At 32.2% G+C, this 119,043-nt stretch overlaps 4 protein-coding genes across 5 annotated transcripts; 2 read left to right on the top strand and 2 right to left on the bottom strand.

Annotated features, from left to right (window-relative positions):
- Positions 1-4,477: 4,477 nt before the first annotated feature.
- On the bottom strand, positions 4,478-12,964 carry LOC130900586 (odorant receptor 22a-like). The gene is made up of 6 exons (XM_057811283.1): positions 12,788-12,964; positions 11,595-11,671; positions 7,935-8,034; positions 6,419-6,523; positions 5,780-5,938; positions 4,478-4,525 (listed from the first exon to the last, which is right to left on the bottom strand). Exons 1-6 carry the CDS (start codon positions 12,962-12,964, stop codon positions 4,478-4,480), a joined length of 666 nt encoding a protein of 221 aa, XP_057667266.1.
- Positions 12,965-23,871: 10,907 nt separating this feature from the next.
- Positions 23,872-98,988, bottom strand: LOC130902275 (mesotocin receptor-like). 2 transcript variants are annotated; one of them, XM_057814264.1, is made up of 8 exons: positions 98,696-98,988; positions 78,908-79,109; positions 70,961-71,288; positions 59,807-59,901; positions 53,937-54,211; positions 37,601-37,747; positions 34,530-34,631; positions 23,872-24,155 (listed from the first exon to the last, which is right to left on the bottom strand). In XM_057814264.1, exons 2-8 carry the CDS (start codon positions 79,087-79,089, stop codon positions 24,085-24,087), a joined length of 1,200 nt encoding a protein of 399 aa, XP_057670247.1. In that variant the 5' UTR covers positions 79,090-79,109; positions 98,696-98,988; the 3' UTR covers positions 23,872-24,084. The 2 variants fall into 2 exon arrangements, with proteins under 2 accessions (XP_057670247.1, XP_057670248.1); XM_057814265.1 differs by lacking the exon at positions 78,908-79,109 and having other exon boundaries at positions 98,696-98,967.
- On the top strand, positions 42,125-51,394 carry LOC130902279 (lysozyme-like). The gene is made up of 4 exons (XM_057814272.1): positions 42,125-42,444; positions 45,244-45,332; positions 45,413-45,476; positions 51,197-51,394. The coding sequence occupies exons 1-4, from the start codon at positions 42,309-42,311 to the stop codon at positions 51,337-51,339; spliced, it is 432 nt and encodes a 143-aa protein (XP_057670255.1). The 5' UTR covers positions 42,125-42,308; the 3' UTR covers positions 51,340-51,394.
- Positions 81,947-87,760, top strand: LOC130902280 (sodium/potassium/calcium exchanger 1-like). Its single transcript, XM_057814273.1, has 2 exons — positions 81,947-82,254; positions 87,483-87,760. Exons 1-2 carry the CDS (start codon positions 82,131-82,133, stop codon positions 87,623-87,625), a joined length of 267 nt encoding a protein of 88 aa, XP_057670256.1. The 5' UTR covers positions 81,947-82,130; the 3' UTR covers positions 87,626-87,760.
- Positions 98,989-119,043: the final 20,055 nt, after the last annotated feature.

Genomic DNA, 119,043 nt, shown 5'->3' with positions numbered 1-119,043 from the left:
TATAGATAAAATGTATCTTAATATAATTTGAAAAGTATAAATAAAAAGTATCCTAAATGTATAAATAAAATCCTAAATCTAATTTTAAAAATTTGTATAAATAAAATTTATCTTAAATCTAGCTTTAAAATTGTATATAAAAAACCCTAACTCTATTTTGTATATATAAAATTTTAAAATCTGTGTATAGACATTTAATAAAAATTTAAAAACTTGTATAAATAAAATCAGTAAAATAAATAAATTAAGACGTCACACGCTACAATTACTACTACATATTAAAAATCGTCACGCCGTCTTTCTTTATCCTCCTTGGCTTTTATCATTCCCGTAACAATATCTATAACTCTGTCGTACACCTTCTTTTCTTTAATGACAGCGATTATAATATTCCTACACCTCAGGGTGCCATTACTTCGTATTACTCTCTTTAGCTCGTTTTGTTTTTGCCGGTGGACTCGACACTCCGTCACCACGTGACGGGGGTCCTCCGTCACACCGCAGGTGGAGCATAGGTCACCTCTCGTTTTTTTTTTATTCCGTGCGTATATTTTCTGAAAGACCCATGCCCCTTAGAAATTGTGTAAAGTAATAATTCGTTCTGCGGTGTGCGCACTTGTACCACTTGTACCACAATTCGTCACATCCGGTATCAGTGTCTTTGTCCACGCGGCTTTGGCACCCTCCTCTCTCCACTCTCGCTGCCATTTGTCCAAGCTGACTTCTCTTTCTTCTTTTCTTTTACGTTCCATGTTGTTCTCCCTGTCAGCCTGGATTCTCCTCTAGATTCTGACCCTCTCGTCCACCATTATGTGTATGGGGATCACGCCTGCAATCGTCTGCAGCGCAATTGCAGATACGGTTCTGTATGCGCTGCAGACCCGAAACAGCGGTTTCCTTTGTGCGGCCGTGTATAGGTTTTTATATTTTTGTATATTCATAACTTCCGCCCATACCGGTACCCCATAGAGAAGGATCGGATGGATATTTTCTAAAAGTACCCTCCTCCTCTGGCTACCGGGGCCACCTATGTTAGGTAGCATCCTTTGTAGGGCGGAAGTTCTTTCCCCTGCTTTCTTAACCGCTGCTTCCACGTGCTTCGAGAAGATCAGTCTATTATCGAAGGTTACGCCTAGGTATTTTACTGTTTTTTGGGAATTGACAAATTGGCCGTCTCCGAGATCGAATTGAATTCGATCCCGGAACGCTCTAGGTCCTCTAAGCACTATTATTTCCGCTTTTTCTACTGCTATTTGCAGGTCCATCTGCTCTATCCAGCTTTTTATTCTAATCAAGTTTTCCTTAATTATATCTACGATGCCCCAATTCATATCGCTTTCCGCTAATATGGCTAGATCGTCAGCGTATGCGATCGATTTGGCGCCACCCTCTAGTTCTAATCGGAGTACCCCGTCGTAGAGTATGTTCCAAAGGGTCGGTCCTAGCACTGACCCTTGGGGTACTCCGGCGGTCAGTTGGATTTGTTGCCTTCTCAATACGCATACTCTCCTTTCCGTTAGGTAGTCCTTTATTACGTTTACCAAATATCCTGGGGCCTCCATTTCCTGTAGTTTTTTTTATTATTAGACCCCAGTTGGCTGAGTTAAACGCGTTTTTGATATCTAACATTATGAGGACCATCCATCTTCTTCTCGAAGCTTTCGCCGCATCGTGTACCCACTTTGCGGCCTCCACTGCTGAACGACCTTTGCGGAAGCCGTACTGCTGATCTGACAGAGCTGCTCTGCTGTCCAGGAATTTTTCTAATCTTTTTTTTATTAAGATTTCATAGTATTTTCCCAGACAGTCTAACAAGCATACCGGCCTATATGAGGCCGGCGAATCGGGGGGTTTCCCAGGTTTTAATAACAGTATTAAATTTGCTATTTTTAATTCTCTAGGAAAGTCTTGCCTGCACAGTAGTTCGTTTAAAACGGATGTAATAGTTTCAGGCCTCGTTTTGATCAGGATTTTGATTGCCTCTGGTGGCAGGCCATCAGGGCCGGGGGCTTTACCCTGCTTAATGTCTTCGGCAGCGGCCAGGATTTCTTCCGTCGTGAATTTTGGTGGAGTCGCGTCGCTGCTGCCCTCCCTAGAGAAGTTTTCCTCCATTTTTTTTAGGAAAGAGCAGGGACGCGGCCTCTAGCCGCTGCTCTTCGTTTAAGTTGTATGGGGCGACGGCCCTCAATGCTTTCATTGTGATTTTATATGCGTCGCCCCATATATCCTTTTCGAGGTCTTCACATATGGCCCGCCATCTTTTCTTCTTTTCATTTTTTATTAACTTGCCCAGAGCTTTTCTTTTCTGTTTGTAAATATCCCTATAACTTTCTTCGCCCCCGCTTCTTGTGTATGTCCTCCGGGTAAGGAGGCAATCCTCTCGGAGTTTCTCTATCTCATCGTTCCACCAATATGGCATTTGTCTGTTGTTGTTTTTTTATTTTTGTTTTCTTTTAATAGTTTTTCTTTTATGTCCTTTAGTACTAACTGAAGAGACTCGTAGTTCACCACCTTGTTGTCTGTTTCTATATTTTTTATTTTCTCTATTAATTTTTCCTTATTTATGTTTTTATTATTATTTTTATTTTTATTTATTTTGATTGTTTTACTTTTAATGTGATGAACCTGTGGTGGGTAAATATCTGATCATCGAGAACGTCCCAATTTACAATTTTTCTGGATGACCCCTCACTAGCAAGAGTCACATCAATGTGACTCCTGCTAGTGCCCCTTGCAAACGTGGGTTTTTTGTTGTTTAATGCTATTATGTTCATTTGGGTCATCCAGTCGTCCCAGAGGTCGCCCCTCTCATTATTAATAGGGGATCCCCACTGAGACGATTTTGCGTTAACGTCCCCGACGATCAGAAAGTTCTTTTTGCCGGTGACGGTATTCATTATTTTCTTTATAATTTTTCTATAATCAATCATAGAGATATTGGGGGAAACGTAACAGGTCACGATCGTGATCTCGCAATTAAGCTCGACCCCGACGTAGCCCGCCTCTTTTTGTATGTTCCTCACCCCTATATCCCTATTTCTGAAGAATACCGCCACTTCCTTTCTCTTATCTTGTACCCAACCACCCCCCTCAGTCAGTTTTTTATTCGTTTCTGAAACGATAAGAAGATCCGCTTCGAGTTGAGCAGCTTTAGCGTGGGTCAGGTCATGGGATAGTTTGGCCCTTCCCACGTTAATCTGCAGAACCCTGATGCTGGTCTTGCTAGAGGCCATTTTTATTTTAACCTAAAGGCGTGTCGATGCTTACATACTATATCCTAATTCCCCAGTCGCTATTTACCAAATATTGCGTTTCTGTATGTAGGGCACGCCATCGTGTCCGTCCTGTGGCCTTTATCATCACAAGAGAGGCACCACGCCTCATTTTGGCACTCTTATGCCCGGTGCCCCTCTTTAATACAGTTGAAGCAGCACCTACTCCGATCTTTGCCTCTACAGTTGTAGGTGCTGTGGCCATATTCCAGGCAACGGTAGCACCTAAGGGGGGTAAACCTCTCCTTTATGGTGCAATACTGCCAATGCACTTTTATCCTCTGGGCCGATCTAAGGGTGGCCGCTCTTTCTTCTCTTATCGCCAGGGTGGCCGTCTGTCCGCCTCCCCTGCTCTCCCTCATACCTTTCACCTCTATTTCTTCGCTATCAATTCCGGTCCACTCAAAGACGGCCTCCTTTAGTTCCGATGGAGTGACCGAAGGGTTTACCTCCATGAAGGTGAAGACTGATTCTTTTCTCTTCACCGTCATATCCATTTTTGTTCCGATTCTACTCTTTATTTCCTCTTTTAGTCTTTCGGCCGCCCCTTGGCCCTTGACTTTTACCAGGAGGTCCCCCCCTCCCGTTTTCCTAACGGACTCGACTTTAACGCCTATTTTTTCAACATTTACTACATTTTTAATATTTTTTAAGACGTCCGAGAATTTTTTATCACCCGTTTTAATAAACAGCGACTCTCCCCCTCCCGTTTTGTTTCCTCCACCTGTAATTTCCTCTCCCTTGGTGATTACTTTCCATTCCATGTCCTCCCTACTACCTACATACTCTTATATTTGTCTTATTTTAGTTTTCTTGATGCCCTCTCCGATTATTACATTGACTATTTTTCCCCCCTCTCCGCAGCCAGTTTAGCCATATCCTTTATGGCTTTATATGTTGAATTTTCCCTCTCCCCTACCCTGGCCAAATAATCGTGCCATTCACGCTCCCTATTTTTTGTTTTAATCCTGTTCTCTACTATATCCGTCTGCCCCTCCTCTAGCTCATCTAGGATTAATAATATTACAACAATATCATCATTCCTTTCAATTGTGGAACGATGTAACAAAGTGAAGTCTTTAATATTAGGTTACAAAAACTATCGTATATCTAGTATGAATAGAAAAATAAAAATTTATTATGCCTTTATTATGTCTTTATTTCAACTACTTTTTAAAATTACAATTCGAAGTTGAATATATGCATTACACATTCTTCATTACAGTGAAAAGGGAGAATGCCATTCTGATAACCTAAAAATTGAGAAAATATCCAATAAAATCAAGAAGTGCTTCCAATTTGTCACAATTCATGAATCTATTGTTCAAATGTTTTTACAGATAAATGGTGTTTCATGTTCAGCGATAAAATTATTTTGAAGATGTATAACGCTTTTATAGTGGAACCGACTCAAATGAACTTTGAGTTTCAGAGAATTCAGTTGTAGTATAGGAAGATGAGTTCTTTGAGATACTCATTCAATTGTCCGCTTTTTTTCTATTATGGCATTCAAGTATTTATACTCTTCCTTGCTCTCCTCATTGCTTAGAATTTTGACTTACCTTTTCAACTTTTGGGTTATTTCTTTGAGGTTTTTGTTTACTGATGCTTTCTGAGGAGTAACGAGACTTTGATGTTGATAAAGTGGCAGTCACTTTTTAGTGGTGACAGTTGACTGCTGATAAGTGCTATATAACATATCAGGAGTACAGTGTGGAAGAGAAGGTTCCACTCAGTTTTATTCCTGAAAATGAGCATGCTTACACTGTTCAAGGTGGGGTCGGAGCGGGTTTTCTCCTTTCTGGTGTTTGATGAGGAACTGTGTACAAGGGTTTGCCTTGGCCGGTCAAGTGAAATGTGAACCACAATAAGAATCCACCCAAGTTAGTGCGGAACATTGTAGGCAAAGACTATATACTTAAGGGGGACTGCTAGTGTGCGAACCTCAGATTAACTCTGGTTTGAAGTTCTCACCTGGGGCAAGCAAGGATATGCCTCGGGGGACTTGTTTTTCCAAGCTAGTCGTGCGATCTGTATATATACCAGAGAAAAAAAGAGAGAGGGATGACCCTCGAAAAACATCTAAAGTAATGGACATATTGAAATACGAGGAAGCATTGCTACATCCAACCGACGACGAAGTCGGCATCAATCTGGATGCTTTAAAATTGAACGGCGACGAAAAGATCAAAATAAATAAAGCGATTAGAAAGAAAATGAAGTTCCTCATCAACAGAGGAAACTGAGAGAAGAACCTTCCAATGAAACATCCAAAAGCTTAAGAGCGCAGGCTTGCACTTGTCTACGGAAACGAAGACACCTAGGAGAAGCTGCAAATTTTATGCTTTTTTCGCCAAACGGTACCACACATATTTGGGAGGCGCTCTACTGTCCACTACCTGGAGAGGAGTCAATGCCTTTCGGGGGAAGGTTTCGGACTAGAATTGAACATGAAGATATGCGTGTACTCATTATAAACTCTATGAATAATGGAAACATTTACATACCTTCAAAAATGACATCATATGCATGTCAAATAAGTTGTAAGCTGTTAGTTGGGGAATTCTCTGGGAGTGATGTAAGAAAAAGATTACATCCTTTTTCAAAACATTGTCTGTTAAACCCATCCAATTACTGTCAAATACTGCTTCTGGTAAAAGGCTAGCCTGAAAGTGAGATTTCCTTGTGGGTAAATGCTTTCAGTAGTTTTTTTCTCATTTTTTCACATATATTTTAGTCGCTATTTCAGAAAATGCTTATGATAATAAATCTATTTTTTCTGATTATAAGAAATTAAGTTTCGAATAATTATTCATTTTTCTTTTCATTTGAATTGAAAAAAGTAGATAATCCAATGAGAAATCTCTGAGTATTCTGAATTTAACGTAGTTTCATCTAGGATGAAAATAAATCAAAGTGCCAGCTGGGCTCAGCTGGTAGCAACAAATAAGTTTTGATCGTGGGTCAAATCCCCAATCAGTTTAGGGACCGACCACATGCGCACTTTCAAAATTGTCGTTCGCGAGGAACGATGATTTCACCCCCACTTGAACGACAATTTTGAAAGTGCGCATGTGGCCGGTCCCCAAACTGATTCGAAGTTTTTCCCACGAACAAAGCTACTGTTTCCTTACATTACCTCTTACCTGATAATACAAAAGTGTTCCAAGTGCACAATCGACAGCAAGCTGAGAAATTACACCAGCCATGTACAAAAAACTCACTATTAAATCACCAAAGCTCAAATTTTCCTGCAAAATATTGAATAAATGTAAAATGATATATAATGATTAGGCAGATTGTGAAATTTTATAATATGAATTTCATAGATTAACGCATTATATAGAATTGGACCTAGAATCCGATGTAAAGATAGATTGAGAATTTTATTCGGTAATGTTAGTTTTACACTTCATCATAAAGATCGAAACAAAAAATCTGAGCTAAAAGTAAAAAATTGAGTATATTTCTGGAGATCCAGATTTGAAGAGTCATCCAGGCAAAGATTTCGATGAAATTGATCATACCATCTACCTGTAAATACCTAGTAAGATTCCTCTGGTTTCATTTCTTTGAGTGAATCACCAGAAGATATTTCAACATCTTTGAAATTACAAAATTTAAATAACGAGAGAAATAGCTCGAACAAATGTAAAAATACAAAGGCTTCTCCGCAATATAATGTGAGAAACCTTTATACTTCACAGCAAAATTCGATTGATTTTCTCAAAGTAATCAAAGAAGTAGAAATTAGAGTAGATCTAATAAAATAAGTTAAATAAATTACTGTACAATGCGGTCCATATGTATGGAGTAAATTCAATTATAGCGTTATTATGGTCTATTTTTATTCTTAAATTGATAATTTACAATATGAAAATATTATTCTCCTCCAGCACCCCCTTCCCTCCAGATTTATAAGCACCCCTTTTAAAATTTTAAATAAGTAAGGGGGTCGTGTGGCACTTTATTGGAAAGAGATTTCAGTTCTCTGTTCAGTAATATGAAGTTTTTAAATTTGGTGCAATTTTAACTGAGAAAAATAATTTTTAAGATGAGCAATTTTGATAATGTATCTATCACCGAACTTTATGTAGAACGAAGATAATAATGTCGCATAATATTTAGAACGTATTTTTCAATCTACTTTACAATTCAATTGAATTTTCATAATACCCGCAATCCACTTCTTGACAATAACGAAGGCAATTTTGGAATTCTCGTACATTTTGTATGACCTCAAGGGTTATTTTGTTAATTTCTTCCGCTATTCTAACTTTTGAATCAGCAATATTGCCTGGTCTATTAGAATACACTTTAGATTTTAAATAACCTCATAGAAGTAATCGAGAGGAGTCAAATCGGGGGTATCGAACATTAAGAAAAAAAATTTATCGAAATAATGTTATTCATACAGTTATCATCATATATAATAGTTTTTAGAATTTCTTTGGTCTTTATTTCAATCAATTTGAGAAATGTACTCGAAAAAAGATTGTCTAAACGCCGCTGAAGCTTGAATATGCTATCATAAATATCTCTTTTTATAATTTGCATGTAATTCATATTTTCTTATCAAAAAATGTTCATCACTTGTTTTGATACGAAAACACTACTCATTGAATAACTGAATTATGAATTATGAATATTCAAGTCACTTACCGATGACAAACGAAGTATACCAAAACAAATTCCTAAAGAACTGACCACTAGTTGACCTAGCTCCAGTGGATTTAAAATATCATTTAGCTTACACATGAAACTGGAAATTATGAACAGCAGTTAATAACATTATGTCCCGCAGTGGATGATTTTTTGTGGAAGGTTTTATGTTAATCCATTTGCAACTGAGATAATCAGAAATTTTGTTCTAGTTAAATGTGAAAATAACTTTTGTAGAGTATTCAAAATTTATAATTTCACAACTTCACCTATACTTCGATAGCTACAAATAGAATTAGAAAAGTGGAATTTTCTGAATTATATAAAAACCACATTAGTAATTTCTGCATCCTGGAATAAAAAGATGTCGTGAAATGTCTTGTTTTAATAATATCTATACTTTTTTTTCTAAATTTTCGTCAATTTGAAATATCTCTAAAAAGCAAAAGCGAACGACTTATTAGGTGATACCTATGGACGCAAATATTTTGTATCGGTTCTCCATTAATTCAGCTTCAATTGATTGAAGATCGATTGCTTGTAATTCAAATTATTCTTAAGTAATTATTTTGTTTCAGTGAGTTTCCATTTGATTTTAGGAGGCGTGAGTGTATTTACTGCTGTTATTTATCAATTACGATTATTAGTCAATGTAGAATTTATTGCTGTTTTGATAATGGCTTGATCTGATGGTCTGATCAGATGAGTATATTGTTAAATTGATATACATCTCCTGTCAAAGTTTGAATAGTTTAACTTGATCATAATTTTTTTTTTCAATGTCTAGGAATGCAATGTATACTGGTTTGGATCTTGCATTGTCCTACATATTATTTTTTCTATAATGAACATATAATTTTTGAGCTTCTACCTAACGGAAATCTACATTTTCTTCTCTTACAAAGTCGTTTCTATTTAAGTCCGCAATCTCTTTCTGATTATATGATCAAAATGATTTAGCGATGTACATATTAGCGATATTTTCGAAAAATTTTTAGCCTATTATAGAACCAAACAAAATTTCAATGTCAAAATATTTTATTACTCAACATATTCTCCTCTTAATTGGATACATTTATTACAGGGAACCTGCAACGTCTCCAGACCTTTCAAAGAAAAATGTTTCTTTTTGCTCTGCAAACCAGACCCCACAGCTTTTATTACCTTCTCGTTGGAAGAAAATTTACGATCTTTTAATTTTTTTTTCAGTTGAGGAAAGAGATGATAGTCGGACAGAGCCATATCTGATGAATAAGGGGGTGTTCTAGTAATTTAAACCCTAAATCACGAATATTTGGAGTTTACTCTTTAAGAATCGATTTGCATATATAAGGGGCCCGGTATGAGAAAAATGTGAGGAGTAAAATCTATCGATGAATGACCTCGTTACGTTTTTGGTGCGCACCCTATGATGCGCAACTTTCTAATTTGTCAGTGTCAACATACTTATATTGCTGTCATTTTATTCTCATTGTGTTCCGCTAAAGTGAACTGAAAGTATTTCCAAATAACTATGGCAGAAAGAGGTGTAGATGATATTGCCGGAACATCTAACAAACACGTGGTTGCAAAGTACGTTAAAATTCATGTATTATATGTATGAGCATGTGCAATTTGTATTTATTAAATATTTTAATAATTATCGATGTAGTTCATATGAATATATATTTGAAAACAACACATAAAATTAGATAATCAACCCAATATGAATTATCGAGCGCATCCACATAAAATAGAAAATTTCTAACCTAACCAAAAATTAATTTTTTTGTCGATGTCTATAAATTCTTCCACGTTATTATGATTTATTTTATAAATAATTTTTAAATATTAACAACTGTATTCAATAATTCGATAATATTATCAGAAAAATCGACAATATTTTTTCATTATAATAATGTTTTTATATAATTTTCTTCCGAAAAGTTATTTTTTAGCTTATTTAAATAATTTTCATGTACTATTTATTATTGTATGTAAAAGATTTAGTGACATAATTATCTTTTTATAACCATTTTTGTTAATTATTAAGATAATATTATATTTTAAATAAAAAATTAATTATAATAATTTGAAAAAAATGTTTATAAAAACCTTTTTTTATCAATTTTCTTAAAGTCGGTTAAAATTTTTATAATTATGCATTTATAAATTTTCTAATTTTTTTTATATTTTTTGACTAGGAAAAAATCTAAACCTCCAAAAACTCCAGCCGAGAGACAGCGAGCTTACAGATTAAAAAAAAATTAATGAAGGAAGCCCAAAATATTCTGGCAATCAACCAATATTTTTTAAGTTAAATAAACTCTTTTTGCGTCTGGTTAGACTATCGAACTTAAGGAGTAAACTCCAGTCGTGCGTCGGAGCTGACACACACAATTTTTTTCATGGCAACATGAGATTTGTGTGTAGGAGCGTTGTCCTGCAAAAACAAAACACCTTTCCGCGTCTTTTCTCTTTAATTTTTCCCGTAGAGTGGTCAGTAATGTGATCTCCAGTTATTGTTCTACCCTTATCCAAAAAATCAATCAGTACTACTCCATGGCAATCCCAAAAAACTGATGCAAGAACTTTTCGAGCAGATTTTTGGAAACGAAACTTCTTACGTCTTGGAGAACCAGAGTGTCGCCAATTCATCGATTTTTGCTTTGTTTCTGGATTGTAGAAACTATATGATTAACGCATTCGTATGAAATATTCAGTGCTTCAGATATCCGTTTTAGGCGATCGATATTTTCGGAGACTGACACAGAAACTGGCTTTCCCGATCGGTCATCATCTTCAAAGGAAAATTTACCTCTTTTGAATTTTTCAATTTTTCACGATCGCATACGAAGGACATTGATCACCAAGTACTTGAGGATGGCTCGATACTCCAATTTTTCGATTATCGCAATTTCGTTGGACATGTTTTTTCATTTAATTTATTATGTAAATCTGGTTTATTTTGTTGACGTCAAACTTTACACTGACACTTCTAATAAGTTATTGTTCGTTGCTAAGGTAACGCAATATTTTTTTTATGTATGGAATTGATCTAGGCTAACTAGAAATCAATACATCCTCGTAATTATTGCAGCCCATTTTCTAGTTTGCAGAGATCTATCTATAACTACTCTATCGAAAATTTCTAGTAAATGTAAAAACACATTGCAGATGTAAAAATACATTGTTGCTGACAAAAGCTTCCATTTAGATAAAACACTACAGATTCACACATTTTCAAAATTAGTTCATAAGTTGTTAATTATTTTGTTATAAAAATAACAGAATCATAATTTCGAAAAACTTATAATGGGTAATCATTGATACAATGTAAGTAAGGTATATCAGTACACTTTTAACAAAATAATATTACTCACTCGAGCAGTAATTGGTGATGGTTTATACATCTAATGAAATATTCTTGTACATCATCACATTGTTTCTCATTATTGCTAGCGCAAATTGATCTCATCTCTGAAAGAATCTCATGCATTCCTTCTTGGTTGAATACTCGTAAACATTCCGATAGTAAAATATATTGAGAGGTGAGACATAACATTATACCATATATCAAAAAGACCATGCCTGATGCAAATACAGTTATAGATGCTCCTGAAAATTAAGAGTGAACATTCCTCAAGTATTTAGTGTTGAATGGGGAAAAGAGGAATATACAAAATTTTGACAGATTCTTTCATGATATAACTGAGCTGTTTAAAATAATTGTTTTCAATTGAAATCTCCCGGACTCCCTACAATAGTTTCAGAAACATAATAAAAAATCATTCTATATTTATTACAGTATATTTCAACCTCAACCTCAATTTCAGTATTGAAAAGACTTAGGAGGTTGGTTGCTTCACTCAGTTTATCTATATCTCATGCATGGTAACAAAAAAAATGTATTAACTGAGTTTCGGCTTTTGTGTTCACGTTTATAATTAACACAAAAGGTACAACAAATTGTTAGGACGTCTAGAATTCAATTACAATTAAGTTCTTAAAATCAAACGTCTAACTACTTTTTCCATTTAGATTTGACATGTGAAAAAATAGCTTGAGATGGAGAGAATTGTCTTGTTGATGTATTCTGGTGACAATAGGGTTACCGCGCTGAAAGACTTATAATACCTCCGGTTGTACTTTGGACAAATTCAGGCGCAAAACCCTTTTGTATTCCAATGTCCGTAAATTCAAGACTGTTCAAATGTGACTTTGACGACATTTCTACTAGAGGGGAAGTTATTAAAATTATATGAATAAATTGTATTTTCCTTTAACACTCTTAGTACTTTTTTCAACAAACGTCTTATGGTATAAGTTTCCTGTTTAACTAATAATGATAACCTCCCAATTCTCATTTTCTCATAACAATAACTAAAATTTTGTTCGAACTTGATTTAGAGAAACGCAATAATTCAAATTTAAAATAAGTGTTAAGTTTTTAACCTCAAAGAAGCTATTAGTGGAAATTTACAAAATGTGATACCAAATGTGGTTTTTGGCGACCATTTTGTTCATTAGTATTTGAAATTACAGTTCACTACAAACAAGTATTCCAAAATCATTTCATGTCCATTGCACAGTCCATCTAGGTAAGGAGTTTTAAGCCAAGTCCTATTCGGTGTAATATAATTCCAATTTTCTTCTTCTTCCTCTTCCTCTTTCAATAGGACCAGGTCCTGTTCAATACTGTACGTTTGGCCCTCTTCCTGAGAAGCTGAACTACAGCTCTTGTACGTCCTCTTTGGTGGTCTGCCTACAGGTCTGCGTGTGTTCGGTCTCTGAGCCCACTTTGCTCATCTGTCTTCTGGCATTCTTTCTACGTGATCCCTCCAGAATCTTTTTCGTGCCCTGACCCATCTCACCACATCCTGTACGCCCAATCCTTCTCTTAAGTTATCACTCCTTATTCGGTCCCTGAGGGTGACTCCCTTGATAGTTTTAGTATATGATAGCAGTATTTTCATCTCTGTGGTTCTTTTTGTTGTTGATTTCTCGGTTCTGCTTTCTGAGGCATATGTGAGAATAAGTCTCATACACATTTTATAGATTATGGTCTTGCTCTGTGAGCTCATCGCTTTGTTTTTCCACACAATATCTCTCAAACAACCGCTGACTTTTGATGCTTCCATCGCTTGTATCCATGCCTCCTATGTCAGGTTTCTTTCTCAAGATATATTCACCCCCAGGTAATTAAATGCTTTATTATTCCGCTATCGACTGACAATTTGCATCTAATAAGATTTTTTTTGATATTACCATTGATTGTGTCTTGTTGACTGAGATGCTCATATTAAATTTTTGGCAGAAATTTTCATCTTATATAGTAGAAGTTGGTAGTTTTCTCCATTTTCTGCTACGGCAATACCATCGTCTTCATAAAACACCAGTATTAATTTGAACGTCTTCAGAGAGTTCTAAGTTCTACCCCAGTTCTAATTCTTGTTCTAGTTCTGGTATGAAGTTCTTTGATGACTCGTTGGTACTTATAGTCTATGTTGTTTTTCTCAAAACTCCTAATCACGTCTACCAGGCATATTCTATCAAATGCTTTGGTGAAGTCAACAAAACAGACAAACATGGGTTTATTGAATTCTATAGACTTTTCCACCAACTGACGAACTATGAATATTGCGTCCACTGTTGATCTATTAGACCTGAATCCTTGTTGTTCTTTGGAAGTTGGTACCTTATTCCTTATTCTATTTACCAATATCTTAGTAAATAATTTAAGAACCGAACAGAGCATTGTTTTATTCCTAAAATTATTCGGATCTATTTTTTCTCCTTTTTTGTGTATTGGTAGGGATATACTCGATTTCCATTTATCTGGGATAATGCCAGAGGTCATAATCTCCTGGAATAGTCGCGAGAGTTCTTTTTATAACTCTGTTCCTCCGTACTTAATAAGTACATTGTTTATATTACCAATGGCAGGCGTCTTCCGGTTCTTCAGTTTTTTTGTTGTTTCCTGGACTTCCTCCATCGTTATTTCGGGTTCATTGTTGTTGTCATTTGGCGTGATTTCAATAGTCGATGCAATGTCATTGGACGCACCATACATGTTTTCGAAATATCTAATTCATGTCTCCTGTATTATCTCATTTATCTGTACTTACTGCCTCTTTTCGTTTCTTTCAGTTTCGTAGCATACTCCATATCTTCCCCTGGCCACCATATAGATCTCCCTCCATTTCGACCGAGAATCTATCCCAGTACTCCTTTTTTAGTTGTTTTATCCTGTTGTTTATTTAGTTTCTAACGATTTTATAGTTCTGGTTTTCAGCTGGGGTTCTGTCGTAGATATATTTGATGTACGCTTTTTTCTTTTCTTTTGCTAGTTCCTCAACTTCGCTAGTGAACCAAGGTTTTGTTTTCCCCTTAGCATTGGTATTCACCTTTCTTATTCCTATGGTTTCCTTTCCGTATGTTTGCGGTTCGGTACTTGCACAAGATAAGATTATGTTATGTTCCTATGTTTGCCGATATTAGTACTCTGTCATCAAGGATATGTATTATTGATTCTTAGCTCGTTATATATGCACAACTCTAGAAGCATGTTACCATTCTCATTTCATGTTTCCTCGTTAAAGCATTGCATGGTACCTATACGTGAGTTCAGGTCTCCCATTATGGATAACTTGTCGTTCCTTGGTAGTCTATCCAAGGTGTTTTGTTGATCAACGGGTGTTACTGTCATATACATTATATTTTGTTGTATGTACTGTACGTCTTCGATGAGATGTTCTAGTTTCTCGTATACTACTATTCTTACTCCTGCCTGTGTTCTGATGTCCTTATCAACTCCACTATGGAACAGAATATAGCTCCCATATCTCGCGTTGCCCTTGCCTTTTTTCTTGGTTTTTGATAGCATGCGAATATCGATGTTCTTTCCTGATATTTGTTTTTCCATGATGTGATATTCCAGCAGGCCAATCTGAGTTTGTTCCGTTTTTTTCTTTTTCTCGCCGTGTTGTTCACCAAAATCATCCGTCCTCTTTCCATCGGTTCTTTGAGCAGTGTAGAATTTTATAAAAGGCAGGCTGCTAGCCTCCTCTCTTCCTGTATCCGGGCTTGGGTTCGGCAACAGAGCCTTCGGACTACTCGATCCATACAATGACTCGTTGGGCGGAGTTAATTCCAGTTATATTGTACTGAATTCTATCATCATCCGTTTTCGTAAACGGAAAAAAGAATGTTTATTTCCTAGGTCATTTAATTCTTAAATATCATTATTTATGCTTTGAGAAAAGAGAATTTCCCATGAGCGACATGTGTAGATACATAGGAAAGAAGGAAGAGTAGTCTACATCGGGACAATTTGGAAAGAAAAATATATGATGACGTATAGTATAAGTGCTATGACAAATTTTGTATTGTAAATAGTCAAGATTGATACTGACTCGACAAATTAAAAAAAAAATAGAGAATAACTCAGTTATCCTTCAATGTATAAATAATATGTTACTAATTCACCTTACCTAATACGATAATTTGTAATCCGTATAGTGCTTCGTACGTAGGTGAAGTAGTCCATTCAAAAGGTAGATATATATCGAAAGGTAGAGCTCTCTTAGATAAAAATAACGGAGATAAATCCATTAGCCCGTTATATATTAATGTTATACATATAAGAAATAATACATATAGGTTGTAGTAATCAAAATACTGGATTAATTTAGTTTTACTCCTCATATTGGTTAAATTATACGGCCAAAATCTTGTCATTACCATTTGAAGAAGTATCTTCCAGTCGTGTGATTTATACCACAGAATAACAAGGCGATACAATGCCTGAAATTAATGATTATTAATGAATATTCCTGATTTGAGAGATTTCAAATGCAAAAAGATATATTATGACAGATCACACACTAATGCTAGCATGATTCTAAAAACAGCAACTGATACTTCTTATTATTCTGGATCTCGAAAACACTGACTCATTAAAGCCACTTCGAAAGATTTCCCAAATAAAAAAAGGCTAAAGAAATGGGTTGCTTTCGGACATTCGCGTCGACCAAAAGTAGTTATTAGTGTCTGATGTGATTTATTAAAGAGTGGTTTGTGGTTTTCCAGATGATAGAACTTTAGTCAAAATTTTCATATTTAAGCTTCAACGAAGAATCAAATAGGTGAGTGTAGATTTATCAGTTGTAGCAGGTATAGAAACGCTTGCATTGAACTTTATCTTTATAATTTTTGTGTGTAACCATGGCTCCTCCATTTCTGAGACAGTTAAGTTATTTTCTGCAGGTAATAATGGAAAATTATTTGAAATTGTTCCATATTTCCGAAAATTAACAAGGCTTGATGCAAATTTCTCTCAAGATAGATATCTCCAATACATATATAATATATCACATATTACTTTCAAGCATACCCACCATTAACGACAATGTTGACATGCATAAACCATAGGACATTTTATTCAAGTCATCAGAATTTGCTACAGCAAATCCAATTTGTCCAATACTTAGGAAACTGCAACCTAATATCTGTAATATGAAAGAAGCCATGCTCTTGTATCCTCTGTCGTACTCTGGCCAAATCGATAATAATTCCAAATATAACTTTGAGCCCCATAAGAACAATCTTGAACAATCATCTGATTTCACGATACGACAAGCAATATCTGGAATAGAAACGTTAACCAATATGGTTGAACTTCACAATACAAATTGAAGAACAGTGACACTTTTCCATAATATACAATAAATTTTTCTATAATTATTGAAATTTGAATAGCAAAGTCTGGTACTTTTTGAACTAACCTAGATTCTTAGCAACAAACAAGTTTTTCTATTCAGTATGACCTATGAAAAGCGTCTATTGAAGTTATGGGAGGAAACAAAATATTGTTCAGACATAGAATCGGGGTTAGGCGCAGAACAAGACCATGTAAGTAAGAGATAGGACACCGAACAAGAAATAACTAAAGATATGGATATAACTGAATCGTAAAAACAAGGTAATGATTTTATTGGCATAGACGGCTCTACGATGTGGCTTAAGAAGTAGAAAACCAAGTAAAAATAAAATCTGAAAATATAATGAAAAGTCCAATTCGAGATTTCAAAGAACCACTTGAGTGTTGGCAACTCCTTTTTTCATATGCGTGCTATCATATATTGTGAAATATACCAACCAAAAACTAAGACCGAAAATTCTTAACAACAATTGTGCAGACTCGCAACAATTAGTAAAGGATACGACCTTAGATGAACTGGGAGCTCTGCTAGGACTTCTATATTTAGCTGGTGTTCTAAAGTCTAAGTCGGGGAGGCAAAACTTAGACGATTTATGGTCCATTGATGGCTTGGGAGTTGATATTTTCAGAGCAATAATGTTCACAATATAACTACAATGTTAACAACTTGATAACAACGAAAGCCGAGAGAAAAGAAAACGTCGTTTGGACAAGCTTGCCCCGATAAGAACAATATTTGAAATGTTTGTGGAAAATTGCTTAGAGGTCTACATTCCAAGCAAAAATCTTACAATTGATGAAAAATTGGTAGTATTTAGAGAAGGCTGTAGTTGATGCAAGGACATTATATGTTTTAAACTAAGAAGTTTATGTTGATAAGCAACCAGACGGGCCATAACCAGAGGATATAGTTATGAGACTCAGCAAGCCATTTAAAAATTCTTGTCGTAATATAACCGTCGATAACTGGTTTACAAGTTATCCACTTGTTACCAGATTACTCCGTGAATTTAAGCTAACATCATTATGTACACTACGAAAGAATAAACGGGAAATTCCACCAAAGCTTTTAAGCCGGATTGTCACTGTGCGAAACTGTTTTTCAAAACTGTTTCGCGAAAATGATGAATGATACGGAAGACGAAATACTTTGATGCGCGATCGAAAACCGAGTGGCTTTCGCTCACTTCGAAACATAGTCGCAAAACAAGTATCGAGTAAGTACAAAGGCGAGACTCGTTTCGCGCAGTTACAACTCAGCTTTAGAAACAAGTAAACGAGATGTAAATAGTTTGCTTTTCTTGATTTATACGATCCTAAAAAAGATAAAATTATTATTTTTTATAACTTAACTTAACGCCTTTGTAGTTGTCAATTCCAATTCAAAAGCAAACCGACGCAAATTGTGATGGAATTAGGATGAGTTCTTCAGTATTTAAGACTTCGACAAATGAACTTGAGACTTCATCTCATTTTAAAAAGAATTAACTGGAATACTCAACATTGGAAAAGAAAAAACCGAAGGCAGACCTGGAAAAAAGCTGAAAAAATCTGACAGGTGCTCAATTTGTGAGTGTAACAGATTGAAAATTTTTTTACAACTGTGTTAAAAGTAAAACATTGGTTTGCTTAGATAATTAAATTATTACTTGTGATACATGTTTCTCATGTCATTAATGAACAATAAAAATTTTAAAATATCTGCTCAGCATATTTATTTAGTTATTTCTACTTTCTACATCCTAAAGCTTTGATGTCTGCTTCTTTTCTTATCAAACACTACTTTAAAAATAAACATAATCGCACACCCCACCGTACCCATATAGGAAAAATGCCAATGCCGGGTTAAACATGATTTTTTGTATAACGTGTTCTATCCGAAGAAACAAAGTTGACATTCACCATAACATATCAACTATCAAGTATACTAGGCCGTTGTTGACAACTGGAACTAAAAAACTGAAAAAATTTTGGAAATATATCACCAGCAGTTCCCAATATACATGCCAACTCAGCTCATTGTGGTATCTATGAAAACATATAAGTGTTCTTGACAATATATTTCCATACTAGATCAATTTCAGCTAATTTCTAGATACTTTTTAACAGTGATATTTAATGTAATACATTCACAATAACAGTTGCTTTAGAATGGATAGAATCACCTTAAGATGAATAAGTTTCGAAAAAACTCCAATCATTTGAAGTTCCAGCAGATAAAGTTGAGCTTTAGTTTTGGTTTTTTTGTAGAATAAAAACGAGACTACTTCTTCAATGATTGTCATTAAGTCTTTTCAATTGTGCCCTCTATGCGCATTGGAATATAAAATGAAATTTTGTAAATTGCAAGGTGTGCGTAGAAAATGGCGATTCATATACTTTTGAGAATAATAAATAACAAATAAATCCTATTTATGAAAAAATGAAAAAAATTGTGTGTTTTGCTCGTGATGATTCTTCCAGTGCAAATGTATAAAAGTCGAATTGATATAGCATAATTACAGTTTTGAATTTAATTGTAAATATTTATGGGAATACTGAAACTACAGGAATTTATAAAGAATGTTTGCGGCAAATTTTACATGAAAATTTCAACCTGCGAAAAGTCTATGCAATTCGTCAAGAAGTTTCTAACCAAGTACAACATCCCAGTGTTAGACCACCTACCTCATCGCCGGATCTTGCACCGTGCGATTTTTACCCTCTCGCTAAGATTGAATCTGAAATTACAATAACAATGTTTGAGTTTGTTGGAGCTGTGAAAGGAAAAGTGGCACGCTTTCGGAAAGAATTGATAGAAAAAGACTGTGAATGTGTTTGTCTGATTTTCTGAGGTGTGTCCATCTATAGCGACCTGGAGGAATAGCTCTTTGAGGAAGATACTAAGCCAGTCGCTAAGTGAGAACTACAAACCGTACGATCTTAATTTAGTTAGAAGGTTGTCATACCAACCTTGTCAAAAGTGTTTAAAATGTCCAGTGCGATTGCTCTAGATTACTTAAATCTGTCTATAGCTTCAGTCTATATATGGCAACATAGGCTAGGAGGTCCCTGGTTAATCTATGTTCACGGAAGCCGCAGATAATGTTAGCACACTCAGAATATCTCAATATTTGCTGGTTAACGACTTCTCCATGACCTTGGCCATGGCTGGAACTAAAGCAATCGGACGATAGTTGTTGGGAACATTTCTGAACCAACTGACAGAAAAAAACTGTGAATGTGTGTGTCTGACTCCTTTAATGATTGCCATTGGGTACTTTCAAGTGGTCGCATTAGAATATAGAATGAAATGAATTGTAAATCACAAGATGTGCCTTGATAGTGGCGTTTCATGTACTTTTGTGAATAATAAAAAATAAATTCTCACTATTTATAATAAAACGAAACAATTCGTTTGTATAGAAATCAGAATAGATTTATTATAATCACAGTTTTAAATCTAATGTGAATATTCTATTCAAAACTAGGCAAATTAAGAAGAAACCAAAGAATTAATTCACTGAGAGAGATAAACATTATCCACAAATAAAATGAAATATCACTGAGAGATTAATTGGTGAATGGATATTTTCAATGATATATCATTGAAAATATTCAATCACAATTTTTGAAACGAACTATAAAACCTCGTACATTCTTCACAGATATAAAAATATAGACAGCATCCCTTGTGACTCTGCTATTTCAACCATGAATAAGAATTTCGAAATTATTCACCAATTACATCCGACCACCCCACATTCGAGGAATTTCATACTAACTTTCAATGGACTCGTTTTCAATTATCGTTTTTACTAATTTATATATTTATATCCTTCTAATGAGACTATGACTAATGAGATAATTTTTGTTATTTCAATTTCTTGATTGTAGATGATGAGGTTTTTGTGTACGTATATTTTTGACGTTTGGAAAATTGAGCCCAATCATCTACATTATATTTAAATACGTTTTCAATTCAAATATTGAGGATCAAATATCTATTCCGAGTTAATTAAAATAAGTGAGAGATTTTAGAACACACATTAACTGCATATGACTTCTTATATAATCATATAATTGTTTTATCTATTACTAAGATATAACAAAATCTAAAGCTATATAAAAGAACCAATCATTGGAATAAACGGACACATATTAATAATTGAATAATACTTCACTGTGAAACATATTCAACTGACTAAACAAAGACTAAGACACATTAAGTGAAACCGTTTCAATAAATACGTATTTGTTGAATTTTTTATAGGCTATCGGTTGATTAGAATTAAATATTTCTCCCTTTTTTTATATATTCTCAGATATAATTTGACTATAATTGAGCGTATTAATATAATTTCATACATTATGATTATTATAATAGTCTTTTTTCAAATGAAACCTGGGAAATCTTGAGATACAGAAATGCTGTACCTATACAAAATGAATTCTTATTCTCAATTGAAATAACGTCTTTCTTAAATAGTGAATATTTGTGACGCTAAGAAGTAGTGTTGCGTTATGAGACAAAACATTCCTTCCTCTACATATGTTGAAAATTATTAAATATACTAGTATACTCCTCTTCTATTTTTTCATGTACTTTTGCATTTCCCATTTTATTGAAATTAGACTATTTTTCTTTTTTCCTCTTCATCTCTGATTTGTTTTTGTTTTGTGTTTGGAGTTAATTTAGAACTTTTTCTATTTCTATTATTGTTATCGAGCTTTGATCAATTCTCTCAATGTTTTTTCATCTGTGGTGTTATTGCTTCTATTACTAGTACTGAATACACTGTTTACACAACCACTACACCAATACTGAAGATTACACTGTCTGACGGCGCGTTTCGCGTTTCGATAAACAAGTCATCGTCTTCAGAGACTCAAGGTGAACTAAAATCTAATGACTCGACATCACTGTTCAATACTAAATTTTTTCACCAATAAACCTTCTCCCGCGAAAATTAATTCCAACAGGAGAACCTCATTGGTGGGAATCTTTATATTCATTCCTTGACTACTAAACTATTCAGTTGGCTGTAAGGAACTCGACCTTTGTTTCTATTTAAGTTATTATTACATCTAGCAATTTCAATGCTCTCAAATGAATCCAATAATTTATTTTTGGATCGGCAATACCAGTTTTCCCGGTGCGTCCATGTTTTAAATGAGCTATGTGCTCTTTAAACCGGGCAATAATGGATCTCCTAGTCTGCCCAATACACATTCCGCCACAATCTTTACAAATTTCCGCAAATTTTTCTGGTTTTTCACTCTGGGTTTGGAAAAAAGTGGTTTTACATAGAGATTTCTTAAACCTACGACGATTGATAAACCTATTCACAATTCTTTTATCAGAACCTTTGAGTTTAGCTACATCCTTAATAAAGGTGTTTTCCTTATTGTATTTCTCGATGGTAAGTGGAAAGAATTTTTTTCATAAGTCTGCCGTAAAAAAGGAGATTTCAAAAAAAATCATCGACATCGAATGATTAATGTGTATTGTTTAGCTTGTTTAGCTTTAGCTTTTTCGTCATATTCAATGATAGAGGAAAGAGTAAAGAGGCTTTAAATGAGTATTGATTGGGAACTTGTTAATGTTTCAAACATTTCTTAGAAAAACTTTTTTCAATAATCGTGTTTTTCCATAGTGAAATTTATCATTTATTTTCGCAATAATATAATATTTCGAATGCTTTTTTCTACACAGTAATTGTTTTCAAATTCAAATCCTTCCATAAGGAAATTTTATATTGTTACAACATGGAGCGTGAAACAAGTCCTGTTTTATTATTTCAATTTAATCGAAAATCTGCTGGAAGCGCCGGCTGCGGATTTCGCTGAACTGAGGCGGAATCCACTTTAAATTATTTTCCTGATTGTTTTTATATATACAGCGGCGATTTGTTTACATTGTTTTAAGAAACCAATTCCTAAGAAGCCCTTTCCATTTATTTGTTAACTTTATTACTTTCTAGAATTATTCGAGAATTTTCTTCCAGATAGATAAGTATGTGATTGTGTAGCAGCGAGTAGTCAGTAAATAGTTGAATGTAATAGTAAACTAAACAGTGAATAGTAACAAGTGAATTCGAATAATTCATATAAGTAGTGAACAGTTAATTATATTTAATTGTAAGTATCTATCATAAATAGTGTCTAGTGTAGGTGTGTGAATCAATTGAGTATCAGAGTGCGTATAAGCTTACCCCACCATTGGAAATAGTTTAAATAAATGAGAAAAACTTCACATTGGTGTTTAGGTATGGAGTATGGTGTACAAATAGTGACGTAAACATGGCTAACACACATGCCTTCGATGAATTTATGGGTGCCTACGAAAGGCAAAGGTAGATATACAGTCACTACAGAACAACGATGTGAATTTTTCACTCTGCCTGAAAATTATTCGCTGGCTTGCAGCATCACTGCCCTGCACAAAAATTTGGGAAATGCTCCAAAGCCTCCTCGTTGGAAGCCAACGTTAAGAAACATTAATTTTCTTCAATTTCTTATTTCTTAGACCTTTTGATATATTAATGCATCTAAATGTAAAATTTATAGCTCTATTTTGTGAATTGTAATAAATTTAATTGATTATCATTATATATTTCAGATGTGGGAACCAGAGAAAAAAATTAATTTTTCTTATTGGAACAAAGCTCTAAGTTGATTTTATCCTTATTTGGATATTCATGATGAAGGTGATCTATTGATCAATATAAATAAGCAAATTGTCAGTTTCAATATCATATTTTGATAAAGACTTAAAGAAAAGTCGAAACGTCAAAATTTATCTTTCTTTTAAAAATGCCCTGTTATTTTCATGAGGTCGAGAAGTGCAGGAATGGATTCAGTTGCCGATTTAGACATGGAAACCGTTTGATATTGATTTTCCAAATGTGTTTATACATAAAGTGGTGATTTTTTATATTATTGCTGCAATTCCTAAGAAGGTTTTTCCATTTATTTGTTTGTTCGATTACTTTCCAGAATTATTCGACAGCTTCCTTCTGGTATAAATACGTGTACGTATAGCAGCGATAAGTTAGTATATAAGTGATTATAGTGAACTAAATAGTAAATAGTAACCGGTTAATTCTAATAAATTAAACAAGTTGTGAACAGTTGATTATTTTAAATAGTGAGTGTTTATTATGAATAGAGTTTAGTGTAAGTGTGTAAATAATTTGAGTAAGTTAAAGACATTGTTTATAAACTCACCGTACCGTTAGAAATAATTTGAATAAATAAGAAAATCACAATATATTACAATTTTTATCATTGAATAAAAAAAACCATAATTTCATATCACAAATTCGATGATAACTTTTAGTTGAGGTCTGATAATTCCACTAAAAAGGATCCCGAAATATCACCATCTACTACCGATTTAATTTCTATAATTTCTTCAGAGATTGACTGTTGAAACCATTTCTTTCGACGGAAAAAACTTCCATCGTATCATGTGGTCGTCACTATCGATTGTCGGCCGACGTATTGACCATAATTGGAACGATGGTTCAGGGAGCGACCTGAAATTGAAAAATTATTTCAAAAAATGTAAGAATAGATTATACAGAGTGAAAAATGGAGAGGCAAACATTATAAAATTTCACAGTTCTTTAACTGATTCTATTGAGCAACATGTCCACCCGAGAATCATTTTTTCTATAATTCCTCAAAGAATGTATGATGCGAAATAATAAAAATTAACAGAATATATCAAAATATAAAAAGGTTTCTACTTCTCAATTCCTTCCACTTTTCTGATTAATGTTCCTATTTCTGTTTATACCCTTCTCTAAAATTCTTGTCCTTTTATCTGGTCTTTTTAATATAAATTATTTGCTTAGTTTTTAGGGAATGCAAAATAACGTTATTGTAAAATGAAGTTGGTGTAGAATTGAAATTGCAATTAGTATTGTTACAAACAAGTTTGCGAAATGATGACCTTGCTTAGCTACAACGGAATTTTAAATTTTGGCGAAGGCGCATATTTTTTTATACATTGCAGAATTCGTTTAATCTCGAGTTTTTTATACCAAGATGTTTATTTACATTGTTTCTTTTGAATAATTTCTAGGAATGTCAATTTTTTTACTTTTCTGTTTCTTATGTTCTATAAGTTTTGAGGAGATTTCTTTTGGGATATACTTTATTCATATTAAGCAGTTGTCTAGCGCAGTTAGTTCAGTCTATAATAAATAGTCCTAGTGAACAGAGAAAAAGCAAAGTAATTGAAGAATTTGAATAAATTATTCGAGTTATATTCAAGTGAATCATCATAAGTTCATTGTAGCATATAGTGTGTAAATAAATTAAGAACGTAAGAGGTAGTGTTTATTAATTCACCCCACGAATAGAAAGAGTTCAAATAAATACGAAAAGCATTACATTATTATGCTCTAAACAATAAGTTCTCGAAAACAGGTCATCAGTAAATTGAATGTCAAGTGGCGCAGTCAGAATCAAGAGGATAATGGATGTTCGAGCTAATGGAAGTGTTTTTATGTTTTACAGTGCACATTTTTGCTTTTCTTATATATCTGACGATTCTGATTCAAATTCGATCCCAGTTTCACAATATAGTGATATATTCATTAAATTGAAATTAGCCTCCCCAAAATTTTTCTCTCTAATAATTCAGATAACATTGTAGCAAATATTCTATCATTATTATTATATTATTCCAGAATACACAGGAAATATTGGTGGGCTTATTAAAATTTGTGATGAATTAGTCAAAAAATTTTATAATATGATAAATTTATAGAATATTCAAAATTAGTGTTTGATGTGCAACATCATAGCGAAAGTAAAAGTGAAGCAGCTATGAATATTTCTTTTTCTACCATAAAAACTTGGAAAACCATAGAAGGTACACCTTTTAATACTCATGCTGTTAAAAAATATATCAACATATTCAGCACAAAACTTTCAGAAATAAAACAAATTTCAGAATTCATAATAGAATTCAACATTTCTTGAATCTTTAAGTCCTAATCACATTACACATTCAAATATTAATGAATATAACAATTTGAGTAATTACTCAATAGAATTCAAATATTGCTTCAAATGTTCCAACAAATGATCAGGTTTATATGAGCCAAAATAAGAATAAAAAAATATTTTTCCACATACAAGTGTCCAGAATTATTCACTTAAAGTGAAAATATAACTTTTGAAATAGGATTGTACATAGATAACAACTTGCAAGGCCTAGACCAGATCTTTCAAGTAACAAATCGTAATCTATCAATAACCCTTCCAACTTTTCCTTCAATTTGTCATAATTTCAGAGATACCGACCTCGGAACCAAATCAGACATAATCAAATTGTACAACAATAATTTAAAAATATGAGCGTAGAGTTTGAATGGATAACGGTAGCACAAGATCTTCTGTGACACATTTTATAGTCGAAAAACATCTGAAGAAATTTCTCATTCCAAATCATTTCATTTAAAATCTGCTTTTGGTAGTAGCCATCAAAACTACTGCGTTGTTATTTCCATTCCCAAAAAATTTAATTATAGGAAACTACTCAATTTAGAGTATCGTGTGTTCACAATTTTGATTTAGTTTCTCCTGGTTGCGAGAAAGTGGATAAAAAAATATTAAAATTGAATTAATTTCAAATTAAATCCAGCAGAATTTTATTTGAAAATAGATATAAGCCTTTTTATTAATATTGAGATGCTCGATGAATACGAACAAACTCTCAACACTAAATATGTATACTGAAAATATTGAATTAGATATTTCATGAGCATATGAATACCTAATGAATGAAGAATAGCAATCACAGATATCATCAGATTTGTCGGGATTGAAAAGCGAATTTTAAAAATGTTGAATGGAAATATTATTAGACCTTCTAATTCTCACTGCTGGTCCAGCAAAATTTGAATGGTACCAAAAAATTTGCTTCTCAGAAACCAAAATTAGGACTTGTTGTTTACCTGTAGGAAACTGAATGCTATCACATTATACATTAAAAGATGTTATATCGTTACTAAACAACCTTAAACGTTATTATTTCTCGCGTTTAGTTTTCATCATATCGAGATAGTCGAGGGGCACCCGTAACCTTCCAAAGAGTCATTGATAGAAAATTTAGAAGTATACAAAAATGAGAAATGTTGAAATGAAAAATGAGAAAAAAGTGGCATATCTTGGCCAAATTATGACTTCAGAAGGTGTAAAATCAAATTCAGTTCAAATTTTGACAAAACAACAATTTCCTATACCCAAAAATTGAAAGGATTTCTCGGACTTACTAAAGGATTGAGATTATATCTAATGGTTTGAAAAGTGTAAAAATATGTTTATAAATGAGCCAATATTTCAATATATAAATTTTGCAAAGCCTTTCAAACTAAGATGCAAGTAATATAGTTCTAAGCGCTGTTATAAGTCCAGAGAAATAGGCTTTGACCACCTCCCTGTTGTTTATCTCAGCAGAATCCTTAATTAGTCAGAATGTAATTATTCTATAATCGAACAAGAACTCCTTGTAAATGCCTGGGCGGCTATATATTTCCACAGTGTCATAAACTACTCCAATGGTTATTCTAACTGAAAGATATAAGTTCCAAGCTTGTAAGGCGGCGCTTGAAACCTGCAAAATAAGATTACCACATTGTATACAAAAAAGGATTATCGAATAATAATAATAATAATAATTGCTTATTCCAAATTTACATAAATATTGACAGAAGTCTCAGGACTTCAGAAGTTTATTACATGATTTGTATAAATTTTATAGATTATTTCTAGAGTGTTTCGATCGGCAATAGTTAAAGCAAATAACGATACTCAAAATATTGGAGATAATGATGAGGACCATACTGTTCATACAAATTAAGGCAAACTGATAATAGGTAAATAAATTTCAGATTTTACGATGAATGTTGGTAAAATCAATATTTTCAGATATAAATTTTGAACCAGCTACATCTACTATTTAAAACTCTATGGAACTAAGCAATTTTAAACAAAATACCATTAGTTTTGTAGAATATATAATAGAGTAAACTGTCTTACAGTGACCCACTAATCTAAGTTTTTAATTACCGTCTTTCTCAAGCAAGAAGGACAGTTGAGAATGCTTTAGGAATTCTAGTTAGCAGATTTCGTGTTTTTAAGCCTTTAACATGCTTACCAGAAACTGTTGATGAAATTATAAAAACATGTGGTCTATTACCGCCATTTCAGTTTTCTTTGTTTTTTTAATGTAAGGTGTTTATTTTTTGGCTGTGTTAAGTTTCTTCAGAGTTTCAATTATATGTTAATACGTCTTATATTCGCTCTGCCTGATTATTTCATATTGTTCTATATTTCTTATGGAGTTCTTAAGAGCATTTACTTTAATTTTATAAGGTCAGGCATTCAAAGGTTGAAGCAAACGGAAAAGAAAATATATCAAATTATTCACTGTGTATTGTGGTTCACTGAAAACAGCAGGTTGAGCTGTATTAACAGTATTAGTGGTGCCATCAGCAACTAGTGAAAAATTTGTAAATTCCTTAATTTTCTCCAAATTTTGAGATAAATCATTTATTTTTTAAGCAAAAGTGTTTCTTGAGAGCGAAATACAGTCTTTAATCAAATCACCATCAGCTCTAATCTTTCCACGATTTCTAATGCAATAATGATACTTAATTTCAGGGTATCTTCGCTCTCTGTATTAGCTTTAGTAAACATCGATTGTTGACCTTAAAGTTTAGATTTTAAAGATGACAATGTGTCGATTATTGATTTTTCAATGTAACAATCGAATTTTGACTTATGATTCGTATCATAGTGTCTCTTCAAACTAAACTCCTCACAAACAGCAACTGTTCGATTACAAATCAAACACAATGGTTTATCTCTCCATTATATGAAAAAATATGCAATTTCTCATTGAGACTGAAAAAAACAGCACTCACTATCAACTTGGTATTGAGAGATGGCAATACTGTCTTTCTCTATTGCTTGTCTAGGCACGCGCTGCCCTTGAAATTACTTATTTAAAACATCCTTAATGGAATCGAATCAAGTCTAAAAGCTCTAAAAAACATAATTCTTCTTTTTGAGACACATTATATATTTCTCAGCATAAGAAATATTAAAAAATTAAGATTTTTGATGTCGGAATAAAGGGCTATTCTATATGGCAACTCTATTGCTAAAGTATATATCAATATTTCACTTCATAACGTAAAAATGGTTACTACTGAAATGAGACTACTGGGAAACAGTTTTTTAATTATGCAAGAAAAGGACTCCGAAATTGGAGAGTTTAAAAACTTCTTTCACCCTACAAAGTATGAGATCTTATTTAAAGTGGTGGAAGCTTTCGCTAAATTTAACGGTCGCTCTGTTGCTCAACATTATTGTATTTTATATAAAAAAGTTGATGGCTTTGTAAAGAGTGAAAAAATAAGAGAAAATGAATATATAAGACAGAAGGATTCATTTATCTTCTACAAATACAAATGAAATTTTGATATGATAAAAAGCGCCAGTGAATCAAGGACTAGGAAACCACAAAGTAAAATGGAACTCATTCCAACGACGGGCGAAATAAATTATCTGATATTATCTTTGGCGGCAGTTATCAATTTAAATGAATTGAAAAAGGGATTCAATGATAAAGTTTAGGTTAACTTTTGTCAGTTAACTTTGCTATATATTATGGTATTTAATAAAAAAAGACCTGGAGACCTTCAAAGAATAGAAATTGCTGTTCCAAATTGCAAATTCCAGTACCCTTGAAACTGTCTTTCACGCAACATGTGAGGATTAGTATCACTCCAATAATGAGAGTTACGCTGGTTAAATATTCCATTTTTCTGAATTTTACACTCATCTGTCCAAATTAAGTTTTTTAAAAAATTTTTGTCTTCCTGAGTTTAAATTAATATAAATTTACAAAAAGCAATTCTTCTTTGATCGTTACCTGGCTCTCAATTTTGTACCAACAATATTAAATACGGGTGGAACGTTTTCCAAGAAGCCTGTGAATACTTATCTCTGATATTCCCAAATCTCTTTCCGCATCGGTGAATGAATTTACAGGATACGCTCTGAAGTATCCCAAAACTGTAATTTCATTGGCTTCATTGTTTATGACAGGTTTCAATTTGCTGCACGGTACAACAAACTGACTGTGGGTTTTATAAGACTCGTTTAATAACACTATCATATTCCCGGTAAATTGAAATAATCTTCATTAATAAATCCTAAACGGGACTTCATTGTTCGTTTGTTTGTTGATATATTAGCTTTTTTTTTTTGGTCGCTCCAGACAACCGAAAATTAACAACCATGAAGATTTAAGTTTCAACAAAACTGTTGATTCGAAATATATGAATTTACTCACGAAGTCCCCTCAATTTAGAGCGTAGAATCCAATGGTGAAAAGAAAAATGGTGGTTTTTAGATAGCGAAATTCGGCACCATTTTCTGAGAACCCTATATAAATTTGTGACAAGGTTTTCACATGTTTTGAAAACTGTAAGTGTTATTTGACCAAATCTCAAAAATATTAGACCTGAATTACTCAAATGTAATTTTTTTAGTGGAGGGCTGCATGTGTCCAAAAATTTGGAAAATGTGGAATAATTAAAAAATGGTGGACTTTAGGCATACTATGCTTTTTATAAAAGTATATTGAGATTTTGCGTAGATTACAAAAATTTCATAAAAATCATAGCATTCCGTTTATATATAACGAATTTGGGTCTACTTCCGGTGTAACCATCTCATAAAACTGAAATTATTTTAGCTGAAACGAGCATTTAGGAAAATCCATGCAAGTAAATTTTCAAAAAACTAGTTGCAGTACTTTCCCATATACATTTCGATTCAGCTCGTCGTGTACACACCTTGTGGCAATACTGAAATTAAAAACATGTTCCTAAAATTCATCTTCAAACGAGAATCTCTCTTTGATTTTATTTTTTGTTAATCTGATTTTACTAAACTAACCTACTTAGGAGATCGATTTGTTGTATTATTTTCAGGAAGTTCATAAAAAAAAATGCTTGGGTCATTATTTATAAAATTTTTCTGAATGTAATAATTGTGCAATCAATTTCGTAATAGTTTCCTGTTCGTAACGTTATTACTCATTGTGTGAAGCGTTGCAAGGCGTTCGGGATAAAGTCGGACATAAGTAGGCTTTTTGATTGCGTTTTCGGGCAAAATAAACGGTGTCCGGCTTGTCTTGTTTTTATTAGGCTTTTTATACTTCGTAAACGAGCGTGGTCGATCGCAGATAAGAAGCGTCGACTGTCGATCACAGATAAGAAGCGTCGACTGTCGATCACTCACATGCCGAATTGCCTTCCGTTGACGACCCTGGACTCTGTCGGCTGTTGATTCTTTCTAGCCAGGGTTTCCCCTAAATTTAGGGTGAAACGATGTGGGATGAGAGGTTTTTTGAGAAATTTTTATAACATTGTAAAAAATAAGTTGCATAACGAAATGGTGGATAATGCACAACATTTCAACCATCTGAATCTAAGGAAAATGATTTGTTCTTGTTTTTCATAATTTACGATAAAAAAAAAATAATGTGGCCAAATGAAATCATTTATTGATTGTTTGGAATTTCCAATTGTTCAATAATATTTTATTATTTTTAATGTTACCGATTTAAAAATATTCAATTATTTCTTTTCTAAATAAAAGGATTTTTTATGGTAAATCAATAGTAACTGTAGGAACTTTGGGGGGTTTTGATTGGGGATTTAGGAAGTGGGATAGTGAATTGCATAAATGCAAGAATGAACAAGACTTTTTTCCAATGGAAGTGACTTCGATTTTGCATAAATTTAAAGAGACAACGAAAATTCGGAACAGTTGATTACCTTCAAAGAGTATATTAGAAACTTTATTTGGTCTATTTACACAAATTTAGTCAATTAAAAACTTTTAGCATTAGCTAAAGATAAATTTGAAAAAGTGATGCCCCTAAATGTGGGCAGCACATTAGGCAATTTTTTTTTTAAATAAGACATGTTTACTCAAGTAGCATGCTATGAATTAGCGTAAAAAAGTATAGTACGTTACACGACTTGTAAGCCCATTACTCACACACGAAGTCGCGCAGAGGTAAGGTAATTTTTCACTTCGTGCGTATTGGATTAGTTAAAACTCTTGTTACGTAATATAATATTGTGCAGTAGCCGCTCGAATCGAACGTGTTTTCTACTCGTGCCGAAAACCATCTGCGTTGAAAAACAGGAGGTACGTATCAATCTCAAATTTCTCGTTAAATTAAAAAAAAACTACGACTTAGTATTATAAATTGTTGCAAGAGGTCTATGGGGTCAATTCTTTATATCGTGCTAGTGTTTTTGAGTCGTGTAAGCGCTTTAGTGAGGTCCGAGAGTGCACTGAAGATGACCAGCACCCAAGTCGCCCTGTGACTGTTTCAAATCCGGAAAAAGTGATCAAAATCAACCAAATTACGCGTGCAGATCGTCGAATGAGCATCCGAAAGATTACCAAGACTGTAAACGCCGATAAAGAAATGGTTAGGTTCACACGAGGAATTACACATGACAAAAGTTTGTGCGAAGTTGGTGCAAAAAAAATATGACTCCAAATATGACTCCTGACCAAAAACTCATACGTCAACGGGTCTGCTCAAATTTCCTTGAAAAGATCTGCTTTGAAAGAGACCCGATTTGAGTCGATGGAAGCAGTAAAGTGAAAAACGGCAGAGCTCCTAAAGGCCCTCAGAGAAGACTTCCAGCACTGCTTCGATCAATGGAAAAAACGTATGGAAATGTGTGTGACGAGAGGAGGGAAGTATATATGGGAGCATTCGAATGTAGAATAATTTTTATAATAAAACCCTCTTTCCTACAACCCAGACCTATTATGTGTAATTATGTGCCATACGATTGGACTTTCCTTCGCGTGTCGGCTCCTATCAAGGGCTACTGCGCAGTCAAGTTAAAAAACTTATTTTACACCTAATATATTTACAATTACCTAGTTACATGAATACATACTTAATACAAAATAAAAATACAAGTTGATCAGATTCTTTCAATTCTCCTGTCAAGAAATTAAACCAACTTTTCTAAAGATAACAAAAATTAATTTTTCAATCGAGTTTTAACAAAAAGATTCTGTTTGTTGAACTCGACAAAATTTATGGTTTAGGAGGTATGCAGATTTTTAGATAGTTCTACATGCCAAGGAAACAGTTCGCCATAAAGAGACAGTCTAAAGAAAATTATCATAAATTGTAATTATTCCTTGAAAATACTTAAAGGAGGTATCGAAACACAATTAAAAATTCAAAAATTTTGCTGCAATTTATCAAATAAAAACAAAGAAAAAACTATTATAAATGTTCGAAGTGAGCACCTTGCACTTCTACACACTTCCGGAGTCTACGGTGGATATTTCTCTGAACATGGAAGAGCATTCCAAGATTCTGCCTTATACCGTCACAATGGAAGTTTATTCTATCGACATTCCTTACCAATCCACCTAATAGGAAAAATGTTATTAACATGATTTTTCTCTTCATTCCTGAAGTGAGGATGGGTTCTCTCGGCAATGAGCCACATATATCTGCGAATATTTAGAGTAATATAAATAACATGGGTGGGAAATAATTTTGGAAGAAATTCTAAGATCACTGACCATAAATATGGACCTACTAAATTATTTATTACTATTGCTGCCCACACATTAATACAAAATAGATGTTGAGTTTTTATTTGAATTTTACCGTGAGGATTTTCATCTGACCATAAATATAAATTATGCGAGTTAATAAAACCTGCTTCATCACTGAACTGTATTTTTTAACAAATTCATAATCGGTGTATTCTCTTAGTGAAACATTGGTTTTTCGTCGACTTATGAGGCTATTTTTCCTTGGTTTTTGCATTCAAACGATCCAATATTTCTATGTGGTGTTCGCTATTGATTGTCTCTTCCTTTTGGAGATAGTCTATGAAAAATATTTCATGAGTATTGGAAAATACTAAAGCCACAAACTTCCTATAAAAAAAATATGGACTTACTGAATTATTCCCCCTACTCCTACACACACACTAACATAAAATCGAAATTGATTCTTTGAATTTTACCGTGAGGATTTTCAACTGCTTATAAGGTAAATTATGGGAATTAATTGAACCGTCTCGTGTGAAACTAGCTTCATCAGTGAACAGTACTTTCCCTATTATTTTATTATTAACTCGTCGTTTTTTTGTTTTTATTTCATAAGCTGTAGGCTAACCAACTAAATTTTTGTTAGACAGTATGCAGTTCAATTAGAAATGTTGATCGTGTTTTAATACCTTCAGTAAGTAGGTATTTCCAATAAATAATTGAAATTCATAATAATTTGCTTCAAAATGTATGTTCATGGTGAACGGTTTCCTCCTTTTTCAATCGAGTTGAAAAATTGTACCTTTTTGTTGAGAAATCTTTTGGAAAATTCATTTTCACTATCTTCCGATTATACAACTTGTCCCTGTGAGAGTTACAGATTATTAACCATTGGGCATGAGCCGCCCATGGCCATAGTAATATCTACATATATGTAATCATCCATTTAAAACTCTTAATGTTCGAATCTATAATTTAGAAAATTTCAACTGAATATTTATATATATATATATATATATATATATATATATATATATATATATATATAAGCGTTTTCTCTTTGGGATCGTGGCAATGAAACGCCAAAGTAGACTAATTTTAATATATTTTTCCAACTTTCGAATTCTTATGTATTCATCGTCTGGGAAATAATTAATTAGGATTTGCGGCGGCTTGAAGCTGTTAATTCTTGTGAAAACATTAAATTTTAAAATAGAATGTTAAATTTTATATATATACTAAAATTTATATTATGAATGAGTAATACAAACCAGAGAACTTCACGACTCGTTCACTATTGTTCACCCGGGACCATCTCGAAAATGGTAGTACCGATGTCTGGATTTCACCGGAAGAGTTGCTTGGGCTTTGCTCTATAAAATTGTAACAATAATTTGAACAATCTAAACAAAAAATAGTCAATTATATCAGATGACTTTAGGTAGGTCAGAAAATTTTTAAGAGAGAAAGCTATTCACAAAATATAGTATAAAATCAAATTATAATCTGATTATAATCAAGAGAATTTACTTTAAAAAGTGCAAATGAGTGCAAGTTTGAGGCTTAAGCACTGTACAGCATTGCAGAATTTTTGAGAGACTGGAAGATCATAATTAGGAAAGAGCCGAAGCGTTGGAGCTAGAGGAGCAGGAAAAAGTTTGCATTATTGAACATATAAATTATAAAACCTTTGATTTTTTCGTGAGTTTTGGATGTGTTATATTAATTTCATGATACTATTTAAAAATCAACTATTGATCTAATTTAAAATAAACTCATGATCATTTCTCACAACAATAATCGAACCCACCGGTAGTACCATTAATGGAGTGTAGGTCAACAAAAATTCCACAAATAAAATAGTGACAAGAATATTCGGACCCAAAAAATTCAGACATACCTATTTCTAATTTTGTATTATGGGATGTATAGAATAAAGTTTCGGATTTTGATTTAATTTATGAATCCAAATATTGCAATAAATTTGAACCATCAAAGTAATGTATTCTACAGAGAAGTTGAGTTGAGTTGAGAATGAGACACTGATAGACAACACAGCAAAACGATTCCAAAGTAATCAGTTCAATCAATGCTGTTTTTATTCTCATCAAAATTATCAGCTAGCGAAGCTGCATTTTGTAAGAATACATTTGGAAATTTATTGTCAGTTTTGTGGGTTTCGTTAGAGACTGGATCCTCATACATATTTGAAGAAAAAATCATAGGATATTGTATTTAGAATCATATTATACATCAAGGACGCAGCTCAATGAGGAATAATTGATTTTTTGTAAAAATTTTATATCCCACAAAAAACTGAAACAGGAATTCAAACAGGTTCAATTTTCAATGCCGATTTTTTTAATAAAAAACGAATTTGAAGATATTACCAATTTTGAAGTGGTTATGTAATTGTTAGATATTTTCATTTGTAATGTTAGTCTTGTAACTCATCATTTGAAAGGTTTCTCAATTTTTTTTTTAAACTGTAATCAATAATGACATAGTTGGTCAATTATTATTTTTACAGAGTAAACAGAAAGTTGATGTTATGAGTTGTTAACAATATTTTAGGTGACTTACCCGGCATTTAATGAACCTTATCTTCCAGTGAAAGGAAGTCAATTCATAACAAATACATAGACACACAACAAAAATAATCGTCAAAAATGAAGTTGCCATCAATAGATAAAAATTGATTTACCTGCTTAAAGCCCTTTTTTGTATGATACACAAAAAATTTTTTAATTGGAAATGTTTTAGATGTGTATTATGAAACGAGATGAAACGAGAGATATTGTAAATATTTAAAATACTGAACTTCCTTCGGTATCAGATACCAAGAAATTTTATGAATATGATAAAACTAATACTTTTCATAATAAAAATAATACATTCATTAAAAAACTTTAGAATAATGATTCTTTTAATACAATTGATGCAATTAAAATTGCAAAAACACAATGCAATATCACCAAACTATAAGGACTACAAAAATGACAGAAGTCAGATATTCCAATGTATCCGAAAGTATCTATCATATCACCATTTTACTATCTATCTGAATATCTAGCTAACATTTTATCAAAATTAATCAAAAATGATATTTATATAAAATATTCATTCATGCTTAATCAATTTTTAGATACAATACATATACTTAATATTATCAAATCATATCTCTATATATCTACTAGAATTCCGAATGATTTATAATTCAAATCAAAAATTGGATTCCATTGAGAAATATAATCCCTCAATTAAAAAAGGCATGATGCTCATCCAGCAATTAATTATTTCAAATTCCATTATAATTTCTATCAACAACTGAATGGTTGTAGAATGGGATCTCCATTTTCTTCCTACTTATCACAAATTGTGATGGAATATATAGAAGAAAAACATAAAATTCGATACATTACTTTTCAAGCGCTATGTTGATTACTGTTTATCTGCAATTCCATACCTTAAATGTAATGATTTCCTAGATAGAAGCTTTTGATATATTCCACACTTAACATCCAAATTAACAATAGAAATAGGAAACTATGTATATATTCTGAATATGACACTTATGGGGTTAGGTAGGATTAGCAGATAGAGCTATAAAACTAAGTTCACTCGATTATCACACTGAAGTAATTAAAAAACTCAAAACTACCTTAATAAATAATCAATATCCTTCAATGTTTATAAAAATTTCATAATAATAATAACTTATATTCACATTCCCAAACAACTCCAAACCAAGAATAAAACAACAATACATATATAGCTTTGCCTGCTCAAATGAATTATCTGAAAAGCGGAAATATATCCTATCCAAACACAATATCAATGTATGTCAAAAATCGGAAAATACAATGTCCTTATTATACACAAAATTAAAAAGCAAAGCAAAAAATACACAAACATCAAATGTTATTTAATCTATGCCATGTTTAAATTGTCCAAGAAATTATATAGGAATGACTATACAATATTTGGAAAATAGGATAAATGGTCACAAATGTACTAAAAATACCAAAATATCAATTCAAAATAGAAACTATCAAAAAATTAACAATCAAAGAAATTATTTTCGTAAAACAAAATTATCAGTTGATGATAAACAAGACATGAAAAACTTGAGTGAAATTTTTTATAATTTGATCAATCAAATTTTCAACTTTCAACTTTTCAACTAAAAACATATTTTTTTTTAAATTATTAATTAAAAACTAAATATAGTTGCAATAAGGAACGATTTATATGCTGGCTGTAACTAGTGGAATTACGAGTAAATGGAATAAAAATGATTTGTTTCGTACTTTTCGCTCTAAATGATGGGATTTTAGCTTACCTGCGCCCGCTGCTCTATATTTTTTTCTCGTAGTGGTATAATGTTTGAGTAGCATTCTTGGAAGTTCTTTATTGAAGGCCAAGTATATCCATGGATTAACACAGCTATTTAGACTATATAATAGCATGAGTATTGTGAATACAGGACCTAAAAAAGAAGAAAAACAATATTATCGTAGAATATGTTGAATTCTAGAATATATATATTTTGATCACATATTTTGTCTATATTTTTATGCATAATTTATCTATATACCATCTCAATATTTTAAGTGTCAATTAAGTAGTCAGTTCGTCGCGTTTATACTTGAAACTTACGAAATTAACAAATTCAAATTCAAATTATTCATATAACATACATAGAATTTGGAGGAACAAATTATATATTTGCTCCATTTGCTTTTTCTACTTGTACATATGATTTCTGCTACTCTAAGATTTGTTAGTATTCTATGCTAGTATTATAAATAAATAGACCTTCCCAGAAATAATCCAAAAGAAATAATGTAAATAAACCGCTTGTTATAAAAACAGATTTAAGAAACAAACATCAAACGGATTCAAAGACGCATCGCACGCCATCATCGAATTTTAGAATCTCAATAGATTAGCATTTTAGGTAGGTCTGAGGATCGAACAAAATATATTTTTCATCTCCCTAAATTTTAAGGGTAGTTCACCTAAATTTTTTTCCCAATTTTCAGTTTCCATTTTTCTATAATACAGCATTCAAAAATACATACCACCCTAAATTTTCAGCTTTCCACGATCAATAATATGAGTATAAATTCAATTTTTTAGCAAGGTTTTTATTACTTTTTGGCATGATTTGGAATAAAAATATTATATTACTCTGAATTTTTCAACTCTCTACGATCTACGATATTTTTCCATTGCAATTTTCTTATTTTATCCACAGATTCGCAATAGGATTACAAGAGGGCAATGGAATATAATTCCATTCCAGAGCAATAATTATTAATTAATAACTGAAAAGACAGTTTTTCCAGTCTTGAGTAAATGAATACGTGTTGTGAGCTCCCGCTAACAACGGCCATTATCGTACCTGTACATATTATACTTAACATTTTTTGCAAATAGTTCAAATCAAAACAGAAACGTAAACCTGTTTGATAAATATCGCGTTCTCTTATTGTGAAAAGTAAGTCAGATGATAAGCAAACGAATACCATATTCAGACACTGTTTCTCAAAAATAAGTACTCGTATTTACAGGTTATATGTACATTCAGCAATGCCAGCAAGACTTAAAGGGACTAATTTTAGACAATCAAATCTCATGCATATAAGAGCACTAACAAAATGAACGAATGAACGAAATTCACAAAGACAATTAGAACAGAGAGAAACGCGTAGATTCATAATAAACAGACGAAGAGGAATTGACCAACATAGCAACCAGTGTCTATACAACGCTTTCGATTAAAAGTACATCCCTATACACTTATAGTAAGTTATTTTCATTGAACTAGAAAAATATTTTGTAGATATAAATTATATGGAACAACGTTTGCCGGGTCAGCTAGTGTATATACAAGCTGACTATAAGCAAAATGCGTGGAATTAGAAAATAGTCTCAATTGAAACCATATAGTAAAAAATGAGAATATCAGCATCTCTTCAATAAAAAACATTGTACGCCATGAAAAAATGAAAAACCATATTGCGGATTTGATTGGATATTCAGTTTCATCGCATGGAGGTTGGAGGATAAAATTTATCATTTATTTCTATTAATTTACTGACGATTATTAAATTCTGAAACGATTCATGGAATGGTTCTATTGTGTGTCTAACTAATCAAAGGTTTCTGAATATCCACATCAAAAACGTCTATACAGGTTGAATCGGGTGATCTACTAGGTCATTTGCTTCGTTCGCCCAACCCACTAGTAAATGATACAACTGGCGTTGAAGAATGTAAATGGTCCATTTTGTTATCGGAAGAGCTTTTGAAAAAATAGTGTTATTTTCAGAAATCAGTGTTACTTCAACTAAGAACTATAGTTATTTTTAAATTATCATCTTGTCTGAACGATTGATAATGAGAATTACTACTTAAATATGATTCGTTTATTTCAATTATTCTTCAATTTATCTAATAATTCATGTAACAGGTGTCCACCGAGAAGGTATACTACTTGGTTTTGCCGTCATTTTGGTAGACATTAGTGTTGATAGTTCATATTTGGCAGTCGTGAAGTAGAGACGTGGCAAATTTATCGTGGAAAAATACTCGGTAAACGAACGTGTTTTAATCGTTAATTCATTTTATCAAAATCATTCATCGATTACGGTGAGAATTGGGAGAAACAACGTGCCAACAAGACGCACTATTTATCGTGTAGTGAATGACTTTGGAGAAAGAGGGACTGTAGATGATAGGCAACAATACATCAATCTCAATTCGACGCCGTGCTCAGGAGCTTGTCCTTCAAAGAACAACTTTGGCCACAATTTTGTACAAGGATTTGCATTTGTTTCCATTTAAGATCCAGTTGACACGAGAGCTTCTTCCAGAAGGCCATTTATGCCGCCGTACATATGCTAATAGGATGTTACAACTCGACATGATAAATCATAATGAGCGACGAGGCACTTTTTATTAGAATGAATATGTGAATGAACAGAATAGGCGGTTCTGGGCAATGGAAAATCCTCAAATTATTCATCATTCACCTTTGCATCAATTAAACTTCTTTGAAACTGAAAAAGGCTTAACGGTAAGTATCAATGGGGAGCGTTATCGTGATATAATTGAAAACTTTCTGACGCCACGACTGCATGTTTTGGGCTTGATTCACATGTGGTATCAACAAGACGGTACCACATCGTATATAGCCAAGGATTACAATGGAATTACTGCGAGACCTCTTTCCACATGTTATGTCAAGAAATGGTGATGTTATGCAAATAAACCAGAAACGCTGGAGCAACTCAAACAAAATGTTTGTGATAAAATTAATGAAATACCGCGTCAAATGTGTGAAAATGAAATTTAATGAAAGATGTGCTCAAAAGGGCTCGCATTTGTGAGGCTAACAGAGGCGGACATTTATCTGATAATGTATTCCATATATAACTGCCAACATTGAATAAAACATTTATCAATATAAGATCCATTCTTTTTCATTTAATCAAAAATTATAGACCCTCAGAGTAGTATATCTTCCCGGTGGACATTATTCATTCGTTTATACAATCTTTTATCTATTTATGTTGTCATTTATAAACTCACTCCTATTTACCCATATATTCATATATTTATCCATTCTTTCATTTCATTTATTTGTCTATATATTTAACACAACCTTTCACACAACCACCACACCAATATTCACAATTACACTGTCTAGCGCGGCGTTTCGATAACCAAGTTCTCGTCTTTAGAGACTTAGAGTTATTTTACTTTTATCCTCTGAAGACGATAGCTTGGTTATCAAAACACACGTCAGACAGTGTAATTGTAAGTGTGGTGTGGTGGTAATGTAAACAGTATGTTCAGTATAAATATCACCAACGGTTCTAAAAATTTCTAGTGATTTACTCATTCACATCACCTACAGCACAAGGGCAAAGGGATGGGTGAAAAAAAAGTAAATGTTCACAATTTAACAAAATTGAACAGTACGGATAAACAGTAGACACTGGAATGTTGACAATATGGTGTACATACGGATATGACAAAAGTATGCAAAATAATTGTAGATGATAAAAAGAAAATTAAACAAGAGTAAAATGTTTCTTACTCAAGCTATATATAACAGTGATATTGTTTCGTTCTGTATAGAAATGGAAACTACATTAGCTATAGCAACTAGTTGGTGAAGAGATTCGCTGTTCTAAAAAGCTATATATTCCGCAACAGTTTCTAATTCTCTACAAGGCACAGATTCATCCAACTTTGCAATAATGCAATGAGAGCAGTTCGCCTCAGAGGCGATCCAGAGTCGACCAGAAACTTGGACAGTGACTCTGTTTTATCGTAGTATCGGCAAATGCTCTTCCGAACTATCCAGCATAATACCGCCTAGAGCAGTTTTTGCAAGATCTAATCGACAGGCAGTCGTGGCTGTTGAATACCGAGTTTGCCTGCAGACGCCCAGAACTTCTATTTATTGGTACTTATTTTTTTAGAGAAGTGCAAATCTGTGGAGGAATTAGCTATCAAGACACGTCTTTTCCGAACACTTCAAATTTAGAAGTTCAAGATGAATATCCACAGGCAGGCACCACTCGAATTACTCAAGTGTAAAAGGGTTTACTCTTTTGTGCTTGTCTTTCACATAAAAAAAAACGGTTTGAATAATATCTCCGTAAAAAATGATTCCAATTGAAAAAAAATTGATCCTTCAGATTTTATACGACCTTTGTATTTGTGTTTGTTTGTTCAAACTACTGCTAGTCGTATTTTGATAGTGGATACCTTTACTATTAATGATACATTCATTGCACAGCATTATTAGCGGTTCAACACAGTCAAGGTCTGCAAGCAACCAAATCAAACAACCTCTCTTGATTATTTCCCATTATCAATTATGAATCGAACGTATTGAATTAACATTTAATTTCAACACACGAAATTTTGTTGGTGATACCGTGTACGTATAGAAATGAAAATTCTAGCACCTAATTAAAATTTATTGCGTGTGACATCGGTCTGGTATACATATTATTACCAATTCGACCATGAAGGTCTCACAGTTTTGTTTTTCGATCATTGTATTAGTGTCGATTGCGGAAGTAGATGGCAAAATTTACACTAAGTGTGGCTTAACAAGAGAACTGGTGCAGCTTGGATTCAGCCGATCCCTGGTAGGAAATTGTATGTTTATTTCATTCACATATAGTTTAAAAATATTTCATGTCATTGAATTGTTCATATGTTCTTTCATTTCGAAAATAGTAATGAATTCAATACAAATATCTGCTGAGCTACAATAACTTATTTAGATTAAGACAGATGGGATCTAATTGAGTGGTATGTAATGTTAAAAGAATGCGGGAATACATAACTTGAAAAATAATCGTAAAATCAAATATAAATAGAAGATAAGAAATTCCACAATTATCTAGAAAATGTGTGTATATCAATTCCACATTCAAATGCAGTGTATATTTCATGAGAAGCGAATTACATACATGGGTCCTTTACGACGAGCTGAATCGATATGTATATGGGAAAGTACTGCGACTAGTGTTCTGAAAATTTGCTTGCATGGGTATTCCAAGATATTAGTTTCAGCTAAAATAATCTCAGTTTTCTGAAACTTCCGGTTATACCGGAAGTGGACTCAAACTTTGCTATTTTGAACGGAATGCTATAGTTTTTATTAAATTTTTGGAATTTACGCAAAATTTTAATATTACTTTATTCAAGGCATAGTATGCCTAAAGCTCGCCATTGTTAATTATTTCACATTTTCTAAATTTTGGACACATGCAGCCTTCCACTAAAAAAATAATATTTCTAAGGTTAAGTGAGTCAGGTCTAATATTTTTGGGATTCGGACGAATAAAACAGCTTCCAAATTTGTGAAAACCTTGACAAACATTTATATAGGGTGTTTAGAAAATGGTGCCGAATTTCGCTATGTAAAAAATTCAAAAACTTAATTTTTTCAAATGGCAAGCCATTTTTTTCTTCACCATTGGATTCTACGTTTCAAATTGAGGGTACTTCATTAGTGAATTCATATATCTCAATTCAACGGCTTATGTAGAAATTTGAAAACTGAATTTTCATGGTTTTTAATTATCACCTGCCGATGGCAAATAACGATTAACAAAAGTTAACGTATCAAAAATTTGAACAATTTAGTCAAATAACTAATATTTAAAAACACTACACTAAGAGGAGAAGAACAAAACTAAAAATTAAACTGTGTTCGCGTGTTCCTCAGGCGAAAAAGTTGTGTGTACCAGGTGACTCCATTATTCAATACAACGTGATTGGAATCACCTTTCCACTGCTCACGATCAGTGATGTGTTCCTCCAAACCCTTATTATCAACGGTCTAAGGTGTCAATTCGTCGCTACCATCGAATTGATTGGGTTTTCACATGTGGCCTGCACCCAGATTTTTGCATAGCCAATTCATCCAACCAGCAGTTCTCTGAGAATGTTCAGCCTGTAGGCTGTTCTCATGGCCTTCGAATTGTTTCACAAGATCCAGGGGTAGAATGGCTAGTAAAACCTCAAGAGCCCTAGCTGGTGCCGTACGTATGAATCCTGTGATACTGAGGCACGCAAGACGTTGGACTCTATCCAGTCGCACTTTTGTTTTCGTTTTCTCCGTCCAGGGTCACCAAACGATGGCCTTATATGTAAGAAGAGGTTTGATCATTGAGGTATAAATCCAGTCGAGAGTCTTAGATGAAAGACCCTATGTACGGCTCCGTCCGACCATCATCTCTTACCTCAACCGAAAAAACGTTTAAAAGGTCGTAAATTTTCTTCCAACGACTAGGAAATAAAACCATTGGAGGTCTGGTTTGCAGAGCAAGAAGAAATATTTTTTTAAAGGTCTAGAGACGTTGCAGGTTCGCTGTAATAAAGAGGAGAATATGTTGAGTAACAAAATATTTTGACATTGAAATTTTTTTGGTTCTATAATAGGCTAAGAATTTTTCAATATATCCTCGTACCTTTTGAAATCAGTTGTCAATCAAAATTTTTCGTTTTTATTATACTAAAATATGCCGAAGTGATTTATTACTACAGGCTCACCAATATTGATGATGATGTGATGATATAATAATAGTAAATCAAAAACCTCAATTTAAATAATCAGCTTCACTAATTCCCAGCCTATATCTGTAGATTTTTCAATGTTTTTTAAAATTGTCAAAAATCTGCCTGTACTTTTTCTCTAATACTTAAGTGAACAGCGCTAGTTATTGTTTTTTGATATTTGATTATCATTAGAAACATATTCTGGCTAAACTATTTCTTTTACCGTTCCTCATGAAAAACAAATCCATATGATGTCTGGGGATCTAACAGGCCAGCATATCACACTCACTCTCTAAGAATTTGTTTGTGTGTTGTGTGCAAATTTAACGTGCCTTTATCAGTTACAGTACACTCTTTGTGGTAAAACTACTTTCGTCGGAAAAAAAAATGTTTCACCGAAATTTCCATTCTCCAAAATTAGCTTCCCTAAATATAAATATAATTACGATAGCTTTGATTTGTCATCTTTATTAGAAATTTCCGAATATTCAATTTTGATACTAAATTATGTAAGAAATTTAATAGATGTTTTTGTCATCAATATTTACTAGTAGTTTCTGCACTCTCAATTGTTTTACGTATCTTTATGGTCTGAATTTTGCTGAACTGTTCCACTCACTGCACCAATCAAAGTTGAACCTAATATCTCGATAATTACCATAATTCTAAGAATATAATGTTTTGATTGAATTTCTTGGGCATTTAAGTGGGTAGAAAATGAATTGCAATTGAGCATACGTTAATTGTGCTGGAAATAAATATCAACCTGAAAGCATTAGCTTTTGTGTACACAGTATCATATTGATTCACTTATTGTGTGAGAGACCATAATCACGCAATTCCAATAAATATTCCTTCCCAAAATCATGCATGCTCTTTTCGTTTCAGGGGTTTGTTTAATTGAAAGTGAGAGTGGTAAAGATACATCAAAACAAGTTAATAAGGCAAACGGAGGACAAGCACTGGGACTTTTTCAAGTGAGTTCTTCGCTGTTATTGAAACGATATGTTGCACTACATGATAAAAAAAGAGTTGACGCATTTTCTTAATATTTTAGATCAACAGTAAAGATTGGTGCAAATATGGCAAAGCTGGTGGAAAATGCCGAATAAAATGTGAAAGTGAGTATAATATAATTATAGTTAATATACCAAAAATAGAACTTTTTTAACCTCATTCTTATTTTTAGTTTCATTTTTTTCATTATAGAAACTTTTTTATCGTCGCGATTCACCTTAGGTCACTATGAAAATATTACTTGACATTGATAACTCTGATGTATGAGGGAATAGATCAACTACCACCCATATATCAGAATACAACTTGTTTTAACCCTATCATAACTCCTCCCTTCAATTTTCTGAATTTAAATTTCAGAGTATTAGCCAGGACAACTTCTAATTTGAAATATACACCTCACAAACATTATCGCATCACTCATTATTTTTCAAATATTTCAAATGTGTTGCCTGCTTTTCGAATTTTATTATTATTAAGAATTAAAACACCAAAAGATACGTCTTTTGCAACATTTATTTCATATCAGTTTAATCTATAGGAGACAAAAAGTTTCATTTACCAACACATAGAAAATTTTTAAAAAATTGTACAAAACATCTATACAATAAAATGAACGGTGCTTAAACAAACACCAGCCAATGAATTTCTAATAGCGTGTGCTGCCGCCCCTCGCTCTTATTACAGCTTCCATTCGTCTTGGAAGGCTTCTAAACAGGTTCATTCAGAAGTTAAAAAGATCATTTTGAAAATCATCTAGTGTTCTTATTGGTGCTGAATTTGCCATCCTAGATGGTCCCAGACATGCTCTATTGGGTTAAGGTTCGGGCTACGTGCAGGTCAATTCAGTGTGGGTATCTCGACCTCTTCTAAGTACTGCCGAACCACTCTAGCAGCGTGTGGACGAGCATTATCGTGCATTAGCACAGAGTTGTCACCGATATGAGGTATATAGGGCACTACATGGGGTTCTAGGATATTGGTTATGTACCTGTCAGCATTTAGTCTTCCATCATTCACTGGTACTAATTCCGTGCGACCCTCCTCGAAAGAAATTCCTCCCTAAACCATGATATAGCCACCACCAAAGCTTTCAATTAGACAAAAATTAACCTGATCGTGCCGTTCACCAAGTCGCCTATATACTGGTACACGCCTATCTGATGAATACAGACAAAATCTTGATTCATCCGTGAATAAAATATTGGACCAATCTTGAATATTCCAATTTGCATGTTCTCAAGCAAATTCCAATCTTGCAACTCGATGTTCTCTGGTAAGACGTGGACCTCTAGCTGGCACTCTGGCTCCTATACCTGCTTCTCTCAGCCTATTTCGAACGATCATCTACTACCGAAGTAACCCTTCCTTGTCCGAATAACAACTCTGGACATGGTGCGTTGTTGAACTCCAATTACCCCGGCGACGTATCTTGACTGCGGCCATCTTGTATGAGCGCAATGATTCTAGCGGCTTCTTCATTCGTCACATGTCTTGTTAAACCTTGAGGCACATCCATTATTAACAAAATAAATCTAAATTTTCACAATAAAATAAAGCAATTTGCTCAGAATGTTCTCGATATCAATGCATTCTCAAGACAGAAATGATTTACTCCAGCATTTTTGCTTCCAAAAAATTTGTAAGAAATTGTGATATTTTTTTCCCATAATAAGAAATCAGAAATATCTATAAAGTTGATACATATACAGATTGTCCCAAAAAACTGAAATTAAGTGTTAAAAATATCCTAAAATATCAGTGATGCGATAATTTTTGTGGGGTGTATATTTATAATTAAAAAAAATACAATAAACTTATTTCAAAATGCTCAGGTATTTTTTAATCATTAAAAAATTTCTCATCGTACTATACATATACCACGGTTAATAAATTATTTCTGTTATTATATACAATTACCAGTGATTATCCATTATCTCCACTTGTTAAATTTGATAAATTATCGAATATTTATGAATATATATCAAATTTACCGGTTAGTTTGTAAAACTCCCAACTCCTATTGGGATTTATAAAAAATTAGTGGAATAATAATGTCTTGATTTCAAAAAAATATATATTTTCAAATAACCTAATCATCCTAACGTAACATAACCTAACTCAACCCAACCTAATCTACCCCAGCTCAATTTAACCGAACCAGCGGGCTTAGCAATAGCTTACGTTTCAAGTATTCCGTAGTCTGTTGATATAGTTTTATTCATCTTTGAATCCGTTTGCTTCGCTTCTCCAATTTGAGTGCCTTCTACTCCTGTCCTAATAATATTTAATTTCGGGCATGCTACATACTAGTTCAATTTTTGCTATGGACTTATATAGTTATTATAACCCATTACTATTACCTATAATTTTGTTACTTATTGAGGTTTTCATCTGTTTATTGAAATTTTATTTTATATGTTTTATCTTTATTCAGTTAATTTTTCTGTAATTCAATTGACAACTATTTCGAGACCAAGCAAAATGATACGTCACTTTTCACTTTTGGATCGGTCTGGTGAATTAATTTTAGGTTTTTAAAAAGTTACATTACATCATATGAAAATTTCAGCCAGACTAAGATATTTTGAAAAATTTCTAATTCAAAATTAGTGTCTGGCACAGTTTAAACAACAATAAAAATATCTGGCAATAATAGATTCATGTTGTAAACGCTTCAATAAAAATAATAACAAAAAAAAGAAACTTTTTAGAATGACATGAAAAATTGATATTTCACCTATACAGCCAGATAGCTCGTGTGAAATCCGGGAGAGTGAGAGAGATAGCATATCTAAAAAATGGCCTACCTGAAATTTTTGAAAACTGGCCTACCTGAAACAAATAATTCATTCTTTTTTATACGAATCAATTCTCGGAGTTATGCAGGGTTGAGATTTTGTGTGTTTTTGAAGATTTAAATATATTTAACTCCAATTCACCATAGGAATAGAGAAAACAACCTTATACATTTTTTATATATGACTGGGTTAACCAATGATGGTTGACGATATTCGTTGAAGTATTAAAACACCAAAACCATCACCAACGACTATAGTCGATCGAGCGCCAGAATATTAAGACATACGAGTTATATCTGTTTACTTACCAATCTTGAATACTGAAAAAACCTATTGTATGATGTTATATTTATCTATAAATATGGTGGTTAGAGTCACATCGATACAAAATAAACTAGGTAATTTGTTACCTTAATGGATCTCAAGTGTCTAGGGGACACCCGGAATCAATTATCTATAATGCGGATCCCCATTAGGATCGTGATTCATTTTATTAGAGCAAAATTGATGTACAAACTATTTTATAATTCTATGATTTAATCAACTAAGATCGTGTCAAATACACAAAGTGTCACGAACTATCAAAAATATGACACGTGCCAACTAAATTGTAATTTAGAAATATTGAGTAGTATTTAATTACCTGCAGACTTTTGTTTAGAGGCAAATTTCTACAACATACAACACTGCTCATTTGAGCTCCATGAAAGGTTATTAGTTTTTCATAAGTTTTTCAAAAATAATCAGGCAATTTAAAAAAAAATTGAAAAAAGAGTTTACTCCAGTGGAGTAAAAAATAGAGAAATGAAAGATATATTAATTATTATTCATATCACCCACGTAACAATAATAATAATTTATTCAAACAGATGAAAAATAGAGTCCTCAAAAATTTCCGATCCAAGTTTTCATGAGAAAAACAATTAAAATACTTTACAAACTTCTTTATGAAAATTCATCTCATCTTTAATCAATGGATTAATAAAAAAACTGATTTAAATAATCTTAGTGTAATAATTTATGCATATCTTTTACATTTTGAAAAAACAAATTCTATGAAAATTCAACGCCATTAACAAATAACTAATCTCACTTAACCTATAAATTTAAACTTCACTTATAAAGACCTACCCTATAAAATTTATCGTCACGTATATTCTAGCAAATGAATATTCAACTATATTCATAACGACCTAACCTATTGAAATTTAATGTTATCGATTAATTTACCAATCAATATTAACCATAATTCACTAAAACTTATCCTTATCTAACCTATAAAAAATCAACGTCAATCATAATCTAACCAATCAAAAATAATGAAAATTCCTATAATAACTAGAATCAATATTTCAATTAATTAATATTTCTATCAACGCCAATTTGAATATTGAATTTTGCATTCTATGAGTTTAAAAATTTTTAAAAGCTAATAATATCAAAAATCACTGGTATTCACGTACGGGTTTTGTTATTTCTGAAGAATATGTATTTATTCCGTTAGATGTAGTTTCTTCTGAGAGAAAACTGAAGAATACCAGATATATTGAATTACATCTCCCTGATGTTCATTGACCTTTTTGTCGATATAAACATTCCCAATGTTTCGCAATTCCAAGGAACGTTATTACGTCGCACCAGAGTGGTATATCAAACTCTGGTTTGAGCTGGAGACCCGAACTAGAGACGTCAAATAATTTATATGGAATCTTAACATTTATTTTCTCTTCATTCACTTAAAAATGAAACCCACAAAAAAATTTCCAGAGACCGTAACTTTTCTGTTTTCAGAATTTGACAAATAATTATTCAAACTCCAGTTTCTCAGTAAACTTTTCCAGTTTTGTTTTGTATTTAATAACTTTTTGGAAAGTCACATTTTATTCAACATTTAATACCAAAACTTCTCCAATATTTCTTTTTTTTTTCTCGTCTTCTCCGTAGTTTATTTAACTTTGCAGCCTTAGCAAAATTTGTTTTAGAATGCGAAAAAATCTCCCGATTACTATTTAATCTCTGAAATTTCTCCGTTAAAAGTTATTTATCGGTAATTTTATCCACACATTCTTATACTGACTACAATATATATATATATATATATATATATTGCAACGTAATGCTTGTTTCATATATTTATTTGATTTCGTTGGTCGTTTTAATGATTTTACATAAATCGAAATTTTCATTCAACCCCCGTATATTTTGAGAAAAGATTGATTGATTGATTATTGATAATATAATTATAACTACGGATAGCTGTATTGATTTAGTCGGCGGCATGAGAAATCCCTTAACAAGATCTACTAAGTAAATTTGTGAAAAAATTTAACGAAACTGGTTCTGTTAAAGAGGGCGCAGAAAAACTGCATCAAGTAGTTTTTTATTGGAAACGTGGCAAGGAAACACCAAAGTGGACTAACTTCAATATATTTTCGGAGTGTCAACGTCAAATTTTGAATTCTATTTCTATGAGTTTAAAAATTTTTACAATCTGTAATAATATCAAAAATCACCGGCAATCTTAATTAATTATTTTTCAGACGATAAATACATAAGTATTCGAAAACTCGGAAAATATATTGAGGTTAGTACACTTTGGTGTTTCCTTACCTATATATATATATATATATATATATATATATATATATATATATATATATATATATATATATATATATATATATATCAAGCGGTTGAGCTTGTTTTCCAGGATTTGTGAATTCTGTAGAATTTTCTCATTCTCTAAAAATTTTCCTGCAATGGTTCAAACAAAATATTCAGATGTTTTCATTATATTATCTTGATATATAGCACCAAACAATTATACATAAATATTGTTAAGAGCATATTCACTCATTAGTGTGCAGTAACTGAGTAAAATATATGAATTTTATCATTTAATCAATTTACAACCGTTAATAGACCGTAAATAAATAGTTAAAATGAACTTACACAAAATATAATTGTTCTCGTTTACTTACTTATTTCACCTTTTGAATAACAACAAATTATTATTTTAATAGATCTCATAGATGAAGATATACGAGACGACGCCAAATGTGCTCTCATCGTACAAGCTGAATTGGGATTTAATGCATGGGATGGTTGGAGAAGGAGCTGTTATGGACGTACGTATCCGTTGAACATACCGAATACATGTTTGTGAATATGAACTTTAAGAAAAATGTAAATATATTTGAAGAATAAAATTTCTATAATAACGGTTGTTTTTATTGAAATTACGTTATAGAAATAAACGATTTTAAGGTTCCTACTTCTGAATATTCTAAACAATGATGAAAATAAAACAGTTCAGTGAAAGGCTGGTATGATATTATATGACAGTCACTTTGACATCATGCCAGTCTCACCGTCTAATACTAATTCTAACAATACCACATTCTTTTATAAGGCCCCTCCACAATCTCGCTAGTTCGCTGGAATCTCCCGAGAACGGAAAAAACATGTGAGAAATGCGAATGTGGAACCAATTCGAGTAATTTTCTCCTCTAGGCTCCATATTTGCCGGAGAACAGCGCGAGAACGTGTTGTGTACCGCAAGGCATCAATGTGAGCGTAACTTGTACAAACGAACTTGAATTGAAGTGTTTCTAGAATATTTTTAAGCGAAACCGGTTTGTCTTGCCTTTCAAAAAGTACTTACCTTGTTTTATTATGATGAATTCTTGTCATACACCATCTTCTTTTTCGCCACTTCTTTTTAATGATTCTTCTCTCTTCAGAACACGCATAATTAAAATATGCAAATGCGCATAACAATAAACTTGCCGCAGTAACTTCAGCGTCCATCGTTAACGAGCGGAGAACTGATATAATTCTTTAATTTCTCAGATCTTTAGATATGTTTATCCTTCTAAATGTTGTTTATTTTGGATCTCTTCTGTTTTAAAATTAGTTTTTTTTTTCAATAATTTTTGGAAGGTAGATAAAAATTGACATTTCGACTTATTTGTCGAATATATTTCATAAATTTTGAGTCAGTAGAGCAGAAGAAAACCCAAAATCAAAACTATTATGAGTAACTTTCTTATTACTTAGACCTTTTGATGCGTTTATGTTCTTATTTTATTGATTGATAAATGACTTGCTACCTCATATGAAGCTGATGAAAGACTGAAGACTGTTAGAACTATATAACACTGTTGACAGATACAGATTTCAGTTTAACCATTTATGACATTCACACTAATATTTTTTGTTTTAATTTTATGAAAAAGTTGGTAGAATGTAACCGGGTTTTGGTGCCTAGTAATGACCTAGACGAAATCCTTGATATCTTTTATGGTCATGATCCTTACAGAAGTGGAAGATAATGATAATTCCGTACCATGTCTGGATACAAAGTTTATTCGCACATCGTATACCTCCATCGTGATAGATGGGTATCGGAAGCCGTATCGCTTAAGTACCTACCTAATTCATACCACAAAAATCTATGAAAGTAGGTTCGGCGTGACAAATGAAAAATAGGGTATGAAATATCTGTTACCCCATTTTTTATAACAAGAGCTAAAATAGCATCTCACACCTTTTCCTTGTCTTGTTCTACACTTTTACCGTTTAAATGATTGTTTAACACATGAATGAATATGTTCAAAATAATCACTACTCTGGTTTTAAATCAAACAAAGTGTATTAAACATAATTGGTTCGAAAAGTTTTCATAAAAAAAGTTTGTAGAGGTTCTTTTCGTGAAATATTGGATTTGAATGGAATAACATTTCTAAAAAGTGACAGCAATTTATGGTCTAAAAAATATTCGCTTACCTCACACGTTTTCTATGAAGGTCATTTTATGGATTAGGAATCTGCCTAAGTTTTATAAACCGAAAAAAAAATCAAAGAACGTCTATTTTTAGAAACAACCTGTTTTGCTCAAAGTGATCAGTATATCAACAGAAAAATTAATTTGAATAATCTTAGTGTGATATATCCATATTTTTAAGTTTTTGAAAAAACAAAATATGTGAAAAATTCAACGTCATCAGTGACCAACTTACTTAACCTAACCTACAAAATTCAATTTCAGTTATAATGATCTAACCTCGACGGTCCCATTAAAGTCTAATATCATTCATAATCGGACCAATAAAAATTCACAACATTTTAAATAGCAACTAGAATCGATACACTTCATGTCACGTCTCAATTTGAATTTAGATTTGATTTTAGAATCCTATGAATTTGATAATTTTTTTTGAAAGAAATAATAAAATTCAAAACAATCCTCAGTTAATTAAAGTAAGTAATTTTTAATATTATCATACTTTTAAACACATTTTTACACATTATTAAGTTCATTACTAAAAAGTTCTCCAATGATTATTTACCTATTTTCCTCTTTTACTCGACTTCTCTAAAATGTCTTTCTATGTAATACATGTACAATAGTACTGTGTAATATGAGAGTCAGGTAAAGAAGTATTTATTAAAATACACACGTGAACTATTATGTCGTTTTCGATATCGAGCATTTGTGTTTAATATCATATCATCATCATTTTCCAAATTGATAGATGAGAAGAATGATTAAATCCATATTTTCACACCTAATTGATTCAATGTCTAAGTTCACATATGTCCATAAAAAAATATGACATGAATTGAAGATTGAATACCTTGAGGACTAATTTAGTTTTGTATATTTATCTGATTTCATTTTGGTTTTTCATATTGCACAAAAATTTATTCTCATTCAGTCTCGATTGAGAGTTAATTTTCAATTCCATTTCTGGCACTTACCATCCAAAAATGGATTATTGGGATCACTAATAGCCCAGAGTTGTCCAACAATAAAAGGCGTTGAGCAGATTATATACATAACAATAACTGCAATTGTTTGTTTCACAGTATTTATTTTTGCTCTAGAAATTAATGGTTTTCTTTTGCGAGTGGTCGTTTTGTAACTGTTGTACGGTCTTAAACTGGACTCAGAATTTTGCCATATTTCTTTACAAATGCAGCTGTATGTATAAACTAGAACTATCAGAGGAATGATGAATATGGATACGCTGTACCTAGAAAAAAATTAAATAGTTGATATTGTTTGTCGCGAGTTATATTTCAGTATTTCTTAATTACGAATATAATTGCTTCACATTTCTCTTTGCCATAATATATTTATTGCAAAATATGGACAATAAACCAGGTTATAAATCCCATTCGAAAAATTCCGTATATTTGATAGAACGATAGACTATAGACTCATTTCCTTTGCATTTTTAATTTTTCATTATAAGTTCAAATGTACCCCGTTAGGCAATGAGGAACCAAACGACTTATTTTTGCAAACCAAGATATCAAAACAACTTGGATCCAAAAAGCATTCATACTACTATAAAAAAAGAAAAGTTTTTACCAGCGTAACCTGTGAAGCATTATTCTCCCTTAAAAAATAACATAACGTAGAGTAGAGTTTCCTATAAAAATCCAAATTCATTTGGCTCCTTATTAAACAAGCAACATCATAGACATCCAAAAGAAAATCGCAAGAAAATGCAGAAGTTTCCACAACAAGATAGGGAAATGTGGGACGTCAGTTTCCTCTATTTTGATAAATCATAAAATAGTTATATGTAGAGAAATATTCACTAAGATACTACATATCTTTTCCCAACGAATGAATACTGCACTTTGCACTGAAATGAAAATATAAAAATGGCCATGTTACTGAAGAATGTTTTAAAGGAATCCCAAAAAGTATTCGGCTAAGATGTTTCATGTCTGGGCACAGAGAAATAATTAATGAAAAAAAGTTATGATAACGACAGAATAATATCGAAGAAAAATTCGAAAACTTAAATATTCATTCACTTAAAAAAGAAATAAAAGAGGCTTAATAAATAGACTTGGATCTTCAATATAAACCATAACCGGCTATCTTAATTCTCAAGACGAAGAAAAAATAAATGCAATCTAAGAACATTCAAAACAAAATCAAGCTAACATTCTAAATCAAACAAAGTTGCAATATAGTGGCAGCGATCGAATAGTACATAATTCCAATAAAACTATTTAAGATATTCAAAATAACGAATTATTACTAAAATCGAATTGCTTGACCTTCAAGTGCTTTATGAGAATCTTATTCATCTCAAAGAAATTTTGAATGAAATTCTTAATTATTATTATTATTAATTATTTACACAGCTGCAAACAATATCTTCGGATTATAAATTAAAATAATTATTGAAAATCAGGAATTGATATTCCAAGAGAGAACTTTCTATTCAAACATATTTTAACAAAATTAATTTCCAGCCGTTGGAAATAAAATTGAATGAAATATCTTCGCAAGGACTAACACCAATAGTTGAAGAAAAATCCAATCAGTATTCGGAGGGTCACAATATTGATTATTATATGTTTTTTTTTTTCGGGAGAAAATACAGAAAAAGTAGAAATCTGAAGAAACTCCCGTGTAACATAAAACTTAACTTCCAGGTTTTGATTTTCACAAGCGCTTGTTTCCGCCTATTTTTGCTTCAAAATTTTTCTATTAGAAAATCGATCCCTTTAAGAAATAGGAGCGTGATATGAGTGTTTTTCATTCATTTTCCGCTTCGCGAGAATTGAGTATATATACTATAGACAAAATTCAGCCACAAGTTGAGAAGTTGACTTAACTCTTCATACAAGAAAACTGCTTTTTGAAATTTCAAAAAAATATAATTTTCAGGTTATGAAACTAAGGTATTGACTGCGAGATTAAAATATGATTCTCACAGAATCTACTGTTCTTACATTCAACTTTAAATGATCACATCACTTGTTTTTTCACAGCAAATATCAACTCAATTTTTTTTTCTAAATGACTGGTAATGTTTATCTCGATTATCAACAGAATTCTTAGATAATTTTATGCGTGCAATTAATTCTGATGGTAATTTTAGTGCATTAGTAGAAACGACAGATTTTTGTTGTAAAAAAAGGCTCGTACATGCACTAAACATGAAAATAACAAAGCAATTGATATAGTAATTGAAAGTTGAAGGTGAAAAGAGTAGATTTGGTGAGTATCAAATTTTCATCTCGCAGTCAACACGTTTATTTCATAATTTGAAAATTATGATTTTTCAAAATTTCAAGAATTCAAGCAAATTTTTCTTGTATGAAGTCAACTTGTGACTGAATTTTGTCTATGGTATGAATACTTAATTCCGGCGGTGCATGAGTTTTCAGTTAAGACGCTAGGATCGATTGAAATTCACGAAAAATTACTAAAAAACACTCATTTTCAGCTCGCTGATATTACTCAAATGGCCAATTATCTTCATTTATACTTAAACGACTAACTTTCTTACTGTGAAATACGTCTTGATCATACATACAGATATCTTTTAACAGAAAAAATTTACAGCAAAAGTTGATGAAGCTTTAAAATGTCGTTTTTCATCACTATTCATATAGGCGGAAAAAAGTGCTTGTAAAAATTAAACTTGTGTAAATTTTGTTCTTTGGGACCCTAGAGATGAGTTTCTGAAACTTAAACCAAAATCTAAAATGAGTCGGCTTTCCTAATTAGACGATTTTAGATGCAATCCTACATAGTTTAAATTCTTCAATACGCAATAAATGAATTGCCTTATCACTATATCTAGTGATCCCCAGACATTGTTATTTCCTTTAGAATCAGTTTTTTATACATTGTATTTTTAACGTTTTCAGTTATTCAGTCTAGAATTTACTTCGAATCTGAATATTTGTAACTTTTTTTGATAAATATTGTTTGGAATAGTTTTTTCCCGAGTGTGAAAAGTTAAGTAATATTGTTGAGCCACGCTGTAAATTTGCCAATTCTCGATGATTCGGCTTCCACTTCGAAACCATTATCAAGAGAGGGATGGGGATATGGTGGTTATTTGTTCATAAGCAAAAAATAATTTGAATCCTTGCTACCCACAGAACGAACCACCCCATTTTTAGTTGGTTCCAAGGCCCCAATCTGCCTACTCCTTGGAATTTCACTAAGGAAATGGAAAGGATCGATAGCTTGAGCTAGCTTGAGTTGAAATTAGCGCTACAAAAACATTTTTTGATGTCTACCTATATAATTTTAATGCTTAAGATTTCCTACTATTTTGATTTACACAATTTTTTCCCGAACAAAAATGAACAATAGTTACCCGCATAAAACCCTTGACATATAAGTAGTCAGCTTCACAAAATTTATTATCTCCAACGAAATTTATAAGAGAATTTTGTAAAATAATCATGCCTCGATATTCCTTGGATTAGGTACGTAATATTCTTCTTGGGTAAAAAATGGCTTCCACTGATTCACTTGAATGTTAAATTTTTGACCTAACACTTGTTCGTATAAATTTTTACCAGAAAAACTGGGTGTTTTCAGTTGTTTCTCAAGTAGTTTTATATCCTTTGATATTATTTTATTTGCCATCCACTACCAGCAAAAGTATATCATTCGTAATAGCACCCCTGCTCGACATAGGTTTTCGGTATTTCTCAGTTGAACTGCAGTTCATTTTTTAGACTAAAATTATGACGTGCACATATAGAATAGTAAATATTGAATTTTGTGAAGTGGAAAGCTGCTAGGATTCATGAATATTGTGCATAAGAGAACATTTCATTTGTATAGAGGCAAGTCAGTTTGTGCATACAAACAAATTTATATAAGGAGCAGAAATTATTTTGAAGGTGAAAGTATACTATAGAGTTTGCCGATATGTATAGTGCAAATTAATGAGATTAGGGAAAAGAAAATTTCTGATATAGTTCTTCCAATATCAATTCAAATTATGAAAACTAGTTCGAAACAATTGCTGACAATTTTTATACCTCGTTAACTTGCTACATAAACGAATAAAATGTACCTGCCTGTAAGGAAGTTTGTTTTAAACAGGGTACCAGACGTGAATTGAGCACTTTTTGTACCCCATTCGTTTTCTTTTTCCAGAAAACGAAATTTCAAAGCAAAAACCATGAAGAAAAATAGATTATTTGCAATTAAATTCTTTTTAATCAAAATAAAAAAAATAAAAATTTCAATTACAAAGTATCTTTATAAATAATCATTTGATTAAATTATGTCGGGTTGTAAAGAGGGTGATACCACATACTCATCATCTTCCTTTATAACATATTTAACACAGTTTTTTCCAAAAGTCTTGGCGGTCTATTGATTACATTTTCGTTATTTTGATCTTACGTTTGCCCACATTGACTCTATAGGATTAAATATACAATAGTAAGGAGGTAGTCTGAGAAGAGTATGACCCTGTTCTTAGCACAGCTTGTCAATATAATACATTTTTTTCCAAATTTAGACCTTTCATAACAGTAAGCAATTCTTTGTTTGTTGCGCTTTTTTACGATCGCCGACAGGGATAGGAGTATTTATTTCAGACATAAATGCTCAAATTTGAGCTATGTCACCACTATTATTTTGTATCTTAAGGAGTTGCCGCAAGTGGTAGGATGCTTTGTAAAGCATTAAACAGGAAACCGTCTTTGCTTTCAGCGAGTACTATTATAATGCGTTTCCCTTTAGAACATAGCCCATTCAAACAGCAATTTACACAATTGTCAACCCAACTGAAATTTACTGCATCGTGACTGTCAAACCATGTTTCATCTAAATAAATTGCGTGTCTATTAGAACTTCGGTAGTTTTTTATCTGACGCGAATAATCTCGTCGCTATCGATTGATCCTTGAAGATTCGGTTATTGCCCTCCGTTTATTCAGTTTTTTGTGTTTAAAACCACATTCTGACAAAACTTGACGCAATGTTTATAGACTGGTATAATTTTATTCTGGATAATTTGCTACCTTTTTTTGTATTACTTTTAACGTCGCAACCAAGTTCTCCTTATATAAACTATAAATAAAATTTCGTATTGAATCTTGAGTAGCTTTGTCAACTTATTTCAATTTTTCTTCACATGTTTTTCGGTTCTGAGAATGATCCACATCAATTCCGTTCGTAACTACTCGATAAATGGAAAATTTATTCACTCTAGTTAATTCAGCAATTTTTATTATGATTGCATTATCGGATTGCTGAATATTTTCCAATTTTAAACATTCGAATATATTTAAAATAACTTGCTGGTAACTTGCTATGTGTATATCTTAATCTTCATTATTGCGTCCATACCTGTCTTTATTCTGTGCACTACACTGTGCAATTTTATGGTCTTTATTCGCTCATAACTCAAAGAACGCCATATTTCTATTTATTTAAAGAAATTTATGAATTAAATGAATTTCAGTAAACAACGCCACTGCTTATCATAGACTGTCTGGCAGGAGTATTTCGATATTTTCATTAGTAACCAGTGAAGATGATGAATATTGATTGTTTCTCTGTTTTTTGCAATTGATATTAAAAGAACTACACTAATGCCGTTATGGAACAGCCGACTTTTGTTTAACCAGTTTATGACTGAAACACCACCAATATCACATGTGAGAAATTGACGTTGTGATTGGAGATTTTTGTTTAATCTTGGTGTTTAATAACGCGAGTTTTATAATTAATCATAATCAATATTTGAATTGTTAAGGACTTGTATAAGATTTAAGTATAAAATCCTAACATTTTATTTGATAGTGGACTTAGAAGAGTATTATGGAATTACTAGTTACCAGATGACATATGTGCTTTCTCCCCATTTTTGTTGAAATGTTGCCCAGCAATCATAAACGTCTGGTGTGACCTCGATGAAGGAAAATATGGTCACCTGTAACAGGAACTTAAATTAAAAGGTATATATGTGTTTTTGTATTCTTGACATATTGACAAATTGGAAATTTTTAAATTTGCGAAACATTTCTCGGAAATTGGAAGAAAATAACACAAGAATTCACATAATCAAGTTAGTTTCACATCTAAATTTGATTTTTTGTAGATTCATATACAGGATATTTCAGGACCTAATGCAAAAAATTGGGGAGTTCGTAGATGACGTGAAAATAATGCTGTGACATATGGAAAATTTTCTCTAACGGCCCCTCGTTCCTTAGTTAAGTGCCCTTAAAGTTGCGAAATCAGAACTCATATTTTCTAAATTATACAATTAACAATCCGTAACTTTTACAAGTAGAATCTGAATATAGCAAAACGAATTCTTCAACAAATTTCTACATGTTGTCCTTGTAAAAATTACGGATTGTTAACCACTGCGCATGAGCCGCCCCTGGTCTTCAGGTAGTAGTATAGAATTATTTATTTCGTCAAACACACTACATGGACATACGTAATCAATAATCATCCATTGAAAATCCATGATGTTCTAATGTATAATTTAGAAATTTATACTTGAATATAAATTCTGATTTTGCAACTTTAAAGGCCTATAACATAACGAAAATTTTTCATATGTTACAGCATTATGTTCACGTCATCTACTCACTCCCGAATGTTTTGCATCAAGTCTCTGAACACCCTGTATAAGCAAATATTCCAATTTTATTTTCACATTTCGAATAAAAGCTTCGGTTCAATTATGGTCAAGTTCTATTCTAATTTAATTTACCAAGGAGCAATTGACGATTCAGTCCATGATTCATACCATACTATAGAATAATTTGATTTCGCAATGTTTATTATCATCAAATTCCGATAATTATGAATTTTTGAGAATTAATTATAACTTCTATCCCAAAACTTTTTTCTACGAATAAATATATATTTCGAAGCCATTTCAAGGTTATTTAAAGTTGTTGAATTTTGATCAGTGAAACTATTTTCATACACCATAATATAATTATTGCAATGGACCTCGTAACTTTTCTTGTTTTTCGGTGTGTAGAATAATGGAATGCTATAGAAACAAATACGATCGAAATTTGTTTATGGTTGTTCTTTTCGTAACTCTTTATTGCGAGAACATGGTGAGCTGTATGGGTCACTTCATCGAACTATTGTAATTTTTCACATATTCAATTGGATAATATTTCAAATCAAAAAGAATTGGTGTCACATTTGATAGTGAATTAAAATTTGTTATTTATATCCTTGGGAGAATCTTTAGAAACCTACTGAAAAATTTTGGCAGTTTACCCTAGTTAAAACCGTATCTTCACTTCTTCTTTCTAACAATAAGCTAAAATTTCATCCACTTCACTTCCTTACCACTTCAACCTCAACGATCTAGAGACTAGGTGTTTGTTTCCTTCGATACTTCTTCACAAAATTGTAACGAAGAAAACTTGGTAGATGTACTAAGCATACAAACTCCTCGGGTTACCACTCGGTCCCACTATTCCTTCTATTTTCCAGTTGCTAGAACTAATGTTGTCAAGGTTTCACCTTTATATACAGAGTGTTTCTATCTTTGACCGACAAAGCTCTACCACAAAGAGATCTAATTAAATTATTCATTTTGATGTAGGAATACGAACCCTTACGGAGCCTAGTTGTTGAATTGTTGAAAATTTCAAATCAAAATCAAAAATTTGCCATATATCAAGAACTACGGAAAAATTTAACCAGTGGCGCGATGTCAGTGTTAATTGTCACTTTTACCCACCTATTTTTTATGCTACTGGAGCAAATTCTTTTTTCAATTTTATTTTAAATTGCCTGATTATTTTTGGTTATAAAAACCAACTAAATAAAATCAGAAAACATCGGGGACTTTTGTGGGATTTCACTGTATAATTTATCAAGGATCATTGGCGTCCAAACATTTAAAAGTGGACCATGTCATGCAACCTATAATTAAAGTTGTAAATTTTATATGGTGCAGAGGACTAAATCACCGACATTTCAGGCAATTTTTACAAGATTTGAACAAAAAGTTTTGTGATGTCCCTTATTTAATCGAAGTTCGTAGTTTTAGAAAGATTTTTTGCATTAAGTGACCCTATTCAAGCTTTCATATTAGAAAAAGGCGAACCAATTGATTATGACAACGACTGGTGTATTGGTGTGCCTTTTTAGTAGATATGAATAAACACTTGACTGATTTGATTATAAAGTTACAGGGTAAAAATTTTATTGTCACTTAAATGTATTCTTATATTCAAGCCTTTGAAAAAAAGTTAAAGCTGTGGGAAAATTAGGTAAAAAATCAAACTTTGGACCATTTCCTCATTTAAAATCCTTTGGCACAGTGAACCAACAAAAATTTAATGAATATTTTCAACTTCTGCAAAATTTGATTACGGAATTCCCAATTTTCAACAATCCATTCAATTTTGAAGCTTCACAGCCACCAGTTCATTTGCAAATGGAGTTGATAGATCTTCAATCCGACAGTATTTTGAAAGAAAAATTGAATGAGATTAACGCTCTTACATGTTATACACAATATTTCAAGAGTTTGGATAATTACCCGAGTTACGTCAATGAAAGTTGTTTATTAAGCTTTATTGTATAACGCCGACGAGGCACTTTGTAAAACATATAAATATTGTAAACCTGTAATAAATTCAGATTTTGTTTTGTCAATGTATTGAAAAAACGTTTCTCAACGTGTTATTCGTTTTTAAAAACGCCTTCTTGAAGTTCAGTAACGTAATTCCCGGAATCAAAAAAGCATGCAGCACGCATTCTCTGCATGAAAATAAATAAGAACAAACATCGAACAAGACTTACGAATGAACATCTTCAATCAATTCTTAAAATAACTACAACGAATATGATGCCTGACATCAATGAGCTTGTCAAAAACAGGAGAAGTCAGGTATCTGGATTCCCGAGCTCAACATAATTACCTACCATATTTTATAACTTTGATATGGTTTTCAACAACTATATATTACATACTTATAAAATTGAATATTCAGTTAATTTTTTTTATTTTCAATTTGACCCACCTACAAATTCAAAATTTAATATATGGCCATTTGTAAAATTGAGTTCGACACCTCTGTCTTAGATTATGCATTAAAGATTAGAATTTGGGTATGAAGAGAGATGAAATTAATAAGAAATGCAGTACGGAAACTATAGGGAAAGTTACGTCTTCAAGAAAAATAGAGTTATTCAAGGGGTATAGATACGTTTTGTTTCGAAAATCTTAGGTAAATCAACACCTTGTGGCTTATTATACGTTGAAGTGAAGACTTTAGTTTTATCTTATATTGTCTCGTGATATGTTGTAATACCTATTTTATATAGTATTCTACACATAGAGTGGATGGAAACTCAACTCAATACGAACTGACAAAATTCGACATCAGCTTTTTTGTATTTTATTTTTCAAAAATAGCAATAGTTATCTCCTGCATTTTTTAGATAAAAATATGAAATTTCTAATTTCAAATAAAAATATGATTGCCCAATAAAATCTTGACATCTTAATAGCACAGATATTCATTTATATCAGATTTGACGACCTCCAATAAAACCACATTCTTCAATGTAGCACAAGAGATAATTATATAAATTTTATGCAAATTTTTGAGTTCCAATAATTCATAATGTTATATACAAAAAATTATAAGAACATATATCATATACCATAATTAGCTGGGGGAATCAAGTTTCTAATGATATATTCGATGTTCTCTATAATATTATTGATCAATTAATGCAATAATCACGTACACAAAATAATCTGAAATTATCAAAATTATAGTACAAGGACTTTCCCAAATTTATTCTAACCTGATTGAGCTTTAACAAACGTGAACATATTGGTTCGAATCTTGGAGTCTTGAATATTTAGAAACTTGATAAAGTCTGTCTGCAAACGATATGATAAGGACCTTCCAAACTGGTTGAAGGAGAAGAAACTCTATTAGAATTAATAACATTCATTTTTAACAATACATATTGCTCTTATAATAATAAAAATTACCTTGATATTCAAATTATTTTTCTAAAATAAAAAATAAAACACGAATCAATACATTGCCTAACATAGTATATGAAATACCTTGTTTAAATTGTGACAAAAAGTACAATGGTCAGTTGAAAAGATCACTCATCAATTGGATAACTTCGCACATATATTGCCCAGAATGATCAATGCATCAATAAGAAAACTGATTTAAATAACCTGTGAAAAAACATTCCATAAAAATTCAACTCCAGAAATAAAAAACTAACCTCACCTAACCTATAAAACTCAGCTTCACTTATAACGATCTAACCTATAAAATTTATTGTCATTTATACTCGAAACAATAAATATACAGCTATATACAGAACGACCTATCCTATTAAAATTTAATATTATCCATAAATTAAACAATCAATATTAAACATTATTTACTACAACTCATCCTTATCTAACCTATAAAATATTCAACGTCATTCATTATCTAACCAATTAAAAATTAATAAAAATTCCTATAGTAACCAGAATCAATATTTCTATCAACGTCAATTTGGATATTTAATTTTGAATCTCATGAATTTAAAATTTTCACAAGAATTTATACAACTGAAAGCCATCAAAAATCTCATTTAATTATTGTAAGTGAAATTTTATTATTGTTATTATACATTTATACAGTTTCTCACATTGTGCTTGACCATAATTCCAGTCCCAGACGATGAATACATAAGTATTCGAAAGCTTGGAAAATATATTAAAATTAGTCTACTTTGGTGTTTCATATTCACGTTCATTTTCATGAAACACCAAAGTGGACTTACTTATTATATATTTTTCGAGCTTTCGAATACTTATTAATGTATTCATCGACTGGGAAATAATTAATTAAGATTTTTGGTGGTTAGGTATTCAAAGCTCGGAAAATATATCAAATGTAGTCCACTTTGGTATATCATTGCCACGTTCCCTATAAGAAATCGCTCATAATAGGGCTGGCAAAGACTTCGAGACAATTTATATATGTATGTATATATTTAAAAAATAACAAAACCTATATTTATGTCGGTTGTCATTTTGGAAAATCAGGTAGTTATGACATAATGCATACTCCATATTCAATGGTTAATCAAAATATTTAACCGTTATTACCAGTCATAAAATGAGATCTAAGAACTAAATTTATGCACCTTTTACTACACAAGGTCAATAAGGTTGAATCTAAGTTATATGCTCGTAAACAAGATACTTTGAAGTTCCATGAATAATTAATTTATAAATTATCACCGTCACTCAAAGTTCAAATCATATCAAGGTCATATTCATTTTACATACAAAATAGATGGATGAATTTTGTCAATGTATTCAACAGCTAACTTGAATACTATCCAATGCAACAATTAGCTATACCCCGACAGATCGAAAATCTCGGATTCATATTTTTATAGCAAAAAGACTATTCTAGCAATTTGGTATAAAATGGCCCGTCAAATAACAAAAGATCATATCTGGCATTGTAAGCTTTTTGAGTTTCGCAAAGGTAGTAACATAACAGTTGCCACAAATATCATTTTCGATGTATATCCAATTGCAATAGAAGTTCATAGATGTCAAAAATGATTCTCTAAGCTTACATCCAATAATACTGATCAATCTGACTGACTATCAATAAACCAACGATATGCTAATAGCAGAATTGCAAATAAATCTGTCAGACAATCGAGCGACTCGAAGAAATCTTCCACCATCCTTCTTCCACAGTCGAATAATATTTGTAGTAGATAAAAAAATAAGTGGAAGAGGTGTTTGCATTTCCTATAATCTGTCTGAAGTGAACAAAGCTAATTTATCAATCACATGCAACGTATTACTTATTATTTTACTTACTAGCCATTAGAGAACCATTCTTTAATTAATGGAGACGCAAAATTGGCCCTATATGATAATCCAAACAGCCAAATGCAGTGGCTTTCTCTAAAAAAATCGTCAAAGAATACCGTTAACCCAGGTTGAAATCCCACAAAGTCGCTATTGTGTGTTTGGTGGAGTATGGGTTGGATTCTTAATTTTGAAGTGCCTATATCTGGACAATCTGTTAATGCGTATCTGTGGACTGGATCTAGCGAACGAATCTCTAATCGAAAAATATTCGAAGATTGTCATCAGAAAAGCTGCTATCTTACAATATTACAATACAAGACTGCACTGCGCAAGACGGAATAAATTAGTTTATTGAGGTCAGAAGTACTGCCTTTAAAGCATTTTATTTGTGGAAAGATATTTTACACGAAAACTCATTGAGTTTTATCGTCTGGCATCGAAAATATACACACTATAAGATGAAGTTGATACTAGTAAATTTTAACAACAAAATTACGATATAAATATTATATAATCCTCGCAGATCAATAATAATACCAAAGAACCTCTTCTTCTTCTCCTTCTTCCTCTTTCAATAGGACCAAGTCCTGTTCAATCCTGTACGTTTGACCCTCTTCCTGGATCTTCCTGAGAAGTTGAACTCCAGCTCTCGTACCACCTCTTTGGTGGTCTGCCTACAGGTCAGCGTATGTTCGGTTTCGTGCCCTGACCTATCTCACCGCATCCTGTACGCCCAATTCTTCTCTTATGGCATCTCTTCGTATTTGGTCCCTGAAGGTGACTCCCTTGATGGTTCGCAGTATTTTCATCTCTGTGGTTCTCTTGATTTTTTTTGTTCTTGATGTCTCGGCTCTAGTTTCTGAGGCATATGTGAGAATAGGTCTCATACACATTTTATAGATTCTGGTCTTGCTCTGTGAGCTCATCGCTTTGTTTTTCCACACAATATCTCTCAAACAACCGCTGACTTTTGATGCTTCCATCGCTTGTATCCATGCCTCCTATGTCAGGTTTATTTCACTAGATATATTCACTCCCAGGTAATTGAATCTTGATACCTGCTGTATTATTACGCTATCGACTGCCAATTTGCATCTAATAAGATTTTTTTTTATATTACCATTGATTGTGTCTTGTTGACTGAGATGCTCATATTAAATTTTTCTACAGAAATTTTCATCTTATATAGTAAACGTTGTAAGTCATCTTAGCGGTGACTCATTCTGTACCCTGCATTGACTTTGGTGACTTCCTCGATAATTTGATAAATTATGATGTTGAATAGGGTTGGGCTAGGACAGTCTCCCTGTCGAACACCAGTATTAATTTGAACTTCTTCAGAGAGTCCTATCTCAGTTCTAATTCTTGTTGTGGTTCCGGTATAAAGTTCTTTGATGACTCGTTGATACTTATAGTCTATGTTGATTTTTTCAAGACTCCCAATCACGTCTCCCAGACGTGAAGTAAACTAAACAGACAAACATGGGTTTATTGAATTCTATCGACTTTTCCACCAACTGACGAGCTATGACTATTGCGTCCACTGTTGATCTATTATACCTGAATTCTTGTTGTTCTTCGGAAGTTGGTACCTTATTCCTTATTTTATTTGCCAATATCTTAGAAAAAAGTTTAAGCACCGAACAGAGCAAAGTTATGTTCCTAAAATTATTCGGATCTCTTTTTTCTCCTTTTTTGTGTATTGGTAGGGATATATTCGATTTCCATTCATCTGGGATAGTGCCAGAGGTCATAATCTTCTGGAATAGTCGCGTGAGTTCTTTTTGTAACTCTGTAGCCTCCTTATCAAAAAATGACACCAGTACAAATGATTCCCCGATATATAGAATATCAAAAAGAGCAATCAAATCATTTGAAAATTCTAAAAATCGAGATAAATCTAGTTATTATGGAGAATCAATTTAGAGAAAATAAATTCAGCAGTCTAGAAGAGATTACAGAAGACTTAAAAAACCAAATGACGCAGAAGAATCTAGTGATAATAGAATAGCACTGAAACTATATAATATCTCCTAATTTAACCACTCAACTCGTATTGCTTGATCTCGTTAAGGTCTACGACACGGTGCTATTGAAAACGCTTTTTGATATATTGACGAAATCTGACATTACCAATATTTATATTCGAGCTATTCAGAACATATACAGAAAGTCAAAATGTGTAGTCAATTTGGGATATCTTATCAAAACCATTTTCACCTGGAGACAATCTTTTAGATTTTACTCAGAAAACATGCTGTTTTTTGTACCTTACTTTGATTCGAACTTTTAGTTCTTAAACAGTTTGTAGTGATTATTGATAATCTATAGACTTGAATTGCCAAAAGAACTTCAGTGAATATAAATCCGGTCACCTTGTCGGTCACACAATATAATTTCTTCGGTCCTTCCATCTCTTGAGGGGGTGCTCTATCGTTATAAATGCTCTATCTCGCTCTAAATTTTTTCTAATAATTTTTACGTCTGGGCAGCGGACGAATTAATGTTTTCAAGGGTCCAATTATCGTTCCTCTATTTATTCGACACCAAACATCTTCTTTTATGGATATTATTTACAACCTTTTCTCTATCCAATGCGAATTATTATCCAACCAATCCCGGCAATTTTGTCGATTAATAAATGCGCTCAAGCAAAATATTTTTACACCTTTATACGCAATGTTATTCATAAATGTATTATTCGAATGAATTTATTTCATAATTGCTGTCTAAAATTATAATCAATTCAAAGGATAATAAGTATCCTACATTGTAAGTTTTGATATTGAGTTTCTAAGGCTTTTCTTATCCAAAATCAAGAAAAATCTTTGAACTATCAGTTGAATTAAATTTCTACGAATTCAGATATATCGGTGGTTTCTTATAACTCTCTCTTGGTATCTCCAAAACCAATAATCATCAAAAAAGTCATTTTTTACGTTTCTTCAGTTATGATATCTCACTAATATTATAAATGTGAAGTAAGACTCATATTCTTGGAGGTATTAGAAGTAATACTTTCACTACTTTCAATATTTATCAAAATCTAGCTTCTTCAACGCCATCTAGCATTCTAGTAATGAAGGTCTAACCCAGAGTACTGTAATACATTTGCAATGTATTACCAACGCGACGGTCACATCAATATCTAATACTATTGACTATAGTTTCAGCTGTTTGAAATTTTTCTATATTTATTGTTACTTGATATATGCAGTAGAAAATTATTTTAATTTTTGAGGTTAGGTGTCATTTATGTGGTTAGATGCTATTCATTATGATTCCCAGTGACCTTCCATGCCAATTCAAAAGGGTTCAGTTTCCCGTCAAGTTAGCTTTGCTGTTATTATAAACAAAACACAAAGGCAGACATCACAGGTAGCGGGAGAGCATTTACAGAAGCCATGCATCTCTAATGGTCAATTCTATGTAGCCTTTTCGCGTGTGTCTAATGCACGGGAATTCACACATATTGCACCCGATGGCAAAACTTATAGTATAAAAAAATATCCGACATTAATACTCAGCATTTTAAATCTTTTTAAATTGTTAAAATTCAATATTAATCATTTTTCTTAAAAGAAATATATTTTAACGTTTGTTGTTGTATTTCAATAAAATATGTTTTAAGTTTTTGAAACTTCATTGTATGTAGAAATTTTTAAAAAATATTGATAATTTTATCCAAGCAATAAAATATAATTACCATCTTGATTCATTCCTATTATAATTATCTCTGATACTTATTCAATGGCGTCAATAAAAATTGGAAATAAATCTGCACAAACGTCAAAATGGATTAACTTTTGATGACATATTGCGATAATTACTTTGAATATTAATAGTTTTATTAATAATTTTAATTTGATGTTGTTAAATCGTTAATCCCTCAAGTCAGAGATTTACTCAATTTGGTATCAGTAAATTCGGTAATATTAACTCACCCGATGTCGTCATATTTCAAAAATATGACATGAACAAAAGACCTGCTAACACCATTAGATGGTATGAGAAATTTTTCATAACATTCATAATTAATCCAAAAATTTGGTGTTCCTTATATTTTATCCGACCCTGTATAACTCAAATATCTAATATTTTTTCTATTTCTGGAAGCTCATGATTGACTTTGCTAAATAACCATTGGCTCATTAAAATATAGTCTGACGTTGTCAAATTTACCAATTAATACAACATGACTATTAAATAGAATGTGTTTTAACCATAAAATAATATTCAGTCTCAAAAAATATGTAATTCTCGATTAAAATTATTTAGATTGAAATTTGTAATTATATATTATTATTGTTTCATTTATTATAATTATGATATATCATTATTTATATATTATAATTTCAAAGATATTTATTAATTATTTCCAATTCATGATAATCATACAGAATTATACAACAACTTAATTATTTAGGACTTACTTATGTATTCAGTAGTTTGCTAGTGCGATTTTTGTAATCGCAACCAAATTTTGAGTTCGCTCTAAATAAACTGCATCACAAGAAGAAAATATTAAGTAATGTGTCCCATACACAGGACCAAGGAATCAAAAGACGATAGAAGATAGAAAACATCTAAAAAGCTTATCAATTCCAGTATAATTGTGGATAATATTAAAAGAAGGATGCTTCCTTTTGGGGATTTGAAATAAAGGGAGGAAAAAATTTGTATCATCTAAATTGTTCTAATAGGGAAATATGTGACATCCAGGATGTAGTGAGATGGCCGATAAATCGGCAAAGGGAATGGAGAGACCACGTGGACAGAATGTTAGATTGGCTAATATTTCAAAGGAAGTATTGCAAATACATCCCGACCACCAGGACGACCACCTACAAGATGGTATGAAAGCTGGTCTTCATCATCCCAGTTGCAGCTAGGCAACCATTGATGCAAACACAACAAGTCCTAACGTATAATGGAGAAGAAGAAAAAGATCATCTATTAATTCACTTCTTTGTAAGGCTATATAGCTTACTCTCAGGTATGTTATTGCTACATCCTATCAAAAAACCCTCATATAAATGGTTGAAATATTTTTCGTTTGAATAATATTTCGTAGTTTTTACTTAAGCTTAGATTTTTTAGAATATCAGTACATCTTTAGAATATAGCTCACCTGCGGAATACAGAAAGTTAAACTCACAACCCATGCTGCATAAACCATTATCTTCGATCTTCTAGATGTCCAAGAGCAGTAGGTCAACGGGTAGCAAATAGCCTGGTGCCTGTCAAGAGCTGTTGCCATCAATACATACGAGCTAAGATAGGGTCCCAGGGTTTGTCCGTATTTCACAAGTTTGCACATAAAAGATCCTCCTTTAAATCTATAAGTAACATCCCAACTGAGTTGAGGCAAGTCGCTTAGAAATGCAGTAATTAGATCGGCAATGCTCAAGTGTAGTATAAAGAAATACATTCTCGATAACTTTTTTCTTCCAGTGTATCTAGAAACAGAAACATAATAATCTATGAACAATTGAAGTTTTTTGTTTTAATAGGATAATCAGTAAATTATAAAATGAGGGATTGAACCTTGGTAAGTATATTCTTAATATTTACTATCACACATTAAATTATGTTATATAAGAGACACGCTCATGTGCAAGTGAAACAAGTATTTAGTTGAGCAATTACGCAATGATAACAACATTTTGGTAACGACGCTACTTTACATACTCACGTTTTGTCGATGTAACATATAAATTCTTCAATTTTATGAAAAATCGTTTGTTACGATTAGCATTCTCAACAATTCATGTTATGTAAAATTGTTCAAATGGGAGCTCGTGTATATAATAGTGGCGCAGTCAGTGGGATTTAGTTCAAGTATTGCCTAAGCAAAAGGAGTAATTTCTAAAATTTCAAGTTCTAGCACAAATTGCTAGCTAGGTATAGCAAAGCTCCCGGATAAGGATTTCAACTGCTAAAGAAAGAATGAAAATATAAGTGTAACAATAATCTCCTTCTTTAATCTTAACCTTGAATATTTTTATTTAAATTATCAACACAATGTCACAACAACCATGCTTAAGCTCCTTCAACTACAATATGAGCTTAAGTTGCTCAAGCAATATTCTCCTAAGCAATATATAGCGTAAAGAAATCTTACTAATAACAGCAATCTCAAACATTCATTATCGAAACAATTATCGCAGGAAAATCTTGGCCCGAAATTTAATAGTACTCAAAGCATGCTCAAAATCTAGAAAAAAGTCGAACAATGGCTTTTCCGCTTTGTACGGAAAGAAGTTCATTGGCGGGAGAACTCAATTCATATGGATTCGTCAAGTTAAGTTTTTATCTAACGTCAGTCTCTGAAGACGAGGACTTGTTTATATAATTGCGCATCATGTAGTGTAATCTTGAATATTAGTGCTGTGATAGTGTGTTGAGTCCATTTTAGCATGATCTTCTACTTAAGCAACGATCCTGTTAAAAAATCATCTGTTCCATAATCCTTCTGTAAATCTTAATGAATTAAAAATCATTAGAATTGCTTTTGCACCTGCTAGTTTCTCTACCTTGAAAAATTTTCGCAGATATATGTTTCATTGGAAGCTGATATTATATAAGAAGATATTATCATTAATTAAGACTCATCTCTCTCATGCCACTGTTAATCAAACTCTCCAGCAATCAGCTGTTGATTCCCCGAAAGTAGGATATAAAAATATTATATTTGAATATATACATTCAGGATTCGAAGATATTTGTCCCCTCACCTTGTAAAATTCTCAATCAGGTCATAAATACTTTGTACTGTACTTTTATGCTTTTGAAGAAAACCTCTCAATTACCAAGTACGAATAGTTCATGATCATCATATTATCATCTCTTATCTCATTTGATGTGTACATCGGGAAATATGTTATCGATGAGAGTATTTTGCGAGTCGATGATTGTGCAGAAGTCCGTCTGTAATTTTATGCATCATCCAGTAGTTTCATATATTGCAACTTTCCCATCGCCAATATCTAACAGTTGTTTAGTTTCGGCGGATGGTTCCTGAAGCATTTGAACGCGCATGTTCACCGTCAGCGTACGTTGAACGTGGAATAACTGGAAGTGTTGCCTCAAGGGAATGTTTGTGTGCCATAATGCATTCATCCCAAATAATAATTTTACATTGTTTTAGTACTGTGGCCATTTTTTATGTTGCACACGGCATTTGAATTTCTCTGAATGTCCAATGACAGGTTAAAATGCTGAATGAGCTGTTCTGCCTTCATCTAATAAAGTTGCTGCAATGCCAGAAGGTGTAACGGCCAATGAGATGCCATTTTTTGATCGTATCTTGGCAAGAAGTAGCGAAATAAGGAAAGTTTTGCCAGTTCCACCTAGTGCATCCAAAAAAAGAATCCGCCTTCTCCTGCCGAAACTGCCAGCATAATGCGGACGTAAATAATTTTTTGTTCATCATTCAGTAGTGGAACACTGCCTGTCATTTCTACAGTATCATACTGTAGTTCACTATTCATGTCTGCGTTGAATCTTAATCATCATTAGTCATTGAATCTTTGTGATTATCCCACAACATTTGTGGACGGGCCGGGAAACATGTAGTCAGTACTATAGCAAATAGTGGACGAATTTGTGTTTGTATTTGTGCAATTTAATGCCGCTTCAGGAAGCATCTTTACACGTTGGATACTGTTGTCCTTCTACTTTGCGTATATCTTAAAATGACAATGGTCTGGTGATATTAAACAACAACAGTCGCAGATAAAAGCACTCAGTCTTCCTTGGATTGACTGTATATACACGACTCAAAGTATTTGATTTGAATAAACCGGGGAACGCATCAACTGGTATCCCTTGAAAAAAATCGCGATGGAAAAATAAGCGTTGATCTAGAGGGTTGAAAAAATTTAGGGTTGTATGTATTTTTTAAAGCTGGAAAAAATGCTGGAAAATTGGAAAAAAAATTTAGGGGTGGACTGGGAGATGAAAAATAGATGTTCGGTCAAGCCGTTTCGGAGGAGTTCAATCACAAACACCGCGATACGAGAATTTTATATATTACATTACATATATATATATATATATATATATATATATATATATATATATATATATATATATATATATAAGCGGTTTCTATTGGGAATGTGGCAAGGAAACACCAAAGTGGACTAACTTTAATATATTATCCGAGCTTTCGAATACTTATATATGTATTCATCGTCTGGGACTAAAATTATGGTCAGATACCGTATAAGAAATATGAATAGATGTATAAAAATTATTATTATTATCATTATTTTCGGTGGCTTGGATAGTTTATTTTTATTTATCTAAAAAAGATTTGTCTGAATAATGAATGAATAAAGCAATTACAAAACTCAAAAGTGGACGACTCATGTGAAAGACTTCAATCAATTATCCGTAGCATGGTTCTTGTTGGAAATGACGATTTCCATCCTTAAAGGAACTCTGAACTCATTACTTATTTTCTATAATCACATAATTATATATAGTTCAAATTATTACCCCACCTCCGTCGGATGTCTTTAAAGCATAACTTGGGCTTAATGACTTTTCGTGATTAGGTAAATATTTTTAGAGATACCTATAAATTTGTGTAGTTTGAAAAATCTCAAATTTGTGTACTTATAGCCCTTATAGAAAAATATATTGAAAAAATATAAATAAGATTTCTATTCAATTTTTTATACGATAATATTCTAAATAGAAATTTAAAAAAATTTCATTGGTTATACCTGTTTTTAATTGCTGATTTCGAGCGCTCACAATTAGGTACCAATATTTGTTAATTATTTATATATAATTGATTCCAAAAAATGTTGAAATGCCATTATATTTCATTATTGTTGACATTTAAACTGATTAAAAAGTAACTCTATTCAAATATTCCGATTCATGCTTGAATAAGTGTTGTAAAATTGATTCCACAAAATAGTTTATTGAGAACAAATGGTGACAAATTAATTAATGATGTGTTATAAACAAACAAGTACTTTGAGATAGTTAATTATTAAATATGTACCGTAAATGTAGAATACGATTCATACAAATCAAGGAGCTATTATGTGAGAAATTTTTCGTTATAATCTATGAATTATGAATATATTCATCACATATGTAACGATGGAATATCCAATTTCTGTTTGTGTTGACTATTATGTTATCCATCCTATACAGTAACTCAATTATTTTGTTGCTTATTGTTTTGCACTGTTTTTCGTGAATTTTGATAAATATTGAGTTGGTATCAAACGATTTTCCACAATTGGCTGGGAAATCTATGAAGGTCTAATTTATTAACTTGCTGCCAACACATGGAATTGACAAATCTATTTCAAAGGTAGTAACCATTTTTATGTATTGACTTGATGATTCGATGATTGTTGTAAAGTAGTCATAAATATCGTAAGTTATTCAGTCTTTTTTCTAGGAAAAAGTTTCGTATTTATTATCATAGCTTTTTAAAATTAACAAGTATAGTATATATTTGGTATTTTTGGAATCGTTCTAGATATAAATACTGAATACACCATTTACACACGCACTAAACCAAAAATGACAATTACACTGACTGCCGCGCGTTTCGATAACCAAGTTATCGTTTCCAGAGACCAAACATGAACTAAAACCTATTAACTAACGATTTTTTTCTAAATTTACCCACCGAGAAAACTCCCGTGAAAAATAATTCTCTAGGGAAAACCTCTTCAGTGGAAATGTTCACATGTAATCCTTAATTACTAAAATATAGAATGGACTCCAAAGAATATGTATTTTCATGTATGTTCAACATATGTATGTTCAACGATCTGAAAATCTACATATCTACAGGTTGTCCCTGTAAAAGTTACGGATTGTTAATCATTTGGTATGAACCGCTCCTGGCCTTTATGTATGTATGGATTTGGGGTCTCGTATACACTGCGACCCAAAGGATCTATTGTGTCCCCCTTTTTTGATATGATACTGAAGAACCCAATGTTCATAGCTGATCAATCAATTCCACTCTTTTTAAAAAGTCTAGAATGTGGGATGCCTTCAATTGCCAGAGATCTTCGTCTTCTACTTCATACGCACCCAGGTGTAGTGCTTTGGAGTTCTTTAGTGTTTCATACAAAGAGAAAATGTGGAGCTTATCAGATATTTTATTTCCCTTCGCTCCTGTGAGTCTTGGAATCCACTGTAGGGTAATTTTGTTTTTCTTGTATAGCTCGTTTGATTGTCCTAGTCAATTCTGAACGAGTTTATACGAGGATTATATGTTTCTGGAGCTTCGAGCTCTAATGGTTGTTTGACAATTGAACAGGTTGATGATCTCCAGTTTGCAATAGTTCCTCTATGGATTGAACTGAACACATTTTTCAATTGAATAAATTTCTGTTTGAAAAATGCTTGGTACGCTGCCCAGGCTTTCAGAGTGTTTAGTTCTGGGCCCAGATACTCCTATTCCAGTTCCATCTGCTGTTTGTGATACATCCGTATACAATTTAGTGACATTTCTGTACATTTCTTGTGAATTTTTCCTCAGATCCATAGTTTTTCGATGGAATCTACTGAGGCATGTTCCAGGGTTGATATTTATTTAGGAAAGGGTTGTGTTTTAAGATGCGGACTCTGAACATTCTAAGTGATGTTTTCTGTGCCGCGCTTTCTAGTACTATGTGAAGAAGTGGAATTAGAAAAGTTAGAATCACTTCTAGTGTTGGGCAAGATTTATAGCCCCAGTTGCACATAAGCAAGCCAGTCTTTGTACCTTTAAGAAATTGTTCCGTGGTATCCAGAGTAGTTCTTGTACCCCAAGTCACTGCCCCATATTGGACCAGGGAGGTCCAATTCCTCCCTGCAAAGTTTCTGCACACCATCGGGGCTTTTGTGGCTTTGTTGATTATCTATTTTTCACGTTTGTTCAGGAGAAGTTGACCATCTAGTGTGAGTCCCAGATAATTCCCCTCTGTTTTCCACTCGATTACTTGCCCGTCTTGCTTCATGGGCTTGAAGTTGAAATCTTTCTTCCTATGATATTAGGTAGGTCTTGTTCGGCTTCATATTTTTTTTTCGTCATTTTGTTCGTCAGATCGTTCCAGATTCCAGTTGCCAATTGTACCAATGCAGTATCTGTAGATTTGCCTGTTTGTTCTGCGAAATGACATGGATGGATAGGTTTCCACTTTAGAAACTCTGTTCTAGTGCAGGTGTAGCCCCTGGCCTTTAGATAGTAGTATAGAATTATTTATTCTACATAGACATATCATCTATTAAAAATTCATAATATTTCCAATACTTTCTCACAAAATAAAAAGGTCCTGGCCTAGGTTCTCTTCAAAAGTACTATTTTCACAACATATTATAAAATTGTTTCGTTTATTGCATATTTTTTTCGTTCCTAGTTGTTCAGATATTTTGATAAAATTTAAGTGATAGATTTTTACTCCTTATGTACAAAATGTTATTGCATCTGGCTAGGATCACCTATATTCTCCTTGTCCTTCTTTCTTTTAAAGATTTGGTCCTAATGTTATTCTTATTAGAAGCCCATTTATCAACAAGTATGTCTCTTTTCTTGAAAAATGTTCCGTTATTTGAAGAGGACGAATTTCATTATCTCCATCGATTCAAGAAAAGTGATAATCCTACAACTCATGTATATAGCTTGAGTAGTTTCGAGGATACAAAGTTGCTTTTTAATAAGATAAGCTCTAAAGATCTAGGGATGTCAAATGGATAAAGTTCTGGACCTTCAATTTTTGTGATATATTAGTTGTCACCTCTATGTATGGATATTGTTTGTGGGAAATGTCTTCTCTGCATTAAGCACATATTTAATTTGATCATCAAACTGGATAAATGCGGATATTTCGAAAGGCTTCATTAACATTCACTAGTTATGTTGTCGGTTACAGATTCAAGAAATAATATAAAAGTATCAACAATTAGCATTTATTGCTGTCCTATTTCGAAATACATTAAGGATATATTCCAAATCCTACTTTTATGTAAAAAAAATCATTTCTCAGTCAATTATCTTTATAAGTGGCTCAATTCTTTAGATAGATTTCCTTCTCTTGCAAGAAGAGTATTGCAGTCTGTTTTCAGAAACAAACTTTCGTAGCACTAAAATTTCTGTTTGATTTGTTTAAAAATTCGGGCATATCAATTGTTATATTTCTCTAATTAGGGTTGCTGATAACGTGAGCAAAATTTCTTTCCTTCAAGGTGATGAACGGTACTCTCTATAAACATAGTTACTCCTCTAATATTATTTCTAGTAGAGTAGTATATTGGAAACAAGTTGCACCTTCAGAAACCGCATAGATTTTTTCAAATTGACCCAAGACGAAGCTGGATGTCTTTTTAGCATTTCAAAAACATTTCTTCTACTGCATTCACACGTGGATTTCGAGGTTTTAATCAAATTTTTTTCTTTTGGATAGATTTAATTGATAATAGTGACAAAATTAGGGTAATTCCACCTTAGATTTCATGTTACTCAATTTTATTCATAATTAATTACAAAATAACATCGCCGAACTTGATAACGTATGTTGTAAGCCAAAATAAAATACTCCAATTGGTTATTACAAGTTTTAATTCGTTCAATATAATCAATAAACCGAATACTAATTGTAGGAGTGTGTGATATGAATCTTGTTAAAGAGTTATCAAAAATGCATTTGATATTAAACTAAATGACATTCATCTAGCATTTTCTACAGCTATTTCATGTTGAGAATTTACTTTTTTTCTATTTTACAATAAATTCAAAAAAAAATTTATATTTATAGTTTTAGCTAGTCCGCAATATCTACTCCGGTTAATTAAGTTTGCGAAAAAAGTGGAGAAGTACTTCAGTAGATATTATTAAATAATTTATTGGGTATTAGCTCAACTTGCTGTTTTAATTGTTGGGTATTCATTTCAAAAAATGAATAATTAGAATATTTAAATTCAGTCAGTTATACAAAATATTATCTCTGTGAACTCAAAACTTCTTTCTATCTATATCTCTGCAGCAGAAAATTGCAAATAAATTCAGAAAATTGAGAAGATTTATTGTTAAAATGAATTAATTGCAACTCACCTTCTTCTTATCCATAATGCTAGTAGCACTATACTGTTTCCTATCACTGTTATAAGAAAAATAATCGCGAGGGTTGCTACTTCAAGTCTGGCTAATTTTTCATCACGGTCATTTGTCGAATTTTCAACTTCTACATAAGAGTTTGAAGTATAATTCATTATCCAAATCTCACCGATGTACATAGGACGTTGAAGAAGCTCTTCTGAAATTGATAGAAAAAGTATTGAATACTATCATAGCATGGGCAATTAAGGAAAATTAATTTCTTCTGGGACAGAAAAAAATGTTTCAGATTTTGTCTCTGTTGGCAGGTAACAAAATGTCAATTTTTATAAAATTGCTCCTTGTATATTGTATAGATAAATACCTAGGTAGACCAAAGGTAGATAATCAATTTTAGGATATTTCATCATACAGCATTTCCTTTATTTCAAAAGTACAAACATTAAATGAGCATTGCTTAAATCGCACGCACCTTAAACTATTAAGTTCATCTGTCGAATTTTCTTGTGATGAAATTGTATTCCTTCTTGCCATCAAAACTACCGTTGATCTAGTGAGTGTTATTTCAGCACACGTTCTAAACCCTTTATTAACTATTTCTGTCCTCTGTGCTACCGATTCATCAACGTACCCTTTAGCGACCGTTGATGACTTCCAGCCGCCATGTTTCTTTAATGTCATCAAGACTACCCCAGATTCAACTAAAAGTTTAGAAGACCATCTTCTAAATGAATGACTTGTATATGCATTAGAATTTTCATTTGCCACTACTTAGGGAGCCTCATAAAACTAGTTTTCACTTACAACCTCATTGATACACTTTCAATTATGATTTATATCATAAAACAGTAAGCGATTCTTTTTTTGCTGCTGAACGAAGAGATAAGTACTTTCGATAAAATTCAACTTTCATTTTTTCTTTCCTTATGTGATGTTTTTCTTATTCACTTATACGATTTCTATTCGTGGGGTGAATAAATAAACACTAACTCTTACATTCTTAATTTATTTGAATACTTCAGACTACATCACTGAAATAATTCACTTATCACTATCACTTAACTAACTTAAGCGATTTATTCAAATTCTTCGATTACTTTCTATATCGGTCTATATCACTACGACTACTTATTATTGTAAACTAACTAAACTGTGCTTCACAAACTTTTCATATGTATCCCAAAATATTACTCACGCCTTTTAAAAAATAAAGAAACAAAACAAATGAATGAATAGACGTTTTTAAAAATTATTCAAAAGAAACGATGTGAATAAATAGTCTGCTATATAGAACAAACATCAAACGGATTCCAGGTATTATTCAAAGGCATCGCGCATCCGCCGAATTTTAGTATTACACTACATCTAGACAGGAGCGGCTCTAAGGTGGGGGCGCGTTTGTAAAATTGACCCCTCCTTAGATGGAAGTTCCTCCTGGAACTCATAGATACTCGCGATACTCCAGTCCCAAGGGAACAATAATTTTTCCTTTTTATAATAGATAACTATTGATTTCCAAAAGTTGTCAGTAAAAAATTATGTACCTTAAATATATTTTTATACTAGCTGACGCAGCCACCCGTTGCTGTAGCTCAGTAATACTGTACACTGCTACGCGGAAGATCAGTTACAATAACCGCTATTCATGAAAAGAAGATTTATTATTAGTTTTTTTCTTTTTCTGGAAAATTTAACCATTGTCGATCACTGTTTCCTCTTCAGCAACTACTTGGGGTATTAATTTAGGACAAAACCAGAGCGTCAAAACGAATTTATATTTCAAATAAGAAAACCAATAGATTTGAACAGTCTTCTATCTCTCATAATTTTAGAACATAAATATTATTGTCTTGTGAACAAATCACTTCATTCGAGAATAGTTATTTTCCTAACAAGTGCGGAAAGTGATACTTTCCAGCACGCGACTGCAGTTGTCCCGAAAGACGCGGAGCGGAGTTCGGGCAAGCGGTCAAGCGGTCAAGCTCAAGATATTAATCAAGAGATACTTACAAGTTTTCGAGGTGATATGAAAATTAATAAGACAAGAATAAATAGAATTTTATGTTATTATTTTATTATTAACAATAATTGAACTGAACACTTCAGGATAATAATATAATATAAAGTACAATTATAAAAATCTTACAGGAAAAATTGTAATGATAATTATTTGTGAATATAAAAGAAAATGACGTGGAATCAAACGAAGACTATTCACAGGAAATTCACTGGAAAAATATGTAAAGCCCAACATATTATGGAAGGTAGAGGTAAGCAGAACCATCTCTGTGCTACTGAAAGTGTCCATCAAATCCTTTACATTAAGGAGGCGCTAAATACATCTAAAAATAAATGTTTTACATACTGTAGGTTTAAAGAAACATAATGACTTCGACGCACTACTTGAGTTACTTTTAATTTCACGTCCATTCGGGCAACTTTTCACTGAGTAAATTTTTTCCATCATGATTCTATTGTCTATTAAAATTTGGTGATAATTGACACTATTTGATTAACGACTTTAGTCATTTGAAATATTAAATTTTCTAACACTGCATACTTCACTCCATCAAAAATAACTAAGTTCATATGATGTCTCCTCCGACAGGAGCGCCATTCCGATTTAATTTTGAATTATAATTAATCGTCTACAAGCGAGCAGTTTTAAAGCTGAGCCCCCTTATGATATGGTCCCCCTTACCTCTAACCTCCATACTCATCTATAATATAAAAATGAAAATAATAACATCTAATTTGCTATAACAAATAATTGAGATAAAAACTACCCTATCTCCTAAGTTGTATCAAATTACACATGCTTACAAAATTTGATAGAAATTAGTTCAGTAGCTTAGATTAACAGACCAGAATCACAAAAGAATTGATGGGTAGATGCATTATTGATAATTTAGACAATCGAAATATGGATTCCATGACTTTATTATTAAGATTGTATTTATAAATATATTAAATTAATGAACAAATATGGAACAAAGCAACCATAGTTCTTGATGTCCTCGATTTTTTTTTATTATTTGAACAGTTGGACATTAAAGTCTAATTGTTGGGATCTACGCTGTCACACACATGTGTCATAATTTATTATTTTTTTCATGTGATGTCAAAACCATTTTTAATAATTTTTCATGTTACTTCTTGATCTGTCAGAGAGAAGTTATTGCTCCATTTTTTCGAATGAGATTGAAATTTGTTGTTAATTATGGTTTGTAAAAAGCAACCTTTCAAACTTCACCCGTTAAGCGTTATTCTAATCATACTGGGATGTACAATAACTGTTTATTTGCACAATATGGCATTAATGGCCGCAGGCGAAGACGATAAGGGTAACTATAATTAAATCATTTATTATTAATAGCTATTAAACATAAGGAATTATCCGTTATATCATTAATTGATTTATTAGGTCATCATATACCAAAGTACTCAAATCGTTATCCTGTTTATTGTTTGACGTTAACTTGTTCATGTTAATTGTAAAACAAGGACATACTATTTGTTCACTTCCTGTTCGTTTGTAGCAATTTGCTTACAAAATTTTTTCTGCTCATTTTACTTGGAAGAACTAGAATAGAGTTAATAATTAATAAGAGATAATTTTTCACTTGAAGCGGAGTAACATAGGAATTATTTTGGAAAGAAATAGAAAATATGCGTTTTATTTAGTTGTCATCAACATTAGAGTTTAAATTGTATTCAAAAATTTTTGAGAGCGAATAATATGATGGTCATACTAATGGGTGTCTAGTAGTTTTAGTTCCCCTAGTTACTATAAGTTATCTCACAGGTCAAGTTATTGATGAGGATAATTCCTTTTAGAATTCTTAACATTCAATGAAAAATTATACCTACTTATTCTTAGAATGCCTCTAGTTATTAGTTTATTTTTAACATACATTCTGAATGATGTATTTGTTTTTCCAGTATAATTGTAGTTGATGGAGAATTCCATGCATGTAGTTGTTTTCGATGCAATTGCCTTGAAAGTGATAACACATTGAATAGTTTCGCGTTTAGAAAAAATGTCGTTTAGACCTCTAGGTGTCATATCTTTGAATTTGGTATTAATACCTTCTGCACATTATAATTTGCGTCAAAGTAGGACTCTGATTCCTGTGGTACCCATTCCCTTGTACCCGCTTCCCCTGTTTTTTTTTGCCATCTTCAATTCCTACAAAGTTTTTTCATTTCTTTTCAACTTCTGATTCATTCATATGGTATTATTATTTATTTGATATTTGTTGATCAAGTTTCCAGCGTTGGTCACTTTTCTCGTCAAACTCTTCATCTCTACGATTCCTATATAGTCCAGGGAAGATAGGAGACAAATCGGAAAAACTTGTAATCAGTTGATATTGAGATGTGGTTTTTTGCATTGTCTCCAAAAACCGGCCGCGGAGAAGTTTACATATAATGGTTAAGCCGTTTTTCAAAAATATTTCTTTCTGGTGTGATAAATGCATTTTTCAGTTACATAATTTCTCGGACAGTTATCAAATGATAACAAACCCGATAAAATCGTTCAAAAATCGTTTCTCGGGGTTTTTTTGGTATGCTAAATTGGATGGACACAGCAGATTTTTGTTGTCGACGGCAAGATACTCTAGTTTGTCGATAGCTGTATCATCTTCTTCAAATCCATTTTAAAAAGTCGCAATGTCTTTCATGTAGATATTATTTTTCTCCAAAGTAATAATTTGTATATTATAACTCAAATCTATAATGTAGATTGAATTCATATTTTTATAATTTCTAATATTTATTATCAAAATTGAAATTGAACTTACATTTTTGTCAATTACCTCTGTACACTTCCAGTGTACGTACTTCCGGAATCAGACCGAACATTTCCGAGAAACGACCTTTGAGCAATTTTTCAAGTTACCAATCGTTTCAGAATTGTTGGACTGAAAAGTGCATTTATTGCACCAGACTGGAGTTTTCGAAAAATGACGCAACCACTATTTCTAGACTTTTTTGTGACCTCTTTATAAAGATAATGCAAAGAACCGCATCTCGATAGCTTCTGATTAACAATTTCTCTTTATACCCATCGATTTTGATCTGAATGCCCTAGACTAATACCTTAGAATACAGAAAATATATCATCTTCAAAACACGATATATTTTTTTGTCTTTTCTTTCGATTATACAGTTTCCTGTTACATCTTTTCTGGTCGGTACTGCTATCTCGTTATATATTTCATTGTCCGCATATTTAATTAGTTTGTCATTATCTCATGTCATGCCTTGGGCACCTTCTGTTGATTCCATGATTCTTAAAAATTTCTCCTTCTTATGTTTATCATAAATTTGTGTTTGGCAGAATTTGTTCATATGGTAGTTTTCATTCTATTCCTGCTTGTTTTGGATTCTATTTATAATTTTATAGATTTCTTTACAGACGATTAGAATTTCCCTATTTCATTGTGTTGCGATTCAACATACTGTAAATACCATAATCGTTAAGACTTTCACAATTTTATGAATTTTCAGACAATGACAAATGTCGAATGTCCTTTGTACCTTTAAACCCCTAATAAATAACTCTCTCTCCGCAAGAGACCAATCGTTAAATTTCTAAAGTGTCACTAATAACTTTCTCTCAAATAAACACAAAAGCAATTACTATTGAAAACTTTTGAACACCTTCATTATACTTTTACAAACTATTCCAAGTTCATCTGGTTAACCCTTATACAAACAAAAGAGAAATTTCAAAAAATCTGTTTGAAAAATATAGATTCTTTTTATTGCTTCACGGCAATTAACACAAAATATTACCACGATATTGGGATACTTTTAACCCCCATTTTAGCCCATATAAATAAAATTTAACATTCATGCACGAGAGAGTAAGAGAGCAGAAAGTAACACAGTACAGAACAGTGAGAAAAAAGAATCCACAGTAAACAGAAACTAAACATACAGTGCGCGTTAAAACTAACGAACTATATCTAAATCAACTTAGCGATTCTCTCTCACTTATCAACTCATAAAAAATCTTAACCTTACAAACGGGCAAAATTACGATTTACCTGAATAATCAAAATATCTCTCGCGTTACGACGCAACATAAAACGTGCAATTTTCTGTTACTTCGTTCAAGAATAACCGGAAAAATATACATATAAACTTCGCTATCTTTTGTAACCAACTATATATCACTGTGGACATTCTTGTTGATTTATCTTGTTGCTTATTTTGTACATCGATTTACGTGTAATATTGTCGTATTTAAGTGTTTTTAATAAACGTTACTTAAAATTACGACTGGTCCTTCATTCCGCAACCTCGTCGAAGAAAACAACACATCTACTTGGGTGCAGTAGTGAACGACAAACACGACAGTCCACTTCATCCAACTAGTTCATTACAATCCCCCAAGACATTGAATACTTACAAATCCTTCATGGCCTATTACCTTTAATATTATATTCAACATAATAACTACAATCAACAGTTTCTTCATCTTAATAGTCAATGTTTGCTGGTTATGGATCTTATTATAGATTCAAGTCCATTTATTGAGCCTGCTCATGCTACCACTACACCAACTATCTCCAGAGACAGTATATGTTCAATACGTACAACACCAATGGTTTCAGAGATACCAACGTAACTCTATTTTTTACCATTGAATGAATATGATTCGTATATGCAGTTCATCTATATTAATCTTGATTGTTTTAGATAAACTATTTTCTCTGTTTGTTGAAATACTTCATACATACTTCTATTTCAATTGTCATTAGATCAAGATGCTTATATTGGAAACTGAATTCTTCTATTAATGTACATAATTGAAAATGCATAAATGTATAAATGCGTCAATAATTTTTTGCCGTCTAGTCCAAGATTTATTGATACAATTTCTATGTATTATTATCGTGTCAATGAAAATCCTCTTAGGCAAGTCCTCGGAATTAAAAATCAAAAATAATTTAGTGCGCAAATGGAATGATTTACATTGAGATATGCATTACATAGTTATAATATGTTTTCATATGTTATTTGGAAATGTTCATCAAATATGAATATGACTTCCTTCATCTTTTTCACTTCTTAAACTATTTATTTGTTTTTCTTGATAAATCGTCTTGATTTTAGTTGTCTTCTGATAGAAAATTGGTTTCCAAAAACAGTTAGATATTGCCGTTTCACCTATTTTGGTCTTCATCAAAATATGATGTGACATCAACACAAAATCCGGTTTAACCACAAAAAATAATTGTTATTATATTTCAAGAAGATGTAGCAACCATCAGTTAAATTATTCGTAATTACATTGTAATTTATATAATAGAACAACTAGCTTTTACCCGCGTCTTCGCTCGCATCGAATCTATTAAATAAGTATCAGAAATCATTATAATAGAAAAGAACGAACTCTGTAGCTATATTAGAACCTGAGATTCAAGTGTTGGGAAACTCAAAAGAAAGAAGAACTAAAACGAAGTCTCTATCTTGAATGGAACCTGAGATATTGAGGATAGAACGTGTGTATAACTTGAGAATGGTGAAAATTAGATGAAATCCGAAGGTTGATGGCTAATCTGTGCATCAATAACTTCCATTGAAAAAAAAAATTAAGCAAATCGGTTGGGTAGAACGCCTGAACGGACTCGGAATGGAAATCATCAATTTTTTTAATATATAAGATAAATTTTACTCAAATTTGACTTAACTTGATATAAACAATCAATTATAAGTTTCTTATTATTATGAAATAGAAGAAAAGGAAATTGAATCATGCATTAAGAATTCCTCACCTTTCAATCAAATTAATCCCATTGCGACGACAATTTGAAGAGACTATTGTTTCCAATGGGTAGAGGTTAACTATGCAGAAACTTTCACGAACAAAAAGTGTGCATTCATTCCTTGTAAATAAAGGATTTTTTTTACTATCCTCAAAGGATCTCCAACTAATCCAATTTAGTTTTCCAATCACGGTGAACGTGACAACACCGACAAAACCAGACTCAACTAGTGAGAAGTTTCAAATTAATTGTGTTTTAAATAACGGATAACCAACTTTTTGTCGAAAAGATAATCTAAATTTCTGGTTCGGCAAACAAGATGGAGAAAGATCAAGCAATTAAGTACAAGACATTTATGATTTTTCAAGAAGTAACAATTTAGTACGATTTTTATATTCAATATATTTCCATAGTAATATTGTATGAAATGAAATAGCGGTGGTTACCAGAAAACATTCAGAGCTCGCTTCTATGACTTTCATTTCTATTATGATTAATTTAAACTGATAGTTTACAAACGTTAAAATTTGTATTTCGGCAACTTAGTACACGAAATCCTCGTGTGGCTCCAGCTGATTGTCTTTTTATATTCATAGTTCATTAATATAATAGATCAGAGTTGTCAATGTTAAATTATATTTTGATTAAGACCGAAGTAACGACTAAACGTGAAAAATCTCTATAAAAAACCGATTATTAATTAAAATCAATCAAGATATTGAATATAGAAATGAGAAATTTCTAATCTGTCAACACCTTACTCTTATACTATATGTATAATTTTTATTCAGGTGATGAAAATGAAGAAGCACCGCAAGAAGGAGAGGGAGGAGAAGGTGAAGGAGAAGGTGAAGGAGAAGGTGAAGAAGGTGAAGGAGGCGAAGAAGGTGAGGGTGGAGAAGGAGGTGAAGGGGAGGGAGAAGAAGAAGGCTGAAGAACGTAGAGAAAACATTTTGTATCCAAATTCGTTGTATCTCCTTAAATCTCTAGTTACATTTTCTAAAAATTTAAAATTTATCAGTTAATTATAAATATATGGTGGCAGTTAATATAAAAATTGTAAAATAGATTTATTGTTGTTATTTATTGAGATCCTCGATTATACATTATGGTCAAATATATGATAGTTATTATTTTTGTTTATTCTGTGCTGCTCATTATATTCGTATCATATTAAAATTAGGGCTGGCTGAAAAGTGATCAGATTATCTAGTCAAAAACAAAATCTTAATTACTTTGAAGAAGTCTACTGAAAATATAGACGTTTATAGATGTATCGTTATCAACTCGAGAATGACAGTTATTTTGAGCATTCGATTTACATCACTACTCCATACAATTTAAATGAATATTTTGAAGATTTTTGAAAATTGATCTAAATCGCAATTCTCTCACTCTAGCCCACATATTCAACGAATGCTACGCCGGCAATATCTAAGCATTGTTATAATAAAGCTTCTAAATATCCTTGATTTTAGGTCTCTTTGGTTTTAAAATTATTTTTTTTTCAGTAATTTATGAAAGATTCTAATTCTCATTAGAGCGAAGTCACTCAGAATAAAAGTTTACCTTACTTTATACTGAATCAGGACATCAACTGGACCTGCAGAATGCTCAAATACAATTAAACATCAAAATCGGAATAATAATATTAAAAATTGATGAAGAAAAGCTAATCGACACCTGACTACTGGTTACTGCCGAGAATATAAAAGTAGATATCTTGATTATATCTGAAACTAATACAAAACAGAAAAAAACTCTATATATGATATACAAATTGACACACAAAGGTTATAAGCCAAAACAAAACAGAAGAGAGGAATAGCTAAAAACGATCTAATTTGCCTCATCAACATTTGTACGAACCATTTTTTCTCTAAAATAAATATATTATCACATGAAAACCTTGAGGTAGATTAATCAATCGGCGACTACAACTATATTATTTTCGAGGTTGATCATCAAAGCTATCAATAAAAACGACGCAGTGATACTTTTGAACGATGGAACATTAGAAAATTGGAGAAACAATAGCTTGTTCATGCACAATCAAAAATAACGACTTTAGTGTAGTCGTTTAACCCACATCGGTATTCATTGCATTTTCAAGAAGCAGTGTGTTCAATGTACGTGATATGGTTCTTCTATGAAATTACACTCAAGGTGCGATACTTACCGTGTCTATAATTTATAGAGAAAATAGCCTCAGATAGGATTAAAATATGCAAGTTGCTTTTTGACAAAATTTGGTAGATGAGAGTTTCTGAAAGAAAATTCAAGGTAGGATCTATATAAGCAATTCAAAAATTTTCCTGACATCTGAAAATGCGAAGGAATATTTCTCAGAATAACTGTGAAAGTATCACTTAAATTACATGTGACAAAAGTCAATCGAATTATTATGCCGGATCTCCATTTCAAAATATCCTATATAGAAAAATGAAATATTCCTAAAATATTGCATATCTAATTACAAAAACAGTTCGATGGTTAGTAGATAAACTGAAACAAATTGAAATATTGACTCGGTGATTGATGTTTTTGTTATCTTTCAGAGTAGAAATGAGATTAATAAATTTTTAATCTGTAACTATAATTGAATTATAGTTTATATGACGTCTCCCGCTACCAACTTCACCTAGAATTCTGAAGGTTGCTTGACATGATGCAATATAATATTCAAGAAATAGACTGCATTTTTTCGCAAGAGCAAAATATTACATGGAAGAATATTGCACGTTGCTTGACATTATGCAAGACTCTTGCCATTTTATCATGGCTACCACTTACCAAATTTCCATAAGTGAAAGTAAACAAATTCGTAACTTCAAATTTTATTCAATATTTTGTGTCTAGCTTAATAATGAACGTAACAAAAATCTGAGACAGACATTTAGTGGTGGTTAAGATAAATATAACTAGATTTCTCCCTAGAATTGCACCTTGCACGCAATAAAAATGGCATAGATCCGCGATAATGTTGCAAATGCGAGTACTTGCATGAAACAATCAGTTGAACTTCATCTGCGCATGTTTTTGATCAATAATTATTGCGTCCTGCATTGCATCATGTCAAGCGTCCTTTATAATCATATTACTTTCAAAATATCACATTGAGTTTGTATATTGTTCTCTGATTATTTCATTATTTAGAAGCTATTATCAAGAAAATAATTATTTTTCGTTTCTTGTCTCTTATTCTATAGAAGTGGAAAGAATTTAATTCATTAAACATTACAAGAAAAAACATCTTTTGTTATATTCTTTCGCCGTGCGATTTTAGACCATGACTTTAATTTTAACTGGAATTCCACCGAAGCTCTTGGGATGGTTCAGAAGTATATTTGAATTCGGAAGAAGTTTTGGTCAGCCCGGTAACTAATATAATTAGTGTGGGGTTTCGATAATGGAGGATAATTCTGTAATTCGTTGCTCAATTTCATTTTTTTCATAAAAATCATCTGACCTCTTACTGTTTGGTCAACTTAAATTTCAACAGAATAAGAATAATATGAATAATGACTGAAGAATCCTTTAAAGTTAACAAAACTTTTGATGACATGGTTACGTTACGAAAATTACAAAATTACATTGATTTTTGGTTCTTATATAATGTTTTATGTTAATTTTTGCAATATACTGAACATAGATAAAATTGAGATCAGATTTCTTGTGTATAACCTTAGTAATAAATCCATTTAATTTCGATTTTCCACACTGTATGAGTCCAATTTTAATACAAATGATTATTTCTTACAGTTGATAATTATTTGTTGAAAAGTAATGACTTTACCATGTTCTCGTAATAGAATGTTGTATGGAATGATTGCTACTAATTTCTTCGAAACTTTTATTCGTTATCTAAATTTATAGGTATAATACAATCTCGAAATTGACATAAAACATACCGCAAATTAACATTTGTCGCACTTTCCATTATTGGAACCCTGTTCCCAACGAGTTAACCATCAATGGAAAATACTGTTTTTGCAAATACTCAACAAATTTTCTTCTTCAGGAAAAAATCTTTACTATAAAAAAATGTATAAGAATTGAAACTAAAAGCTCAATTGAAAATATAACAAAATTCAGTCATTCGATTAGTATTCCAGTTTTTTTTCATTCGAGCTACTTAGAGAGATGTTTACATAGATCCATTAAGTGTGGTACAGAATCCAACCATATAAGTAGAATGACAGATGATAGGGTAGTAATAATCGCAAGAGACAAATCGCCCGCCGGGAGCGATTAACTTAAAAGCACAACAAAAGAAAGAAACAGGCAGAGTGGCTATAGAAAAGATAGAAAAAGAAGATATAAAAATGACAACTCAGTTTCCGTTAATGGTGGCGGGTAGTTATTCTTTGCCATCCCTCTCGTCCCTAGCACGAATTACCACTTCAGGTCATCGGATCCTGCCAACGCGAGCCTCAAATCTCTATCCATCCCTGTACCAGAGATTCATGTCTTTTTATCTTTTATCTTCTTTATCCCGTTCTTTCACCGAAGTTTCCATTATTAACGAAAGTACTTTTGAACCAGATGCTATAGGTTTACTTCTATGTTAGAACAACAATTCTAACAGAATTGACATATTAAAGTTATTTCATGACAATTTAATAACGTGCTCATTTGAGTATATGTAAAACTATTTCTCGTATCTCTGAACTTTACTATTGGCCTAAACTAAGAATTTCTGTATAACGCTACGTAAATAAATGTCCAGTTTGTTCTTCTTGTAAAACTCAAAATTTATCTTAAGTTGATATCATGGGTCTTTCTAAGGATATTAATTCTCTATGGCTGATTTAATAGGTCCCTATCCAAAATCAAAGTCTAGTAAAATATTTGTTTTAATTATTACTGATTGGTTCACTATATTTTGTCTTGTCCATCCAATGCCTCACGCAACTGCTAAGAGTATTGTGAAATTTATGGAAAACCAAGTTTTTCTTCTTTTTGGAGTTTCGAGGATTTTTTCTGTTGACAATGATACTGTTTTGAATTCATCTGTTTCGCAGTATAAAGTGCAAAAAATTCTTTATAACGCTCTCAAGCAAAAATTATTGTTACAGCTATAAGATGTTATATTCATGAAAATTCGTCTTGTAATATAATTAGGATACTTCGTTAAACAAAGTTGTACAAGCAATTTGAATATTAATTTGCGTATTTTACATGTAATATCTAAGGGCGTTTAGCAGTCGTAAACTTAGTAGTTTTAAAATTATTCACATAACCATGTGAAAATAATACTTTTTTCAATTGTTTGAATAAATGACTATTCTAAACTCCAGAAAAAGTCACTGAGTGAATAACTTTTACTTTAAAATAAGTCGTTTCCTTCTTGTGCAACGCACGATTTTTCATAACTTTGATTCAAATTAAATATAACTTTTCAATTGTTAATGATAAAAATTAGACCAAAAGTATTAATAATGTCACATTTTAAAATAGAAAATTAAATCGATCATGATTCTTGATACTAGAATTGTATACGTTTGTATATCTTATTTATTATACGTGTTAGCTTTGACAAATTTGTCTGAAGGTGTATCTGTATTTTCAAATTTTGTCCCATTTTTCTTCAATTGTCATCACCATTCAATGCAAATAGAAATGAACTATTCTAACGAAAATCGAGAATAAAATAACAATAGAATGTAATGTATACTATAGAACAGCAAAATGGAATAAATTTGTCAGGGCGTGCTAGGAAAACGCTTAGGGTTATGACTTGTGACAGTGGCCAACAACAACTTAATATCCTTGTTCCATTTGGAAATACTTTTTTTCATTCTTAATTTTTTTCCCAAACCAGAAGCTGCTTTAAAAAAAGTAAACGCTGTAACTAATAATTGATGCTAGAAGTAACCACCTCTAGACAAAATACATGAACGTTGCCAACGGGTCATGGATTGTCGTACACGTCTAAAAATTTTAGGTGTATTTCTTATGTTGTCACACGCTAATGAATACGATTCTTCAAATTGTTAATGCCAACTATGGTTTCGTGTAGACTAATGATTCGAGATAAACCAATAAACAGAAATCACAAGGATCCAACTCTGGAGATGGAGGAGTCCAATGTTGGGGTCCTCCACGACCAATCTAACGGTTGGGATATATTAATGTTGCCTAGCAGTCCGACTATGTGCCTTAAAGGTCTGTTATATTTATATGTTTATACATATTTATATTATTGTTAGATGAAAGTGAATCCAATCATACTTCTAGGATATCAACAATTTTCAGTATTACAGTGTTCATAGCATTAAGGATTAAGGAGGTAGATGGTGCAGAACCTATTCTTGGTTTTATCCTGTCAAAGTTACTCAACAAACTGAAATACTTGCTCATGTGTTTGCACCTCACACGTGTGAGTGGTCTGCAGATGCCTATGGATGATTTCAGTCTAGCGAGCTAATCAACCTTTTCGTCGCAGGAGTGACATGGCACTCAAACTAGCTAGACCCTTCTTTGTTCGACTGTTTCCGTGTCTTTATAGTTGAAATTAGAGTCACGTATTTTTCCGTGAAGGGTGCCAATAGACTTTTCTATTAGCATAGAAGGCTCTATTTGTTGTATGTAATATTAAGTAGTTGATAAATGGAAAAGTGTAATATTTTCTATTTTTTATCCTCCATAATTAATATGCAAATATTTATATCTACCTCAACAATAACTATATTACCTTCGGCAAAACGTTGGGAAAATGTTCCGAGGATTGCCATGTTCGCCACAGAAATCAGTTGAAATAGATAATTTCAATACGCCCTCCTATTTCTAGTAATAAAAGTACCATTTTACAATGATTAACAGCATACAACCTGTACGAATTGATTGAAAAGAATTTGTATATTTCAATACCATAACATGTACTGATATAAAAATGTCAACACTGTTAATCGCCTACATGTTAAACCATATCTTGCTACATTCTCGAATAACAAATTATGCATACTCTTTGGCTTTTCCAAATAAAAGGAAAATTCTATAAATTCACGTTACTGTTATTTCAATGTAAATAAAATATACACCTCATTATCTTGTGTTCTACATATCTTTCAAAGAATTTTTAGATTAAAAAAATTACTTCCGCTAATCAATCATATTAGACATAAAGTTGTCTAGGTATTTTATATTATCTATCTACCAGTACAAAGTACTGTTAGTATTTCCGTTACTTTTTTGAAAATTCATTAAAGACTATTCTTATTTTCAGAATACAACTCCCATGGAAATATCAGTTTTTCTATCATCCAGTAATCTGAATTGTTTAGCTTTAGCTTCTTCGATAGTTTTTGATGTTAGAAAATTTTGGATGGCACTTTATTTACTTATGAGGATTTGGCTTTACCTCTTCCATTAAAAAATCAGATTCATCGATTTCTACTTTAAAATTTAAACCAGAAGAGGTTCTTAAAAATTCCCGTTGACCATTTAATTTTACAATGTATATCTTCATAAGTCATCTCAGTTTAGTGAAACCCTGATCCAAGATTAATGGGTATGTTTCCAGTATTGTCAGATTTTCTCAAGTTTCTGATTTTATGAACAATTTATTTGTTATTATATATTGCTAGAATTTCGGTAGGTATTTCGGTGAGTCTTGCAAACTTTTTGCTGGAGTCTAACTTGAATTTTTAGAATTCTAGTTTTGCAATTAATTATGAGGTAGATAAAATTTCCTGCTTTTTCAATTTTCTCACAATCCACGAGTATTATGAAGATCGTATTTGATATTTCTTCAACTACTTAATGTTGATGATGTGCTTTAGAGTCGATATTATGTTTATCAGATAGATAACGAACGCTCTACATTTTGGATCCTTCATCTCGTAACATACACATGTTGTTTCTGATTTCCCCATTTTTCTAACATACTTTAAAATGTTTGCGAAATATTATGTCTTGACATTCATCAAGAGACGATTTCAAAATGATATTTTTTCGTTGAATATATTTAGTTCAATGATTCAATGATATATTAAAAGCAACAATGAAATTTCTGATAACCAGTCTGGACAAATATTTGTTATGAAAGAACATATTGGAACATGTTTTCTATTTTTGATGACAATTTATAGAGAGACTTGATGAAAACAAGTATTCTCTGTTAATTAGAGCATAGTTTGGAACAAGATGGTCCGTTCCTCTACGGATTACTTATTGTTCTACGTTTTAAAAAGACGGAACTGATTAAGCTATTAAGTCAGCAATCAAATTATCAGTTTCTACTGATTTAAGGTTTGTATCCCTCATTCTAGCTTATCCCATATATTCTTCAGAAAAAGTTCAAATTCTCTTTGTGAAGTTTACAAGGATACTCCTGGTTATTTAAAAATAATTGCAAATCACACTAGAATACTTCTTATTAATTATCATGCTAAGTCTGGTACCAAATTCATACATAATCTTCATGCAAGTCGAAACATGTCATGCCTATAGACGGGTGGGTGAAAACCGAGTAGTGCGTTGAGTATCTAGATCTCTTGTCTATGCACGTCCCAAAACACGTTTCCGTCACTATTATATTATTTGTGCAGTAGGGGTTTGAAACGAATGTGTCTTTTTCTCGTACCGAAAACCATGTGTGACGAAAAACAATAGCAACGTATCAATCTCAAATTTCTCGTTAAATTCTCTATCTTGTGCGCGTGTTTTTGAGTGGCGTTAGCGCTTTAGTGATGACCGAGAGAGTAGTGAAGATGACCAACGTCCATCTCGCCCAGTGACTGTTTCAACTCCAGAAGCAGTGACCAAAATCAATCAAATTGTGTGTGCAGATCGTCGAATGAGCATCCGGATGATTGCCGAGGATGTAAACGCCAATAAAGAAACGGTAAGACAAATTTTATACGAGAAAGTCTGTGCAAGGTTGGTGCCAAAAAATCAAATCTGACTCCTGACCAAAAGCTTCTTCGTCAACGGGTCTACTCAGATTTCCTTGAAAGGTTAGAAAAGTTAGAAATAGTCTGCTTCGAAAGGGACGCGATTTTAGTCGTTGGAAGCTGTAAAGCAAAAAATGACAGAGCTCCTAAAGGCTCTCACCAAAGAAAACTTCCAGAATTGCTCCGATCAATGGAAAAAATTTATGGAAACGTGTGTGGCAAGGGGAGGGGAGTATATTGAAGGGGCATTCGAATGTAGAATAATCCTCATAATAAAACCCTCTTTGTAACCAGCCTCATTATTTAACAGCCAGACCTCGTATTTAACTGTTTCAGAGATCTTTGAACTTATAAGTTTATCATTCTCCACTTTTTTATGGTTTCTTATTTTAGTTTCATATTTTGAAACTATGAATAAATTGAATTTACTGTTAAAACCTTTTTGATACAAACAAATAATTTCATACAAAATAATAATTTCCGGGTAAGAAGATTTTCTGCTCTTCTCAAAATCTTTTGTACGTGTTCAGATCATATCAAATATCGTCTATATTCCTGGTAAATACTTGCGTTTATATCAACGTCCCCCACTAAACAAGCTACAAGAGGAGAAATTCGCATACCAATTTGAGGCGCTTTTGTGCGTCTATTCCACAAATTGAAGTGAATTCATAAAAATGGTTGATATACTTAAGAAATCTAACATAAAAGGAAAATTTGAGCAATTTTATTACAAATTTCAATCTTCTCCAGAATAATTTAAAATCATAATTGCTTCTAGCTCATATATTAAATTCAAATTTTCAAAATTGTATTTATTTGACGTAATAAGTTGTTGTAGGCCAGTGAGTGCGTTTCAAACAAAGCAGTTTAATAATACAATAAACACGTTTATATCAAGTAAATGGATAATTATTATCAATATTATGATACCAAAATTAGTTATGAATAAGCCGAAAACATCTAAACACGAAATAATTTGACCTCACAATATTTATATTGAATTGATTTCCATTTATTATTAATAAGCTTTTCACGAGGTGATATATTCTGATAAACACCGAAAGTTTTTTCCATAAAATTCATCGTCATTCAATAAATTGTAAATTAAGTTTTTTTTTTGTTTGGAAACGAGACTTAAAATGGAGACACATCCTCACCTTTTTATGATTTATTATTTCATTTACTTATTTATATATTTATCTCAAATAAACCTCGGTTCGAGAATATTTATACAACGAAATAAATATGAGAATTATAATAAATATTGTTAAGAAGTTGTTGAAAAAATAACTGGCAGAAAACATTACTTGCAGTATCATACATTCTATTTTTTTATTGCAGCATCAACAATTAGAGCCAGTGGATGGAATTTGAGTTATGAACTAGAGTGTCGTTATTACTACATCGGAAGTTATATCTTCGGGATATCAAACAATATCTGACTACAACAAATTCAATAGTTATCGAAACCTTTTTATTGATATCAACATCCCTAATGGATCGCCAGTGGATTGTAACCTCTGAATATTTTTAACGTTTATGCCTCTTATCAGAGCGGCGTAACAAAATTTCGTTCAGAATCTCCAATCCATACTGAAGACAACACCATTCAGAGCGTCTATTTGGTTGGTGTTGTGAAATAATACCCAGCAGACTCTATCTAGTGTCATTCTCACTTCCCCTAAAGACACGAACCACATATCAGTGCTAACTTGTTGTGACTCAGTTCGGGTTAGAGATACAACGTCCAAATTAGTCCACGGTTACAATTCCGAGCGATTTCGAAAATTGATATCGACAAAAAGGTCGATGAATATCACACTCTTACATACAATTAATTACACACAAACTGTGTAATTTGTTTATTGTTTTACATCATCTCAAAAATAAGTAACATATTCACTAAACATTTAAAACATATTTCTATAATTCATCATAATTTTGAGATAAACCATATCGGATAATATTTTCGGAATATATCAGGAGCTCCTACAAGAAATTAAGGCTTATAACAGCTATTCAAAGGACTCTCCATTTTTAATTCATTATTTATTCTACGTTGAAGAATTCGATATGTTTTGAGGTTTTGTTTTCCAGATCCAAATGTCACATAGACTTCGATAGAAACTGAAGGTAAACAGTAAACGCGCGTCAGACATAGTTGGTGTCAGAGAGTTGGTGTAAACAGTGTATTCAGTAACCAGTATACGGTTGATGCGAATTTTGTAATAAAAAAAATTGTATTTAATTTATGCATAGAAAATGACGCTTCATCCACTTCTACTGAGAATGACATATATTTACAATAAAAAATGATTTTGCTCTAAACAGCACCTATCACTTTCTTAAAAAACATGGTAAGTAGAAGCTCCACTGTACTTTTCCCGATTATTCTATCAGTAAATATCAATACTTCACATGTTTCATAAGTGCGGCACACATGAATTTTGGAACAAGATTTCCTAATAGCTCTAAAACTATTTTGGCTAAGTCACTGCAGTGGTCAAATAGAACTATTTTGAAGAATCATTGAGTTTTACTTTATCAAAGATATCATTTCATTTACACTGAGGTAGGAGCACTGGGACATGACAATAACAAACGTCGCTGTTTTGTTTCGTAATAAATTCAGTTCACCCTCTCATAATCTAATAAGGTAATGAGCAGTTTCCATAATACTAACAATGACTGTAGAAATATATGTACAAAGTAGAGCTCTATCTATTCCTATTGAACTGAGTTGATAACATCTGATACAGATGTGATACACCGGTTTTCTAAATAATGAAAACAGTTATGTTTATCGTCTAAAAATTTGATCAAAACTGTTGTATTTAAGATGAATTATAATTGTAGAGATTTAGCTTTATAATAGATGAATTGAATTCATAATTAAATCTTCAACGATTTGAAAAACTATAAATTTGTATAATTTTCTTATATCTCAATAGTAACCTTATATAAACCGATTCCTACCGGAATAAAACAGATTTATATGTAGAAAATCAATTGAAATATTACTCTACAATTAAAAGAAATATATTGTGTGAATGGAAAAATAGCACATGGAATTAATATCCACTCCGTAGAATATTGTCTCTTACCTGTGGTAAAAAGTTTTTTGTGATATACAAAAATAAATAATTTTTTTCAGGGGATAGCACTAGGTACATTTATTTCTATCAAAATTTTCGTCATTTTTGTCATATCACGAATTTTCGAAGCACTAGTTAAACAATAATTTCCCCGTTTCACAGAAAAAATTGTATTTATTGATATCGTTCTATGGTATATCTTTTTAAAAAATCTTTACGTTTATGTTTCCGCGTACAAGAGGAGCTTTGGAATTCTGTGTAATAGGTTTCACTCCATTCTCCTTCGTCGTTAGCGCGAAACTGAGTCAGTTGAATGAATATATATTTTAAATTTTACCAAACATGCGCAAACATTTCCTGTTTCTTAAAGTAATGTTTTTTAAACCTTTTCCTATACAGTCCAGCAAGGAGTAAACAAATAAACTCAATAGATGCACATTTTTACACAAATTAAGGAATATTACGTATTATTTAAATTGAATATAGATATAAAAATATGAATAAATTGAAACGAGGTCTTCGCCAACTAGTTTATGAATTCAATTGTTGTGATATTGTGACAATAACACACAATCTACTCTCTCAAATACATATTACAAGGTTTCGAATAACTATGTATTTATAATCAGGGACTGAAATTTTGATTGATCAAAATATGATGTGAATACACCGTATATATAAATTTGATAAGTTGGCAAATTTCTTTTATTTCTCATTTCTATTGATATACTTATGTTTCTAAATCGTCTTGATTTGAAGTGTCTTTGGATTGAAAATTAGTTTTATTATATTATAAGACAGATAAAATATGACTTGAGACTGACAAGTTTCGTATTTATATTAATCAACAGATCACCTACATCATGATTATCAAAATAGAAATTCGTTTCAACATAAAAAAAATTATTTTTCCTTAGATCTTACGTCTCAAAAATATGTAGCAGCTATCAATCAAATTATTCGTAGATGTATTGAAATTTTCAAAATAGAGCATTAATTTTACTTAAAATTGTTTATGTATTTTTTATCATTGATAGCTTTCTCGATCTTTGAATGTGCACCATTTCTAAAAATTCCCTATCTCGTATATTTGATTCCGTTTCAAGATTTTTTTCATCGTATTGATGACCATATAGTCTATTTTCTAACTACTGAGGTTGCTGTCCTCTGTAGACAGCGTCACAATCATTACGAGGTACATGATAAATAATATTACTTTTTTCGTTTTTTGATTTTTTAGATTTTAATCAAGTGAAATATTTGGTTAATGACTTATACTGATATCATATTTATTGAAATAATTTGATAGTTGTTGGGAACGTCCTTGTACTTATGGTAAAGAGAAATTTTTCATTTTTTGACGTTAAGCTCTTGTTTTGTTTCTAAATTGATTATAGTATCTGTTTATACTTTTTTTGAATATGTTGTTTATCATTTTTTCTGCATAATCATTTATTTTTTTCAATATAGTTTCTGCTTTTTGAATAGTTGAGCATCTAAATTCAGGATCTGATTGTTGGATAGATCTATCAGACAAACTTATTATTTATGATATTTTTTGTGACAAATTTTAAAAAAGACACCAATAGATCGTTACGTAAAATTTTGATTTGTCATTAAAAAATCGAAAAAAAAATAATTTTGAATCACAAAAGACCTAAAATCAAGACGATTTAGGAACATAAACAAATCAAAAGTTCTAAGCAATAAGAAATTGAAAAAATTTATATACATAACTTGAGTTTTCACACACGAAAAACGCTTTCTCAAAAATTATTCATTTAAGAAAGTTACAATTATTCAAATTCAAAGTAAATTCTAGACTGACAATATAAACTGTACAAGTAAAAAAAATGAGAATAACAATTTGGTGATGAAAAAATTATTTTCTTATAGTTCCACTGGAGTTTTTCAAGTTTTTTTCTTCTTCTTCTGTATTTTCTTCCAAAATATCCAAATAATTATCAGTACTGTACAAGAATACAAAAATATAGTCCAAATGCTTGTAATATGAATATTTCCCTTTTATTCAACTATTTGTTTCAATCATTGAGAAGATATTTCATTTGAATTCAATTTTTTCAAATTCATTTCCAATGACTGGATATTTATTTTGTTCAAATGAGTTTGAAGTTTATTAAGTACCAGTGGTTGACCAAAACTTCTCTTTTGAAATGCTAATTTTTATTTCCAAAAAATATTTTACAGAACGTGTTATTGTCAACTTTTCTTATTCTGAAAATACTCCAAGGTACTAGTTTATTTCTGGTATAATTTTCAAATGATTTTCATTTTAGTGTATTCGCAATTTGTGAAGTTTTGCATCGAAATTATTTGTTTTTGTCATAACTATTTATTATTGCCTTGAAGGTTAGAAGCACATTGAAAAGTCTCGCTTCTGGTACAAATGTCGTTAGAGGTTTAATCCGTGTATCAGATCTTAACAAATACTTTGAATTTTGTATTATGATTACGAATTTTGATTCTAACTTAGTGTGTACAGATACTAAATAGAATAATTCAAACTCAATACTAAAATCTATAAGAATTGATAAAAAATATTCTATTTCAATTCCAACTTTAATTGTAATTTATAACACGAAGATATTTTTTACAACTCTGTAAACAATTCTTATGATTTCATGAAACTCGAATGTGCAGAATGTTCAAGAGTTTTTTATAGTTTCTATAATATCCAATATTACGTTATACATAATTAAAATTTCACACAACATATCTTCGAGATAAATAAGATTCTCATATTTCACTTGAAGGTCAAGTACATCTTTTATGTCTAATAATTTGGATTTTATTAGTAATTTGTTATTTTAAATATCTTAAATAGTTTTATTGAAATTATTTATTATTATAGCTGACTTTCTATTGCAACTGAATTTGATTTTGATGGATGATAGCTTGGTTCTGTTTTTAATGTTCTAAGATTCCATTTATTCTTTCTTCGTCTTGGTCTACCGGTTATGGTTTTTATTGAAGATCCTTGTTAATGTTTGCAATTGTATGAATATTGAGGTTTTCGAATTTTCTTTAGATATTAATTTTAATAATCTCAAAAAGATTAACTATATTTTCTGTTTCTTGTGAGATATATGTATTATTTAATAATTCATGTGTGATATTAGTAACGTGTTTATTTATTCCAATAATTTATTGTAGAAATGTACAAATGTATAATTTGATTTTCGTAGTTTTGTTGGTCCAAGATTTATTGGTAGAATCCCTAGGTTATTACTGATATCTCATATTTCTATAATTGCTTGTTTGAACAAGACGAATCAGTATTAAAATTATAAGGTTTCTTTTTAGGTCGTTTTATATTTGGAAGAACAATATCTTGTGCGTCATTAAATCGAAGAGTGACAATTTTTGCAGTTTTATTTTTTCTGTTCACTGATTTATTTTCTTAAGTTGATATCTGTCTATTATTCTCCGCTGGATTTGCTTATTTTTGACAAATACTTCTGTAGACAGATGATTTGGTAAACCTGCCCCACTTAAATTGGCTTTGATATAACTTTCTCTTCCGTTTCCTGCAATGATTTGTTCATTTCAGAATAAAGTAATTGCATTTTTTCAGTCCGATTATTTAGATTCTTTAGTAGTCAATTTTAATTAAGTGAAATCTTTCGGCAATGCCTGATTCAGAATGTTGTGAACTGATGAAATGGATTTTAATTCTATGAATTTCCAATAAATCTTTCACCCAGCCATTCTCGTTGTCGGATATTATTTTTTATTTTCCGGTATACAATGATGGGTGAAACATCTAATTAAATTATTTACTATCTCTATACCTTGGCTGAGTTCGATTTATATGAGTGTCAATATTTTGAGAAAGAGTCTAGAACAATCAAAAATTTAGTACTTTCTAATGTAGTAGTGTTTCAATAAATTATTAGAAATGGTTTTCTAGCAGCTGGAGCAATATTGAAAAGTGGTTTCATGGACTATTATTATTTGTTTCATCCAGTGCTCTATAATATTGTTTACCTTCAGGATAGTTTTGTATAACCTCTCCGATGTTGTTTAGAGGAGTATCAATCAGTTTTCTATCACAACTGATAAAAAAATTTGTGAGTTTTTGCAATATTTTTGTATAATTGACTTCTCATATAAGGGGTCTTCAAAATATGTATGTACTACATATTCGTTTACAAAATTTATTACGGTTTGTTCGAATTTTTTTTTCAAAATTTTTATTTGAGAATTAAACTGAAACTCTTCCTCGAGTTTCACATGATTAAATGGTAGTAGGTGTAGCTGGTTCGAAATTAACTTTAGAGATTATAATTTGATTTTTTCATGTGTATGCGTCTAAATCGTCCTGATTTTGAGTCTCTTCTGATATATATTTTTTTAATTTTCCAAACACAGACAAAAATTTGACGTTTCAACCTGTTTGCGTGGACTTTCACGTACTATCGAGGTTTCATAAGAAAATTTGGGGATATTGCCAGGCCACTAACTCGACTCACAGAAAAATCAAGAGCTTTCCACTGGGATGGAGACTGTCTAACAGCGTTTGACACCTTGAAGAGACTTTTTATCATATTAGGATTTCCATTACCAGAGAGGGACTTTATTCTTGACATGGATGCAAGCAGCGTAGAGTTTGGCGGAGTTTTCTCATAGATCCAAGGAGGGCAAGAAAAAGTGCTGGAATACCTCAGTGAAGTGCTCTCGAAAAATTTTCATGATCCCACCGGTGAAACACCTGCAAAAATTCTAATTGAATGTGAAATGAGGCTTCGGTTTGACATAGAATTTGGCTGTCGATCGGGAGAAGATTATGTGATCTAATTGAGAAGAAAAATGGACGACATACAAGAATTGGTTCGCTAGAATCTTCAAGTGCTGAATGGAAAAACGATACGACACGGAGGAAGTGAGAAAAGGATTAATGATGTAATCTATCGCATAAGCAAGATCACCAAAAAACCGAAAGTAGTCCACCTGAATCGAGTAGCTCCGTTCGAAAGAGAGCTACAAGAAGGAGTGAACCTTTTGCGAGAAGAGCCTAATCCTGCTTCGAGGAAATCATAGATGCGTACGGAGTTGTACGACCATGTGTTGGAAACCAATGTGAAGAAATTGGCTATGACCAAGAAAGCGTGTAATCAGTTGGATTGATGAGTCGTTAGGAACTTGGTTAAGGTGATATTCCAGGATACCACGGTTCACATATAAATTTGCAGCTATCGACTCCATCAACAATACCTTGTGAAGACGGTGCCTGTTATTTCCATATGTCCAAAAAATGCAGGAATGGGTCCAGTTCGAAATTATTTCAGAGGTGAATGGGAGAAATCTGATCAGCCAGAATCAACATTTTCATATTCATATCACGAGTCAATTTGAATATTGATTTCTAAAACTGAAGAATTTAATGTTTTTGTTGAACGATAATGATTATCAATATTGGTAAAATTTTATGATTATCTCCATATTGTACGTGACCATAATTTCAGTCCTCGACGAACATAAGTATTCGAAAGCTAGGAAATATGTTTTAGATAGTACACTTGGCGTTTAATATTTTTTTCTAGTTTTATATGTCTCAGAACTGATACAACTGCATGTATTTTTAGTGCGCCTGTGTTTTTACACTAAGTAATGAGTGGCTCGTAAGTTGGATATCGGGGAGAATTCACTCCACAAAGGATAGGTAGTGAATACAAATGGTCAACATTGAAGATATCTATACAAGTAATGGAAACGTTAAAAATTTACGCTTTTTTCATGTTTATAAATGTTTAGTAGATTCTCATCATATATTCATACAATCCGGAAGAAAGATTGTGACTCAAAATCTCCATTTTTATTCATTTCACTGCTAAGAATAAAATAAAAGTTTTCATACACAACATTGACATACTACGTCTTTGATAAATAAATAAATAGTGAATCATCGTTCTAAGCCACTGCGTCTACAATCAATTTTAATTAGCTATAGTTTCAGAGTAGATCATTATCAGTGCTGGCGCCAACGTTGTGCCATGTTAGAGCAGTAGTATTTTTAAAAGCATCCAGATATTGGAAGTTATTGAAGCCAAGCTCAGTTAGCTTCAAGCAGAGCCAGCATATCGGTCTTAAAAGTGGCTGCGATACGTTTGCTGCTTATCGTAATATTATTTCACTGCAAAACCAAAACAAAACGTTTTTGTTTCATTTTCCAATGAGGAGTAATAGTATATCATATTATAAGGATTGAAAGTGCATATTTTTCACGAGCAATATTTGCAGTTGCGCGGCGGAGCCGAGTGAATGTAAAATTGCGATAAGATCGCTATGATTACACCAACCTCCAAATATGTGCTAAAAGCTCCTCCATGCACTTTCACTGCTGACTAGGAGTTTTTAGGTGGGCTTTAGGAAAAGTTAATCAAAGCAGAGACTTTTTGACGGTGTTCTATATGGAGATGAAGCCACGTCTTAAAAAATGATTGTGTTAACAGGCAAAATTGTCACTGGTATTCATCCACTAATTCATAAAAGAGAGATATAGAGAGAGAGAAATGCTTTATTGTCAAAAAATTATTACAATTTGTAGAAATAACTAAATAAAGATAAAACCAAATAAAATAAAATTTGATACCGATTTGATTTAAATTGGTGATTGTGCATTTTTTGGATTGTAAAGTATTGAGCCCTTAACTAGTTCTGAACGGTAGGTAAAGGTCGTGCTCAGCGTTCCTAAGTGGATAGCTACGACCTTTCTGAGATTGGAGAAACGTGCTTACGAATTAGGCAAACGGATTCAAAGATTAATAAGAAAGGAACAGTCGGAATTTTTAATCTTTTAAGGATGTCCCTGCAGTAAGACCAGCTGTTTAATCCGAGTACATATTTAACAGCTCTCTTTTAGAGTTTAAAGATTCGCTCAAAATGAGTCGCACCACACATAGTGACACACATTCAAACTAGATGGTCGTTGAATGTACAAGGAGGTATTGGTGATGAATATGATGTAGAACCAAATTTTTTCTAGAAATATCTTGATACTGAGATGTATTAATTATCAAGTATAAGTAAAATTGGTTGAAAATTTCTGAGTTCCTAAACAATCAACTGATTCCAAATATGCAATAAAATATAGGGTGCTTATTTTGAAAAAATGTAACTTTGATATGGCACAACATTCTGAAACACGCCATGAGCTTGTGAAGAATTTTAAAATGTGGAAACTAATGATGGCTACAATAAGTTTACAAATTGATTTCTCAAAGAACAATGAAGACATCGAACCTCATCACACTAATCAATTACTCTGTATATATTAATTGTTTCCCATTTTTCTGAAGGCTATATATCAAATATCTTCCGCTATCTGAAGCCTCGAAATTACCTTAAATACAATTTAAGACTGAGCTCAGTTCATCGATTAGTCATGTTTTTAAATAATGTCAGATGATTTTGAATCTACTTTATCTTCTACTTCAGATTTTAGGGGCCCATTATTATTATAAAATAAATTTTCCTAATCCGGTTATAAGTTTCATCTTCTTTGTTATAGTTAGTTTTTCGTTCGTGGAAAAATTTAATTGTTTCGAGGATCGTTTAAAAATTAAACTTTAGAAATTCCAGCTGAGGCTAGTATGCCTTCTACTACAGATTTTTTGAAAATAATTTCCTGTAATTAAAACAGTAATATTCTATTGAAATAGAAGTTCTATTTTCAAATTAGCAGGGGAATTGAAAATGGAAAACGGACTGTATAATTGCTTGACATTGTCCGAGATTTGCAGGAGAATCGTTCACAAAGATTCCTACAACTCAATTTCACGCTATTCTAGTTGAAGATCAGTATAAACAAGGATTTTATTATCTGGGATGGAATGCAAATATTCATTTTGTTTGTTATTTTAGAATATCACATGTTCAAGTCACGTCGTTTCGGCAGTAAGTTGTATTATTTATCGGCATACATTCCAATTCCATAGCGCTTGTACTTATGAAGATTTTTTTTTTTCAATTATGGCGTAGTCAAACTCTAATTTCATTTGCTAACGTAATAATTTTGAGCAGGGCTGTTTAGTGCAAACTCTAGACGCTAAAGGGCGTAACTACTATTTCATTTTGAGGGGTGCTAAAATAGGCAGGAGAGTTATGAAGATGCAAAAGTTCCACCGGGACAAAAAAAATGAGCGGGAGACATATCACAAAAAACAGCAGTTCCATTATTGAATAGAACAAAATACTTAGATTGTCATTAGGATATAATTAATTAGAAAGTTCTATAATTTGTTATCATTAAAAACCGGATTTATAAGTTTTCCCAAGAAAGCATCACATTCCGTAAAAAAAGCAAGTATTAGTTGATGTTGAAATAATACAAAGAATAATTTTTGTATTATCAAAATATTTAGTTATAGAAAAAAAAAGTTACTAACTACTAAATAAAATTGGATCGTCCTGAAAATTACTGTTCCAAATGCTTCATTGTCAAATTATGTCTTTTATCATATAAAAGATATTTATACTTGGTAGAACTTCTTTTCCCATCAACACTTGCAATAGGGGCATATTCCAATTTTAACATGACATGGATCAAAATTTAATTCTGGAACATTTTCGCTACTTAAAACTGACGATATTTTAACCAATAACAGCATTAAATTAGTTTTCATAATCCTCTATTGAAGCAACTGAATAAATCAAAGGTACTTGCTGTTTTTCAAATGACATAATTATTTTGCTAATGCAACTAAAGTTGGTTTTGATAGAAGTCAAATTATTTTGAAGTTCTTTATTGTTAAGAACGATATAACACTCATTTATTGATTACGTTTTTGAAATTTTGGAAATTGTTTGCATAATATATGGCGGCGTCAAGCCATGTTAACACTGGTCATGGAGGAAGTGGAATTGTTTCATTAACTGATTAACTTATTCACTAATGGAAATTGTGAACTTATGGTTTCGGCAATACGATGATCCCATGAGCTGAACAGGTGAAGTGAATTAAGTTGCTGTAGAAAACTTTTCAATTTGTTGACGCCTTGACCATGTAAACACCTACATCTGAAAGCACAAGTAGTACTTTTTCACTCGGTACGGCTACCGGTAAAAAACAGTTGGCTAACCCTTCATGTACAAATTTAGATATAGCGTTAATGTTTGTTATGCTTAATTCTTTTGAACTAATTAAATATCGTTTTGTAAGAACTTCGTGGTACAAAACTCCTACCACTAATTCAACCATATATCGCTCACAACTATCTGTAGTTCCATAAACAATAAATCATATATAATTGCTTCTATTTATTGCTTTAATTACTTGAATTGTATGGCGATATACAGGGGAAACATATTTTTTGCGTATAGTACTTTTTTGAATTAATTGTTTTTTAACTTGTTCAAGAAAATATTTGCTTTTTACATGGCATTGCAGAGATCTACACTAAATTATTTTCGCTCATTACCATAACGACCGGACGTAGATGCTATAGAAGAACCAATTGTTTGTGGTTTAAACTTACTAACTTTGTATTTTTTCATTTGTTCCGAGTGTATTTTTGTTTGCAGATGTTGAACTATGTCGTATTTTTTAACACACAGAATCTACAATAAAGTAGCTTTTAGCTTTGTATATGAAAAAAAAATACCGAGTAATATATTGTCCCTGGTCCAAATTGAAGTAGCCCCTTTTTAATGTAAAATATAATCTTATTTCCTGGCTGATTTTAGTGATTTTGAGACAGGACAGAATTCAAATTTCACTCATTGGATCAAACATATTTTATATTTATATGAAATAACGAATTTTCGGCTCGTTGGGAAAGTAAAATTTAGAGCTTATAAATCTACAAAATCTACAAACTTATTAATACTTTTACCAAGTTTTTAAGTGATTATTCATAGCAAATAGTAGTAGTACAATCTTATACCGTATTTCAAAACACAGTGAGGCAATAAGAAAAATTGCTATAAATATATGGTTTCTTAGTAATCTGGTAATAATATTAAATGAAGTTTTTCGAAATGTTCACTACAGTTTTATCAATTTTGTAGATTATCAAGTTGTAAGCCTAGCTACTATTTAAATCAATGACAGGTTAACTTTTTACAAAAACAGATTAACAGAAAGCGTTCAAATTTGGTAGGTATTAAGTAGGTAGGTATTTTATATATCCTATGACGATCTATCACCCGGTAAATTTGAAAAGGTTTGTATTTTTCACTTTCGACGTTTTTGATTATTTACACACAGTAGGTTACTACTACAAATGATTATTTACTGTACTTGAAAGATCGCTGACCTGATTTAATTGAAATATCTCGACCACGAGCACCCTACTAGTAGCCTATAACTGCGTACACATCTCACATCTATTGTTAAAACTGTATATAGAAAATCTTCAAACATCACGTCCGTCTCAGTTTGTTGCGCCATGAAAATAATTCCTTTTTCGTGATTCGGGAAATACGATAAATGAGCCTTTAGAACGGTCGCAAAAAAGCTCTGATGTTTATAATAAATAAATAATAATAATAATAACAAATACGAATTCAAAATTAAAGTTATGACCTTAGAAAATAAGCTCGAAATTAATAAATAAGTAAAAAAAGCAATTTTTTCTAAAAAACAATTATTTTTTGACTGGATAAGCTGCTTACAAATTAAAGTGAAAGCAAAATTGCTTAGAATCCGGTCTCTAGTTATGAATTATTATTGTTTATCAATTCTGTAGTTAGTTGAGTTGGAATTTCTGGAACCGTTGGCGCTATTCATACTCAATACAATGTTTACACCACCACTACATCAACATTAACGATTACCAATTTATCGTTTTACTGTATTACATACAGTGGTGATTGAATGAAAAAAAAATGTTATACAATGGAGAATGATTAACAAAAAAGTGTCCTATTTCAGTAGTGACGATGTGATAGACTCTCCTTCAAACTATTCTTCATCAAAAATCGTTTCATGGGAAATTATTCTATTGGATGAAGATCTGAAGGTTTGACCGTTGTATTGTTTGTTAAAGTCTTTACAGAAGACAGATTTGATTGTTAAAACTTTTCCATTGATAATCTTGAATTTATTATTATAATTTAGAAGTTTGGACCCCCCTGGAGTAATCCCTCTTATGTATCATAAAGAAATATAAATTGTCTAACTTCGAGTCAGTTTAGAGGCATTTTTCAATCTAGAAGTGGGGTTGAAATTATCCGGATTTTGTTCATGTATATATGATGATGTGTTAAACAACAGTTTGCATACTAAAGGTTTAAGGTAAGAGTTCTCTAAGAAAATATTTAGAGGGATATATATGTTTTCATTGTGATAAATGGAATTGGAAATATTCAATGCTTTATTTTTTTTCATCAAAATTACTTACATAGCATGATTGCGTTATTAATGGTAATGCAGGTATGTTCCTGAGCTACACGTTTTCCTGTTCCAGTCTATCGCGATTCAATTATCCAATCTATGAATAAATCTCATGACTAGAAATGGTACGGAATTGTCGATGTCTTCCGGTTCTACAGTGAATTGTATATACGGATCATAACGACTAAAAGTATCCAGAATTTCGTCTAGGTCATTATAAGGTAATGAGACAATAATGTCATCAACGTATCTTATATATTAAAAAAATTGATGATTTCCATTCCGAGTCCGTTCAGGCGTTATACCCAACCGATTTGCTTAATTTTTTTTTAATGAAAGGTATTGATACACAAATCAGCCATCAACCATTGGATTTCATCTAATTTCCACCATTCTCAAGTTATACTCAAATGCGATTTCCCTCTGTACATTACTTATGGGAGTTTTTCACATACACACGTTCTATCCTCAATATCTCAGGTTCTAATATAGCTACAGAGTTCGTTTTTGTTTAAGAACACTCGCTGAAACACCTTCTTTCTTTTGAGTTTTCGAACACTTGAATCGGTTGAGTTGGAGAGGAGCTAGGCGCGGACATTCAATGTCGAGTTTTGGATTTTTGTAGGTTTTTGGCAATTTTTCTACATTCAAAGATCTATATCTCAGGTTCTAATATAGCTACAGAGTTCGTTTTTGTTTAAGAACACTCGCTGAAACACCTTCTTTCTTTTGAGTTTTCGAACACTTGAATCGGTTGAGTTGGAGAGGAGCTAGGCGCGGACATTCAATGTCGAGTTTTGGATTTTTGTAGGTTTTTGGCAATTTTTCTACATTCAAAGATCTATATCTCAGGTTCTAATATAGCTACAGAGTTCATTTTTGTTTAAGAACACTCGCTGAAATACCTTCTTTCTTTTGAGTTTTCGAACACTTGAATCGGTTGAGTTGGAGAGGAGCTAGGCGCGGACATTCAATGTCGAGCTTTGGATTTTTGTAGGTTTTTGGCAATTTTTCTACATTCAAAGATCTATATCTCAGGTTCTATTCAAGATAGAGACTACGTTTTGGTTTAAGAACACTCGCTGAAACACCTTCTTTCTTTTGAGTTTTCGAACACTTGAATCGGTTGAGTTGGAGAGGAGCTAGGCGCGGACATTCAATGTCGAGTTTTGGATTTTTGTAGGTTTTTGGCAATGTTTCTACATTCAAAGATCTATATCTGAGGTTCTAATATAGCTACAGAGTTCGTTTTAGTTTAAGATCACTCGCTGAAACACCTTCTTTCTTTTGAGTTTTCGAACACTTGAATCGGTTGAGTTGGAGAGGAGCTAGGCGCGGACATTCAATGTCGAGTTTTGGATTTTTGTAGGTTTTTGGCAATTTTTCTACATTCAAAGATCTATATCTCAGGTTCTAATATAGCTACAGAATTCGTTTTTGTTTAAGAACACTCGCTGAAATACCTTCTTTCTTTTGAGTTTTCGAACACTTGAATCGGTTGAGTTGGAGAGGAGCTAGGCGCGGACATTCAATGTCGAGTTTTGGATTTTTGTAGGTTTTTGGCAATTTTTCTACATTCAAAGATCTATATCTCAGGTTCTAATATAGCTACAGAGTTCGTTTTTGTTTAAGAACACTCGCTGAAATACCTTCTTTCTTTTGAGTTTTCGAACACTTGAATCGGTTGAGTTGGAGAGGAGCTAGGCGCGGACATTCAATGTCGAGTTTTGGATTTTTGTAGGTTTTTGGCAATTTTTCTACATTCAAAGATCTATATCTCAGGTTCTAATATAGCTACAGAGTTCGTTTTTGTTTAAGAACACTCGCTGAAACACCTTCTTTCTTTTGAGTTTTCGAACACTTGAATCGGTTGAGTTGGAGAGGAGCTAGGCGCGGACATTCAATGTCGAGTTTTGGATTTTTGTAGGTTTTTGGCAATTTTTCTACATTCAAAGATCTATATCTCAGGTTCTAATATAGCTACAGAGTTCATTTTTGTTTAAGAACACTCGCTGAAATACCTTCTTTCTTTTGAGTTTTCGAACACTTGAATCGGTTGAGTTGGAGAGGAGCTAGGCGCGGACATTCAATGTCGAGCTTTGGATTTTTGTAGGTTTTTGGCAATTTTTCTACATTCAAAGATCTATATCTCAGGTTCTATTCAAGATAGAGACTACGTTTTGGTTTAAGAACACTCGCTGAAACACCTTCTTTCTTTTGAGTTTTCGAACACTTGAATCGGTTGAGTTGGAGAGGAGCTAGGCGCGGACATTCAATGTCGAGTTTTGGATTTTTGTAGGTTTTTGGCAATGTTTCTACATTCAAAGATCTATATCTGAGGTTCTAATATAGCTACAGAGTTCGTTTTAGTTTAAGATCACTCGCTGAAACACCTTCTTTCTTTTGAGTTTTCGAACACTTGAATCGGTTGAGTTGGAGAGGAGCTAGGCGCGGACATTCAATGTCGAGTTTTGGATTTTTGTAGGTTTTTGGCAATTTTTCTACATTCAAAGATCTATATCTCAGGTTCTAATATAGCTACAGAATTCGTTTTTGTTTAAGAACACTCGCTGAAATACCTTCTTTCTTTTGAGTTTTCGAACACTTGAATCGGTTGAGTTGGAGAGGAGCTAGGCGCGGACATTCAATGTCGAGTTTTGGATTTTTGTAGGTTTTTGGCAATTTTTCTACATTCAAAGATCTATATCTCAGGTTCTATTCAAGATAGAGACTACGTTTTGGTTTAAGAACACTCGCTGAAACACCTTCTTTCTTTTGAGTTTTCGAACACTTGAATCGGTTGAGTTGGAGAGGAGCTAGGCGCGGACATTCAATGTGGAGTTATGGATTTTTGTAGGTTTTTGGCAATTTTTCTACATTCAAAGATCTATATCTCAGGTTCTAATATAGCTACAGAATTCGTTTTTGTTTAAGAACACTCGCTGAAATACCTTCTTTCTTTTGAGTTTTCGAACACTTGAATCGGTTGAGTTGGAGAGGAGCTAGGCGCGGACATTCAATGTCGAGTTTTGGATTTTTGTAGGTTTTTGGCAATTTTTCTACATTCAAAGATCTATATCTCAGGTTCTATTCAAGATAGAGACTACGTTTTGGTTTAAGAACACTCGCTGAAACACCTTCTTTCTTTTGAGTTTTCGAACACTTGAATCGGTTGAGTTGGAGAGGAGCTAGGCGCGGACATTCAATGTGGAGTTATGGATTTTTGTAGGTTTTTGGCAATTTTTCTACATTCAAAGATTTATATCTCAGGTTCTAATATAGTTACAGAGTTCGTTTTGGTTCAAGAACACTCACTGAAACACCTTCTTTCTTTTGAGTTTTCGAACACTTGAATCGGTTGAGTTGGAGAGGAGCTAGGCGCGGACATTCAATGTCGAGTTTTGGATTTTTGTAGGTTTTTGGCAATTTTTCTACATTCAAAGATCTATATCTCAGGTTCTATTCAAGATAGAGACTACGTTTTGGTTCAAGAACACTCGCTGAAACACCTTCTTTCTTTTGAGTTTTCGAACACTTAAATCGGTTGAGTTGGAGAGGAGCTAGGCGCGGACATTCAATGTGGAATTATGGATTTTTGTAGGCTTTTGGCAATTTTTCTACATTCAAAGATCTATATCTCAGGCTGGTTCTAATCTAATTTTCTATTATAATGATTTCTGATACTTATTTAATGGATTCGATGCGAGCGAGGCCGATGGTAAAAGCTAGTTTTTGATGAAAAAAGGTTTAAAATAGGTGACACCAAAGCACAAAATTCGTGTACTAAAAGTTTGTCTATAAAACTAGAAAAAAAAGGGATTTGATGAAATTATTTTCTTCGAATAAAGTGAAATCAGTGAAATGGAAATTCAGTGTACAAACTATTATTTGAAATTACATCTTTTAAAAGGTTAAAATATTGGTTTCTACCCATAAAAACCGTTGTTTTCGAAAATTTTATTAGACTGAGTTAATGAGTTAAGAGCCAGAAATTCAATTATTATGGTTTTAATAACATGGTTAGTGATTATGTTACTTTTGCAACATGAAGAAATTCAATATGTCATTTGGAATAGTAGTGTTCAATAAATTATTTATCCACTTGGATTTGATTTGAAAATTAAGTGGTGTGTCTTTTTATTCATTAAACTTATTGATTTCTTTTGTTCTTACTTTGTGAAAATGTTTATTATATGCAATTTAACTGAATTGATTGGTATGTGAAATATTTTTTAAAGTTGTTAGATATGATTCTAATTTAATGATTGAAGAGTGATTTGCATCAATTTCGATGACTCGGTAACAGTTACAATCTAAAGACTAGGACCTTTTACGATTGTGGAGGGTAATTTCGGGGCATTCCCTCTATTATACCCTTTACACAGTTGCTTGACGTACACTTACAGTAGTAAAATCTCCAATCAATGAGTTTTTTATTCTGAAGTGACCAATTTACGAAGCGACGAACGATTTACCAAGCGATTCGGTTAATTTTCGCTAATCCATCTAATTCGAATATTCTGTTCAAATAATCGACTGATTATCGTTGTCAATATCCATCCAAAGAAAATGAAATGTCATCTACCACACACGGTACTAATAAAGACAAATCAATTTCAATCTTAGTTTATAGTTGTGAAACATTTATACACAATATACAAATTGTTACATATATTAAATGTTTTATATGTCTTTTAAAAAATATTAAAGGCATAAGAAATTGGAAATTGAAGTAATTATATACATTTTATTATATAATAATGATACTATTGAATAAATAATAAATTATCTATAAAATATCTACAATATATTATGAATTAGACCCAATTATGTAGTAAATATGTATACAAAACCTATTAAATGCTTATCACTTACTATACTTACTTCTGTAAAATAGCTAATTCTAAATATGTATGCAAAGCATCTTAAAAATTATTAAACAACCTGTTTTAGGTAATTATGAATCGTTATGAATATTTTTCAAAATTTTATCAGGTAGATATTTGAAGACAAAACTGCCGCTTATCTACTAAACGTTATCCAAGATTCCTTCCATTCCTCTGCACTACTTATATTTGACAATGTTATAATAAGAATATTCTCATCTTATCACTTTCTTACTTTGACTGGAATTTCATAATAAAACTCAAACTTCAAATATATCGTATTTTCCTTTTCATTTTCAGCAATTTCGTTTGCAATCTTTAAATCCATTATTCATAGATTTATATTTTGCATACAAAATTCACCGACCATGCTTCAATCATTCTAAGCCCTATATTGCAGTTTCAATTATAGTTGCACATATATTGTTAAATTAGTTATTTGGTTTGGGAATATATTCGGGTATATTCAGCTAGGGTGTCACATATCCTGTTTACAATAAATTCAAGAATTATTTTCATTCGCGAACAGTGATGCATACATTATACAACAATGAACGAATTAAATAATATATTGTAATTTCTATTCTCAGTTTATTTATGTCTATCCTCAACTTTTCCCATCAGGGATAAAGATAGAAATAAACCTTACGTTTCTGTCCGAAAAATTTCGTTTTTCTAACACACTATAGTTCAGTTGCATTTAATCAATCGATATCATTTTGAACAAGTTCAATTTCTATTGCATTGTTGTTATATATCAGTAATTATTAGTATTTATCAATGGATATCAATGATAATACTTTTTCTTTCAAAATATTATTGACGCCCAGTCTATAAGTGACTAATTATCTCGATCAACATTCATACTTGTAATTTTTCATTGAAAATATGTTCATGAGTCTATTGTTTGCGAAAACTTCTCACTTATAAATTAAGAGATCTCAAATTATTTTGATAGATATGGAATGATAACATCATGAAAGACGTAATGCATTATCAAAATATTTCAAGAATCCGAAATATTAATTATAAAAACATTATTAAAAATGAGGTTCCTTCTAATTATTTTTAAACAGAAATCGCATTTCTATGAACAGAATAACTGCATTGGCAAACCGTGAAATAACATGAAAAACCTAAATTTAATGATAAAAATTCAATATAATGCAAAAAATAGAATGTTACGGAAGGGTTCAAACACAAATATTAAATAAAAGTTATCCATACTATTTTTTTACCAAAATCCAAAATTAAGTAATAACATCGTCGAGATTCTTGACTCAAATTTACTTACTTTTACTTACCCATATAAAACTCACCCAAAGATTGTTTAGCTTCTGACTAAAAATCTGAAAATGTTGATACAAAACAATAAACAATTTGTTTTCTACTGCTTATATCACTATTTCACGCTATTTCTTCACTCTATCAATTTCTTGTGATTTTCTCATATATTATTACAACTTTAGATACTGAATTTTATAAATAATAATGATCATTAACAGAATCTTTTCCTGCTTCCTCCAATAATCCTCAATAATGAAAATATGTGACATTTCGATATTCCTTCCAAGGAAATATTTTGATAGAAATAGTCATATAGTAGATGCGCCAAAGCACATTATAATAAAAATAGTTATATATTAAAATACTCATTAAATCTTACTTATATAGATAGTTCTGAAAAATCAGGTGGTGAGAGTAGGAAGGCGGTACTTGAGCATGGGAATATTTCGGAGACCGTCGGAAGGATTCTCATTTTACCAATCCCATTGCAGTGCGCAGTCAATAGAGATGTAGGCTTCGTAGTAGCAAAGCTAGAAGGAATCCATTTCTACAGCTGCTACGCTCCACCCAGTCTCTCACTTGAGGAATACACCAGTCTCCTTGAAATACTGATTGAGGACGCGAAGCTAAGGTCTCATGTAGCAATTGCTGGAGATTTTAATGTTTGGGAAGTCGATTGGGGTGGTAAGGAAACCAACCAAGAGAGGGAAGCTCAATGGTGTACCTCACTTTCGTGAACACTAGCCTCGTCAGAGGAAACTACTACTGACAGGTGTCGAATATCTATATCGCCAGTGATCATAGTGGGAGCTATCCACAAACGGAAATAGGGGAGTAGCAGTCCGAATGACCAACATAATTGGCTGAAAAACAAGCATCTTTGATGCCATGTCGTTTCTAGCAGCATTGAAAAACCACCCGATCGATACCGGCAGTGCGGAGGCAAAAGCCAACGACATTATTAGAATAATAACCAAGGCCCGTGATGCTTCAATGCCCCAGAAGCGAGGAGACAGGTTGTCCCCGGTGTACTGGTGGAACGACTCGATCGCCAACCTCCGCCAAAGGGCGCGGAAAAAATTACAATTCGAAGAACTGCAGACAAAATAAGGAGACCCGTTGGAAACTCAATAAAGCAATCAAGTGCAGTGAGAAGGAATGCAGGTGCGAGCTGCTTCATGAAGTGGAGGGTGACCCGTGGGACAAGCCGTATAAGGTGGTCATGACGCGGTTGAAAAGTCTACCTATGCCACTGCCAGCATGCCATGCCCTCAACTCATGGAGAAAATAGTTTTTTTGCCACAAAAATCGAAATCCCGTCTTCCCATAGAATAGTTTTAATTGGAGACCATTCCGCCCAATTACAGAAGAGCAACTGAGAACAAAAGCTCCTGTTCCAGATGGAATTCCAAACGTCGCTCTCATAGTAGCTATCAACGCAGAGCCAGTACTGTTCCTTGATGTATATGATGCGTGTCTTGATGGGGAAACATTTCCTGCTACGTGGAAGCAGAGAAACTAATGCTCCTGCTGAAAGGATAGACGCCACCGGACGAACCATTATTCTATCGTTCGCTCTGCATGCTAGATACTGATGAAATCCTTGAGCGTATACTATACAGAAGGATAGAAGCCTTAGTAGAACCGCTCCAAGGTTGGGTCGCTCCACTTTCTACGCAACTGACGTCAACACCACAAGGAAAGTGATCTCAGGTGCCAGATGGAAAGGAGGAACTAAAAACTACTGTCCAGTGGTGACGCTAGACATAAAGAATGCATTTAATACAGTTAAATGAGAAGATCACATTATAGAGGCAATGGGTGTGCCAGGATACCTGTAGTAGATGGTAACTTCCTACTTCACCGACAAAATCTTCATTTATGACACAGAGAGCGGCCTCAAAAAGTACAACATCACTGGAAGAATACCCCAAGGTTCTGTATAAGGGTCTTTCTTATGGAATATCATGTATGATGGGCTACTGAAACTGATCTTGCCGAATGAGGCGAGCCTTGTAGCATCTGCGGACGGCGTGTCCGTGGTAATAGTTGCAAAGCACTTGGAGGAGATCAATTTTACTTTTGATACGGTTTTAGAGGTTTTCTAAGTGGATAAACTCAGTTTTCCTGATACTATCAGATCAAAAAAACAAAGGCGGGGATAATTACAAGCAGGAATTACATAGAGAGAATGGAGCTGCAAATTGGGGAATACAAGATCACATCCCAACGGTTCATACGTTACTTGGGAGTGATGATCGATACCAAACTGAACTTCAAGCGGCGAGCAGAGTCCGTAGGTGTGAAGGCTTCTGGAGTAAGGAACATTTTTTCTCAAATGTTGCAGAACGTAGGAGGTACAAAACAGAGTAGGAGAAATTTGTTTTTGTCGGTGGTCACATCGGTGATTACATACGACATTGCCATCTGGGACGATGTATTCCAGAAGTAGGAATCAAGACGGAAAGTAGCGTCGGCTGAGAGCCCTACAAGTTACCAGCGTATTCCGCACAACGTCCGAGGAAGCAGTATGTGTCATTTCAGGAATGCGGCCCGCTGGAAGATAGAAAACCCCTTCATCGGAAGAGAAGATCAACCACACTGAGCCCAAAAGAGTTCGGGAGGAATAAGCCGAAAAATAGCATTGATCGCTGGCAAATCTTATGGAACGTCTCAACCAAGGGAAGATGGACACCAACTTATCTGAGGAACACAAATTTACTTCCACTTTATTTTTGGTTATTTCAGATAATACAAGGTGTCTTCCGGTAAGGTATACTACTTTGTTTGTTTATAATTTTTTGGATTCAATGAAAGAGAATGGATCT

This window comes from Diorhabda carinulata, chromosome X (assembly GCF_026250575.1).
Source record: "Diorhabda carinulata isolate Delta chromosome X, icDioCari1.1, whole genome shotgun sequence".
In the NCBI taxonomy this organism is placed as follows: Eukaryota; Metazoa; Arthropoda; class Insecta; order Coleoptera; family Chrysomelidae; genus Diorhabda; species Diorhabda carinulata.
The sequence above is the reverse complement of the archived record's forward strand: the minus strand, read 5'-3'. Positions and strand labels throughout refer to the sequence as shown.

Excerpts from the sequence above, each read along its gene's own strand:
- LOC130902279 (XM_057814272.1), top strand. The coding sequence starts at position 42,309 with ATGAAGGTCTCACAGTTTTGTTTTTCGATCATTGTATTAGTGTCGATT. Across the intron at positions 42,445-45,243 it reads CCGATCCCTGGTAGGAAATT|GGGTTTGTTTAATTGAAAGT; the intron begins GTATGTTTATTT and ends TTTTCGTTTCAG. Across the intron at positions 45,477-51,196 it reads ATGCCGAATAAAATGTGAAA|ATCTCATAGATGAAGATATA; the intron begins GTGAGTATAATA and ends TTATTTTAATAG.
- LOC130900586 (XM_057811283.1), bottom strand. The coding sequence starts at position 12,964 with ATGTGTATGAGACTTATTCTCACATATGCCTCAGAAAGCAGAACCGAG. Across the intron at positions 11,672-12,787 it reads GATTGGGCGTACAGGATGTG|GGAGTCCGGGAGATTTCAAT; the intron begins GTGAGATGGGTC and ends AAACTATTGTAG. Across the intron at positions 4,526-5,779 it reads ATATGATGTCATTTTTGAAG|GTTATCAGAATGGCATTCTC; the intron begins GTATGTAAATGT and ends CTCAATTTTTAG.
- LOC130902280 (XM_057814273.1), top strand. The coding sequence starts at position 82,131 with ATGGTTTGTAAAAAGCAACCTTTCAAACTTCACCCGTTAAGCGTTATT. Across the intron at positions 82,255-87,482 it reads CGCAGGCGAAGACGATAAGG|GTGATGAAAATGAAGAAGCA; the intron begins GTAACTATAATT and ends ATTTTTATTCAG.
- LOC130902275 (XM_057814264.1), bottom strand. The coding sequence starts at position 79,089 with ATGTACATCGGTGAGATTTGGATAATGAATTATACTTCAAACTCTTAT. Across the intron at positions 59,902-70,960 it reads TAACTTTCTGTATTCCGCAG|GTGACCATATTTTCCTTCAT; the intron begins GTGAGCTATATT and ends TTCCTGTTACAG. Across the intron at positions 54,212-59,806 it reads GAAAGCACATATGTCATCTG|GTACAGCGTATCCATATTCA; the intron begins GTAACTAGTAAT and ends ATTTTTTTCTAG.